Source organism: Mustelus asterias, chromosome 17 (assembly GCF_964213995.1).
Source record: "Mustelus asterias chromosome 17, sMusAst1.hap1.1, whole genome shotgun sequence".
Lineage (NCBI taxonomy): Eukaryota > Metazoa > Chordata > Chondrichthyes > Carcharhiniformes > Triakidae > Mustelus > Mustelus asterias.
The window spans coordinates 4,723,813-4,867,991 of NC_135817.1; the positions used below are offsets into that span (position 1 = coordinate 4,723,813).

At 41.8% G+C, this 144,179-nt stretch overlaps 2 long non-coding RNA genes across 2 annotated transcripts; one reads left to right on the plus strand and one right to left on the minus strand.

Annotated features, from left to right (window-relative positions):
• Nucleotides 1-587: 587 nt before the first annotated feature.
• LOC144506277 (uncharacterized) lies at nucleotides 588-44,584 on the minus strand. The gene is made up of 3 exons (XR_013499871.1): nucleotides 44,392-44,584; nucleotides 8,188-8,390; nucleotides 588-1,275 (listed from the first exon to the last, which is right to left on the minus strand). It is a non-coding gene; the product is annotated as an uncharacterized LOC144506277 (long non-coding RNA).
• A 91-nt stretch (nucleotides 44,585-44,675) lies between these two features.
• LOC144506278 (uncharacterized) lies at nucleotides 44,676-104,095 on the plus strand. Its single transcript, XR_013499872.1, has 8 exons — nucleotides 44,676-45,022; nucleotides 49,001-49,041; nucleotides 86,062-86,167; nucleotides 95,714-95,796; nucleotides 99,928-100,086; nucleotides 100,193-100,334; nucleotides 102,604-102,700; nucleotides 103,280-104,095. It is a non-coding gene; the product is annotated as an uncharacterized LOC144506278 (long non-coding RNA).
• Nucleotides 104,096-144,179: the final 40,084 nt, after the last annotated feature.

Here is a 144,179-nt window from a genome sequence, read left to right on the forward strand (position 1 = left end):
GCAATTCACCCAGTCTCCTTTTGATAGTGCATGCAAAACCCACAATCTCTACCATCTAGAAGAACAAGAGCAGCAGGCAGGTGGGACCAGCAGTGCGCACACCATCCTGACTTAGAAATATATAATCTTCACAACTGCAGAGTTACAAATCTTGGATTTTTTTCCCCTGCCAACATTGTGGGTATACCTACATGACATTCAATTTGTCCAAGAGGAAGAAGATGAAACTTTCCTCTATTAAACACTGGATTTGCTTTATGCATGTGGCATAAATAAAGTTATGATTACCAACATTCCTAGTATCTGTCTGAAAGAACTTGTACCAAAAAGTGTAGTAGCAGTGCATGTTATCTCGCTCTTCCAATAAACCAAAGCTCTACTCTTGATTTTTTTTTTCCTCCCACAGCATCACGATGTGATCATTGTTAGAATGGCTGGCGTGCATTGCCCATTCCCAAGAAGGTAGTAGTGGGGTACATTCTTGACTTAGTAGGGATTTGAAGTATAAAATCTTTTCAATTCAAATATCTAGGCGGTGTTGTTCAGTTGTGCCTGGCCTAATAAAAGGTACAACCAGTATTTATAAATCAAGTAGAATTTATTAAACAAGATATTATATATACACTATATAAAAGTGAAGACAGCATGGAAGTTTTTCATTCTTCAAGACCGAGGATTCCTGGAATGCTGCCAGCATGGATGATGTCTCCTTCTTCTGTCTCTGAAGTGACATTATGTTGAACTGTGTTGTAGAAAAGTTGCACGACAGAAGCGATGGTGAAGCTACAGCAAAGACTGGGTTTCCAACTGTTATCCCAAATCCTGACGGTTCCTTACCCCCAATAAGGGATAGTCTGAATTAGCTCTTTTCATTAGCTTACAGTAAGGTGCATCTGGTTATCACCCCTCCTCTTGACTAGATTCATATCTTATTTCCTTATTCCCCAGGAGTTACATTCCATCGTGAACAAATTACATTACTGTAGAAAAAACAGTTGTACAGTATTACATCCTCTTATTGATAATACAAACTGTTGTAAACAATTCACATAAAACATGTTATCATGCACCTACGAATATGAAGGCAATTAAGAACAAATGTTAGCAGTAATGCTGAGCAAGATATTTTCATGCCTACAATTAAAGGAGCCAAAACCTGACTAAAATATATGGCTGTTGTGTAAGGCATCATAATAAATTCAAGCTGCTAGGAGTTCAAACCTTTTCAACACAAAAACAGAAAATGCTGGAAAATTTCAGCAGGTCTGACAGCATCTGTGGAAAAAGAAAAAAAGCCAACGTTGAGTCTGGATGACCTTCATCAGAGCTAAGACCAAAGAAGAGATTTATACAATGGTGGGGGGAGGAGGGGGATTGGAATTTGGGGTAATTGGATAAAGGGAATGTAAAGGAGGATGAAAAAGGCTGAGAAAGGTGCGGAAAGAGTCCATTAAGTGATTGGCAGAACAGATGGTTGAGGGAGTTGCCCTGCAGCAGGGTGCGAGATGGTGGTTGAGAAGTGGAAAAATGGAACTGAGAAAGAGGGATGATAAAAATGGATGAATAGAGTCATAGGGGTTTACATTAGGAGACAGGCCCTTTGGCCCAACCTGTCCATGCCACCCCTTTTTTTAACCTGTAAGCTAGTCCCAATTGCCCGCGTTTGGCCCATAGCTCTCTATAACCATCTTACCCATGTAACTGTCTAAATGATTTTTAAAAGGCAAAATTATACTACCTCTGGCAGCTTGTTCCAGACACTCAACACCCTCTGAAAAAATTGCCCCTCTGGGCCCTTTTATATCTCTCCCCTCACCTTAAACTTATGCCCTCTAATTTTAGACTCCCCTACCTTTGGGGAAAAGATATTGACTAGCTGATCTATGCCCCTCATTATTTTATAGACCTCTATAATATCACTCCTCACCTTCTACGCTCCAGAGAAAAAAGTCCCAGTCTATCCAGCCTCTCCTTATAACTCAACCCATCAAGTCCCGGTAGCATCCTAGTAAATCTTTTCTGCACTCTTTCTAGTTTAATAATATCCTTTCTGGTCATCCTATTAGAGAACTGTACACAGTATTCCAAGTATAGCCTTACCAATGTCTTGCACAACTTCAGCAAGATCTCCCAACTCCTGTATTCAATGTTCTGACCAATGAAACCAAGCATGCCGAATGCCTTCTTCACCACTCTGTCCACCTGTGACTCCACTTTCAAGGAACGATGAACATGTACCCTTAAATCTCTTAGTTCTATCATTCTCCCCAACGCCCTACCATTAACTGAGTAAGTCCTGCCCTGGTTCAATCTACCAAAATGCATCACCTCGCATTTATCCAAATTAAAATCCATCTGCCATTCGTCGGCCCACTGGCCCAATTGATCAAGATCCCGTTGTAATCCTGGATAACCTTCTTCACTGGCCTACACTGCCACCAATCTTGGTGTCATCTGCAAATTTACTAACCATGCCTACTAAATTCTCATCCAAATCATTAATATAAATGACAAATAACAGCGGACCCAGCACCAATCCCTGAGGCACACCACTGGTCAGAGGCCTCCACTTTGAAAAACAACCCTCCGTCTTCTGTCATCCAGACAATTTTGTATCCATTTGGCTACCTCACCCTGGATCCCATGAGATTTAACCTTATGCAACAACCTACCATGTGGTACCTTGTCAAAGACCTTTAAAATCCATGTAGACAACATCAACTGCGCTGCCCGCATCTACCTTCTTGGTTACCCTTCAAAAAACTCAAATTTGAGTGACATGATTTTCCACTCAAAGCCATGCTGTCCCCAATCAGTCCTTGCGTCTCTAAATGCCTGTAGATCCTGTCTCTCAAAATACCTAACAACTTACCCACTACAGATGTGAGGCTCACTGGCCTGTAGTTCCCATGCTTTTCCCTGCAGCCCCCCTTAAACAAAGGCACAACATTTGCCACCCTCCAAATCTTCAGGCACTTCACCTGTGACTATCGATGATTCAAATATATTTACTGGGAGACTCGCAATTGCCTCCCTAGCCTCCCACAATGTCCTGGGATACACTTCATCAGGTCCCGGGGATTTATCTACCTTGATGCGCTTTAAGACTTCCAGCACCTCCTTCTCTGTTACATGTACACTTCAAGACATCACTATTTATTTCCCCAAGTTCCCTAACATCCATGCTTTTGTCAACAGTGAATACTGATGAGAAATATTCATTTAGGATCTCACCCATCTCTTGTGGATCTGCACATAGATGACCTTGTTAATCCTGAAGAGGTCCTACTCTCTCCCTAGTTACTCTTTTGCCCTTTATGTATTTGTAGAAGCTCTTTGGATTCTCCTTTGCCTTGTCGGCTAAAGCAATCTCGTGTCTCCTTTTTGCCCTCCTGATTTCTCTCTTAACTCGACACTTACAGCCTTCGAGAGATCCACTTGATCCCAGCTGCCTATGCATGTCATGTGTCTCCTTCTTGACCCGGGCCTCAATATCCTGAGTCATCCAGGGTTCCCTACTTCTACCAGCCTTGTCCTTCACTCTAAGAAGAATGTGCTTACCCCGAACTCTGGTTAACACACTTTTGAAAGCCTCCCACTTACCAGACGTCCCTTTGGTTTCCCACAGACTCCTCCAATTAACTGTTGAAAGTTCCTGCCTGATACCATCAAAATTGGCCTTGCCCCAGTTTAGAATTTTAACTTTTGGGACAGACTATCATTCTCCATAGCTATCTTAAAACTAATGGAATTATGATCACTGGTCCCAAAGTGATCCCTCACTAACTTCTGTTACCTGCCCTTTCTTATTTCCCAAGAGGTCGTCAAGTTTTGCCCCCTCTCTAGTCGGGCCATCCACATACTGAATGAGAAATTCTTTCTGAATACATTCAACAACTTTCTCTCCATCCAAGCCTCTAATACTATGGCTGTCCCAATCAATGTTGGGAAAGTTAAAATCCCTTACTATTACCACCCTGTTTTTCTTGGAGCTATCTGTAATCTCCTTACATATTTGCTCCTCAGTTTTCCGCTGACTATTAGGGGGCTTATAGTACAACCCTATCAAAGTGATTTCCCCCTTATTTCTCAGTTCAACCCATATAGACTCAGTGGGCGAACCCTCAGATATATCCCCTCTCAGTACTGCCATGATGTTTTCCTTAATCAAAAGTGCAACTCTCTTACCTCCTGTTCTTTCTTATAGCATCTGTACCCTGGAACATTGAGCTGCCAGTCCTGTCCTTCTCTTTGATTTGATTTATTATTGTCACTGTATTACCATACAGTGAAAAGTATTGTTTCTTGCACGCTATACAGACAAAGCATACCTTTCACAGAGAAGGAAACGAGAGAGTGCAGAATGCAGTGTTACAGTCATAGCTAGGGTGTAGAGAAAGATCAACTTAATGCAAGGCAAGTCCATTCAAAGGTCTGACAGCAGCAGGGAAGAAGCTGTTCTTGAGTTGGTTGGTACATGACCTCAGACTTTTATATCCTTTTCCTGACGGAAGAAGATGGAAGAGAGAATGTCCGGGGTGCGTGGGGTCCTCAGTTATGCTGGCTGCTTTGCCAAGGCAGCGGGAAGTGTAGACAGAGTCAATGGATGGGAGGCTGCTTTGCATGATGGATTGGGCTACATTAACGACCTTTTGTAGTTCCTGGTGGTCTTGGGCACAGCAGGAGCCATACCAAGCTGTGATACAACCAGAAAGAATGCTTTCTATGGTGCAGCTGTAAACATTGGTGAAAGTCATAGCTGAAGTTGGCAGAAATGGCAGAGGATGATCCTTTGAATATGGCTGATGGGGTGAAAAGTGAGGACAATGGGGACCCCGACTGGTTCTGGGAGGGAGGGGGTGAGAGCAATGGCCTGGGGATGGGTCAGTTGCGGTTGAGAGCCCTGTCAACCACAGTGGGTGGAAAACCACAATTGAGGAAGAAGAAAGACATATCAGCAGCGCTATTTTGGAAAGCGGCATCATCAGAACAGATGCAACGGAGACGAAGGAACTGAGAGAACGGGATGGACTCCTTACAGGATGTGGGGTGTGAAGAGCTGTAGTCAAAGTAGTTGTGGGAGTCGGTGGGCTTGTAATGGATACTGGTGGACAGTTTATCAGAAATGGAGACAGAGGTGTCAAGGAAAGGAAGAGAAGTGCCAGAGATGGACCATGTGAAGATGATAGAGGGGTGGAAATTGGAAATAAATTGATAAATTTTTTCAGGTTCAGATGAGAGCATGAAGTGGCACCAAAATAGTCGTCAACGTACCGATAAAGGAGTCGCGGGAGGGGGCCGAAGTAGGACTGGAACATAATCAATAAAAGAGACAGGCATAACTGGAACCCATAGCACACCTTTTATTTGGAGGAAGTGAGATGAGTTAAAGGAGAAATTATTGAGTGAAAGAACTAATTAAGACAATACAGAGGAGAGTGGTGATGGATGGGGATTGTTCAGACCTCTGTTCGAGGAAGAGCAAAGAACTTTGAGGCCATCCTGGTGGGGATTGGATGTGTAGTGGGATTGGACATCCGTGGTGAGGTGGTGGTGGTTTGGGCCAAGGAACTGGAAGTTGTTGATATGGCATAGGTCATCAGATGACTCATGGATGTAGGTGGGCAGGCTTAAAAGTTCAAACCTTTTGTCAGCTTTAAAGAAATAAGTGACCTTGAATTGCACAGTGTAATTAAAACAAATACAATTGCTTGAACACAGACCTTTTGGCACCTTTAAAGCCATTGGGTTCATCAAGCACATCCTGCCTTAACTGTTAATTGTCTCACTAACAGAAATTTAAACTAAACTATTTAAAAAGATCATTAAGCTACAATCTTAAAATGTTACTACATACCATGGAACTCAAAATTAGTTTAATCAAATCTTACACCAGTGTAACCTTGCGTGGTGAAGGTGATTCTACAATGCTGTTGCTAGGCAGAACTTCCAACATTTTAATCCAGTGACAATTAAAAAACGATGCCAGGATGACGTGCAACGTGGATGAGAATTTTTGAGGTGGTGGTTCTCCCAAGCACATGATGCCCTAAGATGGCAGATATAGCAGCAATTTGTTTTGCTTTCCCAAATCACTTCAAAAGGGGAGTGGAATCAACCTCACTGGTTTGGGGCTAGAGTCACATATAGGTCAGATCCTTCCTTAAATGACATTAATAAAACAGCTTTGTTTTACTCGTAACAGCTTTTTATTTCCAACTGCATTCAGATTCTTAAACTGTTACGGTGGTATGTATATTATTAGTTCAGGATGACTAGCCCTGTAACATAACCACTACATTGCTGTACCGGTATATTGTGGTGTGCAGATATCAGCAGATGGGCACCATGCGCCTCTGATACTGCCTGAATTTCCTTCTTTGCTCTTGCTCTTTATCCAAAAGAGGAAACTCCCAATGGGAAACCAGTCATATCTTGCCCAAAATTATGTGGAGATGCCAAAATGGTGAGGGGAAAATGGAAACATGGAGGAAATTAGAGCAAAAAGCTATTATAAAAATGTTTTTCTACATTCTCATTGGCAAAATTGCCAGCTAATATCAGAATTCAAACTGGGAAGGCATAAAAAGTGGGTGAAGATTCACAGTCAGAATTCTGCCCAACTGTCCAGTTGAATTGACTACTTACAATGCAAGGTGGTATCAGTTAATTCAGGAGTACAGGTTCCATTCACACTGTCTATTTTTGTACTTAACTCATTAACACCTTCTTGAAGTCAGTGGGAAAGTCATACATCATCGGGTCCACTAGCTGAGGGAATAGTTCCATATAACAGGCAAGCTGCACTGGATTCCAAAAGCCCAGCACTAGTATCTGCTAGAAAATATAATGCGTCTACATTTGTACTGGAGGACTCACTTACTGAATTTTTCTGAATTAATTTTTCTCAATGGCTGCTGTAATTTTGCAAAACTACATGACAGAGTTATCATGCAGATAGTCTTAATCAGCTGCTCCTGCGCTATCTACACTTCACTGTGGTGGACCATCTCTTCATAATTGTGTGCACGCATCTAAAAGGCCTTCTTCTCAGCTGCTTGCAACTAAAGAGTTTAAAACTCCTTATTGAACTATAAGCAGTGAGAACTTTTTTTTAAAAATGAGATGACTTGTATACCTTTTTTTTAAAAAAATGACAAAACACATACAAGCAACTATAGGACACACAGACCAACTTCATGCACATCAATAGAATCCATCATCAAGAATCAACATGAATTTCGTAACAACTTTGGTGACGTGAATGGAAATGTGAAAATTGATGCCTAACCAATTCTTTGGGCATCCCAAATGGACTCTAGAAAGCGTTACAAAATATTGTACCCACTCTGAGAAAGGTTAACTCAAGGTTGCTGGGATTCATGGTAAATCCTAGAAACAGACAAGAAACTGATTGCAGTATGAAATAGGTGCTAAAAGCAAAGTCCCGTGTAAATTCATGACTCCAACAAGACAAAAGGGATTCAAAAAGGTTCAACAAAATATGTAACTTAGATCGACGGCATATGAAATTTGATACTGTTAATAAGAAAACTGGTTCACATATATACACTTTATAAGTGTTGAAACAGCCGAGGATAATGTCTTTAAAAATAGGGACCTTAGTAGATTCAGTGCTCAACATGAGAACCATTGCAGAAAAAAAAGACCGAATTATATTTATCAAAGCAGCAGAGGACTAGGCAAAGGAACTCGTACTGAAATTGAACAGGGTGTTCAGGTCACAAAAGAAAAAAAACATTCAAGCACCTTGAAGTTCAGTGATGTATGAAGTTGATTCCAAAGTGCCGATTTTAACTTTATGGTCAATGAGAATTAGGTGCGTAGGGAGTTAAAATAGAGACTGCATCATTCCTGCAAGTTCACTGCATTCCCACCCCGCCATTCTAAGATGAATGTTTTAGTCAGTGAGTGATACCTCGCCATAAGTAGGAGGGGACTTTATAAATATGCAAGAGCTGAAGTCCAATGAAGCAAACAAGACGTCGACACAATTTTAACGGGCACACAGGCGATGTCCAGTGCAAAAGTTACAAGAGAAGCCGAGATACAAACAGGATCAGGTTCAGAAGCTGGCCGGGAAGGTAATTTTTTTCTTTTCATGGTCTTGACTTCCCTTGTGCGCAAGTGGGGTCCCCGCTTCCCCGGTCATCCTGATTCGCTTACCTTACTGCCAGGGGCCGTTTTCTTGGGGCCCCGACTGTGGTCTCCTGCCATTCAAGTTCCGCTCACGTTTGTTGGCCAGATGATAATTCCTGCTGGGGTGAAGTGAGAAACTCAACTGAGAGAAGGTCATGAGGCCTGCGAGTTAAAATGTCTTGAGGTGGCACGCTAGTACAGCCATAATCCCTACCTTTTCGAACTTGCACCTAGATTTAAGGTGAACATCGGGTTAAGAGAAAAGACGAAGGAAACTTGGACTTTGCAGTGAGAAACAAGAACATAATTATAGCTTTTGTTTTGTGATTAGGGTAAACAGAACAATGAGTATCTCAACACACAACCACTTGGAGACTCGATTCGCATTATATGTACTTATTCGCAATAGTCCGAATTGCTGAAATAAATGTCAGCGTCTGGAAAACACGCCTTTATTAATCAACAGGCAAATTAAGGACTTTTTTTGGTGTAGTCACAAGTAAGGCTTACATTAACACTGCAATGAAGTTACTGTGAAATTCCCCTAGTCACCACAATCTGGCGTCTGTTTGGGCCAATGCACCTAACCAGCAGGTCTTTCAGAATGTGGGAGGAAACCGGAGCAAACCCACACAGACATGGGGAGAACGTGCAAACTCCACACAGTGACCCAAGACTGGGAATCGAACCCAGGTCACTGGCACTGTGAAGCAACAGTGCTAACCCCTGTGCCACCGTGCCGTCCCAGACAAATTAAGGAAGAAAATAGCAGAATGTGAATTGCCACAAGTTGTTAACCAATTGCATGATCCGCTATTAGCTTCACAAAAATAGCACCTCACACTTAACTTTCTCATGATTTTCATTAAGTGACTGCATTTTCCCATTAATTGCCCAATAAACTGATCAGAGTCAAGTAATGAACAATATAAGAACCCCTTTTAACCCCAATAACTTAGTTATTAACTGTTAATAACTATCAACCAGCCTCTTTTGTCCAGAAAGTGAATAAGTATGGTAGTCTTATTCCTTGAGCTTATGAATGATTTAGGGAAATATAAAAATGTTACTTTACATTTGTTGTACTTTTCCTTTTTCTCTGAACCCAATCTTTCTTTTCTTGATCAACGTTTCATCCACTAGCATAAACATGAACCCATTTCACCACTGACAAACAGCAGCTACAATGTATACAATCTACAGGATGTGTTGTAGTGACTTGCCAAGGCTTCTCACCATTTTCCTTTAACGTTCAATGCCAATAACATTGCTGAATTCCTCACCATCAACCTGGTGGGGTTTACTATTGACCAGAAACTGAACTAGATCAGTGGCACAGTGGTTACTGCTGCCTCACAGCACCAGCAACCAAGTTCAATTCCGGCCTCGGGTCACTGTCTGCGTGGAGTTTGTACATTCTCCTTGTGTCTGTGTGGGTTTCCTCCAGGTATTCCAGTTTCCTCCCACAGTTCAAAAATGTGCCGGTTAGGTTGATTGGCTATGCTAAATTGACCCTAGTATCAGAGGATTAATAGGGTAAATATGTGGGATTACAGAAATAGGGTGGGATTGTGGTCGGTACAGACTTGATGGGCCAAATGGTCTCCTTCTGCATTGTAGGAATTCTATATTGTGGCTATGAGAGCTCTGTTGCGAATAACTCACCCCCTGACTGTTTAAAGCCATCTACAAGTCTGGATTGTGATGGAATACTCCCCATTTGCCTGGTTGAATGCAGCTCCAACAACAGTCAAAAAGCTCACAACCACCCAACCTTAAATATTCGCTGCCTTCATCATAGTGACAGCAGTGTGTACCATCTGTGTGTACCATGTATTGCAGCAATTCACCAATGTTTCTTTAATAACCACTTCCAAATCCACAAGTTCTACCACCCAGAAGAACAAAGGCAGTAGACGAAACGAAACATCACCTCCAAGTTCTCCAAACCACATACCAACCTGACTTGGAAATGTATCACCATTTCTTAATTATTACTGGATCAAGATCCTGGAACTCCCTTGCTAACCATGTGTGTAACTACCAGATGGACTGAAGCGCTTCAAGAAAGCTGTTCACCATCACTTTTGCTATGTTCATAGAAACGCTACAGTACAGAAAGAGGCCATTCGGCCCATCGAGTCTGCACCGACCACAATCCCACCCAGGCCCAACTCTCATATCCCTACATATTGACCCACTAATCCCTCTAACCTACGCATCTCAGGACACTAAGGGCAATTTTTAGCATGGCCAATCAACCTAACCCGCACATCTTTGGACTGTGGGAGGAAACCGGAGCACCCGGAGGAAACCCACGCAGACACGAGGAGAATGTGCAAACTCCACACAGACAGTGACCCAAGCCGGGAATCGAACCCAGGTCCCTGGAGCTGTGAAGCAGCAGTGATAACCACTGTGCTACTGTGCCGCCCCCTTTGTTGTAGCCAACCTTCGACAAGGTTGGCTACAATACAGCCAGTTACTTCACCAGGTCATTAATTAGATCATAAATAGTTGAGGCCCCAGCACGAACCCTGTGGCACTCCAATCATTACAGTTTACCAAGCTGCAAACGATCCATTTATCCTGACTTGCTGTTTCCTATTAGTTAACCAATCCTCTAATCATGCTAATATCTCAGCCCTAGCTTATGCAATTTATTTTATGCATGACCTCTCGCTTATGTATTTGTGGCACAATGTTGAATGCCTTTTGGAAATCCAGTTACAGTCTCATCCTCTAAAGGACCAACCTACTTGTAGAAGCTTTTAGATTCTCACACTAACTTCCCCCATTTTTTTTGTCATGCTTTGCTGGTTACTAAAATGTTGCCAATCTTTTAGCCTACCACTAACTTTTGCAGCATTGTATCCCTTTTCTTTCAATTTGACCCATCCTTGACTTCCTTAGGCCACAGATGGTGCATCGCTGTCTTAGTCTTTCTTTCTTAATGGAATATATCTTTGTTGACAGATATCAATTATCTCCATAAATGTTTGCCACTGCTTCGCTACGATCTTTTAAACTATTTTCTCAGTTAACTTTAGCAAACTCTTTCTTCATGCCATTGCCTTTATTTAACTTTAAGACACTAGTTTTGGACTCAAGTTTTTCTCCTTCAAACTAAATGTGAAAATCATTATATTATGATCACTCCTGTCAAGAAGGTCCTTTACTATGTGGCCATTAAGTAATCCATTACACATTACCAGGAATAAAATAGCCTGTTCCCTTGTTGGTTCCAAAATGTAATGTTCTAAGAAAATTTCCCGAATACAGGCTATGGAATTATTGTACAGGCTACCTGCGCCAATTTGATTCATCTAATCTGTACGAAGAATTTAATCCTTGTACGAATATCTGGCTCCAAGACAATGGCCACACAGCGCTTCAGTTGATCAAAGCAAGTGAGGATAGCTATCTGGTCTCCTACTCTCGGCGACTTAGGGATTTGTCTACCCTGGCATTTGAAGACTGATTTTGGCCAACTGTACAGATAATCTAAGGTACAATTATGTTGATGGTAGGTCAGCTCAACAGGAAACAGAAGACGTTTGGTCACCCACTCGTCTTGCCACTGGATCAAGATAGATCAGAATGAGAGAGTGAGGTTACTGATGTACAACTCTCTCTCACTATAATCCAATTCACACACACGTCATTCTCCCTCATGTAATCCAATTCATGCACAAGTCATGTTCATTATCATTTTACCATATGTGATCCATCATCTATCTGTCACAAGTTATGGTCCACGTGTGCAGTAAATGTGTCCAACAGCAGCTACTGGCTAACCGCATTTCAGAGCTGGAGAGGTGGGTGGACTCACTCGGGAGCACCCGCAAAGCTGAGATTGTCGCGAACACACGTGTGAGGTGGTCACACAGTAGGTTAAAAACTGAACAGGCAGAAAGGGGATGGCTGACCACCAGGCAGAGTAGAGGAAGACAGGTAGTGGGAGACCCTTGTGGTCATCCCCCTCTCTAACAGCTGTACTGTTTTACATATTGTTGAGGGAGACAACTTCTCAGGGGATGGCAGCGGACGCTAAGTCCATCGCACCATGGGTGGCTCTACTGCACAAGAGGGAACAAAGAAAAATGGGAGGGCTATAGAGATAGGGGATTCAACAGTAAGGGGAAGAGACAGGCGCTTCTGCGGCTGCAAAAGAAACTCCAAGACAGACTGCTGCCTCTCTGGCATCAGGATCAAAGATGTCTCAGAGCCAGCTGCAGGGCATTCTGAAGGGGGAGGGATTGGTTGTGGTACATATTGGTACCAACAACATAGATAAAAAATGGAATGAAATCTTACATGCAGAATATAGGGAGTTGGGACATAAATTAAAAAGTAGGACCTCAAAGCTGGTAATCTCAGGATTACTATCAATGCTATGTACCAGCAAGAGTAAAAATAACAGGATATTCCAGATGAATACATGGCTTGAGAAATGGTGTTGGAGAGAGGGATTCAGATTCCTGGGATATTGGGAGTGGTTCTGGGGAAGGTGGGACTGATACAAGTAGGACAGGTTGCATCTGGGTAAGAGCGGGACCAATGTCTGGGGGTGGGTGGGTTTAAAACTAGAAAGGCAGGGGAATGGGAACCTGAGCAGGGAGACAGAAGAGGGAGAAACAAGGACAGAAAGCAAAAGACAGAAATGTAAGAAACAAAAGTGGAAGGCAGAAAAAGGGTGAAAAAAAATGGGGCCATAATGCAGAATAAAGCTAAGATGACTAACTAAGTTTAAAGCCTTTATGTCTTGATGTGCAGAACATTCACAATAAGGTAGATGAATTAACAGCGCAAATGGAGAGAAACAGTTATGATGTAGTTGTAATTGTACAAACATGGCTGCAGGGTTACCAAGGCTGGGAACTGAACATCTAGGGATATTCATTATTTAAGAAGGGCGGATGAAAAGATAAAGGGGAAAATCAATGCAATAGTGAGGAAGGATATTTGGCTTGGAAAATCATAATGTGAAATATGTATGGTTGGAGATAAGAAACACAAAGGTATTAAACAAGAAATCAGAGATGCATGCAAAAGGATACGACTATAATCATGGTGGCTTTAATTTATATGTAGGTTGGACAAGTCAAACTAGCAATGGTGTAGTGGAGGAGGAGATCCTGGAGTGTATACGTGATGGTTTTTTAGATCAATACATTGAGGAACCAACCAGAGAACAGGCTGTTCTAGACTGGGTACCGTGCAACGAGAAATGATTAATTAACAATCATGTTGTGCAAGGTCCCTTCATGAAGAGCGACCAGAATATGATAGAATTCTTTACGAAGGAGAGTGAAGTAGTCAAATCCAAAACTAAGGCCCTGAATCTAAATACAGGGAACTTTGAGGGTATGAGGCACGAATTGGAAAGAACCGATTGGGGAACCTCATTAAAGTGGTTGTAGGTAATGGTTCATATTTAAAGAATAGGTGTATGAATTACAACAATTATTCATTCCTGTCTGGCACAAAAATAAAAGAGGAAAGGTGGCTCAACCATGGCTTACAAAAGAAATTAGGGATAATATTAAATCCAAAAGGAGTCATGTAAAATTGTCAGAGAAAGCACCAAGCCTGAGGATTGGAAGCATTTTTGAATTTAGCGAAAGAACCCAAAAAATTTGATCAAAAGGGGGAAACGGAGCATGAAAATAAAATTGCAGGGAACATCGAAACTGATGTAGAAACTACTTTTATGTGAAGAAAAACAATTAGTAAAGGCAAATGTCAGAAGCTGAGGAATTGTAATGGGGAACAAAGAAATGACAGAAGCAAAGTATGTGTTTAATTCTTCTATCTTCAAAAAAGGGCATAAATAACCTCCCAGAAATATTAGGGAACCAAGTGAGAAGACAGAATTGAAGGAAATCAGTACTAGTAAGAAAATAGTGCTGGGGAAATTAATGGAGTCAAAGGCTGACAAATTACCAGGGCCTGTTACTCGACATGCCAGAGTATTAAAAGAATGGCTCTGGAAATATTGGATTGGTGGTCATCTTCTAAAATACTATATACTCCAGAACATTTCTACAGATTGGAGGGTGGCAAACGTAACCCACAATTTAAAAAGGGATGGAGAGAAAAATGAGAGAATTACAGTCCAGTTAGCCTGACATCAGTAGTGGGGAAGATGCTCGAGTCTATTTTAAAAGACATGATGACAGAACATTTGGAAAGCATTAATGGGATTGAACAAAACCAGCATGGGTTTATGAAAGGCAAGTCATGTTTAACAAATCTACTGAAGTTTTTTCAAGAGTGTAATTAGTGGAATAGATAAGGGAGAACCAGTGGATGTGGTATATTTGGTCTTTCTGAAAGCTTTTGATAAGGTCCTTCATAAGAGGGATAGCAATCACAACATGGTACAATGATAAGCTTTTGATAAGGTCCCTCATAAGCACATGGGATGGGGGTAATGTACTGGCATGGATCAAGAATTGGTTGACAGACACGAACAAAGAATGGGAATAAATGGGTCTTTTTCCGAGTGGCGGACAGAGATTAGTGGTGTACCGCAGGGATCAGTGCTTTTTTTTTGTCTTTTATGGAGGGATCAGTGTATATAGATGACCTGGATGAGGGAACCAAATGTAACTTTTCCAAGTTTGCCGATGACACAACTACAGGTTTTGAGGCTTCAAGGTGATTTATACAAGCTGAGTGAGTGGGCAAATACATGACAGATGCAATACAACATGGCCAAATATGAAATTATACACTTTGGAGTGAAAAACAGAAGAGTATTATTTAAATCGTGATATATTGGGAAGTGTGGATATACAAAGGGATCAGGGTGTCCTTGTGCAAGGAAATGGAGAGGTAGGTGCAACAAGCAATTAGGGAGGCAAATGTATGTTGGCCTTAATTGCAAGAGAATTTAAGTTTTTTATTTTCATTTTACAGGATGTGGGTGTCACTGGCTGGATCAGTATTTATTGCCCAACCCTAGTTGCCCTTGAGAAGGTGAAGGTATGCTGCCTCCTTGAACCGCTGCAGTCCCTGGTATACCCACAGTGCTGTTCGAGAGAGTTCTAGGATTTTGACCCAGCAACAATGAAGGACTGGCTATATATTTCTAAGTCCGGATGGTGAGTGACCTGGAGAGGAACCGCCAGTGGTGGTATTCTAAGATATCTGCTCCTGTCCTTTTGGTTGTGGTTATGGGTTTGAAAGGTGCTGTCTAAGGAGCCTTGGTGAGTTTCTGCAGTGCATCTTGTAGATGGTACACATGGCTGTCACTGTTCGTTGATGGTGGAGGAATTAAGTGTTTATGGATGGGGCAGCAATCAAGCAGACTGCTTTGTCCTGAATGGTGTCAAGCTTCTTGAGTGTGGTTGGAGCTGCAATTGAATAGTATTCCATTGCACCCCTGACTTGTGCTTTGTAGTGATTTTGGAGAGACAGGAGGTGAGTTACTCACCGCAGGATTCCTAGCCTGTGACATGCTCTGGTAGGTTTAGTATTTAAATGGCTAGTCAAGTTCAGTTTCTGGTCAATGGTAACCCCCACAACGCTGATAACTCTGGTCCTATTTTAGCAAATCTCTTTTGCATGCGCTGAGGCCTTGATATACTTATCAGTGTGATAGTTAGAGTTGGAAGCAATACTTCACCCGGGGCCTATTCAGTGCTTTATAACAATTGAACATAACTTCCATGTTTTTGTACATATTGCTTCTGTCATTCATTCTACTGGAACGACACAATTATGCTGTGTTAGAATTTGTCTGCCCATCCAATTCTGAAGGCACTCTGCCTCGATTTTCCATCCTTTAAAACTGGTTTGCCCACAAGTCAGAGGGAGTGCAGCTTCATTAAGTTTCAAGGGAGTAAAGCCTGGATGGCCTCTACTTTAACTTCAGGAGTATTGCAGGTAAAATGGATGAGTTGAGGGCGGGTGATTGACACATGGAAGTGTAATATAGTAGCCATCACAGAGACATGATTGAAGAAAGAGCAGGATTGGCAACTCAACATTTTGGGATTGTCTTAAGGTGAGAGAGAGGAGGGGGTAAAAGAGGAGGAGGCATTTTTATTAGTTAAGGAGTCAGTTTCTGCAGTAAGGAGAGATGATATCTTGGAGGGGGCATCAATGAAGCTTTGTGGATAGAGAGCTTGGGAATAAAAAAGGGGCAGCCACATTGTTAGGTGTTTATTATAGACTTCCAGATAGTCAGCAGGATATTGAGGAGCAAATATGTGTACAATTCAGAGACATGTGTAAAAACAATAAGGTGATTATATCAGGTGTTTTCAGCTTTCCCTGGGATATACATAGTGTTAGGGGCTTGGATGGAATAGATTTTTTGAAATGTGTACAGGAGAACTTTTCAGATCAATATGTCCAACAAGGAAAGGAGCTGTGCTGGACCTAATCCTGGGGAATGAAGCCAGACAGATGGTTGAGGTGATGGTGAGGGAGCATTTTAGTGATGGCGATCACAACATGGTACAATTTAAGCTTGTTATCGACAAGGAAATAGATAAGTTTCAAAAGAAAAGTTTGGATTGGGGGGGGATGAGTGGATTTTAGTAAAATAAGGCAGGATCTGGTCAAGGTAGACTAGGAACTAATGGGGAACTCTACAAAAGAGCAGTAGGGGACATTCAAAAAGGAAATGGGGAGGCTGCAAGCCCAGCATGTTCCCTCTAGGATGATAGGAAGGAATAACAAACCCAGAGAACCATGGATGACCTGAGATATTCAGGATACGATAGCAGGGAAAGAAAGGATTTTAACAAGTACAAACAGAGCACATCAATGGAGGCATTAGTGAAGTATTGAAAGTGCAAGGTGGAGCTTAAGAAAACAATTAGGAAAGTAAAGAGGGGATATGAGAAAGCTCTGACTGGTGAAAGTAGGGAACATCCCAAGGTATTCTATAAGTATATCAATGGGATAACCAGGGAAAGAGTAGGGCCCGTTAGGGACCAAGGGAACAATCTATGGGTGAAGCCAAAGGACACCGGTAGAGTAGTGAATGAATACTTCACATCCATCTTCACCCAAGAGAATGAGGATGAAGGTATGGAATTCAGGGAGAAAGACTGAAGTTCTTGAGGAAATTGACATCGGGAAGGACAAGGTATTGCAGGTGTTGGCTGCCTTAAAAGTGAATAAATCTGCAGGTCCAGATGAATTGTGCCCTAGGCTGCTCTGGGAGGCAAGGGAGGAGATTGCAGGGACACTGACGCAATTGGCCATGGGGGAGGTGCCAGATGACTGGAGAACAGCTAATGTGGTTCTGCTATTTAAGAAGGGTTGCAGAGATAAACCAGGGAACTACAGACCAGTGAGTCTCACATCAGTTGTACGGAAACTATCGGAGAAACTTCTGAAGGAGAGCATCTGTCTCCACCTGGAGAGGCAAGGCTTGATCAGGGTTAGTCAGCATGGCTTCGTCAGAGGGAGGTCATACCTAACAAATTTGATTTTTTTTGAGGAGGTGACCTGGTGTGTGGATGAGGGTAGTGCAGTCAATGTAGTTTATATGGATTTCACCAAAGCCTTTGACAAGGTCCCACATGGGAGACTTGTAAAAAAGGTAAATGCGCATGGGATACAGGGTAATTTGATAAAGTGGATTCAAAATTGGCTCAGTTGTAGGAGACAGAGGGTGATGACAGTAGGCTGCTTTAGTGACTAGAAGCCAATGTCCAGTGGCATACCACAGGGATCTGTGTTGGATCCTCCATTATTCATCATTTTTATATAAATTACATAGATGACTAAAGGCATATGGGACAGTTGCCTTTATCAATCGAGGTATAGATTACAAAAGCAGTAAAGTCATGTTGGAGTTGTATAGAACTTTGGTGAGGCCACAGCTGGAGTACTGTGTGCAGTTCTGGTCACCACATTATAGGAAGGATGTGATTGCACTGGAAGGGGGTGCAGAGGAGATTCACCAGGATGCTGCCTGGGATGGAACACTTAAGTTATGAAGAGAGGTTGGGTAGGCTTGGGTTGTTTTGTTGAAGCAGAGCAACCTAATTGAGATGTACAAGATTATGAGGGACATGGACAGAATGGATAAGGAGTAGCTGTTCCCTTTAGTTGAAGGGTCAGTCACAAGGGGACATAGGTTCAAGGTGAGGGGCAGGGGGTTTAGGGGCAATGTGAGGAAAACCTTTTCACCCAGAGGGTGGTGACAGTCTAGAATGCGCTGCCTGGGAGAGTGGTAGAGGTGGGTTGCCTCACATCCTTTAAAAAGTACCTGGATGAGCACTTGGCAGATCATAACATGCAAGACTACAAGCCAAGTGCTGGAAGATGGGATTAGGTGGGAGTTCAGGTGTTTCTCGCGTGTCAGGGCAGATTCGATGGGCCAAAGGGCCTCTTCTGCACTGTCTGATCCTATGATTCTATAACACTTGCTGCATGTAGCTGTTGCATTTTGCTATATCCCAGAAGCATAGTTTAACTGGGCAGTATTCTCCGGTCCTGCCAGCAGTGGGCATCATGAAGGGGGGGGGGGGGGGTGAAAATGGATTGCAATTTTCCCTTTGTCAATTCCTTGGTGGGTCAGGTTGCCTGCTGTGCCAAGTCAGGAACGGCCTTTGCATCTCATGAATGCCTTTTAAAAACCCAATTTGCAGGAATCATGCCCCCCCCCACCCCCAGCCTCCAAATCCAATGGGCAAGTTAATGGGTAATTAGACCAGCGTGCATCATGACCACATTTAACTAACATGCATCTGGCAAACGGCATTTTCCTCCCAATTTTGAGGCTTGTGTATTCATTGATCTTTCACTGCACTGTTCCACTCCATGCCAAGGCAGCTCAGGCTGCTGCTCCTAAATGGTAGTGGTCGTAGGTTTGGAACGTGCTGACTCTTGGTGAGTTCCTGCAGTGCATCTTTTAGATGGTACACACTGCTGCCACTGTCCATCGGTGATGGAGGGATTGAATGTTTGTGGAAGGGGTAGCAATCAGGCAGGCTGCTACCAGGGTTGGCAGGACTGTCATATGAGGAGAGAGGTTCAATTAGGCCTGTATTCACTACAGTTTAGAAGGAAGAGAGGAGATATGATTGAAGCGTTTAAATTCTAACAAGACTGAACAGACTAGATGTAGGGAAATGTTTTCGCTGGTTGGGGAATCTAGAACCAGGGTATACAGTCCCAAGATATGGGGTATTGAGATGAGGAAAAATTTCTTCACTCAAAAGGTAGTGGACCTGTGGAATTATCACAGAAGGCTGTGGAGGCCAAGAAAGAGATGTTTTTTTTGGATTTTAATGGAATCAAGGGGTATGGGGAGAAAGTGGGAATATGGCATTGAGAAAGAGGATCAGCCAGGATCATATAGAATGGAGGTGGTGCAGGCTCAAAGGGCCAATTGCCTACCCCTGCCCCTAATTTCTATGTTTCTATGGCGATAAGCAAGTGACGTCTGAGCAAATAACGCCAGTACACTTGCAGTAGAATTCAAACAAGCCGAGATAAATTGCACTGAATTCCAACTTTAATTACCATAACTAGCTTTCAAGTGCCGTTTTTCTAAAAGCATGTACCATTCACACTTGCCGTATGCCACTGCTAAAATCTTGTCCCAGCTTGATGATGTCAAAAGTACCTGCTAACGCCATCCCAAGTGCTTTTTCAGTCCCTTCCCTGCCTCGAAGGTTACCCACAAAGAGGCCAATGTTTCAAGGAACCCTTGATATTCAGAATATTTCAAAATTAATTACACCATAATATACTTTTTTTTCATTCATTCATGAGATGTGGGTGTCACTGGCAAGGCCAGCATTTATTGCCTATGCCTAATTTGTTTTGAGTAGGTGGTGATGAAGCATCTTCTTGAACTTCTATAACCTGTGGTGCAGGTACACCCACAGTGTTGTTATGTAGGAAGTTCAAGGATTTTTACCCAGCGACAATGAAGAAATGATGCTATATTTCCTCATCAAGGTGGTGCATGACCTGGGGGGGAATTTGCAATTGTGTAGTGTTTCCATGCACCTGCTGTCTTTGTTCTTCCAAGTGGTAGAGGTCCTGGGTTTGGAAGGTGCTGTTGAAAGAGCCTTGGCAGGATGCAGCAATGCATCCTGCAGATGATGCACACTATTGCCTTGGTACACCAATAATGGTGAGAGTGAACATTTATTGTTGTGTATAAGGTGCCAATGTTGTGAATAGTATTGAGCTTCTTGAGTGTTGTTGGAACTGTATCCAAGAAAGTGGAGAGTATTCCATCCCACTCCTGATTTGTGCCTTGATGGTGGACAGGCTTTGTGGATTCAGGAGGTGAGATACTCCCTGCAGGATTTCCAGCCTCTAATGTGACCTTGTAGCCATGGTATTTATGTAGCTTGTCCAGTTAGGTTTAGTAAATGACAGAAACTTAGCAGAGGGACAGAATAAACTTTCATCTTGATGTTGCACCAGCATACTTGCTTACTAGGCTTCCATACAGTCAATATACTAATTGCATCCTGAGACTTATACTCTTTGATGAAATAATTTAAGTCAAAACACAGTCCTTGACAAACTGTATACTTATGAGTTTCCTGTACATCTACCAGTGGCCGAGATAACATTTACCTTATCCCCATAGGAAAACTTGAATTTATTTTTCATCTGCTGCTCTGCATTCCAGTTTTGACTAGCAACTGCCAATTCAATAAGTTTTATACAGCCAATGGGAGTTGTAGAATGCAACATTACATTTCCACCAGCAAACAGGCACACTCACTGCCCGATCCCACTTTAGACCTGCTGTGGCTATTCTCCAATTGACCATGTCCACTGTAGAAGTGTTTAAAACTTAACATTCTATATTACCTTGTCTTGACTGGCCACAAATATTCGGCAATCTAATTGAGACTTAAAAACCATGGACTGGGAATATTTAATATAAAAATTCAGGTTTGGCCTTTTCTGTATGTTTTAGCTTTTTAATCCGAATATTTATTCTTTCTGGGATAACGTCAAAATGAACTCACTGAGAACAACTTCACTTTACTTATTTTGTGCATCTTTTGTTTTTGCATTCCCTCGCTCCCTCTCTCATTTTCTCTGTCACTCTTTTACTTTATCTTCAACTCCTGGCATTTGCAGATGCTTCTCAATTTCCTCTTTTGGGACCATTAAATTCAGAAATAGGTGTTCTCTACAATATATTTTTTTTTAAAAAGGACAAATTGACTCCAAATTGAATGATTAGCCATCTAGCATCTAAACCAAATAATCTTTCTGCAGCCTTTTCAGCCTAGATCTGTACTCCCGATGTTGAGCAGAGCCATCGACTCCTTTCCGAATTGTATTCCAGCAATGGAGCTCATTCACAGCTGGCAACATTGATCAACTACATGCGACTTCCAGCAACAGTCATCCCAGTTGCAGAAGGTTTGTATGATGCATGTCAATATTGAAACTCACTCACACGTGGGCTGGGTGACCGCTTTGCAGAACACCTTCACTCAGTCCACAAGTATGACCCCAACCTTCCTGTTGCTTGACATTTGCAACATCATGTTCTCAAACACATATATCCGTCCTTGGTCTGCTACCATGCTGTAATGAAGCCTAATGCAGACTGGAGGAACAACACCTAATCTTCTGATCAGACACGTTACAGCCTTCTGGACTCAACATTGTGTTCAACAACTTCAGATTGTGAACCTTCCCTTTCATCTTGACCACCTTGATTTTTTTTGTTTGCTCAAAGCAAACCACACCCTCCCCCCGCCCCCCCCCCCCCCGCCCGCCCGCCACACAGCCATCTGTCACTTGTTCTTTAGCTTTCCTTTCACTGAGCACTGATCTTTGTTCACCTATTAACACATTCTGTATTTTACTCTTTTGCCACTATTAGCATCTTATTATCCAGCATCTGAAGTATTTTGCTTTCATCTCAAAACTGTCCCGATCTATATTTTCAGTTCATCCCTTGCCTTATTTGGCATTTTAACAAAAACATTTTTCTTCCTTTCAGGTGTGAAGGATCACAAGTTTCACTAACTCAAGGTACCAACACTCCTCTGTATCCTTCCCCTCCTTTCCTCCCCTCTGATTCCTTCTCTTCAAATTTCACTGTGTTGTGTATTCACAATATCATCTGACCTTTCCCTCCAGACAGTCTGTCCTCAGCAAAGGCCTCCGATTCATTCTTTCACAACCCCCCTGACTGAGTTTAGAATTTGGCATGAGGCTGAGCTCATCTTCTATCGTTTTAGCCAAGAGTCTTACCCCAGCTCAGAGCCTTTTTACCCATTTTCAATATTCCTCCTGTCCCTGGACCCCTCCTTTTGGCTTCTTACCATCTCTTCAACCTTGCAGAATGCCAACTCTCCAACACTGCCTCCAACCTCTCCTTGGACTATGATCCCCCACCATTGAACATTGTGTTTAGGACTGTCACTGGCTTCATCTTCTCTGCAGATCTTCCCTCCACAGCCTCCAACCAGAGTCCCTCGACATCATAGCCCACTTCTAACTCCATCACAAAATCCATAAACAGAACGGCTCTCGTCACTATGTGGAGTGCAGAATTGGGACTTTCAGCGCTCACTCAGAAGGAAGTCTTGTCTCAGAGAGCTGATGGGCAATCTAGCACCACCAGAGGTTAGTGAAGTGGGGGGGGGGGGGGGTGCGGAATAGTGCATGAGCAGTGGCCACTGCTGAGTCCACACTTGCCTCCACCCTGGTTCCTGGCACTTGGAAAAGGGGCCAATGAAGGAGGTATTCCTCCCCATTCCCACCTGATATTCATGAAAACTAAATTGCTAGGCTTTCCCCTCTTGCCACCCTCAAAATTGCAACCATTAATCGGCCACTTAAAGGCCTCAACTGGGGGGAGGGCAAGCAAGCCACCATAGGCTTCACATGTTCTCCAAAATTGTAGTCATGTCGGGAGTGGATGGATGGGCGGTAGAAGGCCACCCAAGGAATTTTACAGATTTCCTTCCACCAGCAAAGATATCCATGGTGCTTTATTGTTTGTGTACTTGAATCTAACATCATTCTCTCATCCAGAATATGAAATACAGAAATGACTTGGTCCCATGCATTCTACATTGGAGAAGTTATAGTTCTGAAACACGCATCACAAAAGTTAGAATTGATAATGGTAAAGTACCAGAATTAGCAAATATTAGTTTTCTGACTACAATTTATCATAATCTGCTGGTCTCAATGTTCCTAGTTTACAACTCAAAATACTCCGCACTTGATTTTTATGACTATACACCTACCATCGCTGAAACAATTTGAATTTATACAGTATCCTTAACACAGACTTGTGAAGTTTTGTTGTGTATCATACATTTCTATATAAACAACATTTCTTAACTAAGGTGCAATTGAACACTATTAGACCACATTTCTGAACTAAAGTGCAATTGAACACCATTAGTTCTGTTAAAGACAAGGTCTTGTAGCACAGTGGCTCATGACCCCATCTGAGCCAGGAGCTCCAGGTTTACGTCCCACTCCAGGACCTTGATGGTCAAGGAAGATGCTTTCATAACGTGGCCAAACAGGTTCTGTATTAACCTTCAAATCCCTTCAATACATGCCAATGGCAGACAGTAAGAGCAGGAGAGATTCCTGGTCAGCCATATGATGGAAAGAAAATTGGAGTCTCTATTATAACTATCCATAGTTCCAGACTAAACATGCATAGAAAAGTGCATGTTGCCGTAGCAACTGGGACTCAGAATTCCTTGGGTCCAATTGGCTTAATTAGCTGGAGGACTGGTGTGGATCAGATTGGTGCCAACGGCATGGGGTTTTGATTTTCCCCATTCCCACAGGGGTGGATTTGGGATCTGCCTACTTACTCTACCCATGGTGGAGATTGTGGCGCTGTGGGTCAGACCTGCCTTTGGACAGAGAACTCAATGAATGCAAGAACAGATGCAATGCTAATAACAGTTTATGAAGTTCAGTCAACTGTATGAAGTCACTGTTATAAAATCCTATAGACATAATGGCCATTTTAAAATAGTTTTTCTTAATTCAATCCTTCAATGTGTACCAGTTTACAGAGTGGGAAGATTGACCAGCATTTTCAGCAGACAACTCTGTAGTCCCCCAGACCAACACCCATTTCCCCCTTTTTCCATGTATAGAAATGCTGCACCACCTCTCCCCATTGGCCCAGTTAAGTTCAGGATTTATCATGTGAACAATATATGAAGAATGTACAACCACATAATTAATACCATCTTTTAACAATTTAAGATGGCTCTGTTCTGAAATTCTCACTCTCCAACATACGTAAGAAAGAAAACTTTACCGGTGTTCCAACTTGCAGTTATATTTACAAACTGACTAACCGTACCAAAATAAAACTTCAGCCAACAGTGAATATTGATGTTCTAGTTTGTAGCAATTTTAAGCAATTCTTCTTCTCCGTCAATATGCAGAGAAAAGTTAAGCTTTAAATAAATGTAAACAATAATGAGCAACCAAACTAAAAGACCTAGGTTTTGTAAAATAACATACACAAATATTGGAAGGATTCAAAAGTGTAGTTGTCATGAGTTAATTCATAGCAATCAGTCTCACAGGAAAAATGTAGCCAAAGAACAGAGAATTCATTAATCCGAGCAGTAGTAGGCACTTTTACCCCCTGCCATTGGCACGTTATAAAAATTTGCCGGTTGATACTCAACCTGGCCTCATTGTGGACGCATCTTCTTTGACCATCAAGTTGTAGAGAGGGATTTGAATCCAGAGCTTCTGGCTCAGGAGCAGGGACATCAGCCACTGTGCCACAGACCTCCTCCTTAACAGTACAAGTAGTATTCAATTGCACCTTAAGTTAAGAATGGTACTCTATATAGAAATGAGTGAAGTTCGCAACAATTCTAAATATTTGTCTCTTTGCACATTGTATTTACGAGTAATGAAGAACTAAAATATTAAACATTTATCTATAGCCGTGTACATCATAAAAAGCTTGTTACTTCGTATACAAGGTGTATAGCGTTCTTACAATGGTCTTAGGTGGGATTTTCCGGCCGCACACACCCAAAGACCGGAAATTCCCACCTGAGGTCAATGGACCTTTAAATGGTCTGCCAACTTTTCTGTGCCGCCCACTACGATTCCTGCGGCGGGCAGAAAATTTACCCCCTCGTCTTTTCTATTCTTTTGCATATTTATGTATCACGTCACCAACAATCATTTAGAAATCAAACTGGCTGAAATATTACCTCTTGGGGGCGATTTTCAGCCCGCGTTTCCCATCAGAGAGAACAGCGACATGGGCTGAAAGTCTGGCGAGAATCAGGAAACGCAATTCTCTCTGGAGAGATCATGTTCTCGATTTTCCCCACCCCTCGCTGTTGACATTCTGAGGTCCAGGTCCACAACAGGTGAGAATCTTATTTTAATAAATTGCATACATTTAACATAATTATCAGGTCCCCCGCCGTATTCATTGGGTCAGGTCCTTCTTGCTGTATTTGCACATCTCGCTGGGCAAGGTTTGCAACAGGTTCACCCAGACATGAATCTGTCATGGGAATCACTCCGTGGGTGCAAAGGTGAGTATAGCCCCGAGAAGAGGAACATGCCTGAGCACTGACCCTGGCACAGGTTGGCATTTCTGGCTTGGCACAGTGCCCAACCTGTGCTAGGGGCAATATCCGGGGCAGACCCTGGTGGGAGCCTCATGAGGGGGGGGGGGGGGGGGGGGCGGGGGAAGAGAGAGAGAGAGCATGCACTGAAGTGGGGGAAGAAAATGCGGGCGGGGGAGGGAGATGCGAGCGATGATCACAGGTTGTGGAGGGTGAATCACTGTTTGGGGGGGGGGGGGGGGGGGCTGACACAGATGATTATTTTTTTGTTCTGCACGGGGTGCCCTTTAAAAGCGGCGTCCTGATCTATGTGGAGCCAGGCTTTGTGGCATCTTTAGACACGACTCTCAAAGATGCCGTGAAACATGCCCCCCTGCTTTTTTTTGATGAAGTGCCATAAGATCTCGAGAGAAAACCTGCCTGTTTCACTGGAGAGAAACAGGCCGGTTTTCACTCAGATCCTAACACTTTGCCATTTTTTGATAAGAATCTTCCCATTATTTCTCTTGAACACCTTAATGTTCTGTCATCTAAAACTTAATTGGTTGACGAAATAAAGGGGATTATACTAGATTTAAAACCTTCTTAAATAAAATTGTACTTGAATAAAAGGAAACTATAATCCTAATATATGTTGATGGTGAAAACTCTGTAATGTATTTTTTTGCAGCAATATATATCCACTTTTAACAATATGTTTAAGTTTCTGACTTTGTTGCACTTATGTGCTCTGTATTTGTGTTAGCTTTCTCAGGTTCAGAGATTTCTGTAATAAATATAGAAACTGATTTTCAAATTTCAGACTTTTGCTTACATTATAATTTGATGCTGGCTGTTAGTTCTCTTGTCTGCACTACATCACCAGAGGATATCATCTTTAATATTATCCCAGCTGCAAAACAATCATATAGTTTACAGAAAAGATTATTATACATTCTTATTGTTATTGTCCCAAATCCTGTTGGTAGAAATAAAAATGTGTAAATACTGTTCACAGCTACTACAATCACAAATACAAATAATGAATAACAAAATGAGCCTGAAAGCTTTGGCACCATGGTTACCACTCAAGTCCTGACATGGGTCTTGAACCCAGAAGCTTATGACAAGAATACTATCAATTGAGCTACAGCTGATATCATATATGTATTTAGAAATTGTGGGGGATTTTAAGGAGCCTGCAGAGTGGGAGACATTGCATGTGGTGGTGTATCATGCCTTATGCCATCCAGTGGCAGGTTCATTCTTGGAATAGATTTGCATGCAATGAATACTCATTAAGGTAAAACTTTAAAACATAAAGTCTCATCTTCAAGATAAATCAGCAGCGCACTAGAATCTTATTGCACCCGATTTGTATTGGTTTAAATGGGGTGTGCACTAATTAGTTATGTGAGGTCAGTGGTTTTCCTTGTTGAACTCTACAAAAGAGTGAGGGGAGCAGGAGAATGGGAGCTTACATGGAGGCTCAGGACTGACAAGGGTGGTGAGGTGTTGTGTGGAGTGGGGAATGGAAGAGGGATTCAAAGGACAATAGAGAGTGGGTCGGGGGCATGAAGGAATGAAGTGGAAAGAGCCTGGTATTCTGGCTGTGTTAGGAGGGTGATGGTGACAGTCAACCAAGGTAAGAAAATGGAGGCCTCAAAAATGGTGTCAGTACTGTCCAAATAAAGGTCCATCTCAGGGTGTTGGCTGACTAAGAGTCCTTACAGGCTTTTGATTTCAATTATCTCTGCTGAAAGTGATCTGGGACAATGTCCTTTACATTGCATAGAAGAGAGAGCCAGCTGAGCATGTAAGTTCAGCCATGTCCCACAGAGTGATGGGTACAACAATGAAATCTTTAACATGAGCATTCAATAAACTGAACAAAAAATACAATATTGTTTCTTCCACAATAAAGGAAAAATCCCTAACTCCCCTGTAACCATCAATGTGTACCAACTGGGAGGCATGATAGTACACTTAGGTCTCTGGCTAAGCTTGTCTCAACAAATAACAACAATGCACACATTAATAAAATGAAACCAATGTAATGTGAGATATTTACAAGTGAAATTTAAATTTGAAAAAAAACACCCATACCACCATTGTGGGCTGGGCAGGAAGGTTTTGGCTGTGGTGCAGAGCCTGCTGTCTGTTTGACCAAAAGACTCTTTTATAGCCCACCAATAGCTACACCATTGTCCATGGACGGCGAGTTTCACCACTGAAAAGCTCCCCCCCCGCCAGAATCACACATGTTTTGCCTGCATGCCACTGGCACTTTAAATTTTAATGGCAATTGCATGGGAAACAGGAAAATGTAAGAGAGCAACGTGGCACACATTTCCAGTTCTGCTATCAGGAACAGCATGCCACAGATAAAATTCCACCCATCTATATATTACCTTTCAATCTTGCTTTATTATTTTATCCTTGTTTTATTTATTTCATACACTCCTTCTCCAATCTGTCTTCATTCCCCTCAAAAGGTTATTTAATGTTATTATCCACCATTATTTATTTTTGTTTTGTCTCATTTTTCTATGATCCCCTCCCCCCAGCTCTTCCACAAGATCTCCTTTTGTCTCTGATCTTCACTAAATTTTCTATTGTTGTATTTTGCACATTGCTTCAAACAGAGCTTGTACTCATGGACAGTAATGCCAGTTGTGGGCAAAAGAAATACTATCGTGCAAAAGAATATGCAGTTACAAACAGTAAACATTCAAATGCAACTCTAAAGTACATAATGGATAGTATAAAATGATAGGACTCAGTGGTTGGGCTCACATAAGTCACAAACCTGGATTTTGGCAAACTACTGAGTTTTGCTGTGCATCCTGTATATGCTAAACAAGTAGTAGTGCCTTGCTGGATTTATTTCACATGAAATAAATCTCAAAATGCAGCAGTATTTAAGATACTGGTGAATTAAAGTAAGACCATTGATAACTTAGTTTTGCTTTTGATCCCTGCTCCAAACTCCGTTCCCTAACTACGAAGTCCATCCCTTTGTCTGACAACAGTCTGAGATTAAGCCAGTTCTTTTGCAACCTTGGTGTCACATTCAACCGCCAGGTAAACTTCCGATCTCATATTCGTGCCTTCACTATGAACTTCTATTTCCCTATTTCCACATCCGTTCCAACTTCATCCCTGTCTCAGCTTATCTGCTGCTGAAACCCTCATCCGTGCTGTTGTTATTTTTAGACTCAGCTATTGCAATGCACTCCTGACTAGTCGCCCCCATTCTGCCCTCCGTAAGCTCGAGGTCATCCAAAACTATACTATCCATTTCTTAACTTACAGCAAGTCCTGTTCCTCTACCATTCCTGAGGGGCGGTTAGCTCAGTTGGCTGGATGACTGAGGTTATTCATGAAGGCCCACCTTCTCAACCTTGCCCCTCATCTCAGGTTAAATCACCAAAAAGGAGAGCAGCCTCTGGTTATCTGGGACCTTTGCCATCAGTCAAGCAAAGTCTTGATTTTAAAATGCTTATCAGTTTTTTCAAATCCTTTCATAGCCTTGTCTCTGTAATCTGCTCCAACCCTCCAAGATATTGGTGTTCCTCTAATTATTGTGCATTCCCTGGTGACTAGGGGATTTTCACAGTAATTTCATTGCAGTGTTAATGTAAGCCTACTTGTGACACTAATAAATAAACTAAACTATGATACTCCACCATTGAAGGCCACTGTTTGAATTGCGTAATCACCAAGCTCTGGAATCCCCTCCCTCTCCGCTTGACCTCATTTTACTCCTTTAAGGCACTTCTTAAAACCTACCTCTGACCAAGATTTTGGTCATCTGACCTAACATCTCTTCATGTGGCTCATTTATTTTAAAATGCTCCTGTGAAATGCCTTGGGACGTTTATGACATTAAAGGCGCTATATAAATACAAGTTGTTATTGTTGCAATAAATTCAATGATTTTCAACAGTCCTTGTGATAAAGGATTCCCTTCACAAAGCATATTTGGCTCGAAGAATCAGAAGACAGCTCCCAGGGCAAGTTTCTGTGCTTTTAAAATGCATTTTCCTGTGAAGGCATTATCCAACACAAATCACTATTGTTTCTCCCAGTCTCAGCAACTGGGCACATGATGCTGCAGTGCTATGGAGTGTGACGGTGATGTTGTGCATGTCAGTGAATTGATTATGCCGTGCTCATCAGCAACTCTTTAGTTAAATTTTCACCTTATGGGCTCCAGAAATATGTCAAAGAATGCAGTATTTATGCAAAACTGTGTGCCAAATATTTTTCCATTTATTTGTCAAAAAAATCAATGCTCTTGCTGCTGTCAAATCTCTGCTTTGCTTCTTTCTGAACAGTATTTATGACTTTGTACCATACTATGCAATCTCCATACTGAACAGTAGAGAGTCGCAAGTAGCTCTAATGTTCAAGCAACTCATTCCTACTGGTGCTTATATCCCATATTTCGTGCACGTAAAAAAATTACAAATTATTGTTTTTTGTTAAGCATTGTTACCTCAATGATGGTTAAATTGTTAGAACGCAATTTTAAATACTGTATATGCAGATTACTGAGAAAATGGGTATAAACTTCATAGGACTCCCAAGGTTCATAGTATACTCGTCAAAGTGGTCACAAGGACAAAGGCTTAGAAATCTCTGGCTATATGTGCATTATTATGCATGAAATGTACAAGTATCTAAGGCACTCACGAGTTATGAGAACCATGCAATTTATCAACTTTTTCTTGTATTCGTCAACAAATGCAGGTTCCCATAATTAAATTGTTCGACGGGACAAGCATTGCCAACAATATATACGAGTAATATAAGTATTTATTGTACCAAACTACAGCAAGAAATTAAAACTTTTATATTTTAATTCACATTTATACCCAACAGCAACACTCCAACATTAAAACGTAATTAAGCGCTCTTTGCTATCTCTTCCATGGCCTTGCAAACCAATTAAAACTGTCACCAACGAATGTTAGTAATACCTGAATTAACAATGGCATATGTTGCGTATTACAAGATGGGTGAAAGTGGACATTTAAAGCGTCCTTACTATGTGTCCTTTTCACAACATGTGCACATTCACATATGTGTAAATACAGATATGTATATTTGGGTAAAATATATGATCATGATACAGTAACAGTTAATGAAAACAACGTTGCCTGTTATCTTGCCTCTTCCGCTGTGAGATATGGATTCCTATTACATGGGTTATCACAAACACGTGGGATAATTTGACCTGCTGGTTTACTACAACTGGATGGTAGGTCGCGTGTGTTGTGCGCTTTCCTGCAGGGACCGCCCCGCCTACCCTTTTCGCAATGTTGACGCAATCTATAAATAGTAGAACAAAAGGACAACTTCCTTGAAGCTTGCTGAAACTGCATAAAAGATTTGTCGTTGGGTAGAGCATAAGCGGCGATTTTTGCGAAGATTCTTTATTCTAAAGAGTACACATTGTTAAGAGTTGGATTACTTGAGATATCGATGTTCACGAGTCAGTAAGTGTCCCATATTGTTTTCTTCTATTAAAACGGGATAAAGTATTTAGTCATGTACCTGTGTGAATTTTATCAACTATTGTTTCTTTTGTTCACTACGTTAAAAATCATTTAGGGACAAAACACCCTAGTTTTGGAGCTCTTAAACTTATGTGGCGAAAATATAGCGTATAACTGAAATAGCGCATGATCGAAAAGCATATTTCGGAATATATTAAATTGCACTCTATCGGACATTAACTTGACTTATCCTAATTGTGCCTAACGACGGAATGACGCAATTAGAATTTTAATTTTAAAATGACTGGTGCGAAATTATTGCAAATAGTCGCACATGATATCCCGGTTTGTTTACTTTCGTGTAGATATTTTGTCCACTCTTGATCCGCATATCCTATACTATCGAGAAAGCTGGTCAACTGATGTAAGAACTTCCGTAATTACTGGAGAAGGGAATGTGATACGTTGTTTATTTATGATGACATTTGTTTGAAGTTGGGTAAACTGTTTTTGTTTAAAATTATGGAAGAGAGAATAAAAATGCAACCTCTCTTGGTTTACCTTGTTATTAATTTGACATCGCCGGATTATGCTGCTTGTGTAAGCAGAACAGCACACCTTGGCTAAGGTAACATAAAGCAACTTCGACAACATTGCATAGAAGCAATAATACTACAGTATTTACATTGATACACAGTGGTACTCCGGCGTAAGGAGATTGACAGCCCGGACTTCCATACAATCGACGAACTAGAATTGGAAAAATTCCAAATTAGAACAGTGACAGCGTCACCGAACCAATCGGTGTTTGGAGTCGCTAGGAGGGCGGGACTTCCGCTTCAGCGGAGTACTTTGTTACAAACAATAAGCCATTTACAATACTGCAGATTGGAGTGGGTGGCAGTTTGTGTTTTGTACTGACAGATTCAAAGTGGGCAAATAGGCCTTTGCATTGACGAAATAAACGGAAAGTGACGCTACAAATCAAGTTTGTTTTATAACTCCAGTCAGTGCTTTCACCGGGTTATCTGATAATAGGGTGGATTTTTATTAAAAGTTAGGAAAATGGTCTTTACAATATAGATCCAGAAAAAAATGTGGCGCTCGAAGTTTAAATATTTTGAACAGTACCGTGGTTAAACGAACTCAAAGCGTAATTTAGAAGCAAATCTTTAATTCCCTACAAATGTGTATTCCGATTGAAGTTTAGTGCAACAAATGCAAGGTACAATAAATAGTAAGAAAACATTATAAAACAGTTAATGTACACTATTACAGGAATCTTCTTCCTCTGTTACCGACTACATTTGAAATAGTAGATCAGCAAAAAATTGTTTACTGCGGGATGTATTTTGGAAATGCGTGCGGCTCGTTTGCAGCCCGATCGTCTGCATTTTAAGGGCGTTTTTCTGTGTCGCGCAACATCTTATCTAGCAGGAATAATACAACAATTTGCTTCTGGATAGTCAATGTTCCTAAGGCTCTGCTTTAGCACAAGCACTTTTAATGTGGTCCAGATAAAATTTACGTTAACAATGAACTGCGATATTTCTTCCCATCTAAAAGCCACTTGCTGATCGTGGTGGAATTGGAATCCCACCTCCTATTGGTCTGTTCAAAACAGAACACCTCACAGAACAGTCAGAATTCGTCCCAAAAGCTAAAGAACTAATTGAGACGGATGTCTGAGCATTAGTACAGTTTTCTCCAAAAAAACTGGTTACAGTTGGAAAACAAATTCGAAGTACAGTAGTTATGCTTGATCTGGGGTTGCATTCAGCAACAATCTTGTATTCATTTGGCATCTTCAACATCGTAAAATGTTCCAAAATGCTTCACAGGAGTGTTAAACAAATAACGTGGCAAAGACTAAAAGCTTCATCAAAAAGTAGGAATTACAGTGTCTTAGAATTGGGAAAAGAGAAGAGGTTTAGGGAGGGAATTCCAAAGGTTAGAGTCTTCCGACAGCTTAAAATACGGCCAACTGTGTTAGAGCAATTAAAATTGGGGATGCTCAAGAGTCTAGAATTGGAGAAGTGTAGATATCACAGAATTGTAGAGCTGCAGGAGATTTAGAGATAGGGAGGGCAAGGTCATGGAAGGATTCCAAAACCGAGATAAGAATTTTTAAAGGAGCCAATAGGTTAGTGAGCACAGGAGTGATGGGTGAACAAGGCAAGTTAGAATCCTGGCAGCAGACTTCAAGAATAGGAGATGCTCGAGTGTATTAGAATAGTTGAGTTGAGAGGTAACACAGTAGCAGATGAGCTGAGGCATGGGAAGAGTTGGGCAATGTTAGTGATGACATGGAAATGTGGTTAAAAAAGTTAATCTCTGATTCAGATACTATGGTTGCAAACAATCTGGTCCAGCTTTGGATCTTCCCAATATTTATTTAGAGAAAATTTTCTACTGGTGTCAGATAAGCAATCTTGACAATTTAGAAACAGAGGAGCAGTCAGAAGAAGTAGTGGTGAGATAGACCTGTCCATTGTCAGCTTGCATGTGGAAATTGACTTTGTTGTTGCGAAGGAACAGAATATTAATGAGAAACAGGAGGTATTCAAGGTAGATCTTTTTGACAACACCCAATAATGTAGGAGCAGGAAGAGAAGCCATTGTTTCTCTGGCTAGATAAAAATAGAACCACACAAGTGTAGCCCTGCTTGGTTGGATAACGATGAAGTGTTGGAGAATGGTGTGGTCAGTTGTGTCAAAGACTGCAGACAAATCATGAGAGACAAAGAGGAATAGTTTATTTTTTCCACAGTCACAGAAGATTCCATAAAAATCTTTTTTTTATTACCAATAAATCTTTGGTTCAAGGAATTATAGACCAGTTAGCCTAACATCTGTGGTGGATCAGTTACTAGAGAGGATTCTGAGGGATAAGATATACAGGCATTTGGAAAGACAGGTTTTGATTAGTAGTAGTCAGCATGGCTTTGTGCATGGGAGATCATGCTTTACAAATTTGTCAGAGTTCTTTGATGAAGTGATCGGGAAGGTTGATGAGGGCAGTGCAGTAGATGTAGTCTATATGGACTTCAGTAAGGCCTTTGATAAAGTTCCAAATGTTAGGCTGCTCTGGAAGGTTAGATCACATGGAATCCAGGGAGAGCTGACAAATTGGATATACAATTGGCTTGATGGTAAGAAGCAGAGAGTAATAGTGGAAGGATGCTTGTCAGACTGGAGGCCTGTGACTAGTGGTGTGCCTCAGGAGTCAGTGCTGGGCGCATTGCTGTTTGTTATCTATATCAATGATTTGGATGAGAATGTACAAGGCATTATCAGTAAGTTTGCAGATGACAGTAAAATAGATGGTATTGTAGACAATGAGGAAGGTTGTCAAAAATTGGAGCAGGATCTTCATCAGCTGGGGAAGTGGGCCGAGAAATGACAAATGGAGTTTCATACAGAGGTGTTGCATTTTGGAAAGTCAAATCAAGGTAGGTCTTTCACAGTGAATAGTAGGACGTTAGGGAGTATCGTGGGACAGAGGGACCTTGGAGTTCAGGTGCACGGTTCTCTAAAAGTGGAATCACAGGTAGATAGGGCAGTTGAAGAAGGCTTTTGGCCTGCTGGCCTTCATCAGTTCAGAGCATTGAGTATAGAAGTTGAGAAGTTATGTCGCAGTTGTACAGGATGTTGATGAGGCCGCATCTGGAGTATTGTGTTCAGTTTTGGTCGCCTTGCTATCGGAAAGATGTTATTAAACTGGAGGGAGTGCAGAAAAGATTTACAAGGATGTTGCCAGGACTCATGGGATTGAGTTAGAGGGAGAGATTGGACAGGTTAGGACCTTTTTCTTTGGAGCGTAGGAGCCTCTCATGATCTTATAGAGGTGTATAAGATCATGAGTGGCAATGGATAAGGTGAATGCACTCAGTCTTTTTCCCAGGATTGGGGAATCAAGAGCTAGAGGGGATAGATTTGAATTAAGAGGGGAAAGAATTAATGGGAACCTGAGGAGCAACTTTTTTTACACAGAGGATGGTATGTATGTGGAATGAGCTGCCGGAGGAAGTGGTTGAGGCAGGGACATTGACAACTTTTAAAAGACATTTGGACAGATACATGGATAGGTTTAGAGGGATATGGGCCAAATGCAGGCAAAAGGGGGTTAGCTTAGATGGATGGGCATTTGTCAGCATGGACCAGTTTGGGACGAAGGCCTGTCTCCGTGCCATTGAGTCTATAAGGAGTTAAAGTTGTCCAAACCTTGATGAGATTAATCCATGGTATAGGTTTGGCTTTCAAAAATGTTTCATTATAACGTACGTATACAATCACAACAAAGTCTTTAACTTTACTATATGGTAGTTTTAATATATGTCAATTTACATAGGTTGCAGTGAGTCAAGATGTGGAGATGCTGGCATTGAACTGGGGTAGGCACAGTTAGAAGTCTCTCAACACCAAGTTAAAGTCCAATATGTTTATTTGGTAGCATGAGCTTTCGGAGCGCTGCCCCTTATCAGGTGCCCCTTCACCTGATGAAGGGCAGCGCTCTGAAAGTTCATGCGAGCAAATAAACCTGTTGGACTTTTAACCTGCTGTTGTGAGACTTCTGTGCAGCGAGTCAAAGCTGTTCCATTTTCATTGTAAACACTTAAATTCACTCCTTCTGTCTGTCCCTTCTTTGAAAATAAAGTACAATATCACAAAAATATATAGAGATAAGGGAGGTCTAATAGCCCATCCAGATCTACAGAAATCTACAATTGTCTAATCAGACTCTAGGATGATTACATTTTTGCCTCCACTATCCCACTGCGAAGATCCAGGTATATTTCATGCATGTCATGAGAAAATATATCTTTATTCTGTCATCAACTTGCTTTTTGCTAATTTGCTTTTGTTTCCTTAACTTGAAGTTATGGTTTACCTTTAACAGTGTGCCTGATTTGCCTTTTCTAAGTTTTTATATGGTTCCATATGAGCTCTTTTCATTTGCTTCCTTTCAAGGCAAATCATGTTTTTCTTGTGTATCCTTAAAACTCAATCCCTTAATTCAATGCATAAAATATTAAAAACTACTGTAAAAGACTGAAAAAGTTGAAGAGCTTATTTAATACTGTATGAAACATTTTTACGACAACATACTTTGGAACTTCAATTATTTTCCATAGTGAGTGCACTCACACTTCCACCCATCCCCCATTAATTGCTGAACATTCAATTAGCCCAGTGTACAATAGTACTATGTGGCTAGCACAAGAAATTAAGTTTAATACTTTTAGAAGTCCATATAAGCTGGATAAATGCTATTTTACTCTTGCTGTCTTGTTTCGTTTAATACACATTCTCTGCTCATCCGATTTCTTTCATTGTAAAACTTGAAATTTGGAAGCATTCCAAAAGGAGTCTTTTTTTGTACCACCTCTAAACTGCTAAATGAACAAGTTGCATCTTCCCATTTCCAACTCATCTGCTATGAAACTCTCATCTATACCTTTTAGCTACCTCTAGATAGTATTCCTTGCCAGGCTGCCACATTCTACCTCTGTAATCTTGTCATTCAAAATTCTGTTGTACACATTCCAACTCACATCAATCTCCTACGGGAGTGCTGGAGTCAGTGGACTGGTCAGTATTTAACAACTCTGCGACCAGCGATACACCACTACAGTAACTGATTTCATTAGTAAGTGTGTAGAAGACTGTGTGCCAAAGAAGCAAATCCGCTTGTTCCCCAACCAGAAACCATGGATGAACAGAAATATCCACTGCTTGCTGAAGTCCAGGTCTGTGGCGTTCAAGTCAGGCGACCCTGACCTATACAAGAAAGCCAGATATGATCTAAGAAGATCCATCAAAGACGCCAAAAGACCATACCGGACCAAGCTAGCCACACAGACCCCGCCAACTATGGCAAGGTCTGCAAGACATAACAGGCTACAAGATGAAGGATGTAAAATCGCCGGCTCCAATGCACCCCTCCCTGACGAGCTCAATGCATTCTATGCCCGTTTTAAGCAAGAGGTCAGCGAGAGCATGCCCTCCACCCTAGATGAACCTGTATCTGGGGTCACCATTGCAGATGTCAGAGCAGCTTTCTCAAAGGTCAACCCATGGAAAGCGACTGCCCGGATGAGCACTCAAATCCTGCGCAGATCAGCTGGCGGGGGTATTCGCAGACACCTTCAACCTCTCTTTACAACAATTTGAGGTCCTTATCTGCTTTAAGAAGACAACCATCATCCTGGTACCTTAGAAAAACCAAGCAGCGTGCCGTAATGACTATCGGCTGGTGACTCTGACATCCATCATTATGAAGTGCTTCGAAAAGCTAGTCATGGCACGAATCAATTCCAGCCTCCCGGATTACCTGGATCCACTATAATTTGTCTACTGCCGCAACAGGTCCACAGCAGACACCATCTCCCTGGCCCTGCACTTTACCCTGGAACACCTAGATAACAAAGACACCTATGTCAGACTCTTATTTATTGACCATAGCTCAGCCTTCAACACTATTATTCCCACGAATCTCATCTCCAAACTCTGTAGCCTGGGCCTTGGCTCCTCCGTCTGCGACTGGATCCTGAACTTCCTAACTCACAGACCACAATTGTAAGGATAAGCAACAGCACCTCCAAGATCATCCTCAACACCGGTGCCCCACAAGGCTGTATTCTCAGCCCCTCACAATACTCCTTATACACCTATGACTGTGTGGCCAAATTCCCGTCCAATTCGATTTTCAAGTTTGCTGACGACACCACCGTAGTGGGACAGATCTCAAACAATGACAAGGCAGAGTACAGGAATGAGAGAGAATATGAAAAGCAGCTGGCCCAGATGGGGTGCCCGGACAAGTACTCAGATCCTACGCGGATCAGCTAGCGGGAGTATTCACAGACATCTTCAACCTCTCTTTACAACAATCTGAGGTCCCTATCTGCTTTAAGAAGACGATATCATCCAAGATGGCGCCGGAGCAAGGTGACTTCGTGCAAGCTGTGCCCAGCATACCTTCTAATTCTATCTTTTACACTCGTTCTATGCTTCTAGAACTTCATTCTAACTCTTTTAAACTCTCTAACAATGCTTTAATGCATTAAGTTGATCTTCCTCTACACCCTAGCTATGACTGTAACACTACATTCTGCACTTTCTCGTTTCCTTCTTTGTGAATGGTATGTTTTGTCTATATAGCATGCAAGAAACAATACTTTTCACTGTATGCTAATACATGTGACAATAATAAATCAAATCAAAATCAAGTCCTGTTAACTCATTGTCACCCTCCCCCTCCATACCCATTGATGTACATTGGCTCCCACTTAAGCAATGCCTCTATTAAAATTCTTATATTTGACTCCGTCCCCTTTTCTCACCCTCCATGTCAGATTGCCATGGTGGCACAGTGAGCACTGCTGTCTCATAGCGCCAGGGACCCGGATTCAATTCCGGCCTTGGATGACTGTGTAGAGTTTGCATGTTCTTCGAGGTGCTCGGGTTTTCTCCCACAGTCCAAAGACGTGCAGGTTAGATGGACTGGCCATGCTAAATTGCTCCTTGGTGTCCCAAGATGTGTAGGTTAAGGAGATTAGTAGGGGAAATGTGTGGGGTGGGCCTGGGTAAGATGCTCTGTTGGTGCAGGTTTAATCTGCTTTGAATGGCCTCCTTCTGCATTGTAGGGATTCTATGATCTCTGTAATCACCTTGAACCCTACAAACCTCTAGGATATATGTGATCCCCAATTGTCGGAAATGTTTTCAGCTGCCAAGGCCATGGAATCCCGCAAACTGACTTTATAAGATGCTCCTTAAACCTACCTCTAACCAAGGTTTTGATCACTGGCCCTAATATTTCCTTATGTGGCTCTGTCAAATTTTTACCAGTGATGCTTCACAGCAATTTCAGATGTTTTACTAATGTTAATGGTACTAAGTACAAGTTGCTATTGACTAGTTTTAATAACCTAGAATCATAGAATGGTTCTGGCACAGAAAGTGGCTATTCAGCCGATCATGTCCATGCCTGCTATCTGATCGAGCAACTCTGCTATTCCCACTCCCCTGCCATTTCCATGTAACCCTCCATTTTCTCTTCAGGTGCTTATTCCCTTTTCAAAGCAACAACTGAATCTGCTTCCACCACACTTTTAAAATGAATTCCAGATCCTAACCACTCACTGCATAATAAAGAAAGGTTTCTCTTCGAGTCGCCATTCATTCTTTTGCTAACTGTCTTAAATCAACGTTAGCTGATATTTTTTATCCTTCTGCCAATCGAAACAGTTTCTCTGTATCTAGTCTGTCTAGACCTCTCATGATGCCCCACCTCTCTTCTTACTACCCTTTCACTATTTATGTGCATATAGAAGACTTTTCAATTCCCTTTTATGTCCGCAGCCAGTATCTTTTCATATTCTCTCTTTGCCTCCTGCCACTTTGCCCTCTCAACTTTCTATATTCAGCCTAGTTCGCACTTGTATTGTCAAACTGACACCCTTCTCCATCATCTCACTATCTCTTTTGTTATCCAGGGAACTCTGGTTTTGGTTGCCATACTTTTCTCCTTGTGAGAATGTATCTTGATTCTACCTGAACCAAGTTCACTTTAAAGGCAGCCCATTGTTTTCTTACAGTTCTGCCAGCCAATCTTGGATTCCAGTTTATCTGGACCTCAACCCGCTGAAATTGGCCTTCTTGCAATAAGTATTTTGCCCGTTGTCCTTTTCAATGGCTAATCTACACCTGTGATACTGTGATCACTGTTCCCTAAATATTTCCCTGATGCCTCAACCCACCTCATTTCCCAAAACCAAATTCAGCAATGCCTCCTTTCTCGTTGGTCTGAAAATTTAATGAAGAAAATATTCCTGAATGCACTCCATAAATTCTTCTTCCTTTGTGCCCTTTACTCTATTACCAACACAGTCTGTATCTAATGAGGTTTTGCTGCTGTAACTTCCCCTGCAAATTTGCACCTCTATTTCTTTCCCACTTGGTGGTTTATTAAGTTTTGTTTACACTTCAGCTTCCCACTCCTGATCTATGGGCACCCGGTGCGGAGGGGGGCAGGGTAGGTGGAGGACCTCCTCGTGAACCTACTCCTAGACCTGGCCAAACTTGCCATCAATAAGTCCAGGCAGCAGGCAATCAAGGAGGTTGTTCAATCCGACTGCCTGCCCCTCTTCTGCAGATGGGCTGGGTGGCCCTGGAGAGGGGGCATGCGGTGTCCACAGGAACCATTGAGACTTTCCATACCCGTTGGGCACCACTCTCAATGTTTTAAGTTTCATTTGTGATTTGTTTTGTGGAAATATAATAAAATATTCCTGAATGCACTCCATAAATTCTTCCTCCTTTGTGCCCTTTACTCTATTACCAACACATTTGTGATTCGTTTTGGGAAAATATAATAAATATTATAAATATCCCCCTTAAGGAGCTACCCCTTTTATTTTGTCCCTCAGTTTATTCAATTTTGTTTAATTGTTTAACTCAAAATAGTTGGTGACCTATGGAATACAGGCAGTTGTATAATGGTACCTCTGTTGCTGCTTAACTTGACCCAAATAGATTGTCCTTGATCTCCTATTCCCAGCACCATTGTGTCATTAGTGAATACTGCCACCTCTCCTCCTTTCCTGAAAAGTAGAATCTCTTGATATCTTCAATCTGAGATCAAGTGACAAATAAGTCAATTTTAATAATCAATTAATCTCATTTTTATATGGAATTTACCACTCTTAACTGCAGGCTTTTGATTTAGTGGTAACATTTACATTGGTTCAGCATTTGAACCCTGCTGCAGACTGTCTTGACAAGTGGCATTTTGTGTCTAACATCCACCAGGATATTTATTTCTAATGGGTATAAATTTAGATGCCCCCACTGTCAGCATTGTAAAGATTGCAGAACCTATAAAACCCTTCTGTTGTATAGGATTACATAAAAATGATTATAGTCAATCAAGGTGCTTCATATGGCAATCTGACATGCTGTTAATCAGCATGTGAATGCTTCCACTACTTAACACTATTCTCCAAGGGATTCATAGAATTGGTTACAGCACAGAAGGTGGCCACTGGCTCATTGTGTCCATGCCAACTCTATGCAAGAGCAACTTAGTTAGTCCCACTCCCACATCCCATTCCTATAGCAATGCCAATCTTTTCCCTTCGGGTCTTGGGTGCTTATCCAATTCCATTTTGAAAGCCACAATTGAAACTGCCTCCACCACACTCAAGCAGTGCATTCCAGGTGCATTTGCTATATGTTTAAAAAAAAGAAAAATATTTTTCCTCAAGTTGCCATTTGTTCTTTTGCTGATCACTTTAAATCGGTGTCCTCTAGTTTTTGACCCTTCTTTCCATGAACATTCTCTCTCTCCATTTACTCAGTCTAGACCCCTCATGATTTTGAACACCTATGAAATTTCCCCCAAGAACAACTGTAACTTCTCCAAAGTCTCACATCCCTGGAACCATTTTTTTTAAGTGGAAGACTGTGAAAACATAATAACTATTGCTAAAATAGTCTTGGTCAAGAGTGCCAATGCATTTAAAGTCTTTGAAAAATGCTGATCATTCACCAGTGATATTAAATATTTAAACTAACTTGATTTCATTTAATAAATGTACATGATAAGTCAACTTACCATATTGTAGTTTTAATGTATTTTGTCAGTTGGAGAAAATAAAACTCTTAACTTACTATATTGATTATACTTCACTGACCAGGCTCATTTGTTTCAAGATTTTTTTTAAAAATGATTTGATAAGTGCAAACAGCAATCAGTTGTGAGGGCATTTTTGTCATGATTGTTAAACCACAATCATCCACCAGACACAAATCAAACTTTGAAAAGGAGGTCCTTCCATAACACCCACCCCCAAAATAAAACTATGCTTGCACATAAATTTAATCCAGTACTCATCCTCGGACCCAATTGAGACAATTGACCCAATTACACGCATCTTGAGATTTGAACAAATGTAGTAGAGTGGCGAATGCAGCCATTTGAGCTCCTAGGATTCTTGTCTTTCTTGCTCGTTTTCTAGCCAATTTTCCTTGCTTTATCAAGATCTGGAATATTATCAGTTTTCTAAACTTCTACATGAGAAAGTTCGCTTAGCTTCTCAAAGTTTGAAAATAATATGAAACCTTCTTAGATTCCTTTGCAACAAGCAATTACCTGATTGGGAGAAAAGAAGGGGCTTGCTGTTAGGCCATGTGCCAATACAGATCATAACATGATCACCAATAACTGGGCAGGAATGGGCCAACTTGAAGCACTCTGTATTTCCTGTTTCCATTGAAATTATATCTTACCTCTCCCAATTTAGATTGAAAGTTATCAATAGTGAACACTTAGTTTTGTGCCTTTTCACAAAAGATCTCTCACTGATGATGACTAAACATTTTGGATGTGGACAATTTATGAAAAACAAGCACAACGTATCAAACGAGAGAAAAAAATAGATTTGTAATCATTGCATCAACATTGAGCTCCATAACCGAGATTAAGATGCCATTCAAATTGCTGGGAAGGGGGGTGGAAGTGGTTTAAATCAACACTAAATTCTTCAGTTAGTTGATGGTTAATCACAAATTCTCTAGATAGCGCTGTAGCATCCTGCCTAAGGGATAGTTGTCCAAACTGCAGCCTATGGGCCACGCAAAACTTCTGAGTACTGGATTGGCATAGGCTCTAATCCCAGGCAATCTAATCTTATTTGTGTTTGTTTCTTAAACTCCAGTTTCTTTTTATTTGAATTTAATGAATGTAGAGGTTGCAAAGAGGATAATCTTTAGACCTGTTGTCTGCTTGTTGGATAAATCCTAATTGGAACACCAAGATTCAATAGTACCAGCAACCTGAGATAGATATAAATTGATGGAAACACTGATTTAGAATTTTCTATATAATATCTAGCCTGGTGTGTGCAAGGAAAGAACTTGCGAAAATTACCGTGAACAATAATGAGAAGTTGTGACCTCTGCTCAAAAGGTTTCAGCAATCTGGCCTGTTGATACTGTTGACAGATGGCATGGTGGCACAGTGGTTAGTACTGCTGCCTCACAGCACCAGGGACCCGGGTTCGATTCCTGGTTCAGGTCAGTGTGTGAAGTCTGCACGTTTTCCCATGTCTGCGTGGGTTTCCTTCGGGTGCTCCGATTTCCTCCCACAGTCCAAAGATGTGCTAGTTAGGTGCACTGGCTGTGCTAAATTATCCTTCAGTGTACCTGAACAGGTGCCTGTGTGGCAACTGGGGGAATTTTCACAGTAACTTCATTACAGTGTTAATGTAAGCCTACTTGTGACAAATAAATAAACTGAGGTCATTTCTTCTGGTTTATGGCAGACTGGCAATAAATAACCTACATCCTGGCAGCCATTTTGAAATTATCAACATTTAAGATTTGCAGTCTTATTTTTGTTTTCAGAAGGTGACCACATATCTGAAAGTTTAATGAGTTCACTCAGGTTTCATGTTTGATCACTTGGGACTGCGTCACATTGATATTGAGAGCTGGATATTCATAAATTCAAATGGCTGGTTTTATGGTTAAGGGCATCAGAGATGATGATCCTAGTTGATACATAGATCTTGCAAGCCTCTTTAATCATTTAGGAAGCCCCGATAATTTTACCCCAATTTTACACAACTCAGAATCATAGAATCCCACAGTGAGGAGGCCATTCAGTCCATCGAGCCTGCAGCAACAACAATCCCACCCTAACCCCACAAATTTACCCTGCTAATCCCCCTGACACTAAGGGACAATTTAACATGGCCAATCACCTAACCCGCACATCTTTGGACTGTGGGAGGAAACCGGAGCACCCGGAGGAAACCCACGCAGACACGGGGAGAACGTGCAAACGTTCCCCTACCAAAACAAACTCGGATTTTTAGGTACGGTTGTTGAGCGGTACCCACAAATCGTGCACACGAAGCCACCACTAGAGCCGCATGCAAGCTTCGAGATCCTTCCAGAATGAGACACTGCACACCGAAAAGTTTGACAGGACCCTCTTCAACTGAAGGGCGGTCATGTGAGAGTAAGCAGTCAATCGATATTCAGTTTTAAATCGCCTAATCCCTTCATGCCAGTCTAAGAGTAGTGAACTGTATTAGAGCTGCGTCCTTGTAAATATTCTGTATAAACGAAGCACAACATTAAAATCACCCCCCTCCCCCCCCGGAAAAAAAAAAACAACCGACCTGCAAAGTCGTGGGCCAGTTAGGTTAATTCAGCATGTAAAGTGGACACATTGGGTATTTGCTGCCGAATCATTCCGTGTGATGGTGAGTGCAGTGAGAGGGAGGGGGGGGCTGGGCTGGGTGTTTGATGTGAGCAGCCGTTGGCCGGGTGGCGGCGGCGCGAGCCGCTGCCGTTGGAGCCCAATTTCAAACTGTCAGCGCGAGGAGCTGCTGTTACCCAGCATGCCGCGCGGCCCACCACTAACGAATTTGAGTCGAATCTCGGCTTTCGGCGCCATTTTCGACTGGAGCAAAAAAAAACACACAGCAGCGGCAGCAGCAGCACAACAGACAGGATGGAGAGAGAGGGAGGGAGAGAGAGAGAGAGAGAGAGAAGACAGCAGTGGTCAGGGTCGAAGAGAGAGAATGTGAGGCGGGACAGACAGACAGAGAGGAAAGGGAAAGAGAGAGGTTAGGGTTGAAGTCAACCCAACGACAGAAGTTGGTCCGCACACAAGTAATGCAGCTCGGATACAGACTGACCTCCCCTCTCTCAACCAACAACTAACCCCCTCCAAAAAAATATCCAAGTTAAGAGGAGCAGAAGGATGAAAGACAGCCGCAGATCCGTCGCTCAGTACGGAGCAAGCAGGTTTGTCCCATTTTATTTTTCTTTTCCTGTCACTTGTTTTTATAAAAGTTTTTTTGAGTAATTTTGAGCGGGATGGGATTGCACCCCCCCCCCCCCCCCCCGCACCTTAAATTGTGTTTTTAATTTAGTCCTTGTCGGGGAATGGGGGGGGGGGGGGGGGAGAAGAGGCGGTGGTTCAAACAAGTAAGTGAACCTTTTGAATGTTGCATGGGTGTCTTGTCGCAAGGAAAGATCGGGGAGTTATAATTAAAGCAAGATTTAAAAATTGGCAAAGCGATGATGGGGAAAGGAGGGAGATAGATGCATACACACACACACACACAATCGCTGATGATGGGGGGGGGAAAGGGTTTTTTTTTATTGAGTGACAAGTGCGAAGGGATCGCGAACTCGTCCTGACTGGCACTTGGTGTAATGTGGCCGAGCTTCCCTCCCTAACCAAACTATCGTTTCATTTGGAAACGCTCTACTCCTGTTTGGTAAGACTTGTTTTAAAAATTTAACTCAAGTTCGAGGCTGTCGACCCTATCTTTTTTTTTACAAATAAGTAGCGATTGGGGTGATGTGTTATGCTAAGTTATTTGAATGGTGTTTGAGACGGCGGGTCTGAGGCTGACTTTCCCACCCACCCGGTTACAGTAAGTACAGTACGATGATCATTGGCGCTACCGCAAGTTAATAGCAAGGCTCCATTCACTCCAGCCCACAACTTTCGGCTTTTTTCCCCCCCTTCCCTCATCTCCCTCCCTTCTGTATGGATCGAATTCTCCAGAGCCACTTGTTTCAAAAAAATTGAAACTACGTTTTGCGCTATCCTGTGGCTTTCATCGGTCTCCGCAGTGCGAGTTTCTGAATGTGGGGGCAGTTCACGATCCGAGGTACCTGTCTGAATCAACTCATTTATTTTCGGTATTACTGTAAATGTCAGTACCATGGCCTCATCTGAAATATTCTCTTAACCTCCTCACCCCCGTCCCAACGTTACACAATCGGCTCCATGAACAAATTATAGATATTTTTCCTCTTCTCCCTTTTCCCCCCTCCCCCATTTAATTTATCGTAATTATATTGGTAGATATTTTTAATGGCCAGAATTGGAATTTTCATGTTTTCGGAAATAATTTCATACCATTGACTTTTTAGATTGCGGGAATAACGGTATTTGATTAAACTTTTCTCCCTCGCTGGCGTGGGCGCAAATGAGTATGTGTACGTATGAAATCTTTGAATCTCAAAAAAAAAACCGTTATTGGCTGATGTCTGAGGTGGATTAGGGTAGGTTTAAGGGGAAAAATGCAAGTCGTGAAAATATAGAAGACAGATACTGAAAACTGATGCCTCAGTCTTATCTAAAACTGCGCAAATTTAGCTTTAATGTTGTATGCTAATTGTATTGAAATGCGAATGCACTATTTTGTATTATTTCCCACAGTTGAGTAATGTCTGGGACTCGAAGGAAAATCTTGATTTTTACATCTAACAATGGGTACGATGTTCTGCTAAAAGACGTGGGTGTGCACCATAAACTATATGTCAGTTACACTCGGGTTTTTAAAATGTTGCCCTAAGTGAATGAAATGGGTGTCATTCTAACATTGTGCATGGGTAAAATGTTTTCCGGACAATTATTTGTTGAATATATTTACAGTATTCATATATTTGGTGAGCGAATGTCAATATAATTCATCCTTTTGAGATGGTTTAGACCTAGTAAAAGACACTGCGTTTTAACGCTTGAGCAATACCAAATTGGAATTACACTTGCTACAGGATAGTTGGTGAGACCTCACATTCTGAATGTATTCTTTTATCTAGTACGTCGAGGCCACGAATTGAAATGTTTTTTCTTAAACCTCTCGAAATGATGAGAGTATAAAGTTGTAATGACACTGTTCCGTTTGCTGTCTCCCCAGCCCCTGTTCCTGCATGTTTGAAGTGTATTAGCGCACGGGCTTTTCTAAAGATTGCAGAACTTGTTTTCATCTATTAATGGCAAAAATAAAAGAGCCTTTCAAAAAAGTAACTTTAGGACAAAGAAGAACTGATGATACACTAGTGCAATCAATATTTGAACGTAACCAGTTATATTCTTATGTTGCGTTTCCTCGTTTTTCCGTATTTTTTGAGCACTACTAAAATAAGAATCGCAAGAAATAATGGCAATTGCTTGCAGGGCAGACTTTTGAGATACATATTTTAATAATTGTACGGTATAGCAAACAATAGAAACAAACTTTTGTTTTAACATCTGAAAACGTATAGCCAGCAAGGATGTTCAAGCTTTTGTAAAATGTTTACTCTCATTTCATGTCTGTTTCAAACTTTAGCCTGTTATGTAATAGTGAATATAACTTTTCCTAGACAGTATATTTATATTGAGAAGCCGTTACTTCATTTTCCTTGTGCACTAGTCTGAATCAAATTGAGACTTGTCAAGATGACTAAATGATGCGATGGTAGGCCGTTTATCAAAGTGATCCTGCAATACATATGTGAAATTTTTCTGGGGTATGCAATGCTAAATGTTCTATTAACAAAAGCTCAAATGCATACAGTGTGTATAAGTAATAATTGTGTGTTTAAACAAAAGTGGTTGTAGAATGTTTTTGTACTATTATGAGGATATAAGCCCTCTTTTTATATCATACAAATATTTCGCATGTTAATAATTAGCCCAGGATCATCTAGTCATGACATTCTTCAGAAATGGAAGATGTAGGTTTCCGTCAAAATTTCCCACATGAAGGTCTTTTAATCTCGGTGGCCTAAAGCTGGAGATAATGAGGTGGCCCTCCTTGCATCTCCAACTCCTTTTACAGGAGAATAATGAGAAAATCTGAGGTTAGGAGAAATAATCTTAGGAAAAATTTATAATGACTTACTGGCACAATCAGTTTATTACTGTAAAATCACTAGGGGAGAGATGTGGATTATGTCAAAGATAGGATTAAAACAATGAAGTGAATGTGCTGCATGCTAGAATTTAGGAAAAAATTAAGATCCCGTTTGTTTCTTGAGTATTAAGGAAACTACTTGTAGTATGACTTTATAATCACTGCACGGTAGTACAGCAAATGTGCAGTCATATGCCTATTCAGTTATGTTAATTTTTGGTAATTTCTTAACCAGAGTACACTCCATTGAGCTTTTGCCTTTAGTTCATTTGCAGTTCAAAAATTAGTTCAGAGCATTTATGCTTGGGTTCTGAAATTATTGCATACTTACATTTAGCATCCTTGAAATATAGAGTTGTGGTACAGATTTTGCATGAGACAAATGATAGTTTTGAATGGAGCTTTACTTTGTCAAGATGAATACAGATGTGGTACATTTTTTAGGTATTGCTATACTTCTGATAATATGGTATTGGAAAATCGATTTTCATATTTTTAGAAAATTTGTGTAAAACAAAAGGTGCAAAAACATCAACTTTCTAAAGCAATACATATTTTTGCTGCTGTTAATTTGATAATGAAAGGGTAAATTTAATTTGTGTAGTTTAAAGCAGTTGTTTTCTCCCAGCATCAAAAGGGCAATGTAGTAGCATTTGCACTAAAGAAGATCAGTTACTTTGTAAGGTTGCCTCTGTATTGATAGCCATAGCTAATCCAATTCTGATTTTTATCTTACAGAATGTAAGGCGTTATTATCTGCAACTGCTCTGACATGTGGTCATGCTTTTTTTTTGGTATTCCTCCCACACTAATCCAATTGTGTGTCACAACCTGCTTTGCTGTTTTTAATTTAGTACCTAACACAGCAACTTCAAAACTAGATTTCATTGGGGGGGAGGTGTTAAATGGGTAACTTACATGCAAAAATTGGACAATTTCATCCAAATTCAGATTTTAATGTGCATTTCAATTGTACAGAACAGCAAATAATAAAGTTTTAATTTTTTTCTGATTAATTGTGTCTTGAATTATGCTCTAATAGATTATAACTAAGATAAAACACTTTCTACCCATTGCTTTTTAGGGTTCATTGATGAAACCCTGATTCATATTGGTTTGAAAAAGGTAAGAGCATAAATTTGAAACTGAGATGGCCAATTGTTTAGTGGCTTTTGCATTCCAGCCCTGATAACATTGCAAAAATATAATGAAATTGTAGTTGAATGCTTATTTAGTTTTTTAATTTGTTATGGGAGACTGGTGTATTTATAAATTTACATAAGCTATAGAAAATATCACATTATGCAAAGTGTTCTTAGATGATTAACATTTGGATACAATTTTGTTTCAGAAATGCATGCAGAACACATTTCTGCTTGCTAGATTTGCCGTGTGTATTGTGGCGAATTATTCATTTTTAACTGGCCTTGTTGCTTTTTTTTACAACGTTGAATTCAAGTTGAAAGCACTAGGACCTTGGAGAAACCTTTTCCTGTATTACCATGATTTCAAGTTGGGCCTAATTCAAGCTTAGACTTTTACAGTTCTATGCTACTGTACATTCCTTTAAATTCATGATCCTCTCAGAAACCTGGGAATACTTTGGGTATCTTTGCTGAATGAAGAAACAGTGACATCCCTATGGGGAAAGAAGGAAGAAAATAAGTGGTGTACATTTTTTTTTAAACATGAAAAGTAGACTCTTAACCCCTTCAGCATTGAAAGACCTAACTTTCAAATCGCGTTTTGCAGTATCTACATTTTTATAAATTTCTAATTAGAGTTTTAGAAGCCAACGATATGATTTTTCTGTTTTGATGAAATGCTGCAGGCCCTGCAGTCGGTTTCATAGCTATTGTTAATACCAGATATTCCCTAAATCAAATATAATAGTTACAAATTAAAGTCACACTCATAAATCAACAGTGTCCCTCAGTTGTGAAGGAATACCCACGTTGCAATTCTGGGACATTTCCACTTGTCATTACCCATTTATTTTAAGGTTTTTTTGCGAATCACGCTTGAATTCCACTTTAGTGCTGAAACTTCACACCACTTGGAATGCGATTGTCAGTGCAGAAGCATATTTGGGTTATGTATTGTCTTCAAAGAGTAAAAGATAACCATCCATCTAAATTTTGAACACTGATCCAAAAGTGAAGCTGAAGATCACTGCAACCTGTTTGTCATAAGGGGAAGCAGTGGTGCCTCTGGTTCACTAGCATCCTTCAGGGAAGGGAATCTGCTGTCCTTACTTGGCCTGGCCTACATGTGATTCAGACCCACAGTGTGATTTACTCTGAAATAGCCTAGCAAGCTACTCAGTTCAAGGGCAATTAGGGATGAGCAATGCATGCTGGTCCCAGCCAGCGATGCCCACATCCCAGGTAATAATTTTAAAAATGCTTTTCATTCTCTGCATTGTAAAGCAGCATGACAGTTGAGCTAAAGGGTCCAATTCCACTCCTTCATGGTAGCAATGTCAAAAAATGAATTAAACTAATGCATTCATGGTAAATGGTTATTTTTCAGACTGGAGGATGATCAGGAATGGTGTTCCCCAGTGGTCAGTGCTAGGAGCACTGCTTTCCCTTTATAGCAATAAATCACTTGGTAAATGGAGTATAGAGTAAAATTTCAAAATATGCCAGTGATACCAAACTTGGAATAAGACGCAGGAGAATGATAGAAATTAACAGCAACAGGGCATACTTAAATTAGCAGAATGGTCAAACAATGACAGATGGAATTTAATATTGGATCTTGGGCTTCATAAACGAAGAATTGAGTACAAAAACAGGGAAATTATGCTTGAAAAAAAATACAGAATATGCTGGATAAACTCTGCAGGCCTGGCAGCATCTATGGAGAGAAACAGAATTAGCATTCTGGGTCTAAAAGATCCTTCTACAGTTATGTCGAACATTTAATAAAGCTCTGGTTAGGCCACAATTCTGTCCAGTTCTGGTTGCCACACTTAAGTGGAGAGTCTTTGAGATGGTGCAGAGGAGACTTATCAGAATAGTTCCAGGGATAGAGACTTTTGCTACTAGGTAAGGTTGAGAAGCTGGTGGTGTTCTCTTTGGAGCAAAGAGAATTGAGGATATATTTAATAGAGGTATGCAAGATTAATGGGTTTAGGTAAGCTAGGCAAAGAAGAACTCTTCCCATTGGCTAATGGTGCAAGGGCTAGGGGGACAGATGTTTGGTTTTGATACAGGTGGGAATGTGAGGAAAAACCTTTTACACAGTGCATGGTAATGACCTGGAACTCTACTTACAAGAATGGTGGAAACACAGATTTATCAATGATTTCACTTGAAGGAAATAAACTTCCAGGACTACGGGGATAGTTCCCATCTCCCACTGTAACTGATTTGTTCTATAGAGAGCTGGCATGATCTCGATGGGCTGAGTGACCACCTTCTGTGCTGTAAATGACTCTATAACTCTTAATTGTAAACAGATATTCCTTAGTTTACATGGGCATATTAATTGAGTCATTCCTGACCTAGGCATGCTGTTTTAAAACTTTAATACCTGAGCACGTGGCAGATGTGTTATCCTGTACTTACAGTATGACTTCATTTCTCATGCAGCACATTTAACAGGACTGAGATGATAGATTCGCTGATGAATTACAGCTGACCTTGAAATGATTGAGAAGAAGACAAAACCAACTGGCTTGGAAGTTATGCTGCCATATATTTTTTAAAAATGCACTTGGGAGGAATAGAAATTGAGATTGCTAGGCAGTCAAATCAGAAGTCAACAAATTAGTGTCTCTCATTAATTCAAATTGACTGTGAATTTTATTTAAGTGTGTTTAATGGGTAAAACATTCCCACTATGGCTTTCAATCTTTCAACTTTGCTAATGTTCGTTAAGAGGAGAATTTGTCTTGCCAGTTCAAAGCTTTTGTCTTGAAGTTTATGGCACTATCCAGTTTCCCTATTTTACATGGTTCTCAAATGCAAAAAGATAGTAAAATTTTAAAAATAGCTGTACACATGGGACAGACTGATGAAGACTGTCAAGATAGTGTGGAAAATATAAATGACAAATTGTATGAATATTTGAGGGGTATTGACCTTTACCAAACAGGTGTACTGTAGTGTTTTTTTTAATTCTCCTCCTATGTTGCCAATTTTCTTCTTTTTCCTGAAGGCTCTGGGTTCAGAAAGCTGTTTTCCAATCTGAATTATTTTGCCCAAATGACCACTTTTCATGTGTGAGATAGCCACCGAGTATCTAAGTAGTTTTATTCAAAAGTACAAGACATCATGGCTTTTCCTCCTTCTTAACCTCGGTGCACTGAAGCCAGTTGTAGTGCCACTACTGCAGTGAAAAAAAGAGGGACGCTGTATTAGAAAACCAAAATTTGGCTGAACATTCACATGCTTTTAATTTATCTTGCACATTTGAAATATCAAATATAAATATTTTGTGTGCTACTGTATATTAAATAGCTTGCCTGCTGATTACCATTTGTTTCTGCTTTTCACTCATTGCAGTATCTTAAGGATTTTGCGAATACTGTTGGTACAAATGCAAGTATCATAGTTTACAGTCAACTGATACTAGCTCTTTTGGTGATCTTTTGAGTCAGCCAGTGAATGTCTTTATTCTACACAGCTTTCAATTTTTGATTTTGTTTATAAATTAGAGAGGAAAACGATAATTGGCCTTTCTTAGCAAGTGGGAAATCATTTGATAAACCTTTGTTTTTAAAAATGAAAATTAAGATGCTTGTATCTGTATATGGCAGGATTCAAACATTTGGTCAGTTATAGTAGCTACTTGCATAATAACCCACAGAATTTCAGAAACAGTACATGCAGGTACACAAATGAATGCCATGACGGGATCTTTATTCTTACAAGAATAATGCAAGATCTGAATCTTGGGTTGTTTACTGTGGTTTTATGAATGGGAAAAAAAAGCAAATTGGTGTGAGAGTAGGATTATTTTGTAGGAGTATTTTTTTTAAAACTAACTCTGTGGTACTTAGATTCGTTCCTGTGTGGAAGCCATTCAGAAATTGTATGTCCTGGAAAGAACAATTGAGCATAATGCTAATGATTCATGGAGCTACTGTGTATGTTTTAAAAGTCTTTCTGCAGTAATCGTGGTCAGTTCAAAAGGTTTCAGTTTAGCAGACTATCATTAGCCTAAGCTTCAGGAAGGAAGAAGGCAAATTGCATAAATTTATGGTCTGCTCCTGCTATGAGCCTAATTTTGTTTTTGTCCTGATATATTTTGAAACTACACAGTTCACAGTTAGCATCAATGACCATACATGCTCTGCACTGACTTTCTTAAGAATAGTGAAAACTTTGCGGAATTTGTTTAGAGCTAATACCATAGCATTATTTGAAAGTGAGATTTTACCACACATGAAACATTATTGGCAGTGGTGAAATAGCATTGCTGTTAGAAATAGTCTGTTTCCCTTTTTTGGTGGGGGGTGGGCACACAAACAAATGTACTGTTGCATCATGATCAGTGTTTTTAGATTGAATGACCTACAAGTTAATGTAGCACTGTTGATAATTGGCACAATTTCCATAGAATAGCTAACTTTAGCCATGTTATAATAGTTTTTAAGTTATTCAATTGTACTGCTGAGTCATTTTTTTGAAATTGATCAATACCAGACCTTTCACTTAATAGCTGATATAATGAGATGCAAAATGCACTGTTTATTCATCTAGCTGCTCATTGCAAGAAACTACCGGGGATAAATTTAGAGCTGACCAGTGAAAAATAACACTAAAGTTTTCTATTGAGGGATTGGCGTCTGTCACAATTTGCAAAGCAGAATATTGTAAATTACTGTTATTCTTGGGAACTTCTGTCCATGCTATTTTCCTCTTGAGAGTTTTAAGAGTTCAGCATGTGTCACATTTATGATGGGTTGGTTGAACAGTTGCGAGTTTTTAAAAATTGTCAGTGGTTCTACAGTTATCCAAAGACAGCACGTATTTAGCACAGTATTATTTAGAGGGCTCCAATATCTCTCTCCTGGGTCTTCATTCTTGATTATGATGAGTATTTCTGTTGCAGTATAAATTTATAACTAAGTTTGCACATGATATTGTACACAATAGCAAGCAAACATTTACTATTCAAGCTGCTCAAGTACATTTATGAATTGCATTTTTAAAATATCTTCAAGTGGGATGTTATTGTATGCAAGTATCATATTTGGAAAGTTATTAACATGCTGCTTTGAAATATTTGAGGCCTTTTTATAATAGGGTGCCAGATCAAAAAATAGAGGTTCTTCTACCAGCTCCAGGCAGCAACTGCTCTTTGTTGAAAAATGAAACTGTTTTTCCCTGCAAGCTTAGCTCCTCTCATTAACCACATGACTCTGTTCCTGTCAAACACCCTAATCAAAACTCACATGACTGCATACCTCGTCTAAAATCCGAGGAGAACGAAGTAAACAAAAGGTCCATCAACTCTACAAAGTAACACATTCCAAGCTAAAGTCAGTTATTATCCTGTATTCTCAGCATTTGAGCTGCATGTTTTCCAAAATTGAATGTTTCTTCTTCTTTCTTCAAAGTTGTGATAAAGCATTTACGATCACATTCTCTCTTCCTGCTTTTCTCAACACGCTGCATCCTTTTTTTTTGGAGGCCTCCTTCTGTTTTCGATCCTGCTCTGCTTCCAAGTCTGAGCCCAGTTCCATTGTCATAGAACATAGTACAGCACAGAACAGGCTCTTCGGCCCACGATGTTGTGCCGAGCTTTATCTGAAACCAAGATCAAGCTATCCCACTCCCTATCATCCTGGTGTGCTCCATGTGCCTATCCAATAACCGCTTAAATGTTCCTAAAGTGTCTGACTCCACTATCACTGCAGGCAGTCCATTCCACACCCCAACCACTCTCTGCGTAAAGAATCTACCTCTGATATCCTTCCTGTATCTCCCACCACGAACCCTATAGTTATGCCCCCTTGTAATAGCTCCATCCACCCGAGGAAATAGTCTTTGAACGTTCACTCTATCTATCCCCTTGATCATTTTATAAACCTCTATTAAGTCTCCCCTCAGCCTCCTCCGCTCCAGAGAGAACAGCCCTAGCTCCCTCAACCTTTCCTCATAAGACCTACCCTCCAAACCAGGCAGCATCCTGGTAAATCTCCTCTGCACTCTTTCTAGCGCTTCCACATCCTTCTTATAGTGAGGTGACCAGAACTGCACACAATATTCCAAATGTGGTCTCACCAAGGTCCTGTACAGTTGCAGCATAACCCCACGGCTCTTAAACTCCAACCCCCTGTTAATAAAAGCTAACACACTATAGGCCTTCTTCACAGCTCTATCCACTTGAGTGGCAACCTTTAGAGATCTGTGGATATGAACCCCAAGATCTCTCTGTTCCTCCACAGTCTTCAGAACCCTACCTTTGACCCTGTAGTCCACATTTAAATTAGTCCTACCAAAATGAATCACCTCACATTTATCAGGGTTAAACTCCATTTGCCATTTTTCAGCCCAGCTTTGCATCCTATCTATGTCTCTTTGCAGCCTACAACAGCCCTCCACCTCATCCACTACTCCACCAATCTTGGTGTCATCAGCAAATTTACTGATCCACCCTTCAGCCCCCTCCTCTAAGTCATTAATAAAAATCACAAAGAGCAGAGGACCAAGCACTGATCCCTGCGGCACTCCGCTAGCAACCTGCCTCCAATCCGAAAATTTTCCATCGACCACCACCCTCTGTCTTCGATCAGACAGCCAGTTACCTATCCAATTTCCCTCTATCCCACACCTCCTCACTTTCATCATAAGTCGACCATGGGGGACCTTATCAAACGCCTTACTAAAATCCATGTATATGACATCAACTGCCCTACCTTCATCAACACACTTAGTTACCTCCTCAAAAAATTCTATCAAATTTGTGAGGCACGACTTGCCCTTCACGAATCCGTGCTGACTATCCCGGATTAATCCGCATCTTTCTAAATGGTTGTAAATCCCATCCCTAAGGACCTTTTCCATCAACTTACCAACCACCGAAGTAAGACTAACCGGTCTATAATTACCAGGGTCATTTCTATTCCCTTTCTTAAACAGAGGAACAACATTCGCTACTCTCCAGTCCTCTGGCACCATCCCCGTGGACAGCGAGGACCCAAAGATCAAAGCCAAAGGCTCTGCAATCTCATCCCTTGCCTCCCAAAGAATCCTAGGATACATTTCATCAGGCCCAGGGGACTTATCGACCTTCAGTTTATTCAAAACTGCCAGGACATCCTCCCTCCGAACATCTATTTTCTCCAGCCTATTAGCCTGTAACACCTTGTCATGATTATAAATTAATTCTGGTAATGTCCCCTGAGAGCTGGGCGAGATCTGGAGGGTAAACTTTAGATTGAATGAAAATTGACGCAAACCACTTTTGATTTGCTTTCTAATTTCCTTTGTTGAGTTCAATCAGTTCTTTTACTTTTCAGAGTCCCAAAATGTCAAACCGAAGTAGGCTTTTCCCAGAAGGTTGAGCGGCTTACAGATTTTGTCACAGAGAATCTGTCCCTTGCATGCTTTCTCAACTTCATATGTGCGCTCAAGACCATCCAGAAGGGTCATCTTATCCCTGTCCCTTGTCTTGCTAACTGGTCTTAGTTCCTCAGGTAGTCCAACTCCCCCTTCTGTTGCAAAATGGCATGCTCAAAATTCTTTCCAGAGACTTCAATTTTTAGTTTCATGTTAGGATTTTCTTCTTTCTCTTCATTCTTGGCCTGCACCTGCAGATTTTCAATGACAACACAATCCTCAATTCTGAAAATCTCGGATTGTGAAAGTTAAACTACTTTTCTGGTTCAATGTCGTTCAGCTCTGACAAAGGGTCATCTAGACTCAAAATGTTGGCTCTATTCTATCTCCATAGAAGTTGTGTATCAGATTGGCTTCTTTGGCGTCAGAATTTGTTGTAATTTTAGTTTTAGTGATCATTGTGGCAGTCATGCTGTTGCAAAAACCATTGTAATTTACTCAAACATCAGCTATGAACAATAGTATTGTTTTTTGGCTATCGATGTCTGTGCAAGCTGTGTAGATTCATTGTCCCAGCAGTTCATTGGGAATGATGTTAGAGTTTCATCAAACAGTCTTACTTCACATCACTGTCCTATTCTGTTGTCTGCGGTTGTACAATGCTTCTGCTCATCAATCTCCATTTTGAGATCACATATGACTGCCAACTGACGTACATTTTTCTTCTCATAGATGAACTGTTGTCGACAGTCCTGCAGTTTATGCTCAGGTAACGTCAACAACACAGGAACAGGTTCCAAATCAGTCAACTTTTCTTGCATCTGCCTCCACGCACCTACTCACTTTTCTTATTCACATCATATCTTTCTCTGCTTTCACCAGTTTCACACTGCACTCATCTGCCTTCATTCATGTCTTCATTAACTGAGATTTGTAAGTATCCACCAGCCCTTCGTAGTGTTTGATGAAGATTTTCAGCTGCTGCTTCTCAGACTGAGCAGACATCAACTTCTCCTTCTGAACCTGTGCTAACTTGGATTAAGTCCATACTGGTGTTGCTTAATTGGAACAGCATTATCTACATCATGCACAATTACTTAAATACTTCCAAGTTTATTCCCACGTGTAGCTTCAAGTGATTGAAGTAACTTTCACGTTCTTTTGACTTTCCTCTGGAAGGTAACTCAGTGAATTATCCCAATTTTGGATTATTTCCTCATTATTCAATCTAATTTGTGGAATGTCAAATTCAGAATACTCTGGATTTGTTTCTGAGTTGTAACAGCTAACACATCCTCCTTCTCCTTTCCTTCCCTATCAAAATACTGTTTGAGCAGATTAACATGGCACACTCTTACTTCTATCTGCTGTTCTTATCAAATAAATCACATCACTTAGTTTTCTTTTGATTTGACAAGGCCTTGCTTTTAATGGTTCACCTACCAATGGTAATAGTCCTAATACTTCTTCCCCGCTAATGAAATTACCAATTTTTGATCTCTTATCTGCTTCTGTTTTCACCACGTGCTGTGCCACTTTTAAATGCTGTCTAGCCAGCTCACCAGCCCTAATTAATCTCTTCCTAAAGTTAGACACACAGTCCAACAATGTAGTCTCAGAATGCTGACTCACCAATTTCTTTAAGTGGTCCTCTTACCTCATGACAAAAAATCAATTCAAAGAGACTGAATTTTGTCGATTCATTAGACGCATCCCTAATTGTAAAAGGTACTAATGGCATTCCTTTTCCCAATCCTCTGGATAATCCTGATTATAGGGCCTCAACATGGTCTCAATTTTGATGCCCCCGTTCTAACGCTCCCTGCGATTCTGAATGATACGCAGTTGATTTAAATTGCTTTACTTCCAAGCTGTCCATAACTTCAACATAAAATGGGATTTCTGTGGGCAGTCTGCTTGTGGTTTTTTTAAAAATAAGTAATTCCTCTACAATCCTTTTAGCCCTAATATTACATAATTGAATGGCATCTGGAAATCTAGTAGACACGTCCATAATGGTCAACAAATATTGATTCCCATTTTTTGTTTTAGGCAGAGGCCCCCACAAAATCTACTTGGACCCTCGTAAAAGGTTCCTCAAATGCCAGACTGGGTATTAAAGGGCGCTGGTTTGATTACCGCTTGAGGTTTTCCTATTACCTGATGTGTATGACAAAATTCTACTACATATCTACGCATTCCCAGCCAATAAGTGATTTTTGTATTTTCGCTTGAGTTTTCCTTGCTCGTAAATTACCTCCTACTGGAACCTCATGCGCTACCCTCAACACCTCCTTTCTATAACCCATTGGTAATACAACTTGTTGAACTTCTGTCCATTTTGCATCTGCCTGAATATGTAAAGGTCTCCACTTCCTCATTAAGACATAATTTTTAATTTAATAACACTGCAGTTTACACTCAAATTTTTCTTCTGTGTGTGCTTTCTGATATAACTGCTTTATCTCGACATCTTTTTGTTGTAATTTTGCCAATTTTCCTCAACTAAAATATCCACTTCATCCTCCACCTGTTCTTGTTCTTTACCAACCATCTGGTCAAAGATTGTTTCTGATAACAACCTCAACCTCCTTATCTTTACTTTTTGATTCCTCCTCCTCCTCCTGTCTCAACCTGTGTTTTGTGATCTTGTTACCACATAGTGGGGAAACATCCCAGGATATTCTTCCTTCAACACATCAGTTGTTTGATTTTCCACTGGCTTTTCAACCACAGTAGGCATCACTGCCACCTGTGATCCAGTTATATCATTATCCAGGATAAACTATATCCCTGGAAAAGAGAATTTCTCTATTGCCCCTACCACCACTTTTCACCGGACTCTCCAACCTTGCCTTACATAATGGAACACAACCATTACTTCCACATATTTCTACCTTTCCTGGCAATACTCCTTTCAAACTACATATCTCCTCATCTTTCACCATTAAAGATTGACTTGTTCCTGTATCTCAAGATCTTAACTTTACCTACTCCTCTTGGTACACATGAGTAACCTTACCCACACAAATAAAAACTTTAAAAAGATCTGGTATTTGCTTATCAAACAACCTCTGGACAGGTGGTACATCCTTCTGCACCTCTTAAGCTTCGACCGTGTTTTCCTTTGCCAATTTAACAAGCTTTTCCTCTCTTTTTTCTCAGTACTTTTCTTAAGCCACCAACACTGCAACTTGATGTGTCCAACTTAAATATAATGAAATATATATGACGTAAACTATCCTTACTATCTCCACTGAGATCTCCTTTGCCTTGATCACCTGAGGATTTCTCTCTTCCCCAGTCTCTCTCCCTCACAGCTTGAAATTGATGTTGAAAACCAAACCTTGATTTATGAAGCAATTCAATATAATCTGCCATTTTTTGCTGCTACTCTTCAGTTTTACTCTTTTGTACTGCTACCATTTCAAGAAGTTTGCTTTTCAGTTCCTAAAGTCCAGATGCGCTCTCTTTTTCCCTTTTCTGCAGCAATTACCTTTCTCTCTCTCTTTGCTTTTAATTGCGATTTAAACTGTCTCAATTCTTTTCCTTGATCAAGCTGTCTCAATTCCTTTTCTTGTGCAACTGTTTCATTTGTAATTGAAGTTTAGCCAATTCCAAGTCCAATTATTTCTGGCAATTTTAAATGCTGAGCTATCACTGAATTTATCTCTGCCTTCCTTGCCCCTTTAAGTACAGTCAACTTCAGTTTGTTAACTAAATCCAAAAGCTTTGTTTTAGCCACCTTTTGTAAACTACTCCGAGTGACCTCTTCCACACCAAGGAACACCTTAGCCACTGAAAGAGCCATTTTTCCAGAAGACATTCCCTACTTAAACTAACCGAATGCAACACCTGAAAAAAAACACCAATATCTCAACACCCACTATCTTTGAGTTCAATAACCCCAAGCCAAACAAGTAATTATAGTTTTTAATCTCAGAAAAGAGCCCCCAATTTTTTTGTTGGGTGCCAGATCAGAACCCCCAAGGTATATTATGAAGCCAGACTACACCCCAACAATTTTTATATGTTGGCATTAATGTGAGGATAGGATGTTTCACTCCAGGTATCATTCTGCTGACAAACGAGGCAGCTTTTATCAAAGTAAAATATTTTACAACACAGTTTTAATCTTACAAATGAATTAGCTTAACCTTTAACAGTTGAACAATACTTAAACATGACAATGTACAATTCTTAACTGCTAACCGATTGCTATTAGTTCCAATCAAGCAATATGTCTCTTATAGACTTAAACCCCTCTTTGTAATTAGTTAGCAAAACACAGGCATGCTTGCTTTAGCTTGAGTTACAGCCCTGGAGCTTACAGAAAACTTCTAGAGAGAGGGAGAGCTTTCTCTGTGCATCAGCTCCAGGCAGCAATTAAAAATGAAAATAAAACTGTTTCTTTCTTGCAAGCTTAGCTCCTCCTATTAACTACATGACTCTGTTCCTGTCAATCCACCTAATCCAAACTCACACGACTCTGCATACCTAATCTAAAATCCCAGGAAAACAAAGTGAAACATTCCATGCTAAAATCAGTTATTATCCTGCTTTCTAAGCATTTGAGCTGCATGTTTTCCCAGACAGACTCTTGTGACAAAACACTGCCTCTTAAAGCAGCCCCACCTTAAACATAAAACATATCAAAATATCACAGCATCGCACTTAAGTCCTTATTTCAGACTCCCCATTACCGTAGAATTATACATCAACCGTTGAACCCTCCTTCTAAAAATGGGGGTTGATGCATACACCGGGTATAAAATATGAACCAGGTGTGTCGGAAGTCACCATTTTGAATTGAGGGGTGGTGTGGACACAACACTGGCAATTCCTAATAAATTAGCTGCATGATTTATTTAATTAAATAATTGCACAGCGATACCTTTTAACCACACGCAAAGTATTTTTAAAATGTCAAATCTATTGCCTTCATGTGATGCAAAGTTCATCCAATTAATTCAGAGTTACTTTACTTTGCATCATCATAAGGAAGGAACTCTGGGTCCGATTTGACGCTTTTTAAAATCATCCCTCCACAGCTGTCATCTTCCTTTCCACCCATTAAATTGAATATTCAACATTATTTTGAACAATCTGGCACTTGTTGCACTAATAGCATCCCACAGTTTGTTAATTAAGCCACACAAAATATCAAATAGGGCAGTATGCATATTTTCACTCTTCTGTGAAGGTTTTACTTCTCTGTTAATCATTCAACCATTCCTTTGGAGCAAACATGATACTTGAATGGCTTGTAAGGCATGCATCCTAAAATGGAACTACAGATATTAGACCCCCTGGGACAACTGCATTGTGGGTGTTATTCCCAGGTGCCTCTTGATCTCATAAGTTATATGGAATCTGGACATACCTTGCACTAAAAGTTACATAACTTACATAGGCCCACCGAGATGCCTATTCCACATTTCCTCGATCCATTCATAACTTTATTCCATCCTCATCCATCCACCTGTTGTCACAGACATGCACAATATCCCTGCAGGGAACTTGATGTTTGGCATTTAAATTACCATATGTTTTAATTTTATTCCATCAACCTTGCAGACTAGTACCACCATGGGTCTTGTCTTCTCATGTCTGCTGTTTTTCTCTAGAACTAATTTTGACCCTTTCCACTGCACAGTTTAGCTGCTGGGCATATATCCATGTTGCCAATGTGACTAAATGGGTATTCAAGGCTTTGCCACTGTCTGATAATGAATTACTGGAAACTGGGGAATTTTGGCATTAATGTCTTAGTCCAGCGGTTCCCAAAGGGTGCGGCGCGCCACACTGGTGCGGCGAGAGAGGATGGCAAGTATGGCGGGAAGATTCAAGGACAATCAAAGAAACATTTAAACATGGTTTAAACAAGCATTGTTTTATACTTTCTGGATGTCCCATGATCATATTATAAAGTAGTTGTCTTCTATGTTATGAATCAAGCACTGCTAGGAGTTGTTTCTTTTTGTTTTTGAATGTATTTCTTACCAATAAAAAATTCGGTGTGGCGTGAGCAAATTTTTATTCTGAAAGTGCGGCCCAGTGAAAAAAGTTTGGGAACCACTGTCTTAGTCGCTGAGTAATTGTTGCCGTCTGCCACAGCACTAGCTAATTGTTTGTTTCATTCATTCCATAAAGTGGCTACACCAACTAGGTATGGGTCTGGATTTGATATTGTCTACTTAAGTGCATATATACACATTGTATTTCCGGTGACGATGTAGTTATTTCAGCAATTTTTGAGGGCTCATCCTGAAACATGCTTCTCAAGATCAGACCAGTGACTGGTCCCTGTTTTGATTGTATATTTGGCCTTGGGCATCTTCAGGGCGGATTCCTCCTCCCATTTTCACACCAATTTCTCACTAACACCAAATTTCCACGCTGCAGCAGTTTTTTGACAGGTTAGCAAAGGTTGCTACTTCTGGCTTGAAAGCAGCTTTGTACTTCTGTTTGTCAATTGTCATGCACGGTCTGCTTTGTGTGGATGTGTCCTAAACTCCCGCACATCATCTTCACAACACAGCTCATATCACATGCTTGATCCCATATGTCAACTTGCAATATAAGGTGAGGAAAACGTGTCTCGGGGTGAAAAATTGAGGCTAACTAATGCAAGTACAGCATTTCATAGCTGAAATATGAGAAGTCACTTGTACACGAGTATATGCAAAAGCATGACTCTTGACACTGAAGAAATAGGGTCGTCCTATGAGCCAAATGAAGAAAAGCCGGGTTGATTTATGAATGATCTACAAATTGGTTTTCAAATTCTTCAGTTTTAGTTTGCTACCCCGGAAATAGAATATTTTTCTAGAATTTTTTTAAAGTTGAATACCAATAATCCATTTCTTTTGGAAAAGTACTACTTGAGCATACAAAGTCTGTACCTGAGAGATTTATATTGCAAATTGTTATAGCTGAAAGTTTGTACATATTACATTATTACATGAACTGATTTTAAGCAGCTAAAAATACAGATTTTACAGGTCGCACAAATTTTAACAAAATTTGCAATTCACAGTTTATTAAGTGTGCAAATCGGTAGTAAATGCCACCATGAAAGTCATCATTCAAAAAACATTGCATTATCCTTTTTTCATTGCATACCTTTTGTTGATCTGTAATGGGTACATTAATCATGTTGAAAAGTTACTACATGCTATTGGTGAAGTAGTACTGGAAGAATGTTACCAAGTTGCTTGCTATTAAGAATTGATTAATTCACTTATTGTCCCATTAAACAAAGGAACCTAATCCAGAAATTGTGAAACCAGATTATAGGCTTGCTGAATTTCCCCATGTGACTCACTGAAATTTATAAGATAATTAACTAATGCACTGCTGTACCTGCTAATGGACATTCTTTCCATTGCAGTTAATGTTTTGTAGAAAGATGCCAAATTTTCCTTTCATACAGAGTTCTCTGGGAGATTCCAAAGATGAGGAATATACGTTGGTGCTCTATAACCATGAGGATTTGTTTTAAAGGAAAAAAAACTTATCTGCAAAAGGCAAAGTGAGGACCTAAAAGCAAGATTAATTACCAATATAACACAAGCACATAATTGGAGGATTTTTTTTTACATGGCGGTGAATAAGAGCCACATATAGTTCAGGGTTGATTAATTTAAATCTCAAATTTCCATTAGGACTAAATTAAAATTCCTACCTTTATGTTACTTGCATTGCAAAATGACTTATTTGATAAGTTTTAGCTTAGTAAGTGAAGGTTGTGTATTCTCAGTTGAAACTGTTGATAGAAAATAGTTAAATGTAGGTTTCTAACTTGTCACAACATCATATTGTATCGTCTGTTGTTTTAATTCTAGCTTTTGATGTACCTAAATAAAGTTATATTTTAGATTTAGAGCCAAATCTATATAATTTGGTGACATTCTTCAGGGCAGCTATGCAGTGTGGTTTTTAAGGACGTGAAATAGCCATTTCATTTTACATCAAGGGAGTTTCCACAAATGATAGACAATTAGTTTATTACAGATTTGCTTGTTCTTTCTGTTTTTCAATCTTTCCTGCTTTTTGTTTTTTTTTGCATTTAATGAGATTTTTCAGTGTCTTAAATATGTTGTGAACACTACATTTTAAATGTGTTTAAACTAACATTCAGATTGTCAAATGTTGCATCTATAGTACACCTAGGTGAAACTGTCCCTTATAGGCATCAAAGGGAAATTAATTCTCCATAATGCAAGGCTTGTGATTTTTGAATGAGATTTCATTAAAATGAATAAAATGTTTCAATTACTGTAAGATTAAATTGTTTACAAAATATTCAATTTTATTTTTAGTTTTCTGCTGTGCAAATGTGGCTATCGGAAAACTTTTTCAAACACCGAATTGGTACTTGTTTGTCCAGATTTCAGTTTTGCTAGTTTTTTGTTGGTGGGATGGAGGGGGGGGGTCATTAAATATAAATCATTGCATGTTGGCCCTGATGTTGCTCCATATGATTTTGTTTAATCTTGACATCTGCAATTATTAGGGAATAGAATATACCAAAGTATTATTTTTAAGTGGATTGTCTTTTTTTAGGAGAATTTTCTCAATAATTATGCCTTAATATTGGAAAGAAAGAAAATTGAAAGTGTAGAAAAGTAGTCTGCAAATTGTTAAACAAGAAATAAAGTTTGACAGTGTATCAAGTTAAAAATGGGGATGTCAATTTTAGTACATATTTTATGCAGATAGGAGAAAATAAATATTTTCCTATGTCTCTGGACATCAGTTGGTTATGAGTAACCTATGTGCTTAAGTAGTTATGGTTTAACTCGAATTGTTTTAAATGGTTGGGGTCACACTTCAGCTGCAGTCAAGTTCCCCAAAATTGATGTGAAACTATTCATCAGTGATAGGTTCAGTGGAAGAAACATAAACAATTCAAAATTTTCTCCATTTATGTTTAGCTGCACTGAGAATTGATTTTAGTTTTACTTTATATGATGGGGTTGCACTTTTAATGCACACATTTCTTTTGTTCTCCTAGCATACATGTGTAGGTTTATCTTCACCAACCATCATAATAGTTTGATCTAAAATAAAAAGAAAACTACCTGGATTCCCCTTTCGTGGCTGAAAGACACCCTTTCTGAAAAAAAGGGTTACTGTTGTATTTTGCTTCAGGAGGCTGGAAATTAAATGAATGAGATCTTTTTACTTATGATAAATATGATATTTGGGACATGAATATTCATAAGGAAAGTTAATGGGTATCTAACTGACACAATAATTGCCATTTTTTTGATAATCTTAACAATCTGGTATAAATTTAATTATTTTTCTATTCTTGATCACTTGAGTTACTTCAGATCAGTACATCCAATTTGAACACACATCAATAAAGTAAATTTAAATTCTAATGAAATCCAAATTGATATTTTAAGTTTACCTAATTTTAAACAACTGGCATTATTCAAGAAATGTAGTTATTGATTTTGTAAATTTCTGTCCAGATTACATTTTTATTAGTGTTAAATAAAGTTGAAAAATGTAAAACCGTGCATGTGTGTAAATCAAATTTCAAATCAGCCCTTGCTTTGCAGTGGATCAGGTACATAGATGGATTAAATATAATCTATTTCTGCTTCTATTGGGATTAGGAGATTTCATGATGGGGAACTTTTTACTTCATATCCTGTACTTGTTGCACAGCAGCATTTTAAGTCCCACGTTGTAAAAGAAGAAAATGGTTATGGTTTAACCATTTTGGATCAGTTAGATTTTGATGCTAGCACAGTGCGCAACAACTCTCTTCCTGGCGTGTAAAACCTGGAACTCCTGGTGTATAAAACCCGTATCACATCAAGACATCCATTCTATTATCAGCAACAAAGATATATTACTGCCCAGTTCCTTTAGAGAAAAAAAAACGGTTTCACTTATTGAGGAATGCATTTGTTGCAAAATTATTTGGGCGATAAGTGCTATTTCATTTTTTTTTTCATTTTATGGTATTTAGAATATGCTATTAAGAATTTATGTTTTAAAATTTTGATTTAAGGTCAATCTGTAACAGAATTAAATATCATTAGGGTATTTGAAATTCTACTTGTCCATTCACCAGCTTATGTTATTTACTCAGGTGCAATATGAATGGTTTCAAACTTGTATACGTTTTCTTACTCATCCCCTAAAAAATTGTACTTTGGTACTCTTCTTCAATATGTGCATAAAGCATGAAAATTGAACATAGTATTCTTTTCTCTTTTTTTCCCCACCCCGCCAAACCATTCTCTTTGTAAATTTGTAATAAGAAACATACGCCTTCTTGGCATGCTGCCATAATAGAATCGCCTTAAACTTTTGTTTTGCACCAACTTTTGATACAAGGTAATGTTTATTTCTACAGTCTTGACATAATTTGTAGGAAGGCAGTATGTGATGTAGACAGAATCAGGTGTGGGTGAAAATAATATGAAGTACAAGCAATCTGTCAGCAGGCAGCTGGCATGGCCTGGTCAGATAGGCTTGGCAGTCAATCTGTTTGTGCTTTATTAAAGCAAGATGTTCCAGAAAGAAAGGTGAAAACAGCTACAGTATTTTTCTAATTGTTAGTTTGTGAGTATTCATTGAGACTGTTTTTATGCCTGAATTCTCCAGCATTTTATTTCACGCAGCATTTTGTTTCATGCAATATTACAACTGATTAAATAATCTTTATTCATATGAGAAACTTTGGTTTCCTTTTCCCTGTTGCCAAAGTTTATTTTTCCATGCTCATTTTTCATTTACCTTCTGACAGTATGTTTGTGTAAATTCAAAAGAGCTACTTGAGATATAGTAATTCAATGTATAAAAGGCAAAAGAACATTAATACATCAAATGTCCATATTATTATATTAGAGGCTTTTCAGCTCAATTTTGTTTATATTTAAGTGAGCAAAACTCATTTGTGCTTTTAAAATTTTGGCCTCCCTTTTCTGAATTAATTAAGAAGAAATTTACTAATTAAGACAGCTTTTGAGAACTACATTATTTAGGTATAAAATCCTTTGCAATCAGATTTGAAAGTGAGTAACATTAAGTGCTAGAGTCATTTCACTTGACATTTTTTTGAGTGAATAATAATATTGCATATAAATGCCCTAACGTCTAAGGTATATTCATCACAAAGCCTTGCTGGACAGTTGCTTCAATTTTCAGCCGTATAATTTGAGGATCTGATCCAGTGTGCAAAACGCTAATATAATTCAATCCTGGGTCAAAGAACTTTAGCTATTGTAGAAAGATATTTCTGCCTTGGTTGCATTTCATTGACATCAGTGTCATTTCATTTGTTCTGAAGCTTTTCTTGATATTTTAACAATACATGTTTGTGCTTTAAGTAAAACTCTTATGTTCAGAAGTAAATCCATAGGCTGCATAGTATTTAAACTAATGACAAATGGGGTGGCAATCAGGATTATGCAGAGCAGATGCAAATTGCAGTCAATGACTTCAATGGTGACAAACAATTGTACTAAATGCACAAATGAATACAAATGGCAAAGTATTTGTAATGAAAAAAGTCATTAAGAGTGACCTTACTATGTATTGAAATCTTTCATAAGGGAATCAATTATGAGTTGATATAAAATTATGATAACAATATCAGATCAGGGTGAAACTGAAACATGTGGGTTCTGAATTCAGCTTCCCACTTATCAGTGACTAAGCAGAACATTAAGTGCCTATGTAAGTTCTGCTATATTGCGTGTAGGTGCAGATATTCAGTGGGTTGTACAGGTATAAATTTTTTAAAATATAGTTTTCCATACATGAAATATCGATCTTGCTAAAATTGTTATCCACACTCTTAAAACCAATGCATAACATGAATTTCTAGGAGCATAACAGGAGTGTAGGAAGTTTCTGGAGGAATAAAAACATTATGGTAAGTTCTCCTTGTTTTAATATAAATGCTGCTGAATTGTGTCTCAGTTCCAAGAGTTAGAAATCGAGATGCTTGGAGGTTTATCCCAGTTGCTAACGTTTCATGAAAGAGATGCAAAGAAATTAATCAGGGATGATTCTCACTAGCCCCATCAGCACTGCCATCTTCCATTTCCGTTGCAGGATTTAGAATGTTGTTTCATTTATTTATTGGATGCTTATGATGATAGTACAAACTCCAGCATCAAGATTTTGAAACTTTTAAGATTTTAATTTTGTGGGCTTTGCTTCCTCAATTTTACTCTTACTGTTGATTTTAATTGTTGTTCAAACCCTGTGTATTTCTCCACTGGGGGGCGGGAAGAGAAAGCAATTTGTAGTGTTGGCTGAACTTGAGCAATGTAATATTTGTGTTCAGGTGCCAGTGTCTCAGCAAAACACTTGCTTACATCTTCCCCATCACCTCTTCAAAAACAATTGCTCATTCCTTAAAACAAAATTCCTGACAATGTACATTTATTGCAGTCAAAATGTGTTTCCCCACAGTAGCTGCTTATCCAGTGCTAATGGGGGAAGAGATGCTTCAAAATAATTTTAAACCTTGCTTGATGCCATCTATCAGATTCTATAGCAAAGGTTCTTTTTGAATTAAAATCCAAAGCATTTTTGTTGTCGTTAGTCCTACTCCCATGAGAGGGGTTTCAAAATGCCCTATCTGGTATTGAGGATTTTTGTAATGTAATTTTCTTGGCATGATTTAGTATTTTGTTGACATATTTTAGTGCTCTTGTGCGCTTTCTCTTTTCACTGAGTGCTTTGTCACCTCAAATGTCCATTTTCTCCTTCCTCTGAGCACAGTGCTGCAAAACACGAGTAAACATTAGGAAAATAAAAAAGATTTGCATTTGATAAAAATATCTAGCTACAGTAAAAGGGGTTGTATTCAGGAGAAGAAGTGAAGGAAAGGGGTGTATTTTCTCATTTGGTAACCCATGCATCTAACATTTTTTTAAACAACCTCCTGACTTTCAAATGACTGTCATGTGATTTGTACACTACACAGGTTGGTCTTGCTGTGTTTTTGAGGCTGATCAAGATTACATATAGAGAATTCAAAAGAAAGTGTTACTCAATTATTGTTAAAGAATATTTTTAAAGCCAATAAAATGCAGTAATAAGGGACGGTGATTAAGTGTGTGGATATACACCCTTTTACTTCATTACTGTGTTTATCAGTGGAATATACTTCTCAAATTAGAATGCTACTTAAATGTGTCTTAAAATTCTGTTACAATAAGTTCTGGTTAGGTGCTGACTTTCAGCTGAAGAACGAATTGAATTAATCGTATTAGCATGCCATGTTCAGTAACGTTGAAATGTTCAATCAGGTGAGTTTGTCTCAAGATTATTGTCAAGTTTATCTGCTTTACAGTGTAGATTGGCAATTATCAGCTGAGTTGCTAGATGGAACCCTGTGTTAAGACCAAGATATCAGCTTTAACTTGAATCTTGCCTGCCAGTTATATGAAAAGAAATTAACTGTGGCTGTAAGAAAATCTGTGAATTCAAGTTCTGATTCCCTGGGTTGCTGAGAAGTTCAGTAGGAAAGGAAAAGCTGAAGAGAAAACATTTGGAACTCTGAATTTTCTTGCCTCCGAATTTGTATAATATTGACTTTTTAAAACCATCTTTACCTGGAATTTCTGTGGGGAACGCTATTCAAGATTTCTTAAACTCCACAATCCATGAAAAATTCAAAGACTTTTATTTGGTTTTGTTCTTTAATTGAATATTTCTGACCGACCTGACTTCATTTCTTGAAGCAAAGATATAGATGGCCCATAAAAATTGCATTCACCCTTTGTAAAGAAAGCTTTATTTTTAATAATATAAGGAGCGAGTGACTCTTGTTATTAAAGACCTGTCAGCAAATACTTTTTTTAATGCTATTAACACAAGCTGAATGTGAACTTGTATAACTGTTGTCAGCAAACTAACAAAAGGGATCACAAGGAAATTGTCTCATCCTTTTCAAGAGATTTTCATTCAGCTTTATGTAAAGTCATGTTTCCCGTTCATCCTCCCACCATCACATTTCACGTTCGTCCTCCCACCATCGCATTAAGTTAAGTTAAAGTAATGGTCATCTGCCTGCGAGCAGTTCCCCTGCTCGTTTCTCCATGCCTCATGGTCTTGCACTTTCCTCTTCAGCTACTCATAAGGACTCCTATGAGGGGGGGGGGTTTCCCATTGGCTTCTCATGTAATTAAAGGAAAGATAACTCCTTTTACTGTAGGATCTTCCAAGTGTAAGCAGCCATTGACCCTCAACTTTCTAGCAATTACATCAACGCCACCAAAAGTTTTCTATTCTGCCATTTACCATAACTTGTAACCCTAAGTATAGGACCTTGATCTGGGCCTGGAGCGACTAGCAAAAGGGCAGGGACAACCAACCCCTGATGTCTCAAATGATCCTGCTACCCAAAGTTAATGCCAGTTGTACATTTTAGCCAACAGTAAGCAGGAAGTATTGCCACCCTGTAATAGTGATTCTGGCTTAATAGTATAACTGAACTATTTAAATGTTTGCGATCTTGTTCTAATTTCAAACCTTTCATCCATTGCAGAAATGCACTTATTCCTTTTCACATGTTATAATTTCAGTTTGTGTAAATCTGTTAGGAATTATTAGATCCAAAGAAAAAGTTCAGGACTGATCAGATTCAAGATAACTAAAGATAAGCATCACCTTTTATGGTCAAGCCAAAATGGATATGATCTGTCTGTCTCTTACCCTGTGTATATAGTCAACCTTTCAAATCTTTACACTTTACCATCACACAAACCATGGGAGGTATGATTTTTATCAGACCTTATGACAAATGTCCATCGTGTTTTAAATGTTAACTGGGACAAATGGAGTAGACCTCTTGCATTTTAAATTTTACCTGATACAAATGTCATTCTTGTTAATCAATTGTATTTATGTAGCACCTCTAGCTTGATAAAAGTCCTGAGGAGCTTCATAGGGCATTATTTAAAAAGGTGAGATGGAACCTTGTAAGGAGCTGCTAGGGCAGATGACTAAACTTTTGGTTTTAAGGATTGTCTTAAAGGAGGAAAGAGAAGTTTAACAAAGCGAATAACAGAGTCTGCGGTCCAGGCTGCTGAAGCTACAGCCACCAACAGCGGAACAATTAAAATCTAGCATGCTTAAGATGCCAGAATTAGAGGAGCAGAGGTAACTGACAGTTGTAGGCTGGAAGAGATTACAGAGACAAGGAAGGGAGAGGCCATTTGAGGAAGAGAATTTTAAATCTAGGTATCGCTTAACTGTCAATATAGGTCAGCGAGCCTAGGGGTGATGGGTAAATGGGCCTCGGTGCAAGATAGGATACAAGAAGCAGAGTTTTGGATGCCTCAAGGAGTGCATTAAAGCAAATTACTGCGCCTGCTGGAATCTGAAACCAAAAGAGAAAATGCTAGAAAATCTCAGTAGGTCTGGCAGCATCTGTAAGGAGAGAAAAGAGCTGACATTTCAAGTCCAGATGACCCTTTGTCAAAGCTTTGAGAGCAAAGCAAAGAGAGACTTTGACAAAGGGTCAGCTGGACTCAACATAAGCTCTTTTCTCTCTCCTTACAGATGCTCCCAGACCTGCTGAGATTTTCCAGCATTTTCTTTTTTCGTTTCGGAAGTTCATTAAAATAGTCAAGTCTAGAGATAACAAAGGCATGAATGGGGGTTTCGGCAGCGGATGAGTGGGGGTGCTTGGAAACGCATAACAGGATCAAATTTGACGTGAACATGGCAGACGGTCCGGTGCAGCCTCCAGCTGTTGCCAGGGAGAAAAATTGAGTCAGTGGCTAGGAAACAAAGTTCGTGGTAGGGACCGGAGACAATGGTTTCGGTCTTTTATAATATATGGGTGGAGAAAATGTTTGCTCATCCGGTACTGCGTGTCACACAAACAGTCTGATGACTTAGCGGCGGGGAGTGTTTGAGAGAGCTGGTGCTGAGGTAGAGCTGGATATCTTTACTGTACGTGTACAGACTGGCATATTTTCAGCTCTGTGGGACAGCTTTGTAGATGAGAAATAAGAGTGAACCAAGGATTGATTTGAGGGACCCCCAGAAATAACTATGCAGGAGTGGGAAGAGAAATAGTGATTCTGTGGCTGCAATTAGATAGATAAGAATTGATGTTTCAGTCATGTAGAATTTTATGGAACCTCATAATTGTGAATGAAAAATTAGGAACAACATCAGCTGATACCTACCATATATACTTGTGAAGAAGTCAAAATTTCAAGACCAATTTTTTTAAAGCCGAAGGTCTGAGGGTTAACTTTTGCACTTAATGATTTTGCAGAATAGACATTGTTGTGACCAGTTCTCAGGTGAGGCCCCCCAATTTATAATTCCGGATGAGATACTCCCAAATTGTTATACTCCTACGTAAGGAGGGATGATCCATCTCCTCTTCTTTATTAAACCCCTTCGGTTGGTTGTAACAAGTTTAAATCTCATGGATACCTTTTCCCAGTCCAAATATATTTATATTTTAAAAGGAGCCAATTTAACTAGACTTGAGTTTTAAAAAAAGTGAGTTAATTAGTTACTAAAACCTGAAAAATTATAAAATGCAATGCACAAATGCAAATGAGAAATTAATCCAAAAATGAATAGATATGTAACTCAATCTTTGGCTCGTCCTTAAGGAGTAGATGGTGAAACATTGCAGCTGTTAAGTTGGGTAATTCTGATCGCGCTGACTTTGGCAATTGGTTTGGAGATTCTTAGTTCTGCAGGTTAGCTGAAAGGAATAGTCCTATCTCATTTTCGACTGTGGCTTTGCTAACTTGTTTCCAGCAATCTGAGAGAGAGATGTTTTTTTTTACCTGCAAGCACAGGGGTGCCAAGTGGATGTTCTTGAAGTATGACCTTTCACAGCAACTAGCACAGTAGAACTAGAACACCAGACAAGCGCGCACACACACACCAGGGTTGCAATTGGTTTTTAACCCTTTTTTCTTGTGCATTCCTGGAAGGGAAAAGAAACATATTTTGCCCAGAACTGCTTTCCTTCCATTCATATCATGTCCACAGTCTGGGATATAACTGAAATGAGATGGTTTCTGCTGAGTTGGTAACTAGTCTCCATTATCTCTGCACCAAAGGAAATTACAGTTTAGTTTTTGAGTTGCGTTTCTTCCTTTGAAATGTCTCTATCTGAAGTTCCTTGATACCATCCTCCAGGTGCAATGTTCCATGGTCTCGAAGGACTAAGTATAATCCACACAGGAACTTTCCAGACAGCCACTGAATTACCTTTGGCTTGTATGTTCTTTTTTTAAAAATATGTCCGTAAGTAATTCAGGGTAATGATCCATTGTAATGATGTCATGTATTTTTTTTATTCCTATGTGGGATGTTGGTGTTGCTGTAATGCCAGCACTTGTTGCCTTTCCCAAATTGAATGGTTTACTAGACCAGAGTTTCCCAAACTTTGAGTCATGGAATCCCTAGTGACCTCCCAGGAACCCCAAGTGTTCTCATAATATCGACGCCTCCCCCCCCCCCTTTTATTTTGAAGCAAAATAGCTGCAAACTCAAATCAAATGTAAACAAGTCTTTCCAGCTATTTCTGTGCATATATTAAGAAGAGGCACGCAGTCACAAATACATTTGCCAGCTACATGGCCCCCTCACATTAACCCAAGCAGCCCACCCATGGCCACTTAACATTAACCCTCAGAAGTAGTAATGGGTTATTCAAACAGTTCTGTATAAAAAGAAAGTGTTCCCAATTTGTCATTTTTAATGACAGGCGTGATGCCAGAAAGCTGATACTCATATTGGAGACACTCAGCTCACTCCCCCTTACACACCTGCCCCTCTCTCACACTCGCGCGCCTCCCTCGTTCACACACTTTTCATGCATACACATATCTGGCCACCCGCTCACTCCCAAGTTCTGTTCCGCCCACTCCAAGTTCTGTTCCGAAGTCCATTCTTCCCATCACTCCGCTGTCCACACTCGTCTGGCTTCTCACTAACATCGCTGCAGTATTTTTCAAATTTTACAAATATGCCTGTTCTGCTGCAGGCCCTCTGGGAGGCTCCCATTGACCCTCTGGGTTCTGCAGACTCCAGTTTTGGAACCCCTATACCAGACCATTTCATGGGGCAGTTACATATCAACCACATTCTATGGGTCTGGATTCACACGTTAGTCAGAGCGGGTAACGCCAGCAGATTTCCTTCCCTAAAGGACATTAGTGAACCAGATAGGCTTTTATGACAGTTGATGGTTTCAAACACCATTAGTGAGACTAACTTTTATTTCCACTTTTTTTTTCTTTGGTTATTAATTGAATTTCAATTCCACCAACTGCCTTGGATTTGATCCCATATTCCCTATGGTGTTCCAGACCCTGCAGTGCCCAACGGGCAATGAAGGCCTCTGTGCCAGTGGATACCGCAACCTTCTCCACCCCAGGTCCCTGATGTTAAGGGCGAGAACTCCTCCGTAAAGGGACCTCTGCTGCTAGATGGCAAAAAAGTTTCAACTCACCCATGCCTATTACAGGATGATTTTTTACCATCCACTGTGGTGGGATTCGAGCCAGGAACCCCAGAACATTGCTCTAAGTTTGTTGTTTGTAAAAGTTCAGTGACCTATACAGGTCTATATATTCAGTAACCAACATTCAACTGTTCCACATCTTTTGGATGCTCTCCATGAAAAGTTTATTTATATGCGCATCCAAGGGTTGACATACCCTTGAGACTGCCGGGAATAACCTCCACACTGGTATTGGTTGATCTCGCATCTTGGACTGCATCGTCAGCAAGGTGGGATTTTAACATGTCCTAGGAGAGCAAATGTTTTTCTTTGTTTAGTCCTCCTGGTCACAAATTCCGCCCTTTCTTTCATTTCTTGTAAATGCCTTCATCCATTCAATCTCTCAAACTGGATGACAAAACATTTCTGAAACTTCTCTCTAGCAAGAGTTTTACATTTGAATATCACCATTGTTTTAATTTTGGACAATTCCCGTGCAGGATTGGACTACTGTGAACCACATCTTCTCATAACCAGTCGTCTTTACAAGGACGTTTTTTTTCCACCAATTTTGGTAACAGTTTTGTTCACTGGCATTTCAAATTTCATTGGTGTTTCATTCATGTTTCCAGTGCAGGCCAGTTGATATAAATTATTCTCTTGAAGTTGGATGACAAAATAGTAGAATTTGACTTTTAACATCAAATTCAGGAAGCAAACAAATATTTATTTTCTGACAGTACTAAGTTGTACCTTTTCATTAATCTTGTACACCACCCAGGACTGACTTTGAATTCTGGAACACCATTTTACTTCGCTTTTCTGAGGGTTTGTAGTCAGGTGGCTCTGTGGATCATGATGTAACCTTTTGTGGTGATTGTTAACCCAGTCTGCCACTTTTTCCCTCCAGATGAGGCCACTTGCTCAGTTTTGCTCTGCTAACACATTTATTCTGCAGTATCTTTTCTAGTTTATTGGATATCTTTCTCCAGTCTCCACTTTCTTGGAAATGTTAAACTCTTGTTAAACTAGTGAATGCTGCAACTTACATTTTAAATTGAGCTGTGTACTTGTTCTTCCTTCTTGAAGGCATCGTGATCAATCATGTGGTACGCATTATAGCCTTGTCGATTTGATTGAGATTGCTATTAGGATTGGTGGCGGGGGAAATCTGAAGCTTCCAGCGTGTAACTTGTATAGTAATTACCAATAAGTAATTAATGGGTCAGTTTAGAAAAGGTAAACAAATAATTCTGGGGGTTGAAAGTCATGGGGTTGACTTACTTGTGCAAATATATACGGCAGTGGTTCTCAAGTATTTCTAACGTGACCCCACAATTGTAACACTTAAATTACTGTGATCCCAGCAATAAAGCAGCATTGTAACATTCGGTATGTAATTATTAAACATTTGCATATTAAAAACCAACATACTATACATATATGAGAACCTCTTGTTTTTAAAGTACTTTGTAAAATATATTTTATGTACTCCCAGACATTACAGACAAACTTCAATTTTCTACTGAGGATTTCAAATCATACAAAATAATATTCATAGTCCCAGAGACTACAGTTTGTGTGCATTCCACACAATGCAGCTTTAAATTGAATTTCATTTACAAGGTTAGTAATTCACCAGAATGTGAAGCTGTACTCTGTCCACCCTATCAAATCAAATGCCTCTCATCATGGATGGAATATAATGTGTGACAGTTACTACCACTGAGAGTTGAGCCTCCCTCTTTTTCCTCATCCACCCAACACACGCACACATTATAATTAACTCCTCTTCCACTCTTTGGTCTAATTGCTGTTAACCTGTGAAGCAATTGCTAGCCCTCGGTAAGGAACCTGTACAGCAGGCAGCCAGGAGCAGAAACAGCAAAATTTGAAACCTTTCAGCTCTGCTGCATGACCTCCCTGGTTTTCCTGCACTCTCGGCATGTCAATCAGTCAGAGTTACATTTGCCAGTTTCTGCCTGCATCAAGTCAGCATGCATACATCACAGGCCTGCTCTGCATTTGTGCCAAATATATTTTCTACGATTAAAGATCACTTGGGCTCGCTATCCATCCCTTTCAGGCATTGATCCAGTAGGCCCATGGTTGTTCTACTGGAGCACCAAGGCTGGGTAGTCTTCTATCCACATTTGCCATTGCTGCCTCATAGGATTGGGAGCTTGTGACCCCAAACTCTAATCTTCCATTTGGGAACCCATGATGTATAGTATTTCCATAGAGGAACAGGGTTGCCAGGAAGAGTGGTTGAGACAAGACCTGGAATTATGGAATCTCTACAGTACAGAAAGAGACTCTCCGAAAGAGCATCCCAACCTTGCACTCTCCTCCACCCTATCCCAGTAAACCTGTGCATTTACCAGGGCTATTCCATCTAACCTGCACAATAGGGACAGAATTCTATAAGGGTCAGATCATGTGTGTTGCACCTAGGTTCTGAAGAAAATATTTCCAGGATTTTGCTCTACACAAAATGAATGTATTCAACCCAATTACATTGTGTGGAATTTTTCTTTTGCTGGGGGGGGGGGGGGGGGGGGGGGGGGGGGGCGGGGGGGGGCAAGATGATAAAACTGTCGCCAATATATTGATACGGGGAGGGGGGGGGGGGCAAGATGATAAAACTGTCGCCAATACATTGATACAATTCTGCTAGCTTGTTACTCCACAGCATTATTAGAAGGTATTTGATTAAATGCACAAACTTACCAATCTACCAAAACTTGAGCAAGGAGATCCGGTTTTACTTTAATGTTGAGGGTGGGACAAATTTTGATTTTTGTAATTTTTCCAAGTTTTAACTGGTTGCATATTCCACACAGCTTTTGTACTGCACCAACTTGTTGACTTGGAACAAAGTTTTTAATACTTTAGATGCAGAAGTCGGTGCTTAAATTAATACACATAAACATGCGTAAGTAGCTTTGTTTTAACACTTAAACACGTGATTTAATATACCTCACTGGATAATGGTGATGAATTTGTGCACAATAATGAAGTAGCAAGGGAAGGCGTTGTTAGGTTTTGTTAATTGATGGATACAAGGTGGACCATTTTGGACTGAGATGAGAAGTTTCTGCACTGAGTGGGTGAACCTGTGGAATTCTCTACCACAGAACTGTGGGGACCAAATCACTGAATATATTTAAGAAGGAAATAGTTCTCTAGACTCCAAAGGTGTCAAGGGGTAGGGGAGAATGCTTGAGTATGGAATTGAGACATAGGATCAGCCATGAGCATGTTGAATGGCAGAGCAGGCTTAAAGGGCCAAATGACCTACTCCTCCTTTTGTGTTTCATTGGTAACGATGTCGTCTTTAGGATGAAGATTCTTTGAATGTAGATAAAAGATTCTGTGATACTATTCCTGATGTCCAGGCCAATATTAATCCTCTACAAAAGAAATTCTGGTCATTATTACATCACAATAATGACTAAACTTCATAGGTACTTCATTGACTGTAAAACCCTTTGGGATGTGCTGTGGTTGTGAAAGGGACTGTGTGAAATGGTATTTTCTTCTTGAAGTTGGCTTGTACACCCTTGAATTTAGATGGTTGAGGATGAAGTTTAAGACTTGGTGACTAAATTTTGACGATGCTGCCAAGGGATGTAAATAAACCAATTGAAAATGGAGCTGATGTACAGATCAACAATGATTTTATCAAGTGGCAGATCAAGCTCTGAGTGACTTATTCCTGTTTCTAAGTATATCTGACCTTGTTCTTCTGCATGTCTGCCTTTCTAAGAAACACACCTGTGCAAGTAATTTCAAATCTCTCTGGCATACTGTTATAACACCTTTTTGATTACATTTACGTATCGTTTAAATATTTAGCACTACTACCACACTTCTAAATAAAATTCTCAGGCTGCTTGTGGAAATGTGTACACTGCTTGTGTGCAAGAGAATATCTAAGGCAGTGATGGACATCCTAGGCCAGTGGGTGGGCTGCATGAGTGGCCCTCCGTCACCTCAGTGAGCCACAAGATTGATATCAGGCTTGTTCACTAACCATGGCCCAAATATTGCAGAATGAGTTATAGAAAATGCTTAATCATTTATTAATAGAATTATCATCAACTTCAATGGGTAAATCAAAATAAATATTTACACTTTGGATACAGAAGGAACACCTGGCTTTGTGTGCATGTCACTTCACTTCTTGCGTATCACTTCAGTCATATCGATAGGAAAAAAAATTATGTGGATGGAAATCAGTGGAATGTGGCAACCGTCAACAAAATCTCATGGGCCGCACTCAGAGCCCAGATGGGCTACAGGTTGCCCACCACTGAACCAAGGGAAGATCATGGTGTGCTTATGTTTTGAAGTTTCATAATTTTGCTACACATCTTTAAAAACAAACTACAGTTTTATTGTATCATGTTAATCTGTAATCATTTCCAGTTGGAACATAACTGAATCACAAATTGCATTGTTCTGTAAAATTGCAAGGTATGCAAGTTATCAAAGTTGTGCTAGCTACTTAATTAAATTTTTCAGTTCCAGGTGAGAGCAGAAATGGCACTGATACAGTCATCAATGTACTGGAAAGAGGTTTGGGAGAGGGGCCCAAGTAATAAAGGAAATAAATGTGTTGTTGTGGATACCCTCATGGTTCCTAACTGTTATGATGAAAGATCTTATTGATATGTTTCAGTCTACAGATGCTGTCCGACCTGAGTATTTCCAGCATTGTTTTTTTTTATTAGGGTCCTAGTCATACCTGCCTTTTTGTGAGATATAAAAGCAAAATATTGCTGATGCTGGAAATCTGAAATAATAGTGGCTCTGAAGAAGAGTCAAAGACTCAAACATTGACTCTCTCTCCGCAGATACTGAGTCTTTCCAGCTATTTCTGTTTTTATTTTTGAGAGATATGTTTGATACACAAACATTAGATTAAATTGTGAATAAAATCTTATGGGGGCGTTTCTCCAAAAAAAAATTCTAAGTGCTGAATTGGCGGGAAAAATGGTGTAATTCGCGGTTGTTTTTTCAGTGGGAGTTCAGACTCACATCTCCCACACTCTATCGTGAATATTATTAAAAACTAGGGGGCGGGGCCTATTCACGCCAGAGTCTAACAGTTCCAGAACTCTGCACATGCGCAGTGGCCCAAACTGTCAGCCTGCAGTTTGCTGGTCAGCCTGGGACCCTTGCAGTGCTGTCCCTTTTGACACCCCCATGGCCTGTACAAGCATTCCCAGGTCAGCCCCGACACCCCCCCCCCCCCCCCCCCAGACTGGCACTGCCAGGGTGCTCATGCTCAGGGGACACCACCCCTCCGCCACCCGATCCCGGGGGAGGGCCTAGATTGCATCCCCCCTTCACTCCAGCGGGGTGGAACAAGGAAGGTTGGCGATGGGTTGGTGTGTGTGTGTAAGATGTCATGGAACAAAAGGCAAAAAAGAGTAGTAATGGTTATAGTAAAGAAACAAAGCATTTGTTTTGTGCCTTTTTAACGCTTATTAAAGCAAAACTGGAATACTCATATTGATTCACCATTAATTTGCTTCACTCTTAATAGAATCCTTACAGTGCAAATGGAGGCCATTCGGCCCATTGAGCCTGCACAAGCAACAATCCCTCCAGGCCCTATCCTCGTAACTCCATGTAATTACCCTGCTCGTCTTCCTGACACTAAGGGGCAATTTTGCATGGCCAGTCAGCCTAACCCCACACGTCGTTGGACTGTGGGAAGAAACTGGAGCCCCTAGAGGAAAACCATGTACACACTGGGAGAATGTGCAAACTCCGCACAGGCAGTGACCCGAGGTCCCTGGGGCTGTGAGGCAGCAATGCTAACCATTGTGCCACCGTGCTGCTGGATTTAGAAGTTTTCAGTTATATAACAGTATTCATGTTCTTGGAGCATCACAAATTTACCATTAATGTGCTTCTGAAGTGTAGTCATTTTGTAGAGAATCAAGGTGACCAATTTAACCATAGCAAGCACAGCACAGATAACCTGTTTTTTTTGTATGTGATGTTTTGACCCAGAAATCTGAAAAGAACTTTCCCAGCTCCTCTTTAAAAAAAAATACTGCCATGAGATCGTTAACATCCACCTGAGAAAGGAAACAAAGTCTTGGCTAAAGCCTCATCTGAAAAATAGCACCTTTTTTTATCCATTTGTGGGACATGGGTGTTGCTGGCTGGCCAGCATTTATTGCCCATATCTAGTTGCCTGAAGGCAGTTGAGAATCAACCACATTGCTATGGCTCTGGAGTTACATGTGGGCCAGACCAGGTAAGGATGGCAGAGTCCCTTCCCTAAAGGACATTAGTGAACCAGATGGGTTTTTCCTGACAATATTGAATTCAAATTACACCATCTGCCTTGGCAGGATTCCAACCTGGGCACCCAGAACATTATTTAGTACTAGCTTAGATAGTGTGCTAAGATCCCAAGTGGGACTTGAACCCATCCCCTATTTGGCTATGAGGCAAGAGTGAACAATTTTCCATGTCTTCTGTAACTGTCATTAGTTTGGTCCTACAGGCCTAAGTTTCAATATGTATTGTATAATGCTAAAATGGTTTGCCAAATGTATTGTTAGTCTCAAGATTTCATAATAAAAATACAATCAACTATGAGCTATATACTATATTCACATGCTTCTTCATTCCTTGCACCTCCGCTCATGACAGATCATTCTAGTGGGAGGGGATATCATAGAAGTTGACAATTTCCCACACTCCAACCTCCTACCCAAAATTTCTTAGCGCAAGTGAAGTTGGAAATTCATTATCATGACCCTATGTGCTTACATATGGTAGGGGGTGAGTAGTAAACCTTTTTGAGCTAGGTGCCGAATGATCCTGTCATAAACCTATTATTCATAACTATAAGCCTCAATGCACTGAAAATTTAAACCACTGTCTTTACAAAAACTGGCAAGATACGATTCCATAATGTAAAAAAAACATTGTTCATACAAAAAAAGGCCATCAACTGTGCACAAAAATGAAGACTGCTCCATAAATGACTAAATTTATGTAAAGACAGTGGTTTAAATTTTCAGTGCATTGAGGCTTATCTGAACAAACATCTAAAGCTGTTTAGAGAGAGTCTGAACTTCGACACCGAATATGGAGATTTCTTGTTAACATCAAGTAGTGAAAGAAGATTCACTTCTGTCCAAAACTGCTTTAGATGATTTATATTCTTGAGATGGGCAATAATAGACAGGAAATAGTAGTGACCCAAACATTTCTGTAACAAATGACATTTAGTTTGACTTAACCCTTGCCTGTTTAATGTCCCATTATGTTTTGTACTGGAAATGCAAGGTTGAAATGGTGCAGTGTTCTGTCCATGTCGTCTAGGATCTGCATGAACAGGGCTAGCAACTGTATTTCTCTAATCAACCCATTTGAAGGATTGCAAAGTGAAACCAAAACAGTGAAAACAACCTGAAGGAAACACATTAATATTTCTGAAAAAAGGTGTGCATTTTTTCATACGTGGGCATCGTTGACTAGGTCACCAGTTGTCCAGCCCTAATTGCCCTTAAAAAGGTGTTGGTGGGCTGTCTCTTCTTGAACCACTGCAGTCTGTGGTGCAGCTACATCCACAGTGTATTAGGGAGGGAGTTCAGGATTTTGGCCCAGTAACAGTGATATTTCCAAGTCAGGATGGTCAGAGACTTGGAGGGGAATTTCCAGGTGATGGTGTTGCCGTATGTCTGCTTGTCCTTCTAGATGGTAGCAGTCATAGGTTTGTAAGATACTGTCTCTTGAGCCTTGGTGAGTTCCTGTAGCGCATCTTGTAGATGGTTCACACTGCTGTGGATGGGTTGCCAATCAAGTAGGCTGCTTTGTTCTGCATGGTGTTGAGCTTCTTTGAGTATTTGTGTTGCTGTCTTCATTCAGGCAAGCGGAGAGTATTCCATCACGCTCCTGATTTGTGCCTTGTAGATGGTGGCTTTGAGGCAGTCAGGATGGGAGTTACTCGCTATAGGATTCCTAGCTTCTGATCTGCTGTTGTAGCCAGTGTTCTGTTTATGGTTAATTACTCCCAGGGTGGTAGTTTGGAGTTGAGTGATGGTAATGCCATTGAATGTCAAGGGGTTTAAAAAAGGTATAAATTATTGCACCCTTAATTTGGCACTATTGGCACACAGTGAGTGCAAGACAAAAGGCTTTGACCGCATGTCTCTTTCAGCAATACTTACATATTATAATGTTTCATTTTCAGTACCAGAGATTGACTATTGAGAATTAACACATCATTAAAAGGATATTTACTTAAAATGGAGTGAATAGTAGACTCTGTTCAGGGAGTTGGTCATAAGGAGTCGTCATTTTAAAATTGCCACGAAGAGTGGAGAGAGCGCTTAAGAGAGATTTCTTTGGTGTGTTTAGGAATATGGAATACTTTGCACAGAAAGTTGTATCTCAAAAGAAAGGATGGGCCAAGTGGTCACTTCCTGTAATACATCTTTTTTTTGGAGATACAGTTCTTTGGATGAGACATGAGATCCCTTTGCCCATTCCAGTGATTCAAGTAAATATTTGTTGTTTACAACACCATTTGAAGAAAATAGTCATGTTCCTCTGGGCTGCCCTGACCCTTGCAGTTTATATGATTCTGTGCAAAATTGAATTAGTTTACTCAAGTCACTGACATTCAAAGTAATTCAATGTACACTGTTTTGAGGTGTCATGAGATACTTTAGATATGCAAGTCCTTCCTTCAGTCTGACCGCATGGATAATGTATGTAAGAGCAGCTTTGTGTAGCTGGACTCTTTTGGATCTAAATATTGACATCACTGTTGAAGTATAGAAGCACTATAATTTTCTGTCATTCAGCAGGACAAACCTGGGCAATTTAAATAGAACATTGACAACTAGGGTTTCTTTGCACCAATATCCGTTGCCAAGTCCAATACACTCAACTGTTTCTTGAAGTGAAGAGTGAATTGATTTCGCTACAGACTCAAATCTGGGAAAGGATGGACCTGAGATAGAAATCTGAAAACAATCATCCACTTCGCACTTCTGGATGAAGTTGATTGCTAAAAGTTCAGATTTGCTTTTTGCACTGTTGTCCAGGCTCTACCATCATTGACTCAATAGAGGATGTTCACAAAAATATTTCTTCCTGTTAATTATTCAGCGGTATGACTGGATGTGGCAGGTCTGCAGAGGTTTAACTTGATTTGTGGTTGTAAGATCTTGGCTTTGTCTGTTTCCTGCATGTAGTATTATTTTGTAATTTTTCAAATTAAGGCATCCAGGTGTCTGGTTCTTTTCCACGTATACTGTTCTACACTCTTCGTTTGAACCAGATTTGATTATCAGCATTGTTAGGAGTGACCACTGCACATGATTACCCTCCAGTTATGTGGCATGTCCACATGGCTAAATGGGATAAGTTGAGAACAGATCTAACAGCTCAAAATTGGACATCCATAACATGCTGTGGGCCATTAACAGCAGCAAGGAAGCAAAAAGACTAGCATTTATGTAGCATCTTTCACATCCTCACTGGACATCCTAAAGTACGAAGAGCCAGTTAAGTTCTCTTTGTAAGTGTAGTCCCTGTTATAATAGCAGAATTGTTTTTCATCACGATCTAACGATCTGGGCAGCACGGTAGCTCAGTGGTTAGCACTGCTGCTTCACAGCTCCAGGGACCTGGGTTCGAATCCCGGCTCGGGTCACTGTCTGTGTGGCGTTTGCACATTCTCCCTGTGTCTGCCTGGGTTTCCTTCAGGTGCTCCGGTTTCCTCCCACAGTCCAAAGATGTGCGGGCTAGGTTGATTGGCCATTCTAAATTGCCCCTTGGTGTCCTGGGATGCATAGGTTAGAGGGATTAGTGGGTAAATATGTAGGGATATGGGGATAGGGTCTGGGTGGGATTGTGGTTGGTGCAGACTCAATGGGCCAAATGGCCTCTTTCTGCGCTGTAGGATTCTATGAACCTCGAGTCTGGCATTTCCCTCATCAGATAACCAATGCAGCTCAATGAGGAATGCAGGAGAGCATGCAGGAGCATCACCAGACATACCTAAAAATGAGGCACCAACCTAGTTAAGCTATTGGCAGGACTGCATTTGGCAACCAACAGAAAAAAGCTTAAAACTACACGTCAAGTTATGATTGGTGATGAACAATTAAGAACTGATGAGGAGGTAGCTTGTGTATATTCCCATTCTTAATAATAGTGCTCATCACGTCAGTACAAAACACCAGGTTTAAATGTCTTCAAGCTGAAGTAGAGAATGAGTGAGACATCTCCACTTCCTTCTGAAGTTCCCACAATCTTCAAAGTCAGTCATCACCTAATTAGATTTAGTGATATCAAGAACAACTGAGTAGACTAAACAAAGAAAGGCCGCAGGCTCTGACAGTGTCCTGGTTATGGTGCTGGAACTTTGCTCCAGAACTAGCCACGTCTCTGGCCAGTATATTCTAATACAGCTGCAAGGGACTGGCATCAACCCGACAAAGTGGAAAATAGCACAACACAAAGCAGAACAAATCCAATCCAGCCAGTTACCACCCCATCAGTGTCAATCATCAGCAAAGATGTCAATCAATACTTGCACACTAACTCCTTGCTTATCAGTGCTCAGTTTGGTATCCACTAGCTTTACTAGGCACTGCCAAAGTCCAAATGTGCTGAATTCAAGAGGTGAACCACAAGTGACTGCCTTTGACATCAGTATAGCAATTGCCCAAGTGTTGCAACAAAGAGTACTAGTAAAATTAAAAGTAAATGGGAATCGGATGGTGGAGGGAATCGTGGCTAGCACCAAGAAAGATGGTCATGGTTGTTGATAGTCAAGACATTTACTGCAGGTATTCCACAGGAAAGCATCGCTTTGTTCTTCAGCTTCATGCTGTTTTCTCTCTTCTGTTTGTTCTCCTGGCTTCCACTTCACAGATCTTCCTTTCTTTTAACCCCCACCACCCTACCCTTTCCTTTGTACTTGGTTAAAACTTGTTGATAGAATTATTAAGTCATAACTCCACACAGTCACCCATGGCCAGAATTGAATTGGGGTCCTAGGGCTGTGGGGCACTAGTGCTAACCACTGTGACACCCCCGTTACATTGTTTTTTTTTCCAGTTTTGACTTGAAATAGTAACTCAGTTTTTCTCTCTCTCTCCACAGATGTTGCCGTACATCCTGAATATTTCCAGAAACGGCTAAAGCAACTTATTGAATGGTCTCCATTTTTGTGACAAAGAAGTCTGTGAACTCTACACACTTACTGGAGGTGAGGGTGGAGAGGACAAGCATTTAAGGTTGCAGTTGAGAAAAGCCAGTGATGTCTTTGCATTTCAGACTGATCCTGGAATAATGAGCGGGTACCAATAGCACTTTATGACACAGCCAAATTTGCCAGTGAATGACTAAACCAGTTGTCCACTAAATCCATTCAGATTTGTGTCCCTTGGACTTAAGGCAATAGAGATGAGGGCTGTATAAGGGGTATGGCCAGAATGAGAGAGCGAGTAATGATTTCAATGGGGAACTTGGGTATCAAAGATGGAGGTGAGGGGTTGGATGAGCAGATCACCCAGGGTCTGGATGGGATGCTCTTTCAGAGAGTCGGTGCAAACTCAGTGGACTGAATGGCCTCCTTCTGCACTAGGGATTCTATGCAATCAAAGCAAAGCTTTTCTCTTGATTCCCACTGATTTAAATTTTACTAGGGCTCTTTGATCTCCTACTCAGCCAGCCTTGGTGTTCAGGGGAGTCGCTTTCATCTTTCTTCTTGAATTTTGGTCATGTTTGGACCAATGTTATAATGAAGTTGTGGACTGATAGGCCCTTGCAGAACCCAAACTGAGCATCAGCGAGCCAGTTTTTGATGATTAAGTGCCACTTGATAATACTGTCAACAAAACTTTCATCCTGCTGATTGATAAACTGATGGAGTAGAATAGAATTTGTCCTGCTTTGTGGACAGGGCATATCCTGGGCAATTTTCCATGTTGTCGAATGGAAGCTTGTAGCTGTACTGGAAAAAACTTGGCTGGGGTGCAGCTAATCTGGAGCACAATTCTTAAGCGCTGCAGTCAGTTTATTGTCAGGGCCTAAAGTTTACTCAGTGCATGTGACTTTTTCTTGATATCATGTTGATTGAGTCGAAAATAATGGGGACCAATATGTTCTCTAGAGCCATGCACACAACTGCGAACCTGGCCATTAAGTCCAGACGATTGAGAGGGTCATCCGCCCTGACAGTCTGCCCTTCTCCTACGGCTATGTTCATTGCCGGGTGTTCCTGGAAAGGGAACACACTGTGTTTACCGGCACCATCGAGGCCTTCTGTGCTGGTGGGCACCGTAAGGTCTGGGGTTCATTATCAATCCCTTTAAATCACTTTTTTTTATGATTTAAGTGTCCTTTGAGATTCTGTTTACTTTGCAGTATCCCTTTAAGGAACTGCATTTTTAATATATCCCATAGTTTGCTGATTTGGTTTATTTGATTAATGGGAAGAAATGCAGCACAACAACTTGGACTGTACTGTACATGAAACAAACAGACTGCACAGCCATCTTAAAGGGATTGCAAAGCAAAGAGAAATTGGGGGCAACATCGATGGGGATCGCAATAGGAGAGCAAGATGGATCAGTTGCAAATGCTTCAGTCTGGGTTTTTATACTTGTACTAGGCTCCCCCATCATAGAGTATGGGGATGTTCATTAACTGCCACTTCCTGTTGGTTGTCTACTTGTTGCTGTCATTCAAGACTGGATATGGCAAAACTGCAGAGCTTTGATCTGATCCATTGGCTGTGGGATTGCATGTATGTAGTTCTGCATTGTAGCTTCACCAGGTCCATCAACCAAATTGGGTTGCCCAATCTGATGGTTGAAGTGGAATGTAGGACACTCTTGGACAAGAAGTTAGAGATTGTGGTGGAATATGTGCTGCTGATGACTGCAGCACCTAATACCCAGTTTTAAGCTGCTAGATCTGTCCTGAATCTATTGCATTTAACACTGGTAGTACTACTCATGGAGGGTGTCCCATGTAAAGACAGGACTGTCTCCTACCAATACCATCATGAACAGATGAGTAGGTTTTACCCCATGCTACCTGAAGGCCCAGTTTAATCCTGTGTCTTTGGGACTCAGTCAGTGATGGTGCTAAAAAGGTTTATTAATTTATTAGTCACAAGTAGGCTTACATTCACACTGCAATCAAGTTACTGTGAAAATCCCCTAGTTGCCACACTCTGGCGCCTGTTCGGGTACACTGAGGGAGAATTTAGCATGGCCAATTCACCTAACCTGCACATCTTTGGACTGTGGGAGGAAACCGGACCATCCGGAGGAACCCCTAAGCCACCTTAGGTGATGGACATTAATGTTCCCCATCTGAAATACATTCTGTACTCTTGTGCTTCTTCCGAGTGGTGTTCAATATGGAGGAGTTCTGATTCGTCAGCTGAAGGGGGTCATTAGATAGTAACCAACAAGAGATTTCTTTGGCTGTGTTTAACTGGGTGTCGGGCAACGTTGAGGACTTGCAGGGCTACTCCTCCCAACTATATATCACTGTGCCACCACATCTGTGTTCCTGGGGATGGTTATAGGCTGGGACATTGGTTGAAGGGTATGGTTTTGTGATTGTATAAAGGGTTAACTGATGGGATATGCTCATTTGACTTATTATTGTCACATGTATTTGTATACAGTGGAAAAGTATTGTTTCTTGCATGCTAGACAGACAAAGCATACCGTTCATAGAGAAGGAAAGGAGAGAATGCAGAATGTAGTGTTATAGTCATAGCTAAGGTGTAGAGAAAGATCAACTTAGTTGGTTGTTATATGACCTCAGACTTTTGTATCTTTTTCCCGACGGAAGAAGGTGGAAGAGAGAATGTCCAGGGTGCGTGGGGTCCTTGATTATGCTGGCTGCTTTGCCGAGGCAGCGAGAAGTGTAGACAGTGTCAATGGATGGGAGGCTGGTTTGAGTGATGGACTGGGCTTCATTCACGACCTATGTTATAGATGATGATGTACTACAGACATCAGTCAGTCACGTGTTAAACCCAAGAGGAAGAGATGCACCTAAAGAAGTCTGTCTTTTTAGAAAAATCAGCTGTGCTTTTAGTGGCTAAGCAGTATTCAGATCTCAGTTTCACTAAACCATGGCACCTGGGAAGCAACATGCCATTTGAGACTCTAGATAGGAACTATCTACCCAACTGCCAGAACCCCCAAATAACCACTCATCATTCTTGCTACCTGGACTATTTCCTCCATGGGTGACTCTAATTCCACTTCCACTTTCTAGTGCTTTGTAGTCACTCATGGTTATCTTCTTTGGTGTTGCCTTTTTTATGAACGGTGGTATCTAAACAAACATAGCTCCATAAATGATCACCTTTCTACACTCAATCCCAGTATCCTTTACTAGCTTAGCATCTCGTAAACTATGGGATAATTACCTTCTGGAATGTCTGCTCCAGAAAATGATTTTCCTCCATGAATATTGTGGAATGTGCCAAATTGACTTAAACTGCACAACTATCTGCTTTGGATGCACAAACCTTATACAGTGCCCTACATATGTGTTCAGTCTACATGGCTGAGTTCAGACAGGTCCACATTACATATGCCATGAACATCACTTCAGACTTTGATCTTATCGTATCTATTTATATGTTTAACCCAACAGATATTTAACTTTAAAATTGATTGTTTAATTATTTATTTCCGTTTACACAACTCCATTAAGCATTATATTGTTTTGAAAAAAAATTGTAAATTATAGTTGATGAATATTTTCTTGAAAAATACTTGGTTCATTCTTGATATTGCTACTTGTTTTTTGGTGGATGAGAAAGCTATGTAACAAAGAATTGCTGGGACATGTAGCATGAAAGAGGCTGAAACTCCTTAACACTGTATACAAAATCCCAATCTGAAATTCACTGTATTCTATTCAGTAAATTCAAGTGTTAGGGTAAACACTCAGCATTTATCAATCTTGAATTGAAATGTGAACTGATATGCTCCGGATTGTCAGTCGCAGAAATAATGGGCCCGATTCTCCCATTGTGACCCGCAACTTTTCTGTCAGGTCGGGAGATGCACGAGTTGGCCATTTCGCGGGTTTCCCGTGAGCTTTTATGACCCGCACCCATCTCCCAACTGGAAGAAAATGGCGCTGCCGGGAACGCGCAGAAGTCCGGCAGGGAGTAGGTAAGTCATTTGAATATGTTTTAAATGTAATTTAAATGTGTTTATCAGGTCCAGCACGGAACCTGCCGGGCCCAAAAGTTTTTCCCACCCCGCCAGGCGGACTTCATTCTGGGGTTTAGAGTAGCTCCCCGCGTTCGGGGAACTAGCAAGAGACCCCGCCGGAATGAAGGGGTGGAGCAGTTGGGCACCCTGGCAGTGCCAGTCTGTGCCCCCTGGCACTGCCCAAGGGACAGAGTGCCCAAGCCCAGGGGGCACCTTGGCACTGCCCATCGGCAGTGCTAAGGGGGCAGGGCCTATTGTGGGCATGGCCTAGGGGCGATTGGGGGGGTCATCCTGCTGCCACTCTGCATTGGGATCGGTATAGCCTGGAGGGAGGGCAGTGATTTTTTTTTTTGGTGGGGGGGCTGGAGAGGAGATTGTTGTGGGGGCCGCGTTCGGGCCGTGGCGGGGGGGCTGGAGGGGCAGCACTTCAGGGATCCCGGGCTGGCCAGCAAACGGGGAGACTGACAGATCGGGACCACTGCACATGCGCAGAGTTCTGGAGCTGTCAGACTCTGGCGTGAATAGGCTCTCTTTCCCCCCCCCCCCCCGATTTTTAATGATATTCACGATTGTAACCTCTGCATTGCACAGAGTGGGGAGATTCAGGTCTGAAGCTGCACTGAAAAAACAGTCGTGATCTAGAACAGTTTTCCCACCAATTCAGCACTTTTGGGAGAATCGTCCCCAACATTTGGGATTGCGAGCTCCTCCGCTGAGCAGCAATGGTGACTTTGGGTAGGACACTCTAGCCCTGGACTCACTAGCTCATTGCTGTCAAACAGCGAAGGGAAAATGGTGAGCACAAACTGTCCTAACCTTGGGAACATGTGGTCAAGTTGCCAACTTGGCACTGGCAGAGATGAGCATAAAGCTGACTGATCGCAAGACCATAAGATGTAAGAGTTGAAGTGGGCCATTCAAGCCATTGAGTCTATTTTGCCATTCAGTGAGATCATGACTGATCATACATAATCCTCACTCCACTTTCCTGCTTTATCCCAATGAAAATCTGTCTATCTCAGCCTTGAACATACTTAATGCCCCAACCTCTACAGCTCTCTGCAGTAAAGCATTCCACAGAGTCACTACCCTCCAGTGAAGAAATTCCTCCTCATCACTGTCTTAAATGGGGGTTATGTCCTCTGGTTCTTGACTGTCCCACAAGGGGTTACAATCTCTCAGCATCTACCCTGTCAAGCCCTCTGAGAATCTTATATGCCTCAATAAGGTCATCTCATTCTTCTAAACTCCAATAAGGACAGACACAACCTACTCAATCTCTCCTCCTAAGAAAATCCCTCCATTCTTGGGGTCAACCTAGTGAACCTTTTCTGGACTGCCTCCAATGCCAACATATCTTTCCTTAGATCAGGGGACCTAAACTGTTCACAGGATTCCAGGTGTGGTCCAACGAATGCTTTGTATGGTTTTAGCAAGACTTCCCTATTTTTATATTCCATTCCCTTTAAAGGTCAACATTCCCAACTACCTGCTGACCTTGCTTGCTGGCTTTGTGATTTATGCACAAGGACCCCCCAAATCCCTCTGTGCTGCAGTCTTTCTCCATTTAAGTAATATTCAACTCCTTTATTCTTCCTACTGAAGTGCATAACTTCATATTTTCCATCTGCCAGTCACCTAATCTGTCTACAACCCTCTGTGGACTCTTGTCATCTTCACCACTTGCTTTCCCAACTATTTTTGTGTTATCCACAAACTTTAGCCATTGTGCATTCACTTCCCTCGTCCAAGTCATTAATATATATTGTAAATAATTGTGTCTCTGCCACTGATGCTTGTGGCACTCCACTAGTTATGCGTCACCATCCTGACAATGCCCTTCTTATTCCAATTCTGTCTTCATCAGTTAGCAATCCTCTATCCATCTTAATATACTACCCCAACATCATGGACTCTTGGCTTATTTTACCACCTTTTGTGCAGTACCTTATTGAACACTTTTTGGCAATCCAAGTCTATTACATATATGGTTCCCCTTTATCTATCTTGTTCATTACCACCTCAAAGAATTCTAATAAATTTGTCGGGCATAATTTCCCTTCATGAAGCCATGCTGACTCTGCTTGATTTATTTAGGAATTTTGAAATGCTGTGCTATTACATCCTTTATAACGGCTCTAACATTTTTCCAATGTTAAGCTAACTGGCCTATAGTTTTTGTCTCCCCTTTTTTTAAAAATAAGGATGTTACATTGGCAGTTTTCCAGTCCTCTAGGACTTTTCCAGAATTTAAGGATTCTTGGAAGATAATTAACTATCAGTGCATCCACTACTTCTGTAACTACTTGTTTCAATATTTTGGGGATGGAACCCATCAGGTCCAGGAGACTTCCATCTGCTTAGAGCTCTGTTAGTTTTCCTTGCACTTTTTTTTCTAGTGATAGCTATTGTATTTATTTCTTCCCCACCCCTCCTCCAACTTTTGCCCCTTGATTATTTAGTATTTTAGAATGTTAATGTCTTATACCATGAATACCAAGTATTTGTTTTATTCCTCTGCCATTTCCTGGTTCCCCATTATTATTTCTCCAGTCTCATTCTCGAGGGGAGCCTATGTTCACTTTGTCCTCTTTTTTCCTTTATATTATAAGAAGCTTGTGCTGTCCATTTCTGTATTACTTGCTAGTTTATCCTCATAGCTTACTATTAATCTTTGCCACATATGTTTTTTCTTTCAGTTTAATACTATCCTTAACTTCCTTGGTTAACCACGATTGATTTATCCCTTTCTCAGAATCCTTCTTCCTCATTGGGATACATCTTTGTTGTGACTCATGAACTATTTTCATAAACATCTGCCATTGCTGATCAACCACCTTTCCTGTTAAATGCCTTTCCCAGTTCACTCCAACCACCCCACCCTCTTCCCTTCATAATTGCCCTTATTTAAGTGCAGCACAGTTGTTTCTGACCCAAGTTTCTCACTCTCAAACTGAATGCTAAGTTCTACCATGTTATGTTCATTGTTTCTTTCCTAGGGGATCTTTCACTCAGATTGTTTATTAAACCTGCCTCATTACACATTACCAGATCCAAAATAGCCTGATCCCTGGTTGAATTCACAATATATTGTTCCAGGAAACTGTCCCAAATACCCTATGAATTCTTCCTCATGGCTATTGCCAATTTGTTTTTCCCGAACCACATGAAGATTAAGGTCATCCATGATTAAAATACTGCCCTTTTTACATGCTGTTATTATCTCTAGATTTATTCTCCATCCTATGCAGTATGCAAAGTATACTATTGTGTGTGTGTGTGTGTGGGGGGGGGCTACTTCTACCAGTGTCTTTATCCCTTGTAATTCCTGCTTCCACTCGTATGAATTCTACGATCATTTCTTGCTATTGTACTTGTTCCATCTTGCACTAACAAAGCTACCCCACCGCCCTTTCCTGCCTGTCCTTAGAAAAAGTCACATAGACTTGAATATTTAGTTCCCAGTTTTGATCTTCTTGTAACCATATCTCTGCAATGGCTTTAAGATTATAACCATTAACCTCAATTTGTGTTAATTGATTTATTTTGTGCCGACTATTGAATGCATAGAGCCATTAATTTTGCCTTTTTACCTTTCTCCCCCTTTTGATCCTTTATTGCTTTTTTGTAATGTTTGTACACTGTCCCTTCCTGTTGTACTCTTGGTACCTTGTGGGGTGGCACATTGGTTAGCACCGCTGCCTCGCAGCGTCAGGGATCCAGGTTCAATTTCAGCCTCTGTCACTGTCAGTGTGGAGTTTGCATGTTCTCCCCGTGTCTGCGTGGTTTTCCTCCGGGTGCTCCGGTTTCCTCCCACAGTCTGAAAGATGTGCTGGTTAGGTGGATTGGCCATGTTAAATTGACTCTAGTGTCAGGGGGATTAGAGGGGTAAATGTGTGGGGTTACAGGAATAGGGCCTGGGTGAGATTTTGTTCAGTGCAGACTCAATGGGCCAAATGGTCTCTTTCTGTACTGTAGGGATTCTATCATTACATAAATAGCTGCCTTGTAATGCTGCCATATCCTTTTGCTTTGTAAACCTACTGTTTTTTTTTCTGGTTCTGCCTGCCTGGTGGATGGGCTCTTTCACCTGTGCTGCTGACTGCTTTGCCTAAAGAGTGGGGGGAGGGAAATATGAGAGCTACGCTGGTGAAAGATGGGATGATTACTGTGTAGGGGAAGGAGAGAAGGGCTGTGTACTGAAGTGGGGGAGGTAGATTGTTGTGTGTGATGGGGAAAGACGGGCTTCATTGAGTCTCACCAGAGAAAGTGGAGAGTTTGGATGAAATCTGAGAGTACATAAAATAACGTAGACAGTGTATTAAAACACTTCCATGTTTATACGATGGTATTATTGTATATTGATCTATAATGTGTGCAATGTAATAAATATATACCTAGTGTTACTGTGCTGCTTTATTGCTGTTTTTTTTTGCTGTCAGGGGTCACATTAATTTTCAAGTGTTAAAGTGGGGTCATGTTAGAAAATAGTTTGAAAAACACTGGTCCAGAACCTGACTGTTACATTATTCTACTGCACTCCAATTCAATATCCTGAGTGAATGAGTTATCCATTGTGGTCAAGAACACTGGTGAGCTAATACTCAATGCATTAATAAATTGAATAAATGCATTTTTTGAAATATAATGCTAACATTGTTTGTATTCAAGAAAAGCATTTTGTAAGTGTGTGCTATAAGGATTGCATAAGTCATTACTGACTGAACTGCTAAAGTAAAGTAGGAGTTTTCAGAATTCAGTTAATTATGAATTTGGGGGTAGTTTTCAAACATGAAGCTTGGATGACATTTCTGTATTAATCTCAGCAATATTAAAGATGATGAACCTTATTCAATTTACCTGATCAGTAGCAAGGACTTTAATTCTTAAATACTTTTTTCATCAAATTATTGAGATTAATCAACCAATATGAATTCTGATCAGTTATGTTTTTAAATATTTATACATTTTTGAATTTTTCATTTCATATTTCTGACTCAAGCCATTAATATTTTTGTGTTCACTAATTTTGCTTAGTCTGTGTATGGGGCAAATTATTTTCAACATCTGCCATGTAGATCATTGATATGTTTAATCCAGCGAACAGATTGCTCCATTGTTGATCTTGAGGATGTACCTTAAAAAGTTATTCTGATTGAAGTTTATTAACCTGAGACCACTCACTCTCACACTGAGAAACTTGGGGACCTTTAAACACTTACCAGAATATGGCAGCTAGTGCCATAAAAAGAGGACTTGACTCTTGTGCAGATTCTTGTTGGCTGCTGTCTGCAAGGCTTCCTGCACTGAGTGTTCTGCAAGATCCTCCATCGGAAGTCAAAACCTTTTCAACATATGTAGATAAGTGGGTAGCTTACAGTCAGATCCGAGTCGGACACTGATCCCAACTCGTGTCGGAAGCTTTGGGCCTATCGCCCTTTATAACTTTTACTGCCTCATAACCCTTTCCTTAATCTTCTCCTCACTCCAACCTTGACTCTTGTACTATATTAAGTTCCTCCGTCTAAGCACTGCTTCATATTTCTGTCCTGCAGAGTACTTTGAAGCAAATCTGAGTATAAAATTCAAGGTTGACACTTCAGTGAGTGCTGCACTGTCAGAGGGTGCTGTCTTTCAGGTGAGACATTAAAATGAGATCCCATCTTCCTCCTCAGGTAAGCGTAAAGGAACCCATGACACTATTTCAAAGAAGAGCAGGAGAGTTATCCCCAGTGTCCTAGCCAACATTTATTTCTCAATCAACATGAAAAACATTATCTAGTTGTTATCATATTGTTTCTGGGAGCTTGCTGTGTGTAACTTGGCTGCTGTATTTCCTACGTTACAATCATGACTACATTTAAAATAGCTGGCTGCAAAGTGCTTTAAGAAACCTGATGGTTGTGAAAACTGCTAGATAAATGCCCCGGTAGAGATTTACGATCCCCTGCCGGCAGGTTTGAAGAGGGGAGGCCCATGTAACTCCCAAGTGGCTTTTCTGCCACCCTGCCCCTAATACGTACACAATGTTTTGCTTGAGGCAGGCAAGACTTGGGGCAGCCTGCCTGCTCTCACTCCAATTGAGGCCCTTCACTTAAAGAATGCTTCCTGTGTGGCCTCAATTTTGAGGCTGACGGGTAAAATCCAGGGACAGTGGTAGTTGGTGAATGCCAGGCAGGCCATCTTGCTCTGGCCTCAGGTGGGAAGTAGTAGGGGGGAGCACCTCCCACTTGAGACCCCTTTTCCACTTCAAGTGCGCCCCATGCCAAGGTGTGTCATTCATGGGTGCTTTCTCCCCTCATAGCCTTTCCAAGACCCTTAACTTCACCGTTCAGTAGTTCTTGCCGTATTTTCATGGTCCATTTGGACTATTTGCTGCTTGTGCTCTTCTATTTGCATCTCAAGTAGTTATACTAACCAGTGTGGGAGATTTCATACTTTACTATTCCTTACTGTCTGCAGTACTACATCTTAGTATGGTCTCACCTGAATTCTGTTGTGTTTTTTTTTATAAACCTTGCTCACAATGACCTTGATCAGCAAGAATTATCAACTCTTCTAAACTTCAATAAATCCACTATTCAGAGCTGCTATATTAAGTTTTATTGAAGTGTAAACTGATGGCTTGCTGTCTCTTTTGGCCCTTTGTTAAAGCTATATTTCTATCCCTATCCTTCTTTCCACTCTCATTTACTGATGATGCTTAGGATCGCTCTCCTCAATGAAGCTGTTCTTTACCCTCACCCTTTTCTCTTCTAATATATTTGCTATATTGAGCCATTAACAAAATCCAGTTTTAACCCTGCATTGTGCTGTTGGTGTTTCTTTTTTTTCCCCTAATGGCATTCTTCTCACCATATATAAGTTACCTCAAGACTTGCCCCCATTCCTTATCAATTCTTCTCTGAAAATGTGTCCAAGTTCTCCTTTGCCAAAAAAGATCATTTTTGTCCTTTTGGCCGATTTGCCTTTCTAACTGCATTTTCCAAATGTTGCCTTGAGAGTAAATGTTGCCTTAATCCATGATTATTGGCATAGATTTCATTATAGCCATATCATTAGTAATCTAACTATTGTTGCAAGTTTCAGATTTGAGTTGGACATTCTCTTTTGAGTATTCCTTCTGATGCAAGGCATTCAGGAGTGTTCATCCAGTGGGAAATACCTAATCATACAGTAGTGTAGCCTAAAGGTTACACCTAATTTTTGGTGTGCCCTGAATAGTATAACTTCACATGTACCTCTCTGGTATTTTTGAAGGTGTAGTGAAGCATTTGGTGAGATGAAACTAGAAACATTAGACTGCTATTATAGAACACGGGGAAGAGGAGCAGGTGTAGACCATACAGCCCCTCATGCCTGCTCTCCAATTAAATAAGACCATGGCTGATCTTCAATCTCCGCTCAAATTTCCTGCCCAATCCCCATTTTCCTTAATTCCTTGGGTGGCCAAAATATCTATTGATTTCAGCCTTGAATATACTCAATGCCTGATGATCCACAGCTCTCTGGATGCAGACATCAAAAGATTAATCACCACCTTAAGAAATTTCTCTTCATCTCAGTTCTAAATGGCTGCTCCCTTTTCTTGGGACTGTGCCCCTAGCTCTGAATTCTCAACATTTACTCCATCTCGATATCTTGCATATTTTACCAAGGCCACCTCTCATTTTTCTGAACTTCAGAGCATACAGGCCCATTCTACCCCATCTCTACTCTGATCAATCCTGTTATCTCAGGAGATGAGACTTCTGTCAACTGCGCAATTGAGCAACATTGTGTATGAATTTTGCTCCCAGTGCAATGCCAAGTATGTAGGCTTATACATCCCACCACAGGCTGACCAAATCAAACCGCATGTTTTCGGTTGTTTGTATTAGGCAGCATACAGAACGTACTCAACCAGCCTGTACACTTGCTAGAAGCAACATACTCCAGTTGATTGATCTTCCCCTTTCTCTTCACTTCAGCCCTCCATCCCCATCCCAAAGCTTCCAATCTGCTGAGTTGATATTCAGCAGCTATCAAACCGAAAACAAAATGTCTGCTGTTAGATGTGATTCCACAATTGGTCAGCATTTGCTGAAAATCCTGAGTTCATGAATCAAAAGTAACCAATTTAAGATGATCAATCAAGCTTGTAACATGGCTCATTTTGCACTTGCTAGAAGCAACATACATCCATGAACAGGGTGTTGTTCTCTGCTAACATACGAAGGGAATATGTTCAGACCTTGTGCCTTTTTTGAATTGCCCAGCAGCTTGGGGAGCCAATGGTTCCCCAATGCTTTCTCCATGGCAACGTCTCAGCCAATCTGAGTTGATTTGCTAACCATTTGGCACATTTTTCTCCGAAACTATAAATTGCTGCGATTGTTTGAAATTTGGCATGCTTGCATTTGCTCTGATGAATGCAAGACGAATAGCTTCAGTGCTAAGTCTCTTCTTTCTTACAGCAATATTCAAGTTCTGTACTATCAAGCAGCTACTCTCTGTTAGAAACGCCTCAATGAATGGGACAGCATAGAAGAAAGTCTTTGAACATTGAGTCTGTATCAGCTCTTTCAAGGAGCAATCCAGCTAGTCACACTCCCCTGCCTTTTTTACCATAGCCTAGCAATTTTTCTTCTCCCAAGTATTTATACAATTCTATGTTGACAGCCACTATTCAACCTTATGCACCACCCTATTAAGCAATACATTCCAAACCCTGAACAATTCATTGCATAAAAAAGCTTTTCATCGTGTCAGTTTTTTTTTTGGTTCTTTTGCTAATCTTAAAGCTGTGCTCTCCGATTTCATGCTTTCTGAGTCATTAATAAATGTAGTGAATTGTTGAGGACGCAGCATCAATCTTGTGGGATATGAGTAGTCACTATCTTCTAATTCAAATACTAAACTATTATCCCTACTGTCTTCTACCACCTAATCTGATCAATAATATGTCTTCAGTTGAGCTCCATGACCTTTAATTTAGTTAACAATTTGTGGTGTGGAAACGTTAGCAAATGACTTGAGACCAGTACAACCTATATCCATACACATTCCCCTCTACTACTATAATTACTACTATCAAAAATTTAATCAGGTTTGATAGACATTACCTACTCTGAACAAGCGCTTAGTCAATTTGTCTTTATAGATTTCAATAACTTCCTCAAAACAAATGAGACTAAGATCTGTACTTAAGTTTCTCAAATAAAGTTTGACTTTGTTTTCTCACTTAAAATAAATAAATTTCACTGGAGGGAAAAGGAAAACTGTTCTAATTGTGACATGTACAGCTTTTTATCAAGGATTCAATGAGCATCAACTAAATTCAAATTTTACTCAAATGCCGCCTTGTGTTTAATAGGTGATTACTAGTAGATGAGGGGCAAGGTAAAATCCTACCAAAAAATGGCAGTGTGTTGGTTTCGGTGTGAAAACGTGTTTCCTGCCAACGGCGCCGGCATGTTTTTGGGCCAAATTGTATGCCTATACCCACAATTTTCACGCCACTCCAGCAGTGTGTTCCCTCTGATTTGCCCACCCCACAACGATTTAACTGCAAGTAGGGAGCTCCATATAAACAGCTCCTCAGCATTTGTTCTCTCACTCAGCCACCTTGACCTTTGTCAGCACCAGATTCCCTTTTGCCTCCCACAATCACCATATTCCCCAGTAGCTGCTTTACTCCTCACACTCTAGTTTTCACCCAAGCCCCACATCTCATCACCGTCTTAAATGTCAATGCTCCCATCTACACTCTTCCTCTCGCTCATTGCAGGACAAACTCAACCATAAAAGGCATCAGCGGGCATAGCCAGCTGGAGTGATGCTTGAGTTCCGAACCCTCCCACATCAAGGAGCGAGCCCTTGAGCTGGCTGTGGGGGAGGAGGAAGAGCGTGCCTGTGCTGCCAGTGAAGTGGGAGGTAGTAGAGAAACGTGAGAATCCTCAACACATATGCTGTGATTCCTCAAGTTTTGTGAATAATCACTGTTTCCTCCTTATCCCCTGTAATGCACTGATGCCACATTCCTTCTCTTGCAGGCTGGTCAGCGGAACAGGACGGACCATCCTCTTGCCCCTGGACCCATCGAACTCCAGTACTTCAGACGGGGACTTCTCCAACCCCATTGCTAAAGAGGCATCACAGCTGTCACCCAGCACCAGCACAGATATTCACACCTCGGTGGGTCCAATAAGTAGACAGGCTTTTGGGTCACTCACTGGTGAGCACCTCACAGCTGAAGATCCATAACAGGCGGAGACAGGGGATGTCACAGGGAACCAGCACTTGGAGGGATGCCAGAGCACAGGACTCTGCTGAGCACCTTGCCGATGTGCTCCTGGGCCCGGTCGTCCCACATCTGATGGAACTGCAAAGGCAAAGTGGCGAGTATCAGGAAGTGATGACAGCAGCATTCCTTAGAGTGCAAGGCCGATTGAAAGAATCCCATTACCTTCTATCCGATGAGATGGTGCCATGATTGCAGTGCACCAAGGCCAACACAGTGCGGTTCATGGAATCCCTACAGTGCAGAAATAGGCCATATGGCCCATCAAGTCTGCACAGACTCTCTGACAGAGTATCTTACCCAGGCCCTCTCCCCTGCCCTATCCTGGTAACTCCACAAATTTGCCATGGCTAATCCATCCAACCTACACATCTTTGGACACTTAAGGGGCAATTTAGCATGACCAATGCACTGCACACCTTTAGACTGTGGGAGGAAACCAGAGCACACAGGCATGGGGAGAACGTGCAAACTCCATACAGACAGTGACCCGAGTCTACAGTCGAACCCGGGTCCCTGGTGCTATGAGGCAGCAGTGCTAACCACCATGCCACCGTGCTGCCCTACATTACCATCCACGTGGAGACTTGGTGCAGGATGTGCACTCCATGGGAGGAGATGTCTGCACCTTCGCATGGTGCAGGCACTAGTGGGAATCCACGAGTGTCAGTGCCAGTGGACAGCAGGGCTTCTGGATCTCACTCCAGCTACCCTTCCATCCCATTCATGGAGGAGCATAGGTACTCCGGGGAACCTCTGGAAAGAGGATCGATGGGAGTCCAGCCCGGGGCACTCCAACCAGAGGACCCTGGACATCTCCAGTCCCTGACACCAAAGAAAGAAGTAGTCCAAAAGTAGCCCAAAAGCAGGTCTGGATCCTCGGGATGCCAGCCATGGTCATCTCTGGCAAAAGGGTGTGGAAGTCAGCAGGCCGCCTTAGCTGTGGATCCTGGAAATATACCTAGTCGCAGTGGGAGGGTCAGGAAGATCGAGAAACCATAGGTACTAAATAGGCACTAGTGTAGATAGGTCACCATTTTATTTTGAATGAATGTTTGGTAATAAATTTCAATTCGTTCACCCACAGAGCTTCCGCCTTGTCTGTTCATGCCACCAAGCTTGGGGGGAACCACAGTGCTCACCCTGCGCCTCATCTCTGCAAAATGTAGAATGGCAGTGCAATGTTCTTCCCACCCTCTTGCCAGCCCCCACAAAGGAAGCGCACTCTCTCACCTGCGATATGGACAAGAACACAGGAAGGAGGACACAGGAAGCATACCAGCCTTCACCACCCCTTTAAAGCACCTCGAGTTGAACTTATTTGCGTCCCCTGAGTACTGTCCAGTGCTCACTGAGCAGTGCACACTACAGAGGGTGCTGGCTGCTTCAGCGCTCGCCTCTGAAATCTCCCTCTGAGGTTAAGGCGCCAGGTTCACACTTATTATCCGGTGAGGGGGAAGCTCTGAAGGGAGTGTTTGCAAATGATATGCTAATAATATGTTAAAATGAGCTTGCTGCAGTCCCACAGCGTGTTTAATGGCACTCCACCGACGAGGGGCTCAGTAAAATTGAAATTTTGAAACTCGCTGGCACGAATCGTTGTCTCTGGATTTTGAACACACTCCCCATTCCCACAGACGACCAAGAGTATGGGCTCAGAATCCTGACTTCTGTGGGTCTCGACCTGAAGAAACTATCTTAAATGTGATCTATTCTGTTACCTCATATATTTTTAATGCTACTGAAAGCACCTAACATCTTGTATACAAAAGCAAATTACTGCAGAAGCTGGAAATCTGAAATTTAAACAGAAAATGGTAGAAATACTCAGCACGTCACACTATTTTATATAGTTACTTAGAACCTCTAGTGGCAGAAACAAGTATTGTAGCAGTGCAGTTTTCAGTGTTCCGACCAGCTCCTTCAGTTACTGTTTGTAAAGTAAAACAGTCTTAAAAAATGATTTAAGCAAATAAAATGTGGCTGTAACTTCAAATCTGTTTGATAATGTCCAATTTGACCATTATTTGTTAGTCCAGTATCTGATGTTTTAGTACATGACTTTTGTTTTACAAAGTTATATTCAAATTAAATAAAATATTTTTTATTAAACAGTACCTTTTTTGTTCCTTGCTCTTTTCCCTACCCCAACTGAAATCTTAGATCAGTTATGAGTATATCCTCCTCCTTCAACTGGCGATAGAAATTTGTTCTGGACTATGGATTTATTGTGACTGTCAAGAATCATAACTTTGAGTTGGTAAGTAGGATGAGAGGGTCCCATTTTAATACTTTTTGAACAACTGTTTTAGTTGATAGACACAAAATATTAATACTGCAAATTGTGTCCTGCATCAGAATGTTTCCAGCCATAAACATTAGCCATGGAACAATACAATACAGTGGATCATGAATATATATTCAAATATTATGTCCTGAAATAGATTTCTATGAACTGAGGATAAATCAGCTGTTTTGATGTATAATCAGGGAAGATAATTTTAGAATTTATACAGCTATGTTCAGTTTCTGAGGTATTTAAAATCGAGAACTTTTTATTCTTCAACCCATTATTTTGGATTAACAACCAGTTGCTATTCCTATTATAGGTAATATAATAGAAACAAACGAGGTTTGATTTGAAATGCTGTGCTTGGATAAAGTTTGTGTTTATTTAGCATCAACTGTATTTTGTGCCTGAACCCTTGCTCATCCCAAATATATCCCACAGTAAAAATAGAGATCTGGAATATGTTGCAAAATAGATTGTTAATTTACGCCTAGTGTAACCATTTCAGTTTAATGTTGCTTTTGTAACTTAGACCATTTTCTTTTGAAGAATTGAGGGCATTCAAACCTGAACAACCTTCCATCGTCTTCATAGAACGCTGAATATATTGCAGGTTAGATATGCTTCCTTCCCCAAAAACAGAGCTTAAACCAAGTCTCAAGAACCACCCCATACTGCTTGTGCAGTATCCATTTCTCAAATTAGCATTCTTTTAGGTCTGTTTTGTGGAATTGCCAATTTAGGTATTTGATTTGAGGGCTGTTTTGTTTGTTTTCCTGTGTCCACTAAAATCTGGGTTGATGCTTACTAATCTCATACTAAACGCTCTTAGAGCCAGCAAAAGAGAAACATTTGTTCATCAGTCTGGATTGAATTTGAGTCCATGGTCTCTTCAGGTGAAAGAACAATACACCACTTTTTCTTCCACAAATTTGACTTTTAGAAAACAGTGTAATTTGGATTCATCTGGTAAAGAGCCTTTTTCCTTTAAAAATTCTATTTTCTTCATGGAAGATGAAAAGAAATCTGAAATAAAGCAAAATTATTGAAATAAAGAGTGAATTACTGCAGATCAGAAAAAGACACCCGATTTATTTGTCTGCGAGAGCAGTTAACTCATCTTTCCATTTTAGATACTAACTAGAGTACTTTCAGCATTTTGTTTTACTAATCATGAAGTTTTAGTTGCAATACAAAACTGGTTTTTCATGTTCTTTGTGGGGTATTGTTCCTTTGTGGTAAGTTGAACAATATTCAAAAAGCCGACATAGTGCAAGTGGAATTTTGCAAGTTGATGTAAGATGTAACTGATGACTTCACTAGTAAATGTACTGTTACATTGAAAATTAAAATCATTTTATAATGCTTCCTGTCTAGCTTCATTGTAATTCTTAGTTGGTTGTCTATTCCCATAATTAAATATTTCAGCTACAGAAATATGATTTGTGATATAATCTCTCCATTCATTTGTATTGAGATGGTTGATGTATTTAATTGGTCATATTGCACAAAATATTTCAGTAGATACTTAAATTACATTTGGTTTTATTTCTTAATAAAGAGTTACATGAGCTTTGGACAAGAAAACAATCCTATGTGGAGATCCTGTGTTGAACTAGCAGCACATAATGGTTTGTGAGTTGTACGGAGATGCAGGCCAGATTGTGCTGCCACATGAACACAGGAGTATAATCTGATTTCATTACAATGTCTTCTCATCTTATTACCAAATTGCCATCTGGTGCTTAGTAATGGTGCTAAACATTGAAAGCAAACACAACATTCTGATGTCAGCAGTGCCTTAGCAGCACGTAAATATTGGAGTTAAGCTCTTGTGAATGTCCCCAATATTAATTGTGCTGCTGGAGCAAGGCTGACTGCTGCTGCTGCCAGAAGTCATACAGGAACCCTCTGTATTCATATATGATGAGTAAGGTAATGGTTATTTTGCTGACTGTGACTAATCTCAACATTGCTTTGTAATCTGCAACCAGACTGAAATTTTTTTTGTACTTTTCTATAAATGATTTGATACACTATTTATAAATTGTAATCTTAAAATGCTCATATCAACACACATGGATATTCTATTTCTGTATTTTCAAAAGCATAATGAAAACTTCAGATTTGTGCTTCTGTCATAGGCATTTAGAGGGCAACTGGAATAATAATTGAAAACATTTGTCTTATTACAAATTGAAAAGCAGTGTTTTTTTTAACGAGTTTAAAAGGATCCAATATATGTATTATTGCTTATGCTAACCATATTTTTTCTTGTTTTAATAAAATATATTTTTCAATATGAATATGTTTATAATTTATTTAACACTGCAGTTCATATTCATCAATTGTCATTTTGTACACTTGAATATTCAATCTCAACTTCTTGATAATCATAACTATTTGTAACCTGTGTATTTTTCATAGTCATATTTTAGTTATGTAACAACCTTCAAAATCATTTTTTTAATGATTATCGTACGCAACTTAACATTTATCATAGTCTTTCACTTACAATGTGTCCATCATACACACAAGAACCCTGCTAGTAATGTTTTATTAATCTGGAACTTGGAGCTAACAAGCAGCTACAATTGACCTTCATAATTTGTAACCAGTTGCCTGGGTTTGCCTGTTTATAGCAATGCTTTTGAAGGTACTGCCAGAGTTAGCTGATAGCAGCACAATTTATTTTGATCTACATATATGTTGAACTCCACTAGCTGTTATAGTAAGTTAGCCGTTCTTCTGGGAAATAGGATATGTTGAAAGGACTCTACTGTATTAAACTCTCATCTGTCTGATTATATTTGAAAAAAGGGATTTGAAAGCAAAAGGCAGAATCAGGGTAGGTGGTGAAAATAATTTTGTATTTTACATTTAGAAGTGAAAGTCTAAATTTTCTTTGCTACTTTTAATTGTGCCCTATTTAAAAGGGAACATTTTCTGGTTAATCCACCTCTTGCTGCAAAATCTTTCATGCTTTTAACAACCCCATATGTGAAGAGCTTTTTTCCAAACCCATCTCCTCTGACAATCTTAAATTCATTGTCCTTTACTACTGACTGCCCAACTTATTCGCTGTCAAAATTTTATAATTTTAAAAATCTTTATTAAATTTCTTCTTGGTCTACAGTGTTGCAGTTGAAATAGTTCCAGTATCTCCAGTTTCCCTTTGTAACTGTAGTTTCCCTTTCCTAGCCTCATGCTAGTGAATCTATACTGACCTCCGTGCCTTTTAATGTTCTTGATTTAATGGAATACCCAAAACTTCATTTAGTACTCCAAATCTGCCTTAAATAATGTTTTGTATAAATATATCTTTACTTCTTTGAAGAAGAAAAGATCTGCTTATGACAGATGTCAAGTGAATAATACAATGGAAAACCAGGATCAGAGAAAGATGAAGAAGTAAATAAGAAAAGCAGAGAGGGAGTATAAAAACAAACTGCCAGCTGACATAAAATGGAATCCCAGAGTCTTCTATAGGCCTATAAATGGTAAAAAGAGTAGGACTGATTTCAGGACCGAAAAGGGGATTTATGCTTGGGAGGCAGGGAGAATTGCTGAGGAATTAAATGAATATTTTGTCAAGGAAGAAGATGCTACACAGGACTCTGTGAAAGAGGAAAGTAAAAGTAAAGTTTATTAGTCACAAGCAAGGCTTACATTAACCCTGCAATGAAGTTACTGAGAAATTACCCTAGTCGCCACACTCCGGCGCCTGTTCAGGTCAATACACCAAACCAGCACGTCTTTCAGACTTAGGAGGAAACTGGAGCACCTGGAGGAAACCCACTCAGACACTGGGAGAACGTGCAAACTCCACAGACAGTGATTCAAGCCGGGAATCTGAGAGGCAGCAGTGCTAACCACTGTGCTGCCCTTGAGGGCAGCCCCTGTGGTAGTTCTTCATTAGGACCACAAACAAGGTCAAAACAGCAGAACATCTGATATAAATAGGAAATCATAAACTGAAAGCAAAATATTGAAGATGCCATAAATCTGAAATAAGAGCAGAAAATACTGGAAATGCTCAGCAGGTCAGACAGCATTTGTCAAGAAAAGTGTAAGGATTAAGAAAATTGCACTGAAATACCAAAGATCACAGTGCATAAGTCAACCTGCTGCATAGGACAGCCACTTACTTTCTGTGCCAAAAATTATGCTCTTGCATTTATTTAGTGTATAACTTAACGCCTCCTCCCCCAGGAGATACTTAATGCACGAGAAGAATTTAAAATTGATAAGTAGCTGGTATCTCTCTGCTGTAAATCCATACCATTCAGTGTCTTCACACTAAGTATATACTCCTATCCCTTGTGTTTTTTTCCCTCTCCCAAAAATATTGACTGGAATTCTGTGACCTTGCCCGTGGCTGGAATTCTCCAGTATCGTTGCAGTGATTTAGAGTTTTGGCTGAGTGCCAGATTCTCCATTCTCACTGGCCGCAGTGGCAATGAGATCAGAGAATCCCAGCCATTACCTGCTACTTATTCAACTTGAAATTGCACCAGCCACTTGTCTGTCTTCTCATTAGCCCTTCAGTCGTCCTCATTGTTTGCCAAATGGCCACCTTTATTACCACCACGCTGCACCAGTTCCATAACATTACGCTTCTGCGGCCAACCCCTGCAAGCCCTTCCCCCACCCCCTTGACACTGCCCCTGCCACACTTATGGTGCCCAACTTAGCACTGCCTGGGTGACAGGTGAGCATTGCCAGGCGGACACTGCCCATCCATGCCCCCTACCAACTGGGGATTTCAATGGTCTCCGATTTCTCCTCCCCAGCTTGGCCATGTGACTGGACTCTGCAGTAGTGATTCTCGCTTGTGTGATATCACGTTGCTAAGAGCATAAGCATCTGGGAGGATGGAAACAACTGTACCAAACCAGGTAAATACTTTTAAATTTCGACATCTTTATGTTAATAGGCTTTGTCGCCTTTCTGGGTCGAAGCAGTTCTCGCCGGTAAAAAGGTTGGCATGGTGAGCCTGTAAGTTTGCACCCAAAATCTTTCAATGTTCTAAATCAATTTAAATTTCCACATTCAACATGAATAAAGGCTCTGATCTTCTGATCATTACCCCAGAAGCTGCACTACCGTGCCCCTTGGAAGTCCCAGTGCACTGACTCCATGGGAACTGCCTGGGAATTTCGAACTTCCAGGAGCAGGGGAATTGCTCATTGGACCTTTTGCAAAAGTTTCTAACTCTTGAATCAGAGACTTCAGAGATGGCCTGAAAATGGGAGAATTCCACCCAATAAATCAGAACAAGTGCCCACACCAGCAGGAAAATAGGAGTGTTTCCCACTTGCGTTGCAGCATCTGTTAGGTGAGATTCATCCATCTTAAAAGATGTTTGTGTTCACTCTCAGCAACCTGCCAACCAGCCCTGCTGAATGGCGCCCTGATCTCTGCACTCAGAAACATGCCACTCTTCCCCTAAAAATGAAATGGTGTTGCCCCCCCCCCACCCAAACAATAATGGGTCACATCACGCTGGCATGAGTGACCCGGGGCGGGGGGGTAGTGATGATGCCCCTGTTTTTGAGTGGTTGCTGGTCCTCCCCTGGACTCTTGTGATTTGTAACACCAAAACCCGACTAGTGCCATTCTTGCTGGGTGCATGGCGGGAGACTGGTGAATGGGGTGTGCAACCCGCTAATTGTATTACAATTAGCAGGTTCGCGCAATTATTGGGTTATCACCCGTTATGGGTGGGAACCCAATCGAGGTTGGCAGGGCGGGTTGGGTGAATCCTGATTGCCTTGACACCTATCGGAAATCTCTTTCTTTTTTTGCCGTCCCCCCCCCCCCCCCCTCATTCTGCAGGGCATCATCGATATTCCCTCGGGCTGTCTCATGAGGCTGGAGAATCCAGCCCACTTGATTATTTGCCGAGGGAATATTGGACAGAGAAATCCAGTCTAGCACCGAATTATACGACTGACCCCCACGTCCCCATCCCTTACATTGAACCCTTTAGCCTGACCTGACTAGCTTGTAATCCACTCGCCCATCCTGCCAATTTACATACTTAACTTCTCTCCATAGCTTTAAACCCTTTACCTACCAGGATGCGGCTGCTGGTACCGATCCAGTACGATGAAGCAATTCCATTTCAGGTGCTCTGCATTTCTGGAGAATCCAGAATCTAGAAATTCAGAGCTCCAGCATGGCACAGAAAAGTACACTCTCCTGAAGATTTGGGTCGATATATTTGCAAAGAATTCCATTTATTGTTTCTTTAAGTGCTCCAAAGCTTTGATAAAAATCTAAGCACTGCAAAGCTTGTTTTCTTCCCTTGACTAGAAATACGTGGAAGTTGGAGGGATGGAGATATTTGAATTCGGATTAAATTTATTTATTTAGATTAATGATTAACTGTAACTTCACTTCCAGATCTGCACATTAACGATCTCTTCCATGTTTCTGTAAGGAGCAGATAAAATTGGAAGAAAATAGAAGGAAATGCAAAATAGTGGACAAAGAGGAATGAATAACAATCGAAAAAGTGTATAATAAACGAGTAAATGTTAATGAAAATATGCTTGTATGTAATTTAGAAAATAAAGAGCAAAAAAAATCCCTTTAATTTGTTGATATTCTGCTTAAGTTTTATATTTTTCCTTTGACTGTCAAAAACCATAATTATAATGATTTAATATCTGGCATTGAGTTTTCTGAAGAAAATCACTTGGGTTTTCAAAACATATTTGATAAAAGTTAGGTTTACAAAGAGGTGCATGGAGATTAGTTGCATTGAAATTGTGTTAGCAATAGACCTCCTTACAATCCCACTAGTGTTCCTCTGGGGATATAAGAAAATGCCACTAAAAGATTGGCTGATGGTGAGAAAGGCCCAGCCTAGTTTGACTGGTGGTGAGAAAGGCAGTCCCCGTCAGATCCTTCCTACGTGCCCGCAATCTCACCCTATCTACATGTCGAGCTGACTGTGGTGAGGAAGAGACTGTTGTCCACCTCCTTGTAGAACGTGCCTTTGCAAAAAAGGTCTGGAGAGAGATGAGGTAGTTTTTATCGAGGCTCATCCCAGGCAGCCTGACTTCCCAGGGGCACATTTGGAGACAAACATCAGATGTTGCTGGAGGATCATCATCAAAGATGCTCTTGGGTCTGCCTGAAACTCATTGGTCTTCCAGTACAATGAGTTGTCCCTGACCAAGTGTTGCAGACTGTCACATTCCAAAGCCCAGGACTACATGCTGAGGAATGCACTAAAGCTTGGGGCAACTGCCACAGAGGCGCAATGAGGAAGGTCGCTGTCTAAGATTTTTCAACTGCAGTGAACAGAGGGGAATAGAACCCCTCACACAGAATGGCTCTCAATGTATACAGTGAATGTTACATGTATCCCAATTGTACTGAAGCACCTCAATGCAACTTCTATAGACAACCTTTAAATACCTTTACATCATTTGTTAAATGTATGTAGCATTTCCTTGACTGTATTAAAGCATCTCAAGAATGTTACTTGATGTATATAAAGAACCTGAATGTTATCGTACTTTGTGTGATGGCCATTTTGGAATGTTTGTAATGTTCTTACAGATATTTTATGAATGAAGTTTATTTTTTGGGGGGGAAAAATGCAACTAAAAATGTTCCCAGAGGATATTTGTTACAATTCTAAATTTACTTTCCAGATCTTCTAATTTGACTGAAGAATATTTTTACATAGGGTAATTATTGTTCTTGGAGCTGGAGAATAATAACTAATTCTGGTGGAATCTTCTGTATTACAATTACCACATAACACACTGTACCATTTTAATTTATCTGGTCATAAATGTTTAAATCATCTCTTTCCCAACAACAAGGCATAAACTCCTTGTATATCCAGATTTCTAGATCTTTCCCTTTCTTGCACACACAATTTACAAATTAATATTGGTAAAGACCTCTGTCAAATGTACTTTGCTACCTCCTCATCCCTGGAACTTGATCGTCTATTCATTTAATTTTTTGTTTGAACTTGGAAGATAACTGATGATGCCTGACTCCCTAATTCAAAGTTACATTGTTCAAATTATTGGATAATTTTTTTGGCATAGGAAGAAGAGTGAGTAATACAGCCCCTTGAGTCTATTTGCTGTTTTTAAATCAATCCTCATTTATTCATCTTTAATCCATTTTTTAAAATTTCCATACCTAATAAATTCTTGAGGCTGAAGTTCACTGAGTTAGCAGGGGTGATGCATATTGCTGCCCAACCCCAGGTGCAAAATAATATGCCAGGAAAGGATTAAGAGAGCAGTGAGAGGGTGGGACTTCTGCCCTCCAGCTATGTGACAATCTGGTTAGCAATCTCACCAGCACCAGAATGGAGCAATGGGTGCTGCTGGGACTATAAGTCAGCCCCAGGATGAAGACTGACACAACTCAGCCTGGACCCAATTAAGTCGCAAGTTTTGGATGTAGAGGGACTGGTTTTGGTAGGCCAGCCATAAGGGATGGGGGTGCTCCAATTGATACAGTGTATCCCTCAAATAATTCCACCACCCCCCCCCCCCCCCCCTCCTTTTCTGCAAAGTTGCCACTTCCCACAATCCTGCTCATCCCAACCACGTTATGGCAGGGACAGCACAATATTCAGGTGAATTGACTTTGTAACAAGCTCAGTTATCTGTTTGTTTATCATCTACTGTATTATAGGGACCAAATTGGGGTGCGCAGTTACCGCCCCCCCCCCCCCCACTGCAGGAAATTAAATTGACTATGCACACAGCCTTTTCAAGAAACAATTCCAGATTTTTTCTACTGCTTAGTGTGATTAAACATACTTCCTGATTTAAATTCTATGCAGCCTAGCTTTACTTTAAAATTGTCTCCTTGTTCTGAGCTTCCAGCCAGAGGAAGTAGCTTTTCTGTATCTACTGTATTGACTCTCCTTTATCTTGGACACCTCCATTGGATTACCCCTCAACTTTCCAAACGTGAAATGTTGTCCTCCTATTTTAGCCCTTTTAAGCCTTGTTATTGTGATACTGTAACCCCTTCCCCCGCCCCACCACTAATATATAATAAAGTTTTAGTTATCAGGCATTCTACCAACTGGAATTCTCGACTGGAATTTCTAATGTTCCCCTAATATAAATTGTCATTTTATCAACAAGAGGTAATTAATGAAGTTACCAAAATCTGTATATTGTATTACTTTATATTTAATGTACTGTTGAAGATTAGGAGTAAAACAATAGTTATTTTATTTCCTGAGTACTTGTGTATTCATTTATACAACAGTTAAATGAGTTCCAGTTTGCAGCCAGCACCTTTATGTTGTATACCTGTAGACAAGTGACAGAAGAAATAACCTGAAGTATACATCCCTTTACAAACAGAACAAGATTGACTGGCGATGGAATACAACCAGACCACCTAGCGTTGAAGTTGATGCGCATCAGTTGGACACGAGGCACAAAGCTTCGGTAAAAGAAGGCTTTTATTAACTAACAATGGAACTATCAGAACTTTAACACACTATCCCAGACTGAAGGGGTCCCGCCCGAGCAGGGGGTCTTATACCTCTCCCAGGAGGCGGAGCCTGACTGGAATGTGCCACAACAGTAACAACCACAGGTGTATCAATCCCACCCTAGCCCAACAACAACATTAGAACAACCCAACAACAACATTAGAACAATCCCACAGTGGGAACCAACGATGGTTCACCACATTCACCCCTCTTTTGAGAACAAAGGCCGGCGGGGTACGAAAACAGACTAAAATGTCAACAGATTATAAGTTCAGACGGTCTGGAGGACCGCACCGTCGTTGTGACCTCCTCAATACCGGCGGTGACACCGGAGTAGGTGCTTGCGGTGGCGTTCTCCCCAAAACAGCGTCCAGCTGTTCTCCCACGGACTCACAGGCCGGTTGACCCTGATGAAACGGTAGTGCAGGGGATCCCGATACATTCTGCGATGGCGACGATCTTCGGGGCTCAGGCAAGCTGTGCATTGGGGTAAAACTGTTAAGCATTGGTCCCGATGCTGTCCGCGCCACGTCCGGGGGAGAAATAAGGGATTCGTCACTGGGGGTATGGGAGCGACAGGAGTTGCTACGTCCCCTGCGGGTGCCAGGTCTCGGATCGAGACTGTGTCCTCTCGCCCGTCAGGATATGCCACATAGGCATACTGAGGGTTGGCGTGGAGGAGGTGGACCTGTTCGACCAAGGGGTCGGACTTGCGGGCCCTTACATGTCGCCGCAGGAGGACGGGTCTTGGGTACGTCAACCAGGCTGGTAAAGATATCCCCGAGGACGACTTCCGAGGGAATGAGAACATCCTCTCGTGGGGAGTAGCATTGGTTGCCGTACACAGGAGGGAGCGAATGGAGTGAAGCGCATCAGGGAGGACCTCCTGCCAACGGGAGACTGGAAGGCCTTTGGACTTCAGCGCCAATAGGACAGCCTTCCAGACTGTAGCATTCTCTCATTCCACCTGTCCATTACCCCTGGGTTGTAACTCGTGGTCCTACTAGAGGCAATCCCGTATGAGAGCAGGAATTGCCTCAAGTCATTACTCATGAACGACGAGCCCCTGTCACTATGGATATAGCTGGGGTACCCGAACAGGGTAAAAAGATCACGGAATGCCTTGATCACCGTGGCAGCCGACGTGTCCGCGCAGGGGACAACAAACGGGAACCGGGAGTACTCATCTATTATGTTCAGAAAGTACACGTTCCGATCTGTTGAGGGAAGGGGGCCCTTAAAATCCACACTCAGCCTCTCGAAGGGGCGAGTGGCCTTGACCAAATGTGCCCGGTCAGGTCGGTAAAAGTGCGGTTTGCATTCCGCGCAAATCCGACAGCTCCTTGTCACCGACCTGACAACGACCACCACTGAGTAAGGCAGGTTGCGGGCTTTGACAAAGTGGTAGAGCCGAGTGACCCCAGGATGGCACGGGTCATTATGGAGGGCGTTCAAGCGATCCTCCTGCGTAGTAGCGCATGTTCCGCGCGAGAGGGCATCCGAGGGCTCATTGAGTTTCCCTGGACAATACATGATATCGTAGTTATAGGTGGAGAGTTCAATTCTCCACTGCAAGATCTTATCATTCTTGATCTTGCCCCTCTGCGTGTTGTTGAACATGAACGCCACGGACCGCTGGTCCGTGATCAGGGTGAACCGCTTTCCCGCCAGGTAATGGCGCCAGTGTCTGATGGCCTCCACAATGGCCTGGGCCTCCTTTTCCACCGCTGAATGCCGAATTTCGGGGCCTTGGAGGGTGCGGGAAAAAAACGCAACGGGCCTGCCCGCCTGGTTTAGTGTGGCGGCCAGGCCGAAATCAGATGCATCGCTTTCCACCTGAAAAGGGATGGATTCGTCTACCGCGTGCATCGTGGCTTTCGCGATGTCGTGTTTCAATTCCTTGAAGGCCAATTGGGCCTCTGGCGTGAGTGGAAAAGTCGTGGACTTAATAAGCGGACGGGCTTTGTCCGCGTAGTTGGGGACCCACTGCGCATAATAGGAGAAGAAGCCTAGGCATCTTCTCAGTGCTTTTGCGCTAGCAGGCAAGGGAAGTTCAGCAAGGGGGCGCATATGGTCTGGATCAGGGCCAATGACCCCGTTTTCCACCACGTATCCCAGGATGGCTAACCGGCGCGTACGGAATACACACTTCTCCCTGTTGTAGGTCAAATTCAGGCGAGATGCAGTGCGTAAAAAGTTCTGGAGATTTGTGTCATGGTCCTGCTGATCACGGCCGCAGATGGTGACATTATCCAGGTACGGGAAGGTAGCCCGCAACCTGTTCTGGTCCACCATTCGGTCCATAGCACGCTGGAAGACCGAGACCCCATTGGTGACACCAAATGGAACCCTAAGGAACTGATACAGATGACCATCCGCCTCAAAGGCCATGTAGTGTCGGTCCTCTGGGCGAATGGGGAGTTGGTGGTAGGCGGACTTAAGGTCTATGGTGGAGAACACCCGGTACTGCGCAATCTGATTGACCATATCAGATATGCGCGGGAGGGGAGACGCATCCAGCTGCGTATCTCGATTAATGGTCTGACTGTAATCAATGACCATCCGGGGTTTGTTCCCGCTCTTGACCACCACAACCTGTGCTCTCCACGGACTAACACTGGGCTGTATGATCCCTTCTTTGAGGAGTCGCTGAACCTCAGATCTGATGAAGATCCGACCTTCAGTGCTGTAACGCCTACTTTTAGTAGCGATGGGCTTGCAGCCTGGTACCAGATTCTGAAATAAAGAGGGTGTGGTGATCTTTGACGTAGAAAGATTGCAGGCGGGGCGCTTTGGACAATTTGGAGACTGCAGCTGTTCCCCCACTGTCAGCGAAAGGAGTGGCCCACCGTACTGTAGGATCACACTCTTCATATGGACCATAAAGTTTAGTTCGAGGAGAATTGGTGCGCAAAGATGCGGCAACACAAGGAGCCTGAATCGCTCGTAAATTGTGCCTTGCACTTTCAAAGTTACCACACAACGTCCTAGCACAGGGACAGACCGGGACCTTGATGCCATAGAGATTGTCTGTTTGGCAGGTTGAATCTGGAGTCCACACCTCTTCACAGTGTCAGGGTGAATAAAGCTCTCAGTGCTCCCGCTGTCAAACAGACAATAAATTGCACGACCATTTACCTGTATATCCATCATCGAACAATCAAGCCTGTGATGCTTAGCCTGGTCCAGGGTGATTGACGCCATCGTTGGTCCGTGAACGTCACTGCAGGCAGCTGAGGTCGATGCTGAGGACCCCTGCTGGTCGCTCATGGTCATCGTCGACCAAAATGGCCGCCCCCATGAATCGCACATGGGTGAGGGCGCCAAACGTAGCGACTCCTGGTGGTCATCCTCCTCCGACTCCGTCGACCGCAATGGCGTCGTCCTGGACTCGCACGTGGACGAACCCCGTGAGTACTTCGACAACGATGGTGATGATCCCCGTTCCGAAGGGTCACAGGCCGCACTGCCGTTCTTGGGCTTCGATCTGCACACCTTCGCATAATGTCCCTTTTTACCGCATAAGGTACAGACTACCGCTTTAGCGGGACACTTTTGTCGTGGATGTTTGGCTCCTCCGCAGAAGTAGCACCGCGGGCTGCATGGGGCTGCAGCCGTCGTCTGGTCCACATGGGAGCACGCCATAACACTGCACTTCGAGCCCGTGGGGCGAGGAGGGATTTGCGACTGCTCCTGCCACGTTGTCTCCACGTGGTCCTCCGGATACAGGACCAAGCTCTTCGAAGCCGCCTCAAGCATTTCAGCTAATTCCATAGCTTGGGTCAGGTTGAGATTTCCCTTTTCTAGCAGCTTGAGACGGATGTATGAAGACCCGACCCCGGCCACAAACGCATCTCGGGCGAGGTCGTACATGCTCTGCTCAGCCGACACAGCTTTGCAGTCTCAGCCCCTGGCTAGCTGCAAGAGCTCATTGGCGTAATCCTCCATGGTTTCGCCCGACTGCCGACGTCGTGTAGCGAGGAGGTAACGAGCGTGGATCTCGTTAGGAGGTTTCGTATAGCGCTTTTTTAAAAGCTCGAGGGCCCTCGGGTAAGTGGTGGCCGCACGGATCGCGAGGTAGACTGTGTCGCTTACCCTCGCATGGAGGACCCGGAGTCTGTCATCATCTGTGGTGACCGCTGCGGAGGCTGCTAGGTAATCTTCAAAACACTTCAGCCAGTGGTCGAAGGTGTTAGAAGCACCCACCGCACGTGGATCTAGCATCAGACGTTCTGGCTTTAGGATTTGCTCCATACTCTCCTTTCTTTTTTCTTCCGTCGAGAGTTTAATGTTAGTTAATAAAATTGATGCGCATCAATTGGACACGAGGCACAAAGCTTCGGTAAAAGAAGGCTTTTATTAACTAACGATGGAACTATCAGAACTTTAACACACTATCCCAGACTGAAGGGGTCCCGCCCGAGCAGGGGGTCTTATACCTCTCCCAGGAGGCGGAGCCCGACTGGGATGTGCCACAACAGTAACACCCACAGGTGTATCAATCCCACCCTAGCCCAACAACAACATTAGAACAACCCAACAACAACATTAGAACAATCCCACAGTGGGAACCAACGATGGTTCACCACAGAAGTCATGTGGCAAAATCACAAAAAGGACTTTAAGAAATCTTGCAGCAAGCTTCCAGTCCATCTCTTGTCCGATAAAGTGTCATACATGAAAGAAATCACGGTATTAATTGGCCAACACTGAGGTACCTCATTAAACACAGCCTGTAATATAAATAAAAAGACAATTTAAATAACTAAATAAAGGAAAATGGTAATAAAGTAAACAAAGTGGAAAATAAAAGTTGAGTAAAGAATTATGACATACTGTGCTTGGATTTATGCTGATGCAATGGTAATCTTCAGGTCTGAGTGCAAGCATTCTAACATTAGGGCCTGACCATGTTTCGAATCATGTGTTTTCCCGCAACCCATCATAATGTGTCCGTGTTTTTGCCAATGTTGAGCAGTGTGGAGTACACCATTCTGTCAACTCATGGATATGTAAATGAAATAAGCTCAACATTGCAAATATTTTTCAAGCACCAGAAGAGTCTACTGTGAACTTTGTGTCTCCTGACAATGCCTTGTTTTATGCTGTTTGCTGAGACTTTTGTGCAGTTGCATAGTGGCATAAGTCAAATTTGGGGCCAAGAGATGCCAACCTGTTCTCACCTGGAGGAAATGAGGGATTCATGATTCCCTTAGGATCATCATGAATGCTCCCTGGAAACTGAAATGATATGCATTATCTTTTGTTTGTGATCACTTAATTTTCCTAAAGCTGTATACATTCCACTTAATGATGAGAGTTTTCACACATGCAATTGAATTGGTACAATTGATCATACTTGTATTCTAGAAATATTCACGTTGCGAGAGCTGTGTGGTTTCTTTAGAGGTTCTGCTGAACTTGTAGACAGGAGTACACCAAAATAAGACATGTGACTTCTATAATACTGAAGCGAATCCAAAATTAACTGATACCCTTGGCAAGTCTCGTCCTTGAGAGCACTCTAGCATTAAAAATAATTGTTCTTATCCCTTTTTCCACTTTTGGCCACACAATCCAAGTTGTTGCAGGTCAGGTACCAGGAGATGACAGTGCATGACTGGCCTTTCCTTGTGAGATGAAGCCTGCCACAATATTTCTTGCTGATTTTAGGAAAGCTGTGATGGACACACTGGTTATCACTGTTGCCTCACAGCGCCAGGGATCCAGGTTCGATTCTGACCTTGGGTGAATGTCTGTGTGGAGTTTGCACATTCTCCCCGTGTCTGCATGGGTTTATTCCAGGTGCTCTGGTTTCCTCCTACAGTCCAAAGTTGTATAGGTTAGGTGGATCAGCAATGGGAACTGGGGGTGTGGGCCTGGGTAAGATGCTACTTCAGAGAGTCAGTGTAGACTTGATGGGCTAAATGGCCTTCTGCATTGCAGGGATTCTGTGGTAGCAACTCCTGACAGTCCTCCTTTGATCTCCCTGCCTACCCTCCCCAGCTCCTCCCTATTTTTACCAATGTGAGATTTGCTGCCACAGCTATTTGAGAGCCCCACATGGTATCTCCTGCTCTGCACCAGCTGGACATTGCTTGGCACCCCAGCACAGTTTGAATGCCAGTTTCCACGACACATCAACAATACATTGTGTCCTTGAAGTGAAGCCTGATTCTTATTAATTGTTGCATAATCAACTCTAATGAGCAAAACACAAGTGGGGCAGAGTTTCTACTTGTTTATGCCAGTATTATCACAATCAATGCAAAAGATAGGGATATTTCAAACATGAGTTATAGTCAAAACCTAGTTTCATATTTTCCACAATTACATTTGCTCAAGGTTTGATTTGCCTGAATTAGATCTGATTGACTGAATTGATCCCAACCCCAGGTGGAAATTGCAGATTTCTGCTGATTGAGTTAATTTGAGCAGGCGCTTCAAATTGTATTCATTCTTAGACAAACATTAGAAGATACAGTTTGAATTTTTTATCATATCGAAAAGTTTAATTTACTCAGAAACTGATGAATGAACCTATTAATCTATCTGTCACGCACAGGAGACACCCTTATTAAAAATGCTTACTTCTGTGGGTTAACTGATTTTAATAATTAATGCGAATGCGCCAGGCTACCAATCATAAATACAGCAGAAAACAATTTTTTAATGGACCAGGAGAAAAATTATTACATTCTATTTTGCTGCAATTGAACTGGTTCATGGTAGATCTTGTGATTATCCACTTCTATGCATACTTTCAAGGGAGTTGCCAAAGCCCCTTCATACTCTGCAAGTCAAACCTGCTTTAGCTCTTCCACACCACTCCCCAAGCACACAAATGGATTCTGGGTGATAAGAGCCTGCTCTCTGAGGAGGTGGCTTCACAATGAGAACTGCGCCCCAGCATTGGTACAACAAGAACCACTGCACACCATCTTTATAGTTCGTCTCGAAATAAGATTTTGATCCCTTGACTGCTCTTATGGAGCCCTACAATACTTGCCAGTGTCTCCTGAATGGTCATTGTGTGTTGCATACCACGAGACAGCAGAGGGGTGTGGGACTTGTGGAGGCAGAATGCAAGGAAGCCCCTATGTCATCAGAGGAGAAGGAAGAGAATGGAGAAGAAGTGACAAGGGACTCAGAGGCAGAGTAGTCAGAGCACAGGGTGGACCACAGAGACATGGTGCAGGACAAACTCAGAGACTTGGGGAGGAATTCATACAAGATGTCATTTCTACAAAGGACTTGATCCAGCAACAATTCACCCAAGGGCACCCTGCGTAACTAATGACGGAATACATGTCAGCACTTCACAAGGACAGCAACCAAGTCAATCTCCTCCCTAATGCAACCATCACATGTAAATGGTCTGCTGGCTGAAGTTTGTACTTGCACCAGTGAGAATCTGATGATTTTGGTACATATTGCAAATGTTGATGTAAATAGCATACAGAGCATTGCATCGACCAATGGCTTTATTATAGCATTGGGTGAGACAATTTTCTTAACCACACATTACATTTTATATATATATATATATATATATATATCTGTATATATAAATATAAAATGCACCATATTGACCCACTTACTGATCAACAACAGTGTCCTGCAAACACAGACACTCGACACTCCCCTTATTGCCTCACAGGCGGTGGAGACAGCTTGCTTACATCTTCAGTCATGCAGCTGTGAGGAATGTGGCAATTAGCTTCATCATGCAGGGACCCATTGAGGCCCTTCCTGCAATTGCGCTGCCAGTATCTACAGAGCCAACATTGTCAATGGGTCCTGGAAATCAAATGTTTCTTCTGTCAGAGCAGCCAAGGATCGTGAGGTTCCCTCAATCTGCATGGAACCCTCATCCTTCACTGGAACATCTTCAACCTTTGATATGCTCCCCCACTAGCTTGAAGACCTCTGCTGCTGGGGCACAGTCGGCATTCTCGCTGGCCATTGTTGTCCTGTTTAGGGTCCTTAGCTCCTCATGTACTCTACAGCCATCCTCATTCAGGCTCTGTGCTGACTGGTCCAGGCTATGGAGAGAGCCATACACTCTAGGCAGAACATCACACTGCTCCTACATGTATTCCAGATGCTGCTGCATCTGGCTCTCTGAGATTGGCCACTCTCTCAAGGGTAAACTCATGAGTTCGAAACCCCAAGACATAGTCAAGCGCATCTCCATTGACTGCATTCGCAATGCATAAGTTTGCAACACCTCAGTAACTCTTAACAGATGGCTACACATCTGTTGCTGCTACTGAGCTCCAAACTCATTCCTGTGTCCCTTCTTCACAGTCCTGTGGAACATCGCTGGAACTGTCATCTCCACTATGAGGGAGACTGCCTGCAGACACCTCTGCCTTTGACATCTGCACACTTGGGATGTGTTGCTCACCCAATAGCATTCTCTCTAATAACATACCTGGACCCACTGAGGTGCACTGGCGAGCTAGTCTGGTGTGATGCTTGTTGCATGTTGATTGTCACTGGCTAAGGAACGATTGCAGAGACATAGATATGTTGAACAATAATTGGTTTATTGTATGAGCATAACTGTATACAGATATGAAAGATGATACTAAGTCTAAGCCATGGACCTTTCTCCTTGACTTTTGGCTGTGTCTCTCTCTTTTACATCATTGTGAGCAGTACTGTTTCTCCTGTCCCATATGTTAACACTTTTCCATCCTTAACAGCCTAATATTACAATGCTGCATTCCCTAATCCTGAGGTATGAGGGTCTTCCTGGCTCCTGGGGGTGACGCCGCACTGCTGGGACCTGTGTGAGATACAACGGCTGGGATTCTCCAACCTCGTCTGTGACTGAGATTCTTCAGTCCTGCTGCTGTGAATAGAGATTTGGCTAAGCGCCAAATTCTCCATTCTTGCTGGCAGCAGTGGCAGGGCGTACGACATTGGAGAATTCCAGCTGAGAGGTTTGAGAGGTAGGCATAGTCCCTTATTCCTCACTATCAGGCATTCCATCATACCCAGTGCTCAGCATGCTGCCAAATGGGGTTTTCCTCACAGACTACAGTGCCACACTTCCACTTTCTAACTGTACCCCCTCCCAAAAACAACAACATTCCTCTGCACGTGGAATGGGTGTCTCGCTATCCCAATACATCTTTGCAATGGGGACTCGGGTGATCTCCATGGGTTTCTCCTTCACGGGCGGTGTGCGTCCATTTCTCCTGTAAGGACAAGAGGGAGATATGTCTCAGTACTGCATGGAGATGGGAAGCTCCTCTATATGTTCTGAAACAACGTTTCTTCTTCAGCAGTTTTACTCATGAACACAGGATGCTGCGTCAGTGACCTGAAACACACACGTTCGCTGTTGGGGAACAGCAGGCTCCCTGTGCTCCCCAGATGCTTTCCCTATTGCATCTGTTGTGCCTGCCGCACAGTCTGTTTTATACAATGGACAAAGAACTGCGAGTAGACATCTTGTTAGTACAACCAATATTTATTTAAAACACACAATCAATAATCACCCACCCAACCAACAATAAGTTATCTTACAGAAAATACTAAAGTTCAAGTCCAATACAAGACCTTGACTTAACTTTGCGTGACTGGCAAGTACCCAAGCAGATATTGGCCTTTATCTGTGCGCTGGTCTCGGTCGTCCTCTGCGTAGTCTGGTCCTTTGGTTTGGTCTGGCACTCTGGCTCTGGTCTTCCTTCTTTCTTGGGTGTGGTGGCTCTTCTTGTGTTGGTTGTCGCTGGCAACAGTCACTGTTGTTGTAGCTCGTTCGTGGGGTCAGAGAAACCCGTTGGGTTTCATGCCCCTTTTGGCCATTGCCAAACAATCGATCAGGACTTGATCACCCTGATCGATAAAGTCCAACCGGGTGCTGCCACACCAATCTCTGGGTGTGTCCCCAACACAGTAAGAGTTTTAACAACAACAGGTTAAAGTCCAACAGGTTTATTTGGTAGCAAATGCCATTAGCTTTCGGAGCGCTGCTCCTTCGTCCGATGGAGTGGATATCTGCTCTCAAACAGGGCATACAGAGACACAAAATCAAGTTACAGAATACTGATTAGAATGCGAATCTCTACAGCCAACCAGGTCTTAAAGATACAGACAATGTGAATGGAGGGAGCATTAAGCACAGGTTAAAGAGATGTGTATTGTCTCCAGACAGGACAGCCAGTGAGATTCTGCAAGTCCAGGAGGCAAGATATCCACTCCATCTGACGAAGGAGCAGCACTCCGAAAGCGAATGGCATTTGCTACCAAATAAACCTGTTGTACTTTAACCTGGTGTTGTTCAAACTCTTACTCTGTTTACCCCAGTCCAACGCCGGCACCTCCACATCATGTGTACCCAACAGCCATGCCTGTATGTGCTGGAGGCACATAGGTCACATACCTCCCTCCCAAGTAAGGGGTTAAGGCTCCCTTTTGTCTGGTAAACAAGTATGTTTGACCAGAAAGTGTCCATTGTCTTCAGGATGGCCTATTTCCTGTGTATTCAATCGTCTGAGTTGCAGCTTGTTTATCTCTCTTTTAGGCTGCAGCCTATCATTTTAGTTCTTGCCCAGTTGTCTCAGAGTGCTTTACAAATCGCCATTTTAGGTGGCCCGTTTGGCCACAGTCCCCCCTTTGATCCTGAATGCGAAGCATGCTGGATCACAAACTCAGGACCAGTATCTGTCAGGAATCCCCCAGTCACTCAACAGTCAAGCAAGGCTCAGGTATTGGCATGCACAATGATAATACATCCCTACAACATATTGACATTTCAGAAGCTACAGACAACAACACTCTACAAATACAAACAACCACATACTCTAAACACCATTATTACAATAAGCTAATTATAAACCAACATTCAAACAAAGATTATAATAGAGTATTCGTAGATCGGAGGCACATTTTGGTAGTAGGATTTCCAACGGCGCATTAGTACAAATCGCAAAATGGCAGGCTTCCTGTAAACATTGCTCTACCGAATTAGAGGGGACCATGGTTCAAGAGCAGACCCTACGTCCCACCTCCAGGTGATCCTCTTTTTCCATTGGCTGAATTGGACTGCGAGGATGATGAAATACACCAGGGTGAACAAAATCAGTAATACCGCCAGGTGTGACATTATGCGAACAAATGGATGGATTTGGATGTTTGAGCCCCAGTTCCAAAGGTCATCCCACCAAGAGGTGACTTTAATTTATTTAATTCTCCTTTTCACCTCTTGGGTCTGCTGTGTTACTTTGGTGAAGGTCCTTTGGGCTGCAGCCAATTTTACCCAAATCAGGTTCAACTCCCTGGCAGGGGTTCTCCGAGGGTCTGTTGGAGCTCGCCAGTGGCGTTCACATCTAACCTCTCTCTCTTATGGATGTCTATTAGTTGAATGAGGCCCACCCTGGCTGGTATGGCTGGTTTGATGCAGAATGTAGTGTTAGTAATGTTACAATGTGTCGCGCCGTACTGATATTGTTTCAGGGAGGTGGTGAGACAGTATCTCCCTGCTCCCTTGTAAGCCACCCGAGTTATGTCTGTGCCCAGGCTACGAGCTTCTACTGAGCAATTTCGGCTAGTGTTTGTTCTGAAGCCACACAGTGCATGCTCATTCGAGTAAACTGGGTACAGGCATGTGATTATTTCGTCAGTTTGCTGACATCTGTCCAGAATAGTGTCTATGAGCCTCCCTGCTTTCTCCACTGCGTACAGTAAAGTGCCGTCGTACCCTATCCAGATATCTTCATGGATAGTCCCTATATTTTCCACTTCAAAGATCCTGAGTCCAACCCGGTCGTCAGTGATTATGGAGAGCTCTAATATCATTCCCAGGGCTTTCCCTGCAATCCCATTGCAGTCATCATTGAACCAGACTTTGGTCAACTGTCACATCTGACAGCCAGATAACTCAGGGTGTTTCTTACCTGTAAATAGGTGTTCCATCTGTTCGTCACTAATCCAAGGTGGAATCTGTCCACTGCGTACCTGCTCTAGGTTTTCCCTTAGCTGTTCTATCATCCACTGTCCATATGCACTACATAAAGTCCGGTTCTGTTGTCAGTCATCGTCCTCTAAATTTTCCCTGATAATCTGATTGATTGTCTTGGCGTGTCCTTCTAATACAGCTACCATGTGGCTACTGGCTGTGTTCCCAGTCAGTTCCCCTTCAGCATCTTGCTGATTGTCCTCATTGATAGAACTTAGTGTCTGTTCAACCTGTTGGGTCAGAACCCTAAGTTTATTGTCCAGGTCAGCTAAATCAAGGGCGTTGATGGTTGCTACCCTGCCCCGTATGCTGTGGCCATGTCATTGACTAACTCCCTCCTGGATCTTTCCTGTCTTTCATCCATTTCTATCTTCCGTCCTAACAGTCTGCGAGTTAAGTGGAGGTATAGTCTCTGAAGTTGGGGAGAGCACCACTCTGGTAGTTGGGTCCCAGCTATATCCACACCACAGGTACCAATTCGTGGTGGATGTTGTCTTACAATGTTTTCCCTTTTTTTTAGTATCAATCCATTCTGTGGTCCGGGGTGGCTTCAGGACAAATCGAGTGGGATGGGTCTGGGGTTGGTTTCGTCCCAGTTCTTATTTCATACAATGCAAAGTTCCCCTCTACGAGTGTCCCGGGACACCGCTGCCCGAACTCTAATCCTTTTTCTGGGCTGTTGGCCAGACATCCAATTTCAGGGCACCCATTATTTGAAAATCCTCACCAATCCCCTGCTATGGTGACACCCAGATAACATTCAGTTGAACTGCCATTTGGTTTTTTGTATACCAGCCGCTGGTTGTTACATCCAAACATTATACTCCTATCGGGGTGCACCTATAACACACCTTCCTCACATTCCCCCGCGTCAGATGGGGCAAACCATAAATAACGGGGATACCACAAGCTCATCTTACTTGGAGTGTCCTGTGTGCTTATCCCGATGATGAGTCCGATGAGTTAGATTGTAGATTGCATCTCTGTCATCGTCCGTCATTGTCCTGAGGAGATCAATGTCATTTCTGCTGTTATCGCATCCAATATTTGATGTGTATACATATATTTAAACTTCCATGCCCCCCCCCCTTTTTTTTGAACACTTATTGACAGTGGTGTGGTCAGGAGGACCTGGGTATATCAATTGTCACTTGCATGTCATAGTTTTTTAAAATTCTAATTGTGGAGCACTACAGAGCAAAAACGTTTTGTTCAGACCAATAAATAGATGAGTCGTCAGGTGGTCAGAAAAGAGCTTATTTAACTGGCCAGCAAAATCAAGGCGGCCAGTTTTAGTCTAGCAGCAGTCACCATTAACTATAGGGATTTGAATAGCACTGGAGTCGGTCGGTAATGACCTGAAGAGGTATCCGTTCTAAAAGTGTGTTGGAGTTTGAAGGTGGGCCGGATGTAAAATTTAGCACAAGTGCCTCTAGGAGTTGAAAATGAGGCCCTTTAACTTTAGGGGCAAAGCGACGGCCCTTCCATCATCAGAACACTGAAAATAAAATTCTCAGTGTCACTTGGAACGCTAAGGTGCCGGGTTAAGAGCAGCTGCATATTGTACCAGGCTTTTGCACTGTAAGAGTTTTGTTTGTTTTTCATATCCTGTTAAAAATGTAGCCCAGTCACCTTGACGACTTTAAAATTTAGCACAGCTGCCTTAATGATGTTAAAATTTAGCATAGCTGCCTCAAAGATTTGTATAGGTGTCTTAATGATGTCTCAATTAGAGAAAGGTGGCAAAAGAGCACGGCGTCGAATTGTATAGATAATCTGGTTAATCATACTAGCAGTATACAAATGAGTCAGGAAATGAGTTGGTTGTACTTAACCGTGGACATTTTAGTGTCGGTCGGTCATAGTGGATCGGCAGGTTGCGGGGTTTTTTTTTAAAGTGGGTGCTTCCATCAGAGATTCTTGTACCTTGCATTGGTCTGTATTGTAGGCTGAATTTCATCATTTGGAGCACCTTAGATTCCTTCATTCAGCATTTCCATTAGCCAATTGCCCAACAGAGACTCATCTTCTGAATCATTCACCTCATGGGGCTCCATCATTATCTCCTCACCTGGTTTACATACCCGTGTCTGTTCGTTGGACTGCACTGTGGGGTATGTGTTTGAATCAAGGTTTAGGGGTCCTTCATCCTTGTGTTCCAGTCTAATTAATCTATATGTCTGGTCCCTTATCCATGTGGAGGATGCAGCATCAGGTGTCCCCATCAAAATAACCCGGTGTTGTTTAGTCAGGGCCTCACTGTTGGGTCTGGGGCTGTTTAGGCTGATGTTTGTGGGAGAATCCATAATGCTGCAAAGGCCGATATCTAGCAAGTTGCGCCAGTCCTCTAGGTTGCGCAAGTCTCCTGTTATGTCTGGGTCGATCAGTACCCCTAGGGGCACTTCAGGTGTGGACGAGGCTCTGGGCTGTAGTGTGGTAGGGGCAAGGGTCTGGTCTGAACCTGGAAATGGATGAGAAGGTGTCCGGGGAAATACATTTCTTGGGTGAGGCCATTCCGGTTGCCTAGTGTCATCCTCCCCTATCTCTAATGAGAGATGGCGGAAGTAATTATTCTGAGTCCCGTAAGCTTTCAGTTGATTGACGTGGAACCAACCAGTTTTCCCGTTGGCGACCAGGACCGTATACACTGAGGGGCTTATTATGTCGGTGATGGTGTGCGGACCTGCATATCTCGGGGACAAGAAAGAACTGGGGTCGTAGAGGGAAATCATTACCTGCTGGCCAACCGCAGGTGTCCCTTTTATTGAAATATGCCTTGCTCTGTTTCTTTTTAACTCCTAATCGGACAGCCGCGGCTAACTGGGCTGCTTTAATGTTTTCAGTTATCTGCTGGACGGCATTCTCGTGGGTGAGCGCTGTGATAGCAGGCTCAGTTAAATCAAATCCCAATAAATATTCAGCTCCCCTCATAGGTCGGCCAGTCATTAATGTGTGGGGGGTGAATCCGGTAGAGCTGGAAACAGTGTTACGTACCATCATGAGGGCAAAGGGAAGTACTATATCCCATGTTGTGTTGTTTTGCAGCTTTGTCTTTCTAATGATCCCTTTTAGCGTTCGGTTCATGCGCTCCACGATTCCACTGGATTGTGGATGGTAGGCGATATGGAATTTCTGCTTGATGCCAGACATAGTCATAACGTTCTGCATCACCCTCCCGGTGAAATGTGTCCCTTAGTCGGACTCTATGCTGTGGGGAAGACCCCATAGTGTAAACACCTGCTTGCGGTGGCCTTAGATGTGTTGGATCTAGTGGGGAATGCCTCGACCCATTTGGTGAAAGTGTCTATTATTACCAGGACGTATTTAAATCCATTCCTACATGGCAGTAGTGGGCCGATATAATCAATTTGGAGATTTGTCCAGGGGGCTTCTACTGGGCGTGTGTGCCTTAGCTCCGCTTTTCTGGCATACCTATCAGGGTTGTTCTGGGCACAAATTAAACAATTGTCGATATAATGGGCAATGTCATCAGGCAGTTCAGGCCACCAACATAATTCTTTTAATTGCTCGGTTGTTGTCTCTATGTCCTGATGGCCATTTCCGTCATGGTGCTGGTAGATGAGCTGATTTCTATCCTGGGTAGGGACTACGTGTGTGCCTGTCTTTAATATCAAACCATCCTGAATCTGTATTTTGTCCTTCCATTTCTCATATGGGACTGGGTAGACTCCGTCTAAAATTTGTTTTAGGGAACTGTCAGTGCACTGCGCCTGGACCAGGTCGGCAATATTAGTTTGGCAAATGGTCACAGCGTTTACTCTCTCTCCGACAGGTGGCTGCCAAAACTGTCCCGTACGAGCATCGGCCTTGGCTAGTGCATCAGCCTTACAGTTACCAGGTGGGGAGGTCCTGTGGTGGCTTCTAATCTTAATAATTCCATATGTGCGCCCTTCAGTGGCCTGCAGAACATATTTTAATAAGGGGGCTGGCGGTAGGGGCTTTCCGTCCGCAGATACAAAGCCTCTGGCTTCCCATAACGGTAGGAACTCAGTCAGGCTGTTGCACACATACATACTATCGGAGTGTATGTTGGCAGGGGTTGGAAATAGGTCTGGGTGGCTCACTACGTATGCGACTGCTGCTAGTTCGGCAGCTTGAGCACTCAATTGGCTGGGTAGTTTGAGGGCGAGTTCTATTAGTGGCTGTCCCTGTTGATTTTCCCACATAAATGCCACATCCTGTGATTCTGGTCCCATCCTCTATGGTGGATGAACCGTCTACATAAATTCTCATGGCTGAGTCAGTCCGTTGGGTAGCTGTCTGTTTTGTCCCTGATTGTCTCTCCTGTTGTTTCAGGATAAACGGACCTGTGGGGTCCTTTGTGGCTATAACCTGACATTCATGTGGATCTCCCCCATAATTTAAATTATCTGCCAGGAACATGGGCACTTTGGTTCACTTTACTGTGCTGTCCCTACCCTGTAGTAGTAGTGTCCAATGGGCAGTGCGGACCTGGCTTACTGAGCCGTCTTTAAGGCGGCCATCCAGCAGAAGCTGGGTTGGGGTGTGTTCAGTGAGGACGGTTATTGGGTTCAGTCCGGTGATATAGGCGAAATGCTGCATGGCTCAAAATACCGCAAGCAGGTGTCGTTCACACCCGGAGAAGCCCTGTTCGACTGGGTATAATACTCGTGAGGCGTAGGCTACTGGCCTGGTCTACCATGTCTTTCTTGTAATAATACTGCTGAAAGTGTGTGGTCGGTGGCTGCAACATCTAAGGCGTATGGTAGATCTGGGTCAGGGACTAGTAAGGCTGGCGCTGTGGCGAGGGCTCACTTTAAATCGGTTACTGCAGCTGTGTGCTGCGCAGCCCACTTCCAGGTCGCGTTTTTCTTTAGCAATTCGAAGAGTGGGGCTGCCTTGGTGGCGAAGCTGTCTATGTGGTTCCGACAGTACCCTACTAGACCTAGGACAGATCGGAGGGCACTCACATCCCGGGGCAGTGGGAGGTGCACTGTGGAGTCTATCCTTTTCTGTTCGATCTCCCTCTTCCCATGGGTAATCACTGTACCGAGGTATATAACCCTGGGTTGCAAAATTTGGGTCTTTTTCGGGTTGACTGTGCAGCCTAATGAGTGGAGCAATGCGAGCAATTCATCCAGCAATGTTATATGCTCCTCTTTGGTGTTAGTCTGTAACAATAAATCATCTACATATTGGACCAAGCACTCGGGTCAGGAAAACTTTTCTAGCCCCGTAGCTAGTTGCCTGTGGAAGATGGACGGGGAATTATGGAAACCCTGTGGTCAGCAAGTCCAAGTGTATTGCTGTCCTTGGAAGGTAAAGATAAAGGGATGGACCAGAAGCCATTACTGATATCTAGTACCGTGAAAAACTTTGCCTGGGCTCCCTGTCTCATCATGGTGACGGGGCTTGTGGCTACTGTGGGGGCCGTGAGTGGGGTAACCTTATTTAATTCCCAGTAGTCGACCGTTAACCTCCACGATCCATCTGCCTTCTTCACGGGCCATATCGGCGCGTTATTTGTGGATGCCACTCGTCTCAACACCCCCTGCTGTAATAGACTATCAATTACTTTGGCCACCTCCCCCTCTGCCTGTCTGGGGAAACCGTATTGTCTCTGTGGTTTCGGGTCCGGCCCTTCAATTAACACCTCCCCAGGTATCTGGCCACAATCATGTTTATGCTGCGCAAACACCCCATTGTTTCTTTGAAGCACCTCCCTGATGGCTGGATCACTGCTAATCATTAAGGGATCAAACCAGAATTCCCCTATTGTGATAACCCTATCAGCATATGTCCCGACTGGAATGATTGATGGCGCTCTGCTAATCGTAGCCATCTGCCAAATGCATCGATTAGCTGGATCGAATGAAAGATTACATTTATTCATGGAATCGGACCCAAGGATGTGTTCAGCGTTTGGGGGAAGGTCAACTAACACTACTAACATGGTGTGTTAACTAGGCGGACCTGTACAGGGGCTGTAATGCATCCTCCTGCATGTGTCCTGTGAATCCACTGAGTGTAATTGTGCCCGTAGTTGGCCAAGGGATGTCTGTTTTTAATTTTGATACATTCAGGGTAGTTCGGGAGCCTCCGGTATCCCAAAGGAATTCTACAAGGTGGCCTCTTATCTCGCCGTTAACTAGGGGTCTCCCTACGCTATCCCACCTGGTGCTACAGACCCAGGTTGGGGAGGCCGGGCACCGTCAATCTAGGGTTCCATAGGTGGGGACAGTTGGATACAGTGATGGGCTCGTGCTTACGGTATGCATGGGGTGACCGGGACCTTCTATCGGTGGTGGGTGGTGCTCTCTCTCTCGTACCTAGGAGCTGGCCTAACTGGTGGAGCCGGTGATCCTGGTAGTCTCGGGGACCATGTATATGGTGGCGGGGTCTCCTACAATCTCAGGCTAAGTGTCTTGGCTGCCCGCAATTCAAACATGTCCCTCTATCTCTCCCCGGGGCTGTTGTGTAAGGTGGAGCTGTACCTCTCTGGTGTTGGTGATCCCCTCTACCCTCGTTTCTCCATACTGGACCCTGGCTAGCCCTCATCGGAAGCATTCTCGCCTCCCTTTCTGACCGTGACATTGAGGCTCCCTGAACTACCTGTTCCCAGACTCGAGCTAAGCGTCGTGGAACACATGCTTCATTGTGTGTGGTCTCTGCGGGGGTCAAAATTAGCGCAGGCTTTCTTGCCTTCCTCTGTGGTGTGCGAGACTAATGTCCGAGCCCATTTGGATGAATCAGCTTCATTTAATCTAGCCCGATCTAATTCCCCATATACTCCCATGAAGTGGATCCATAAACAACCGGCAAAGGCAGTCGGATGTTCCCCTTTCCTCTGTCTACATTTATTTAAGATGTGGAGATGCCGGCGTTAGACTGGGGTAAACACAGTAAGAAGTTTAACAACACCAGGTTAAAGTCCAACAGGTTTATTTGGTAGCAAATGCCACCATTTTGGTGGCATTTGCTACCAAATAAACCTGTTGGACTTTAACCTGGTGTTGTTAAACTTCTTACTACATTTATTTAACCCATCTACAGGATCCCCTTTATTAAACCCTACCGCGATCAATATCGCTTCCTTAATTTCGTTTAAGGTTCCTTCCCCGACATTTTGAGGGGTTGGCAGGGCAGACCTTACAGACTTGCTTAAGCACATGACAATCAGCTTCACTTCTTCCCTTTCATCGAGCCCATGCATTATCTACTGCTGCCGAACATCCTCAAAGAAACTGTGTGGATCAGCCAATGGCTCAAAGGTTGTGATTTCATTTGCGACTTCGGCCAATTGTGCCACCGTAGACGGGGTCGTGTATCTAACAGCTGGGCCCTGAAACTCTTTACCCGACGTTCAGTCATCACTGGGTGCATCAATACTGGAGGTGAATCTGGGGGCACGGTGGGTATGACTTCCCCTGGGAAAGATGGTGGTGGACCCCAATCCTCGGTTTGCGTAACGTAAAGTCTAGCATTCTCCTTTAACTCTCCCCAATCCGCCTTCTCTATCTCCTCTTCCACTACTGTCCCGAAGGTACACATAAATCCGTTTTGAACCGATAATAGGGATTCCAGCCATGAAATTTCTCGCTGGCATTTGGAGTGGTCAGTGGTTGCCCGTCTCTGTTCTTTACTGGCTTGATGTAGCGCTTTTATTGCCGCCTGCAGATCAGCACACTTAGCTTCCAATCGTGCTACTGCCCGCTCGGCTTCACCTTTGGCCAAGACAGCGCACTGGGCATCTTGGTAGGCTGTCTCATACTGGGTTTGAAAATTGCCCAGATGTAATAAATTTGCCTGGTTGGTTCTCTTTAATTCATCTACCTCTCTGTCCTTTTCAGCTCCGATTTGCTCTATCCTCTCCTGCTGTTTTTCCTTTAGTTTCTTAATCTCCTCCTCCTTTTCCTCCTGTGCCTGCTTCGATTCCTCCAGTTCCTTACGAACTGTGTTTAATTCCTCTTCTGTTCCTAGCAGCTGTTCTAAGCAGCTCACAATGGCAGTTTCTTTCTCACATTTGTCTGCCCGTTTTCCCTAAACTTTCTTTAGATCATCCCAATACTTCTGCCCTAGGGATCCCGGTCCCGTCTCAGTATTGGCGCAAGATTCTGCCCATAGAGGTCACCCTTTCTTCTTAATATATTCCCTTGATTTTTGTTTCCCATATGGGACACTTCTCTGTCTCTGTGCTGTTTCCTGCCATTCTATATTCAACGACAAGGGGTAGGGAATTGATCGGACTGCGGGTACGGCTTTGGGCTATGTTGTGGTCCTAATCCCTCTGGATTCTAATATAAACCTACAGAGTTTACCCTATCCTCCTTGTTAGTAACAACACATGCACAATAAACAATTTCCAGAAAGCAGTTATTTGTCCAATAAGGAGTTTACACCTGTTGGCTCTGAGTTTTAAATAATCGTTCAGTATAGATTCTGTGGGATTCGATATCGGAGCAACAAAGTTACTTCTTGTCGATGTCCCGGCGGAGTCGCCAATTGTTGTGCCTGCTGCACAGTCTGTTTTAACCCTTATACGATGGACAAAGAACTGCGAGTAGACTTCTTGTTAGTACAACCAATATTTATTTTAAAAATAAATAAATAATCACCCACCCAACCAACAATAAGTTATCTTACAGGAAAATACTAAAGTTCAAGTCCAAGATGAGACCTTGACTTAACTTTGCGTGACTGGCAAGTACCCATGCAGATATTGGCCTTTATCTGTGCGCTGGTCTCGGTCATCCTCTGCGTAGTCTGGTCCTTTGGTCTGGTCTGGCACTCTGGCTCTGGTCTTCCTTCCTTCTCGGGTGTGGTGGCTCTCCTCATGCTGGTCGTCGCTGGCGATGGTCACCGCTGTTGTAGCTCGTCCGTGGGGTCAGAGAGAGAGAGATTCTTGGTTGCGCAGCACCCTTTATACCCCGTTGGTTTTGTGCCCCTTTTGGCCATTGCCAATCAATCGATCAGGACTTTTCACCCTGATCAATAAAGTCCAACCGGGTGCTGCCACGCCAATCTCTGGGTGTGTACCCAACGGCCATGCCTGTAGGTGCTGGAGGCACAGAGGTCACATACCTCCCCCCAAATAAGGGGTTAAGGCTCCCTTTTGTCTGGTAAACAAGTATGTTTGACCAGAAAGTGTCCATTGTCTTTGGGATGGCCTATTTCCTGTGTATTCAGTCGTCTGAGTTGCAGCCTGTTTATCTCTGTCTTTTAGGCTGCAGCCTGTCATTTTAGTTCTGGCCCAATTGTCCCAGAGTGCTTTACAAATCGCCATTTTAGGTGGCCCGTTTGGCCACACATGTTGCAATCCAAGTGGGGACACTGAACAACTGGAAATCTCACATTTCCAGAGGTCGAGGAACCTCTTCCAACACTGCACCCATGTTCAGCTGGGCTCCCCTGAGGTGCTCACCAATTCCACAATCTGGAACCATGCCCTCTTGGTTAGGATCAGGGATAGCTTGCAGTGAGAGCATGTCCCTCCTCTCACTAAATGCCCCTTGGCTGACATTCTGGCATTGGAAGTACATTGGTCAGTATGTCTGTTCACCATTTGCGTGGTGCACTATTAGTTCGGCATGACTACATGAAGGCAAGGGGATGGTGTTTTGTGGTCTGAATACCAGTGATGGGTAGAGAGAGGTGCTTTCACTGTTGCTGTGTGATTGCCACCATGGCATGCGTTGACACTGTGCGGCAACATTCTAAAGGGCCAGAGCTTCTTAGTGGGCTCTTGTGCCTTGGGATAAAGTAAGGCTAGGAGTAGCCTGGAAATTGTTAAGTGTTTGCCCTCCTCTGTTGTGGTTGTAGAGAGAGGGATAATGTGGTGCTGTAGAGTTAAAGCCTAAGTGTGGGGAGCTGCTCCCTGAGCTGGATTACTGTACATACATATCGAGCTGTGCTGTGACCTGCTGCATGTTCACTTGGCAGAATGCAGTCACTTGAAGGGGAGTGCAGAGAAAGACTGGACTAGCAGACTCCTTAGCGCTGGGTCTTCTCAGGCAGTAGATCAAGACAGCTAAGGATCCTGCAGTGGTTAAGGAGTTTATTGACGGTTCCTTCTTGCTTGGCCAACTTTTAAAGAGGCAGCAAGCTATTAGCTAACATTGATATCAGCAGACCAACACTCGCAGGTCAAAATTTAGCCCGTATTTCAAGGCACAGTTTGAAGTTTCACCGGAGATTTTTTGTTCATCATGCTGCACAAAGGGGTGGCTACGACAGCAGCCATTTTACAGGTCCCAATACATGGTTGGTCCACCTCTGCATTCACCTCCATTCACACACCAATTGTGCTTCTATGCTGGTGCAGAAGGCCCATCTCTAGCCCCATTCTCGTCTTTCCTGAATGTAAATCCTGTTGGCAGGGATTGCCAGATAGGAGACAAGCATGAAAATCTGGCCACTGGCTCTTACACTGCACAAAATCAAAGAGCCAAGATTTATGGAGCAAAATGTTGAACTTATTGTGAAGTAAATTTTAAAAAACCAGTCTTTGTTATAGAATCATAGGATGGCAACAGTGCAGAAGGAGGCCATTCAGCCAATCAAGCCTGCACCGACAACAGTCCCACCCAGACCCTATCCCCGTAAGACCACATATTTACCCTTCTAATCCCCCTCACACTAAGGGGCAATTTAGCATGGCCAATCAACCTAACCCGCACATCTTTGGACCATGGGAGGAAACCAGAGCACCCAGAGGAAACCCAAGCAGACAGGGGGAGAACATGCAAACTCCACACAGTGACCCAAGGCCAGAATTGAATCTGGGTTCCTGGCGCTGTGAGACAGCAGTGCTAATCACCGTGCCACCCCATTCATAAAACCCCACAGCTAACTGAATAACCTAGGAAGTGGGGAACAAAATCTAACAAAGCAGTTTGCATCCTCCATGATTATGGTCTATTTAACTGATGGGTGAAACTCCTTCAACAATTGTATACTAGCCATAAACTATATCCAACCATTTCAATAACCTCCAGCATAATTAGGAATGGGCAACAAATACTGATCTTACCAGCCCACATCCAATGAACTAATTTTTTTTAAATTCAATGCATAAATCAGTATAAACCTGCAAAATTCCAATCAAAAATCATTTTTTTATTCCTTAATGCATGAAACGCTTTTGTTTCCCAAACCTGTGACATTCTTTAAGTGAGATCATTATTTAAATGACAAATTAGATGTCGTTTTGTTCTGTGGGCTGATGTCCTTGGGACTTCCTGACACTCATTTCAACTAATTGCCCTTAAAGCCAGGCCCTTATAGAGGTGACTTCCATCTGAGCACTTTAAACCCAGCTCCCAAAGATGAAAGATCATTTTTGCCCTGGCCAAGATAGGCTTCATGTAAGGCCATGCCTTTCCTGGTCGAATTTTTGTGTGACAATGTCCTGCTCCAAACTGCAGAAGGTGCACTCTTTATTCTCATAATTTTGGAGTTTTAGAAAACAGTTTTACATTGTTGTTGACTGATGTCAGTGCTTCCTACACTCCAGAAGCTGTACTGTTTTTTTAATTAATTGATGCAATGAAAAACTAGTTTTCAGTTATTTTACTAGATTAAATATAGTCTTGCCCTTTCAAAGGACTCACTTTGGAATTATGTATATTAAATTCAGATACACAAGAACCAGGAACAGGAGTAGACAACATGTTGCTTCAAGCTTGTTCCACCATTCAGTGTGATCGTGGCTGATTATGGGCTTTAACTCCAATTTTCCTGCCCGATCCCCATATGTCTTGGTTCCCTGAGAGATCTGTCTATCCCAGCCTTAAATGTATTCAATGAAGGAGCATTCACAAGCCTCTGTGGTAACAAATCCCAAAAATTCACAATTCTGAAGTAATTTATTGGTTCCTTATCCTGAAACTGTGCCCCCTTGTTTTAGTTTTCCCGGCCAACGGAAATAACCTCTCAGTGTTTACCCTGACAAGCCCCTTCAGAATCTTCTATGTTTCAGTGACATTGCCTCTCATTCTTCTAAATTCCAGAGAATGTAGGTTAAATTTACTCAGTTTCTCATCATCGGACAGCCCTCTCAACTCAAGGACCAATTTAATGAACCTTCTCTTTCTCAAATGTGGAGACCATAACTGCACATAGTATTCCAGATGTGGCCTCACCAAAACCCTGTACAATTGTAGCAGAACTTTATTCCTATACTCCAATCCTCTGTAATAGAGGCCACCATGCCAGTTGCCTTTCTAATCGCTTGATGTACTTGCATGCTAACTTTCTGTATTTCTTGTATGAACACAACAAAGTTTTTTGAACATCAACACTTATAAGTTTCTCAGTTTTTAAAAATATTATGCGTTTTTATTTCCTACATTATACTCCATTTGCCATCTTGTTGCCCACTCATTTAAGCTGTCTATATCTCTTTGCAACCTCTCTCTGTCCTCTCCACAACTTTCCTTCCCACCTAGCTTTGTATTGTCAGCAAACTTAAATACGTTACTCCCTGTCACTTCATCCAAGTCATTAATATAGATTGTAAATAGCTGTAGTTTCCGCATTGATCCTTGCAGGACTCCACTATTGACTGCCTGCCAACTTGAAAATGCTCTGTTTATGTCCACTCGCTGCTTCCTGTCCATTAACAAATCCTCTATCCTTGCTAATACATTACTCCCAATTCCATAAGCCCTTATCTTGCCTATTGACATTTTGTGTGCCACCTTATCAAATGCCTTTTGGAAACCCAGGTATATTACATCTACTGATTCCTCTTTACCCTACTAGTTACATCTTCAAAAAAACTCTAATAATTTTTTTCCAACAGGATTTCCCTTTAGTTAAACCATACTGACTTCTTCTAATTGTACATGCTTTTCTAAATGCATTGTTTAGACTTCCTTAATAGATTCCAGTATTTTCCCAATGACTAATGTTAGGCGAGCTCGTCTGTAATTCACTGTTTTCTCTCTCTTTCCTTTCTTGAAAAGCAACATGACATTTGCCAACTTCCAATCTGATGAGACTGTAGCTGAATCTAAGAAATCTTGGAAAATCGTAGCTAGCACAACCAACATCTCGGCAGCCATCTCTTTTAGAACCCTCGGGTGTAGACCATCAGGTCCCGAGGATTTATCGGATTTTAGTCCCTTACATTTCTCCAATATGTTTTCTGTGCTGACATTAATTTCCTCACTCTCTTTAGCCCTGGGTTATTGTCAATATCTGGTATGAAACTTGCATCTTCTATTGTAAAGACAGACACAAAATATTTGTTCAATGCCTCTGCCATTTCTTCATTCCCCCAAGAAATTTCTCCTGCCTGTGCTTCTAAGGGGTCAACATTTAACTACTCTTTTCTTTTTTATATACTTCTGCTCTTCAGTCTGTTATTATATTTCAGGCTAGTTTATTCTCATTCTATTTTTTCCTTTTTTTTAGTCAGCTCTTTGGAGGCCCATTGCTGTTGGTGAAACACTCCCAATCCTCCAACTAGCTATTCTTGCAAGATTGTAAGCCTCCTCTTTCAGTCTAATGTTTTCCTTAGCTTCCCGAGTGAGCCACGGATGGATATTTCTTGCTGAGTTTCTGTTTGCAATTAACTTTACAGGTAATCAAGTCTTAAAGGTACAGACAATGTGAGTGGAGAGAGGGTTAAGCACAGGTTAAAGAGATGTGTATTGTCTCCAGCCAGGACAGTTAGTGAGATTTTGCAAGCCCAGGTGCTTAAGTCCTGTGCCTAACCCTCTCTCCACTCACATTGTCTGTACCTTTAAGACTTGATTACCTGTAAAGACTCGCATTCCAACCATTATTTTGTAAATTGAGTTTGTGTCTTTATATGCCCTGTTTGTGAACTGAAATCCCACTCACCTGATGAAGGGGCAGCGCTCTGAAAGCTAGTGGCTTGTGCTACCAAATAAACCTGTTGGACTTTAACTTGGTGTTGTGAGACTTCTTACTGTGTTTACCCCAGTCCAATGCCGGTATCTCCACATCATGTTTCTTTATTGCCAAAGCTTTTAATCTAGTTAACCAATTAACCTTCTTTCCTCATGCCAATGTAATTGGTTTTGTTTCAGTTTAAGATTCTCGTTTGAGATTGGACTCTGCCACTTTCAGACTTAACATGGAATTCAGTGGTATGATCACTTTTTCATGGATCTTTTGCTATATTACTAATTAACCCTGCTTCATTGCACAATACTACATCTAAGATCATTTTATCCCGTCAGTTCCACAACATATCGTTCCAAACAATTGTCACGAAAAGATTCCTACAACTCATCTTCTAGACCACTCTTGCCAATTTGATTGTCCCAGTCTATATGAAGATTATTACATTGTCTTTGTTATAAGCGCGAATCATTTCTTATTCAATGCCCTATCCAATGATGTAACTACTGTTAGGGGACCTATAAACTACTCCCATTATGTTTTATGACTCTTGATGTTCCTAATTTCTAGCCAGACTAATTCTACTGCATGATCTTCTGGGGCCAGACCCTTCCTCAATCCTGTGCTCCTTTACTATCAAGGCTACCTCCCCCTTCGCCATTCTGTCTGTCTTTCCAAAATATTGTGTACCCTGGAATATTTATTTCCCAACCTTGATCAACTTGTAACCATGTTTCTGTAATGGTGATTAGATCCGTATCATTTATGTCTATTTGTGCCATTAATTCATCTGTTCAATTGCAGATGTTTTGTGCATTCAGCTAAATAATCTTTAATTTCATTTTTTAAATTTCTATTACCTGGAATGACCCCATTCACTGATGTACAATTTTTGTTAAACTCTCTGTCCCTTCCTACCAATTCTGCTTACCTTTGCCACATCGTACACTGTTCTGATGCCGTTCTCTTTGAATTTCTAAATCCCACTTCACCCTAATCATTATTTACAAGCTATAAGATCTAACAATTTTTTTATAAAGGAGATGTGAGACAGGAAATATTGCAAGGCTATGATTATGAAACACGCAGGCATTGTGAAATCTCTACAAAGGTCAATTTCCTTAATTTTTGAAGAACTAATTTTTGGTTTTGTGAAGTTCTAACTACTGTTGTTATTCAATATGTTACATTGGTATTGAATCATATCATCTCCCTCGTGAAAAGTAATTAAAAATAAACTTTCCATTAGAGCTAGGGTGACCAACTCGTATGAAATCAAATAAAGGACACTCTCCCCCCTGGTGGCCAACAGCCACATTGCACATGCGCACAAAAAACAGGCAAGAGGAGACTCCCAGATTCAGTCTCCCACAGGCTGTTCCTAGAAATGAGAGACAAGAGGTGTCAGGGAGGTGGGGCAAACAGTTGAAATGCAGGACAGGTGTTCACCCGGTTTAAAGGGACCCTGGTAGGAGTCAGAATTGCTGCAGGAACCATAGTTGTGAAGGTTAGTGTAGTCAAGGAATTGGAAGGAATATGCAGGAAGACTGCTCCCCTCCACCCCAACCACCCCCCCCCCCCATCACCACCTCCTTTCTTCCCTCTGTCACAACATCTTACCACCGCCCTCCCCCCTGAATTCTCTGACACCAGACTCATCCCTGTCGGTGATGCTGGAGACAGAGAGGGCCAGAAGAGGTGTTCTTTCCCCGAAGAGACCAGCCATCCAAACTAAACAAGTGTGGCTAGAATAAGAACAGAAAATGCTGCAACTCTCAGCAGGTCTGGTAGCATCTATGGAAACTGAAACAGAGTTAATGTTTTGGGTCTTCAGAGCTGAAGAGAGGGAGAAATGTGATAGATTTTATACGGTTGAAGAAACGAGGGGGAACAGGTGCAGCAAAATAGAAGGTCAAAGATAGGTGGGAGCTAAGGAGAGATTTGTAAAAGATGTCATGGAACAAGATAAATGATAGTTAAAGACTAAGGAAAGTGCATATAGTGGCCCAAGAGTCAGATAACAGAATGAGGAAAGAAGTACAAATGAATCGCAGAAGGTTTAACACCTGCCCCTTTACCTCATCATCCCTCACTGTCCAAGACTCCAAATATTTCTTTCAGCTGAAGCAGCGATTCACTTGTATGTCTTTCAGTTTGGTCTATTGTATTCACTGCTCACAATGTGGCCACTTCTTCACTGGGTTGACAAAACCCAGTCTGGGTGATCTTCATCTTTGGCAGTCCCTCAGGGTTGAGGATGACTTGCTTCCATTGCGGGAGGTGGATTCTGCGATGACTGAATAGTCCAATCCTGGAGCCGCAGACTCTTCCACAGGTTTGGCAGGTGGTGTTTGATGAAGTGGGTGGGTGGGACGCTCTGGATTTTGCACTCTCTTTCCGCTGTTTACACTTGGCCTCCACGTGCTCTGCCCGGTGACGCTCGAGGTGAGTGGCATCTTCACGGATGCTTCTTCTCCAATTTGTGCGTTCTAAGGCAAGTGACTCCAACATGTCGATAGGGATATTGCATTTATTTAGGGAGACTTTCAGAGTATCAGCATTTCCTCTGCCCTCTTTGTGATTGCTTGTCATTGCGGAGGTCGGAATAGAGCACTTGTTTCGGGAGTCTTATGTCAGACATGCGGACAATGTGGCCCACCCATCGCAGCTGTCGAATGTGACCAATGCCCCGATACCGGGGATATTGGCCTGGGAGAGGACATTCACAATGGTACGCCTATCCTGCCAGTGGATTGTTTTAGGATTTTGAGGAGGCAACATTGGTGATATCTCTCCAAAGATTTGAGATGTCTGCTGTACATTGTCCATGTTTCTGTTGGATACAGGAGGGCGGGGCCCATAGCTGCTCTGTAGACCATGCACTTGCCACTGGATTTGAGGTCTCAGTCCACGAACACTATGTCCCTCAGGTATCTGAAGATTCCTCCGGCACATTGAAATCGATGTTGGATTTCATTGTTGCGTCTGCCGACACCGAGAGGAGGCTCTCGAGGTGTGGGAAATGATCCACGTTGTCCAGGGGCTCACCATGGATCTTGATGGGCGGCAGTTTTGTGTGGCAGGAACGAGATGGTAGAGAACCTTTGTTTTCCGGATGTTTAGTCTGAGGCCCAGTCTCCCATATGCCTTGGTGAATGCGTCAACGATGGTTTGTAGCTCAGCCTCTGAGTGTGCTGCAGCTCGATGACAGAAGTTGGGGTGGTCTTGGTTTTGGCCTGGAGGCGTTGGAAGTTGAACAGTTTCCTGCTTGTCCGGTAGGTTTGCTCCACTGCAGCGGGGAGCTTCAAGGTGGTGGAGTGGAGTGTTGCTGCGAGGAAGATGAAGAAGAGCATTGGTGCGATGATGCAGCCCTGTTTGACCCCAGTTTGTACTTGTATTGGGTCTGTGGTGATTCTGTCGGTGAGGCTCATGGCAGAGAATGGTGATGAATTTCTGCAGGCAGCTGAATCTGAGGAGGATGTTCCACAATCCCTCATGGTTGACAGAGTCAAAGGCTTTTTTGAGATCGAAGAAGGCCGTGTACAGAGGTTGATACTGCTCCCTGCACTTTTTCTGGATTTGTTGCATGCTGAAGATCATGTCCAATGTGCCTCTTGATGGGCAGCACTGAGACTCAGGGAGGAGCTCTTCAGCCACTGGGAGGAGGAAGTTGAGGTCATACTTGCAGACTGAGCAAATGTGTTCCACTTTGCAAAACATCTTTGCTCAGTCTGCAAGTATGACCCAACCTTCCTGTTGCTTGCCATTTCAATTCAGTATCTTGTTCTCATGCTCACATTTCCATTGTCGGCCTGATGCAATGTTCCAGTGAAGCACAACACAAACTGGAGGAATAGTTCCTCCTATTCCAATTCAGCACTTTACAGCCTTCTGGACTCAACATTAAGTTCAACAATTTCAGACCAGGAACTCTATCCTCCAGTTTGATCTTTTATTTTCTTTCCCAACACCCTCCCCCACATGGTCAGCCTGTAACTGAGAGCACTGACCCTTGTTCTGCTATTAACACATTCTACTATCTGACCTTTGAGCCACTATCGGCACCTTCCTTAGTATTTAACACTCCCTTTGCCTTATGTCCATGCCATCTTTGCCAAATCTCTCCTGAGCTCCCACCTATCTTTGACTTCCTATTTTGCTCCATCTGTTTCACTCTTTTTCTTCAACAATGTAAAGGACCCTCACCAACTTTTACAGATGCGCCATAGAAAGTATTCTTTCTGGTTGTATTACAGCTTGGTGTGGCTTCTGCTCTGCCCAAGACCGCAAGAAACTACAAAAGGTCATGAATGTAGCCCAATCCATCACGCAAACCAGCCTCCCATCCATTGACTCTGTCTACACTTCCCGCTGCCTCAGAAAAGCAGCCAGCATAATTAAGGACCTCACGCACCCGGATATCCTCTCTTCCACCTTCTTCCGTAGGGAAAAAGATACAAAAGTCTGAGGACACGTACCAGCTGACACAAGAATAGCTTCTTCCCTGCTGCCATCAGACTTTTGAATGGACCTATCTTGCATTAAGTTGATCTTTCTCTACACCCTAGCTATAACTGTAACACTACATTCTGCACTCTCTCGTTTCCTTCTCTATGAACGGTGTGCTTTGTATAGCGCGCAAGAAACAATACTTTTCACTGTATGTTAATACATGTGACAATAATCAAATCAAATCAAAAATCCATCGTACATTTCCCTCTCTTCAGCTCTGAAGAAGAACCATACAGACTAAAACATTAACTCTGTTCCTGCCTCCACCGATGCTGCCAGACCTGCTAAGTTTTTCCAGCATGTTTATGTTTTATTTCAGATTTGCAGCTTCTGCAATATTTTGCTTTTCTTTAAGTGTGGCTGGAATTTGCAATTTCCAGAATTAGAGGTTGCCAGCAGCAGGAGTATGGTGTCCATGATCAGGATAAGGCATCAGAAAATGATTAATGAGCTCAGGCCAGGAAAGGTGAATGTCATACAACTTCCAAGATGTCAACCATCACTCTCTGATCTGCCCAGTATTCTCCTGTCTAGCAACACACCTTGTAGTTTCACACATTCCTTTCTCTTGAATGACCAACACTCCGACTCACCATTTACCTATTGTTCCCCCTGCACCCATTCATCACAGTCACACTCTACCAATGTTCTCATCCCATCCTCATCAAAAATTCCACTTCTCACACTCAGAAATCTCCATTTCCCACACTCAGAACTCTCTTTTCTTTCATTGCCAGAGAAGAGAGCTCAAAGTTGTGGGGAGAACCAGAGATTCAGGAGTGATCCTGCACCCTTAGCCTCTATGATCATATTGGTGGAGGACACCTTGGATTGGCAGCAGAGCACACAGACATTGGGCATCAGCAATAGAGAGATGGGAGTGGCCTTGAGATCTGGTGACAGCAGTAGATATTTCTATTGAATTCACGTCACCGCTAACTGAAATGTTATGATTTGCACTTTGGAGAGTCGGAACCCTTTCACCATGTCAGCACCACGGCCAGTTGCAATTGTTTCTCTTGCTGCTCCTGTACCATTACCTTTGGTGAACCCAAGGATCTATCCAGCCCCCTCCTATTTCAAATCCACATGCTGAGCCTCAACGACATCATCCAAAAGCACAGTGATAGTTTCCACATGAACTTGAGACCATCCAAAACTCTATCGTAACTCACACCAAGTCCCATTCAACTGTCCACTGACCTACATTAGCTTCCAGTCAGGCAAAGTCTTGATTTTAAAGTACCTATCCTTGGTTTCAATTGCTTCCACGGCCTCTTCTCTCCCTATCTCTTCATTCCCTCTATTTCCACAACCCTAAGATTTATGTGCTCATTTAATTCTGGCCTCTTGAGCATCCCAATTTTTATTACTCCATTGTTGATGGCCGTGACATGGGGGTGGGTAGTGGGGCATAGGTTGCCATGGCAGGTATGAGGAGCCATGGGATGTTGGTTGGAGATTTGGCATGAGTTTGCATGGATGGGGCATGAGGAGTGTGTGAGAGGGGTGATGGGTGAGGACTAGAGGGCTACTTTTAGGACCTAACCTCTGGAATGCATCACCTCTCTGCCTGTCTACCTCCTTTCTGCCTTTAAGACACTTTAATAACC